The sequence below is a fragment of the Siphateles boraxobius genome, unplaced genomic scaffold (genome assembly GCF_051911475.1).
Source record: "Siphateles boraxobius isolate OS27281-9 unplaced genomic scaffold, OSU_SipBor_1 41, whole genome shotgun sequence".
Taxonomy (NCBI): Eukaryota; Metazoa; Chordata; class Actinopteri; order Cypriniformes; family Leuciscidae; genus Siphateles; species Siphateles boraxobius.
The window spans coordinates 31,090,178-31,218,957 of record NW_027509042.1 but is presented as its reverse complement, the minus strand read 5'-3'; the positions used below and the strand labels follow the sequence as shown (position 1 = coordinate 31,218,957).

The 128,780-nt window shown below is 39.5% G+C and overlaps 5 protein-coding genes and 2 long non-coding RNA genes across 16 annotated transcripts; 2 read left to right on the top strand and 5 right to left on the bottom strand.

Annotated features, from left to right (window-relative positions):
- Positions 1–13,443: 13,443 nt before the first annotated feature.
- Positions 13,444–35,481, bottom strand: aldh1l1 (aldehyde dehydrogenase 1 family, member L1). 2 transcript variants are annotated; one of them, XM_077199072.1, is made up of 23 exons: positions 35,343–35,481; positions 28,151–28,296; positions 27,544–27,778; positions 26,804–26,969; positions 26,509–26,610; positions 26,319–26,408; positions 26,079–26,219; positions 24,552–24,677; positions 24,292–24,383; positions 24,020–24,167; positions 22,496–22,615; positions 22,280–22,407; positions 21,641–21,791; positions 16,532–16,602; positions 16,291–16,396; positions 16,095–16,182; positions 15,826–15,919; positions 15,422–15,521; positions 15,207–15,305; positions 14,768–14,933; positions 14,585–14,687; positions 14,187–14,386; positions 13,444–14,079 (listed from the first exon to the last, which is right to left on the bottom strand). In XM_077199072.1, the coding sequence occupies exons 2-23, from the start codon at positions 28,278–28,280 to the stop codon at positions 14,024–14,026; spliced, it is 2,712 nt and encodes a 903-aa protein (XP_077055187.1). In that variant the 5' UTR covers positions 28,281–28,296; positions 35,343–35,481; the 3' UTR covers positions 13,444–14,023. The 2 variants fall into 2 exon arrangements, with proteins under 2 accessions (XP_077055187.1, XP_077055188.1); XM_077199073.1 differs by lacking the exon at positions 13,444–14,079 and having other exon boundaries at positions 14,194–14,386; positions 14,589–14,687; positions 35,343–35,461.
- Positions 35,482–38,898: 3,417 nt separating this feature from the next.
- Positions 38,899–53,221, top strand: cfap100 (cilia and flagella associated protein 100). Its single transcript, XM_077199132.1, has 14 exons — positions 38,899–39,063; positions 40,020–40,108; positions 41,140–41,314; positions 41,467–41,534; positions 41,717–41,880; positions 42,107–42,187; positions 42,276–42,481; positions 42,622–42,718; positions 42,801–42,834; positions 44,132–44,286; positions 44,381–44,510; positions 51,872–52,074; positions 52,328–52,421; positions 52,632–53,221. Exons 1-14 carry the CDS (start codon positions 39,036–39,038, stop codon positions 52,743–52,745), a joined length of 1,638 nt encoding a protein of 545 aa, XP_077055247.1. The 5' UTR covers positions 38,899–39,035; the 3' UTR covers positions 52,746–53,221.
- LOC143706792 (zinc finger protein ZXDC) lies at positions 52,966–74,312 on the bottom strand. The gene is made up of 9 exons (XM_077199095.1): positions 72,418–74,312; positions 72,154–72,306; positions 71,995–72,073; positions 62,823–62,953; positions 61,326–61,496; positions 57,440–58,305; positions 55,310–55,564; positions 55,134–55,235; positions 52,966–53,683 (listed from the first exon to the last, which is right to left on the bottom strand). Exons 1-9 carry the CDS (start codon positions 74,294–74,296, stop codon positions 53,597–53,599), a joined length of 3,723 nt encoding a protein of 1,240 aa, XP_077055210.1. The 5' UTR covers positions 74,297–74,312; the 3' UTR covers positions 52,966–53,596.
- Positions 74,313–75,135: 823 nt separating this feature from the next.
- thumpd3 (THUMP domain containing 3) lies at positions 75,136–94,291 on the bottom strand. Of its 9 annotated transcripts, none has more exons than XM_077199069.1 (11): positions 94,130–94,277; positions 93,839–94,018; positions 90,335–90,412; positions 80,465–80,917; positions 80,033–80,163; positions 76,783–76,852; positions 76,563–76,678; positions 76,248–76,352; positions 75,981–76,104; positions 75,375–75,698; positions 75,136–75,294 (listed from the first exon to the last, which is right to left on the bottom strand). In XM_077199069.1, exons 2-10 carry the CDS (start codon positions 93,998–94,000, stop codon positions 75,510–75,512), a joined length of 1,428 nt encoding a protein of 475 aa, XP_077055184.1. In that variant the 5' UTR covers positions 94,001–94,018; positions 94,130–94,277; the 3' UTR covers positions 75,136–75,294; positions 75,375–75,509. The 9 variants fall into 9 exon arrangements, with proteins under 9 accessions (XP_077055184.1, XP_077055183.1, XP_077055185.1 ...); XM_077199068.1 differs by having other exon boundaries at positions 75,371–75,698; positions 94,130–94,274; XM_077199070.1 differs by having other exon boundaries at positions 75,379–75,698; positions 94,130–94,274.
- Positions 94,292–95,451: 1,160 nt separating this feature from the next.
- On the bottom strand, positions 95,452–101,770 carry LOC143706824 (uncharacterized). Its single transcript, XR_013193038.1, has 3 exons — positions 101,678–101,770; positions 97,913–97,960; positions 95,452–96,684 (listed from the first exon to the last, which is right to left on the bottom strand). It is a non-coding gene; the product is annotated as an uncharacterized LOC143706824 (long non-coding RNA).
- Positions 101,771–119,737: 17,967 nt separating this feature from the next.
- LOC143706808 (uncharacterized) lies at positions 119,738–123,510 on the top strand. Its single transcript, XM_077199144.1, has 11 exons — positions 119,738–120,126; positions 120,370–120,471; positions 120,653–120,790; positions 120,914–121,092; positions 121,229–121,744; positions 121,846–121,963; positions 122,046–122,137; positions 122,250–122,364; positions 122,458–122,727; positions 122,893–123,054; positions 123,214–123,510. The coding sequence occupies exons 5-11, from the start codon at positions 121,613–121,615 to the stop codon at positions 123,360–123,362; spliced, it is 1,038 nt and encodes a 345-aa protein (XP_077055259.1). The 5' UTR covers positions 119,738–120,126; positions 120,370–120,471; positions 120,653–120,790; positions 120,914–121,092; positions 121,229–121,612; the 3' UTR covers positions 123,363–123,510.
- Positions 123,511–126,068: 2,558 nt separating this feature from the next.
- LOC143706820 (uncharacterized) lies at positions 126,069–127,693 on the bottom strand. The gene is made up of 3 exons (XR_013193034.1): positions 127,683–127,693; positions 127,501–127,544; positions 126,069–126,247 (listed from the first exon to the last, which is right to left on the bottom strand). It is a non-coding gene; the product is annotated as an uncharacterized LOC143706820 (long non-coding RNA).
- Positions 127,694–128,780: the final 1,087 nt, after the last annotated feature.

Genomic DNA, 128,780 nt, shown 5'->3' with positions numbered 1-128,780 from the left:
AAAGAAAAATAAATAAATCGTAAATACTTGATGAATACAAAATAATTCTATACAACAAATAAAATATCAGCAGCCGTGAGGATCATGGTTAAAAATAAAACACATTTTGTTTTGTTTTTTAAAAAGTGCATGCATAAAAACTATTAAGAACATGTTTTTTGGAAGGAAGTCGGGATCTGCCACATCATTGTCTTCTTCCTCTGAGCTATCATAATCGCTGATGGCAGGGTTTACGGGAACAACACTGGTATCCCTCTTCTCATAAAATAGCCGAGCAGACTGCTGCAAAAGGAATATGCTTAGTCAATATTAAAACCAACTCTGATTTATTTGTTGAGGAAAACAGTAACAGTGTAATGTAGATCTAATGGGAACAGAGTATTGACATAGAAAATATATAAACACAATAAAAACAGAAAATACAATTATAATTATTGTTAGTACCACTTATATTTGCTGATAATTGTGTTTTATCACAAACCAATATTCAGTAATTAAAATCAATTCACACAGTATAGGACTCACACTACCAATAAGCACCTGTGTATGCCATTTAACTATAATAATAAAAACATACATTCATAAGGCATATGTCTAAAAATGGACACTTGTGCCACTTAGGTGAACGTGGCATATGATCAAATATGGTGCATTTAGTTTTCAGCCAAACATTAAGCTAATTTTTACAAATGCTATGCAAATAACAACAATCTTAATCTTTAACACAACTATTCAACCAAATAATTTGTAAGTTACATCAACTTACCATGTTTAGTTATGATGCTATAACTATAGCTGTGGGAGAAGCCAGGTTCAAAAAAGCAATATTTATGATTTCTGCAAGATGGCTGGGTTTGAGGTGCTCCAGACCACTCCTGATTGGTCAGATGCCTTGATGTCAATATCTGTCAGATATCTTGATCTCCCCTGATTGGCTGAGAGAAAACCACATGACTATACAACTCCAACTGGAGACAGAGGGAGGGCATTTTGAATGTGTGCGGAAGTGACTAAATATGGCTTCTTGCTCCATATGGGTTAAAACTTTAAAAGGGTAAAAGGGTTAAAAATCGTAATTTTAATCAATGTTTCATCCACAATTACCTTGATTTAATAAATAATAAGTAAATATAGCAGACAATAATATCACCACACGGAGGCGCCGCCGCCTGAACTGCAGCTCGTCTCATAAATGAACCGAAACTCAGCATAGTCTACTTGCCTTACAGACCTGAGAAGTATATATATATATATATATATATATATATATATATATATATATATATATATATATTATCTACAGAACGCTTGAAATGTCTTAAACGGAACAATTCAAAACGAAAGAAAACTATGTAATCCGTATGAAATGTGCATTTTTCTCCGGCGCGTCCACTACTGTGAAGATCGCGAGTCAGCATCGACACAGAAAAGACTTGTTTATTAATAAATAGCCTAATTAAAATGTATCATTGCTATATTTTACATATTCATAATCATTACTTTTGCCGGTTCTTTGTGACAGCTTTTAGGTGTTTTATTGGCAGCGCCACTCTTACATGTTACATGAACACGTCTGCATCAGCACCGAAAACATGGAGATGTTTATAATGGGATAATTGTAGGCTATAATAAAATTGGCCACTGAATTAGCACATGTTGTCCATGAGCTCCGTAACGACATCTCTCATAAAGGTTTGCGACTTAGTTTAAATAGTAAAAAAAGATCCGAAAAAAAAAAAAGAAAACGCCTAGCCTCTTCGCTAAATAGCACACAAAATACAATTAGTATGCTACTTCTGCCGCCTGACTGAAAGTTCCACCCACTTTATTTTTTACAGTAGCGCCCCCCGGAAACAGGTGGATAGGAAAGCTGTCCCTAGCTGTGTCCCAATTCGCCTACTTATAATACGCCCTAAAGGTATGTACTCTTTTTGTGAAGAAAAAGTACATACTTTTGAGTGTATTGAGATTGAGGAGTCACGTGCCGATGTGGGCGGGGTCTGAGCCGGTCCGCCATGATGGTAGGAGACGCTATCGGTTGCCAGGGGCAACGCCATCAGAACTTCACAGAAGCGCGACTAAACATTCAAGAGCTCTTTCATTTTTGCGCATTTATTATTTTCGCGCATTTATTATTTCGGCGGGACAGAGACGGATCTACGAATACGAGAAAAAAAGGAAGAAAGTAAAGAAATGCAAAAAGATAAGGCGAAAGAAAAGGGACCTTACAGGAACAAGCTCACACCAAGCGCAAAACAGCGGTATTTAGAGAAGCAGCATCAAGGTATTTGTTCTTTTGCACTAAGAACAGTATTGTTATTTTATTATTATTACTTATGTTGTCCATGAAACTTATGTTGTCCGAAAAAAATACATATATATTCAGTTCTCGATAAATATTGTTAAGCCATATCAAGTTGTTTCAAGCATTTATTTCAAGAAATAAAAATGTAATGAACAAGGCACTCAAACAACACTTTTGCACATGTTCGTTAAGGCACAGCAAACAGTGTCAACTTATCAAAGGCATCAGCCAACCAAGCAATCCGGCGTCTCCTCGTCAGGTCAGAGACTTGCTCTCCCTGATGCTGTGTCCATTTCGGTAACCTAAAAAACTGTATTCCATTCTTCCTATGTTTTCCAAATGTATCGTGTGAGGTACTGGAGCAGTTTTTAACGCAGCAGTGACTTCCAGGCATGGTAAAACAGTGTGGAATTGCGAGAACCTCCTCTACTACCGAGTTAACAACACACGTAAACAGTCTTGTTTTGCCGCCGGAATCCTGCCAACATGGCGGAGAGGGTGAGAATCCCGCGAGATCCCGTGATATCGAGGGGAGGGGCTCTGTACCATGACGACAACTCCTTACTCTCAATAGCAAAATAGTAGGCAAGCTTTGGGACATACTACGTCGTCATCTTTAACGGACAGCTCTATCGCGTGCATACTGTCACCGTAAACTGCCCTGTTAATCATCTCGTCACATTTAAAATCCTCCATTCAATCTAATATAATTTCTTACCGTTTCGGAGAGAAATGTAGTAGCACGTTCACCTGCCAGTCGCGGGTCTTTCATGCGGAGACTCTCCTCATGTGTTTGCAATTTGAATGTAATGATGCATTTAAAAGTTAATGGCTAAACGTATCTTTACAAAAGTTCACAATGCTGCTGCAGATGCAAAAAAATGTAGACAACATTGAATAAATACATTTTCGTCAGGTTAGATACTGGTAATTAATCACACAAACCCGTTTACTAATAGCTCTACATAACCGCCGGACTCGCGCGTCCTCCATGTCTGTAGGTTTTTTTTAAACACTTTTCACTCGTGTTTGTAGTTCTAACCGAATCCTCGTCCAATGCGCGATGGGTTATGGGCAATATCAGCCGTTAGAGTGTGCATCGATCTGCACTTCGGATTCTGACCGTATATAGTAGACCGTCCGGGTCTCTTTGGATCACTCATTTCAACATAGGCTACTACCATTTGGGACATACTAATTCTATTTTCGAATACTATTTAGGACGGATAGTATGCGAATTGGGACGCAGCATCTGTTTCACTCTCCATAGGCTTCTATGCTGGCAAGTTTCAAAGACATCGTTAAAATAGTCCAAGTGACTACAGTGGCTCAACCATAAGTTTATCAAGCGACGAGAATACTTTTTGTGCGCAAAAATAACGACTTTATTCAACTATTCATTTGGGCCTCTGAGTGAGTTCACATAGGGTAACAGCGCAGCGCTTCTGGGTTGTACGTCAGAACGTAGGCTCACTATTGACCAGCATCACACACATGACCAGCGTCGGCCTAGCCTGGGAAAACCCAGATGAACTTCCGGCAAATTTAGATTTGCTCTGCAAATTAGTCTGGCCAGAGAACATAGATATCCATAATAAAGGCTAGATGTCTCGTCCGCGCTGCTGGGCAATGGAGGTCGACGTCAGCACCTGGCGGTCATCTTATCACAGGCAGCTCGCCCACTCGTAACATTGTGTTCTCTTACGAGAGTATCTCTCGTACTGCGTAATATCTTACGCTACGGGGAAAACCTCTTTTCCACGAGATATTGAAGCCAAAAATTATCCTTTAATTTTGATTAATGTAAAACGCTGTGCGGCAGCGTGCAGACATAGGCAAGACGGCTTGCGCGCCTATTGGCTGCCCTGCGGCAACAGCAGCAAGCCTATCGAGAGAGGCCCTGCGTGACGTGACATCCAATGGGGGTGCTTCGCGCCCATTTCGTCGCGTCCCGCCAGAATAGGCGTGGCCTTGGCCTATAAATACGCTCGACAGGCTGATACAAACTGATTTTCATCTCTTCAGCGAAGCACTACTGCATCGCTGGATCCGGAGTGAGAAGCCGCGCCGTCTGATAGTAAGCCTTCTGCGGGACGAGCCTTCGAGCCTAAAGCCGCTGGCCTTCACCTCGCCGCCTTCAGCCGCCGTACCTGCTATGCTTTCCGGCGTTAATATCCTTTTTCACTGCTAGAGTGTGTGTTCGCCGTCGCGACTCACACTCTCTCTCTCTCTTTATCTAAAAGAGCAGCGTCTTTTTGAAGGCGCTTCGTTCCTGTGGAACTATTGCCATGGTGACTCTGAGGACTTGCCTGGCATTTTTTCTCCGAGTCTGCTCTCCCGCCCGCTGTAGTGCCGCGCCGCAAAGCGCCGTATTCAGCGGGTCCTCGAGCCTTCTCCAGCCCGTGAAAGCTCGCCGGTTCGCCCGCCAGCTTCACCAGCTTCAATCGAGCCGCTCACTGACGGACAGCGGCCGCCACGCGCCGCCGCTTCCGCCATTAGTGACGACAAGATAGCTGCATCGGTAGAGGAGGCCAGCTATTGCCATGGTGATTGAGACTCCCGCCCGTTGTAGTGCCGCGCCGCAAAGCGCCATACTCAGCGGGTCCCCGATCCTTCTCCAGCCGTGAAAGCTCGCCGGTTCGCCTGCCAGCTTCACCAGCTTCAATCGAGTCGCTCACTGACGGACAACGGCCGCAGCGCGCCGCTGCTTCCGCCATTAATGACGACGAGATAGCTGCATCTGTAGAGGAGGCCAGCTGCTATATCCCCGTGTTGGACAGTGAGGATTGGGCGAGCTCTGTGGATCTCCCCCTTCTGCCCGCGAGTCGTCAGGGAAACGGGCCAGCATCAAAACCGCGGCTAGCTTTCTTTACGTTATAGGAAAGCTACCCCACCCCCGCCCCCCGTGGGCATGCGTCACCGGCGAAATGAGGAAAGAGTATATTTTTAGTCCCGCCGAGGCCGGACCAATCTCCATTTCTCAAACGTTTCTCAGCTCCTCTTAGTTTGAGCGGCTGAAAAATGTCAATATTGCAGCAATGAGCCTGTGGTATAACACGCACGCCTGCAAACAAACGCCAACACACACAAAACTGTGATGACGCTCTATTATGTGCTCGAGCTATTTTAAGCTGTTGTCGTTTCCCCCTGTGGCTCAGTGGCGAAACCTACAGCCATCGCACGGGAGACGCGTGTTCGATCCCAGCTCTCGCAGCAGATAAAATTTAGTCTCGCCGCGGCCAGACTTGCACTGATACTTTTCGCTCGTTCAGTTCCAAGAAAATGTGACTGTTCCAGTGTATTTTGCAGTAAACAAGCCGGTACCATGGCCCGCTTGCCTGCACACAAATGCCGTTTCCACGGCGACCCAGAAAAATCATATAAGCAATGTATTTTCTGGTATTCCGGCCACAGCCGATGGTGTTATGAGTGTAATAAAAATGCCCACAGCCCAGTGTTCATTTCTACACACAAACAGAGCCCGCCACAGTGCAGGGCTCGCACATATGAAATCGACTCATGTCAATTGTGCATTAAATGTAGTGAATGTGCCCACAACCCAGTGCCCACAAACACTACACACTGCATGTGCCACGTTTTCTGTAAAACGAAACCAACACACATACAGTCAGCTAAGACCCAAGGTGGTTAAGTCTCGCCGCGGCCAGACTCCACCGAAACCTCTCGCTCGTTCAGTTCCAAACAATGTGACTGTTCCAGTGTATTTCGCAGTAAACAAGCCGGTACCACAGCCCGCTTGCCTGCACATTAACGCCATTTTTACGGCGACCCAGATAAATCCAATAAAGAGTGTATTTTCTGGTGTCCCGGCCATAGCCGATGGTGTTATGAGTGTTGTAAGAAAGCCCACGTCACAGTGCCCATTCCCACACGCAGACACAGCCCGCCACAGTTCAGGGCTAGCACAAATAAAATCGACTCATGTTGATTGTGCAAACGTAGTGAATGTGCCCACGACACAGTGCCCACAAACACTACACAGTGCGTGTCCCACGGTTTCTGTAAAAACGAAACCAACACATATTCAGTCAGCGCAAGCCGACGGTGTTTTCAGTGCAGTAAATGTGCCCGCTGTCCCGCGCCCACATTCACTCACAGACACGCTGAACCCTACGGGGTTTGTCCCGCTCGTTCTCTCTCCACAATTTGTCATAGAGAAAGCGAGTGCGAACAGGCTGCCCGCCGTGATCGGCGTGCCCCCCGCCTCGCACACTTTAAACACAGTGTTCATGTCTCAGCACACCGAAGCTCTGCAGCCGCCGCTGTGCCGCGGCCAGAGCCCGGATATCATTCTGCCTCTAGCTATCCACGCGAATGCATGGGCAATGCTTCCCGGGGTATCACAATGGGTGTTGAACACTATAAAGAGAGGCTATTCGCTACAGTTCGCTCGACGTCCCCGCCGTTGCACGGCACGTGTCGAAACCACGGTGGACAACGAAGTATCTCATCTACTTCGAACCGAAATAGCGAAACTACTGAGCAAAGGGGCCATAGAACCTTTATCTCAGGCTCAGAGCGAAGGGGGTGTATACAGCAGATATTTTCTGGTACCGAAAAAAGACGGGGGTCTCAGACCCATTCTAGATCTGCGACAATTGAACAAAGCGCTTCTGAAACGCAAGTTCAAAATGCTGACAACCAGCAAAATCCTCGCGCACGTGCGCCAGGGAGACTGGTTCATGTCAATAGATCTGAAAGACGCCTATTTCCAAATACAGATTGCGTCACGTCACAGGGGATTCTTGAGATTCGCCTTCGAGGGCCAGGCATATCAATACACAGTCCTACCGTTCGGCCTGTCCCCAGCACCCCGTATATTCACGAAGTGCATGGACGCGGCTCTCGCACCCCTGAGACTTCAGGGCATGCGAATTTTGAACTACTTGGACGACTGGTTGATTCTAGCTCGATCACGATCAGAGCTCATAGAACACAAGACCGTTTTACTCGAGCATCTCGAGAATTTGGGTCTCACAGTCAATTGGGCGAAGGGTTCGCTGTCTCCCAGCCAGAAAATCTCTTTTCTGGGAACAGTGATGGACTTGCTGTCTATGACAGCACGTCTGTCGCCGGAGCGAGGACTGAACATTCAGCGCGCCGTGAAATCCTTCCGCCGCGGCTCTATAGTCCCGCTCAAACGGTTTCAGAAAATGCTGGGCCTCATGGCCTCAGCATCCTCAGTACTTCAGCTGGGCCTGCTTCGCATGCGCCCACTGCAGTTATGGCTGAAAGCACGAGTTCCGCCCGGGGCTTGGGCCGCTGGTCTGTTTCGCCTCAGGGTCGACAGGAAATGCGCCTCGGCTCTGAAACCTTGGAAAAAAGCCGTCTGGTACCAGTCAGGCGTGAGTCTGGGGACTCCCTCGAGTGTGATGGTGGTGTCCACGGACGCCTCCACCTCGGGATGGGGAGCGCTACTCGAGGGCAGACCGTTCTTTGGCCAGTGGTCAGAACGGGAGAAGCTCCAACACATAAACTGTCTAGAAATGCTGGCAGTAGACAACGCGCTAAGGCGCTTTTGTCCCCAGATAAAAGGCCGCCACGTCTTAGTCCGGTCGGACAACATGTCAGTGGTGGCGTACATAAATCACCAGGGCGGCGTCAGGTCCCGAAGCCTTTACAGGCTGACGAAACGCCTCCTGGACTGGGCTCAGCACAACCTGCTTTCACTGAAAGCAGTGCATGTGCCTGGTCACCTGAATCTGGGACCAGACAGACTGTCCAGAAACAATGTCCCAGCAGGGGAATGGTCGCTGCACCCGCAGGCGATCCAACTGCTGTGGGAGACATTCGGCAGAGCGCAGGTGGACCTGTTCGCGTCCCAGGAAAACGCTCACTGTCCGAACTTTTTCTCCAAGAGCAGGGATGCGCTGGCCCACGTATGGCCCCGACGCCCACTCTATGCTTTTCCCCCCGTCTCGCTCCTGCCTCAAGTGCTGGAACGAATCAGGGAAAATGGATGCCCAGTGCTGCTCGTGGCTCCGCTATGGACGAACCAAACCTGGTTCCCAGTCCTGATGCAGCTGACCAGCACTGCCCCGTGGCCGATACCGGTGAGGAGAGACCTCCTCTCTCAGGCAAAGGGCTCGATTTGGCATCCTCGCCCGGAATTATGGTCCCTACATATGTGGGCCATCAACGGGTACCCGCTAACCTCCCGGAGGGAGTGTTAAACACGATCACGCAGGCTAGGGCCCCGTCTACTAGACGGCTCTACTCCTCGAAATGGTCAGTGTTTTCTACCTGGTGTCAAGCTCAGGGCTTTTCACCCGTAGACTGCGGGGTTACGGAAGTGCTCTCCTTCCTTCAGGAGCTGCTGGATAAGGGTAGAACCCCGTCCACGCTCAAAGTATACGTGGCGGCCATAACGGCGTTTGCAAAACCGACGTCTGGCCAGTCACTGGGGAAAAACGACCTCGTTGTGCGATTCCTCAGGGGAGCTCGGAGGCTAAGTCCTTCCAGACCTCCCTCAGTCCCTATGTGGGACCTTTCTACGGTTCTGGAAGCCCTGAAAGGTGCCCCATTCGAGCCAATCCATTCGTCAGACATGAAGCACCTGTCTTTCAAAACGGTATTTCTTGTGGCTCTTGCTTCAATAAAGCGCGTGGGGGACTTACAAGCGCTTTCAGTAAGCGCGTCCTGTATGGCATCGGTTCCCAACAGGGGGGTCTCGGCCCTCAAGGGGGCCTCAGCGAGCTCTTTGGGGGGTCGCGTCATATTTTGAAAAGTTTTCAACAGTGAGCATTAAAGCAGCAGTCTGTAACTTTTTTTGTGTTCAAAATTTACTAAATTTATATAATGAGCGAGTACATCATGAATCCATTTTCCAAACCGTGCTTTTGTCTTATCCTGAGTCACTATTGTACACATATATTAAGTGTTTATATTGGTACTATTTTACACTGGTTCGGGTCGTACCGCTGCAGTGTAGCCCAGTGACTCGTCATAGACATAATGACGCAATCCTCACACTGATTGATAAAGCCTCACAAATAACATGCAAGTATTGAGGTGCCAGACACCAGTCATTTTGTAATAGCCTATATTAATTATTTTTATTAATACCTAAACACCAGTTTGAATACTGATATTTTTGTCATTGCATATCAAATTGGGCTAATTAATAGGATACTCCTAGGCTTACATTTTTAAATTACAAACGACCTACTGATGTTTTTGTTATAGTATTTTCAATATTATACGCTATTATTTGTGCATAAACATATCTGGTTATAGTAATAAACCTACTTTTAATTTAAAACAAAACATTTTGTAATCCTTGCTGCAACCTTACAAGAGTGACAATATCATTAAATGTGAAGAGGGGCCTTAAAATATTTTCTTGGGAAAAAGGGGGTCTCAGGTAAAAAATGGTTGGGAACCACTGCTGTATGGAGTTTGGGCCTAATGACTCAAAAGTCATACTCAAACCAAGGCAGGGGTACGTGCCAAAATCCCTCAACACACCGTTCAGGGCCCAGGTTATTTCCCTGTGCGCCCTCCTGGTGAACAATGAGGAGGCGGATGCTAATCTCCTTTGCCCCGTCAGGGCGCTGAGAGCTTATGTGTCCCGCTCGTCTGTCTTCAGGCAGACCGAGCAGCTCTTTGTTTTGTTTGGCGGACACTCCAAGGGACTGGGCGCATCAAAACAGAGCCTATCCAGATGGATAGTCGATGCCATAGCGCTGGCTTACACTTCTAAGGGCCTGCAGTGTCCTTTGGGTGTCAGAGCGCACTCCACGAGAGGCGTGGCCTCTTCGTGGGCGTGGTCTAGTGGGATTTCCTTGCATGATATCTGTATGGCGGCGGGCTGGGCCTCGCCGTCTACATTTATAAGGTTCTATAACCTAGAGGTTCCCGCCTTACAGGCCAAGCTGCTGTCGGTCTAGAATTCAGTACTATCTGTCCCGCTGCGCAGGCGCAGAATGCTGAGTTTTGATTGAGTATCGCTCACTGATCGATGGAACAGCTCCATGGGTGTTGAATAGCCCGTACTTTTGCCCAGTTCAGGCTGAACGCGTTCACCCTCTCTGCGGGATATACTGTTGACATAACTAGCTCCTATGGGATGCTATTTCATGGGGAATGATGCTGGTAGCCTCTCTTCTCCGACTCTCTGTGAGTCTACGGTGATTATGCACTATATGAGCCCCGGGCTACTGCCCTTGGGACTTTGGTGTCGGATCCCAGTACGCACGGCGTCTTACATTGTGTTCCCCATAGCGTAAGATTTTATGCAGTACGAGAGATACTCTCGTAAGAGAACGTACTCGGTTACTAACGTAACCTCGGTTCTCTCTAGAGAGGGAACGAGTACTGCGTATCTTGGCGTGCATACAACAGCGCTGGTTCGCTTCAGCGATGAAAACCAGTTTGTATCAGCCTGTCGAGCGTATTTATAGGCCAAGGCCACGCCTATTCTGGCGGGACGCGACGAAATGGGCGCGAAGCACCCCCATTGGATGTCACGTCACGCAGGGCCTCTCTCGATAGGCTTGCTGCTGTTGCCGCAGGGCAGCCAATAGGCGCGCAAGCCGTCTTGCCTATGTCTGCACGCTGCCGCACAGCGTTTTACATTAATCAAAATTAAAGGATAATTTTTGGCTTCAATATCTCGTGGAAAAGAGGTTTTCCCCGTAGCGTAAGATATTACGCAGTACTCGTTCCCTCTCTAGAGAGAACCGAGGTTACGTTAGTAACCGAGTACGTTTTATGGTGCATGTACTTTTTAAATAACCATAACTTGCTCAATTTTCTACCGATTTTCAAATGGTTTGGTTCGTTATAAAGGTCAGGGATGTAGTTATGACACTGCACACTTATGAATAATTATGTATTAATTATGTAAACATCCAGTATTATAGCCACATTAATAACGATAGTAAGAAACCAAACCGTTTGTAAATCTGCCAAGATTTCAGGGAGATAAGAGTATTTGTGTTTTCACCTTACATCAGGTACCACAGATCCTGCCAGAAAGCTTGCCTGTGACAAGATGGCCGCCGGGGATGACAATAGAGACTCCGCCGTAAGACATCTACCCTTTATTATGGATATCTATGCCAGAGAATGTCTAATATAAGAGAATCGGCACTGTCTGGTTACTTCCGGTTTCTGGGCTGGCTGCAGTAACGCGTCTCTGTCCATGCGGGGGCGCTCGCAGGTGAGTGCAGAATGAATGGGAGTTTATGGGGTTTCACCCCCAGAAATCTACTTTTCTCAGGATGTAATTTTTTGTCAAGTAATTTGAAAGTTGCATTCAAAAGAGGGGCTAAAATAATACACTCAGCTGAAAATTGCATTTTTAAGTTCACTTATCTGTTCTAAAAATCCGTTCAAAAATGTGATGACGTCACATAATAGCAGAATGCTAGCGTGTTCCGGCCAACAGCGACCTAACCTGTAAGAAATCGAAAGGACATAAGTACTCGTTCATTCGACTTTTGGACTATAATCTATATTGAACGGAATCAACAATAAAATCTACATTGATTCAACAACAACAGGAGAAAGGGATACATTTAGCCGTCTAGCTCCATAGACTCCCATTCATTCTGCACTCGCCCGCGATCACTTCCAGTGGAATTCTAATGGAACTGCAACCAAGATGATATACAATGGGGCTAATAGGAAGTGCCAAGGCTCTCAGTTAGACGGGCTCTGGTCTGCCGAAGAGCCCATTCAAGCTCATTTCCAATCTTTCCAAATCGAGGCACCAATCACAAACGTTGAGGCGGGCTTTACAAGATTACGATCGATCTGATTGGTTTTAGGTCTATCCAATTGTGCCCAGAAGCATTTGAGCGACATCCGTTGGTGACGCCCCTTTGGAAGTGAGCTGTGAATGAACCTTCCCCAGACCCTAACTCAGTTACGACTGAGAAGGGTCTGGTTTTAACCAGCTTAGCGACGGTCAATAGTGAGCCTACATTCTGACTTTCAACCCAGAAGCGCTGCGCTGTTACACTACGTTACATAAGAAGGATCCCCGTTTTAAATCAGGGCTGAACCAGAAGGCCTTTCTATGTGGAGTTTGCATGTTCTTCCCAAGTCGGTGTGCTCCAATTTCCCAAACAATCCAAAGACATTCAGCAAATGTGTATTAGACTCTAAATTGTTTAGTATATGTGTGAATGTGAGTGCAAATGTGTTTGTGTCTGTGTATGAGCCAGTGACTGGCAATCTGCCCAGGGTGTCCCAGCCTGTGACCCAAGATACTGGGAAAGGATATCCCCCCAACTGTCAGTCTGCAATGAGCAAGGGATAGAGAGGAGGTGTTCTAAAATAAAACCCTGCCCTCTATTCAATGGACCCTTTCACATTTCCAGGTTTCTCAGAAGTTTACCCAACTATGATGACTTCCGCTTCTATTGCGGTTAATCAAAGCCTACATTAAATATACTTTTCATGTTCCAATTTTCTCAAATAACAAATGAAAAACTCCACAATGGTGTTCACAACTTTCAAAAAGAGGAAAAAAATGGAGAGACTGATAACAGCAGTCCGAAGAAAGAAAGATTTTTCCATCGCCCCAACACCCGCTGTAATAGAAACACTCACTGCAGCGTTAACTAATTTCTTGTAATTTGATTCATAGGTAATATAATATAAATTATAGTGTAATAAATTTACATACATTAAAAAAAAAACTTGACGAATTTACAATGATGATGACCGTTAAAACATGTCATCAGAGTCTGTGAAAAGGGTCCAACAAGTCAGTTGCAACTTCCGGTTCATGGGGACTTTAATGAAACTGCTTCATTACTATAATACAGCAATAACTAGTCTTGGAGCTTAGAATACAAAAATAAAACACTCCAAATTCTGTTTACAATTCGTTCATTCTAGTATGTAAAATGGTAGATAAATTGTCAATTCTCAAATAACTTCTGAATAATTATTGAAAAATTATAATAACCATAACTTTGTGACAGTTTAAAAACTTTGAATAACCAATAGTCAAGAATAATAATGAATCTTTGAAAAATTCTACAGCTCAAATACTGTTAAAATGAAAACTTACGTTATTGTGATATTGGATCTGGCTCTGTGTTACAGTACATATTTTTTCATATAGTCACAAATGCACATGAATAAAACTCAAAACAATGTAATTAGACAATACTGGACAGATTTTATTCTTTTGTGGCACATGCTCAGATAAGGTTTATAAAGAAGACAAAACAATGGTGGAGGTCTGGTTTCTAAAAGATAAAATACACTTCCCTAGATCATTATAAAATCTTTAAAACAATCAAACAGTATCAGTGCAGTAAATAACAGTGTCAGATATGTTTACCTGAAATTGTTTTGATGGCTAGTCAAGCGTTATTTCACAGTCTTTTAACCTATTATAAACTATCTCAAAACAAATGACAAAGTGATGTAGAAGTGAGAAAAGTCTACTGTACGGAAATGACTTTCTCTGAGCTCATGTACAGTTTGACATTTACAGGTACCATGTACAACTAGGAGACTCAAAATTAAATCTGCAGAGTAACTAAATTTATCACATGATTTGATTTCATTTTCCTAATTGCCTGAACTAAAATTCAATCCATCCGTTAATACAAACAAAGCAAATGTAATGACAATTTACTTCAAGGTTGAACTGAAATGGTCTTTAGCTGCCACTTTAAAGAACTAAAATGCAATCATCTTTTTTTGTGCACTATATGTCCAGTATTTTATCAGTTAGTATTCAACGGTGACACACTTAGTCTTCAGATACTCATTCAGAGCTTCTTGACCTGTTGGGGAGAAATACACAGTTAAAACAACATACCAAAGTATTTTTGTTTTAAAGAAATACCTACTCAAATGTATCAAAACAGTTATATCATTCACACAATCTTACCCAAATCTTTGCCAAAGCCAGACTGTTTGAAGCCACCAAAAGGAGCTGCCACGTCTGTCTTGTTGTAAGTGTTGATAAACACAGTGCCGGCTTGAAGTTTTTCACTCACATACAGAGCCTTGCTGATGTCACGTGTAAACACACCTGATGCTAAACCATATTCTGTAGCATTAGCCCTCTGCAGTACGTTGTCAACATCTCTGAATGAGGGAGATTGGGGAAAAGGCAGTTTACAATGTTGCTTTTTGTCATGTTGTTACAATAAATTAAAAAAAGCACGATGTATACAGATAAATCCACTACAAATCATTCATCAATGCTGGAAGCTGAGTTTATATAGATTGACTAGTGTGAGACAATTAGCATTTTAGAGTTAAAAGTAGCTTGTTTTTACCAACCCACTGAATTTGGAGATGATCATGACGGGCCCAAAGGACTCCTCAACAGCAATGTACATGTGATCCTGCACATCACTGAAAACAGTTGGTTCAAAGAAGAAACCTATAGAGATGGAAAGCGTAAGCAACTTTGCCCTTTTTTTCCCACTAAGATTAATGCAAATGCTCACACACTCCCCTAACCTGGACGGTTTACTTGTTTGCCTCCACACACTAATCTTGCTCCTTCTTTGACCCCTTTTTCACAGTATTCCACTAGTTTGTCCAGATGGGCTTTGTGGTTCTGTGGGCCGTGGTCTGTGGAACGGTCTAGTGGATCACCAATCTTCATCTTCTTTATTTCACTAACCTACATAGATGTAGTTATATGATATGAGTTTTTAATTATGAAATTGTGAGTTATGAAATTATCACAAATAATTATCTTGGTTAAATTATTTTAAGAGGTTTCATCACTCATCCAGATTGTATGACTATACTTTAGATATAATATTAAAGTCATATTAGTGTGTTATGACTATATATCAGAATAGCAGTGATTCAGCTGTAGGTAAGGAATATATGTAAAAATAGACATTCAGCTTAAGAAGCTAATAAATCTTCATGTACGTTTATTCCTTACCACTCTCTCCACAAAAGTGTCATGGATAGATTCCTCAATGAACAGTCTCCCTGCTGCAATGCAGTTCTCTCCCTTATTAAAGAACACAGAGCTCATACCCTGTAGACAAGAAGTGTGTGTGGAGGTATAACATGTCTGAGATTACAACATGACTTCGGTAAACAAAGAATGTATTTTAATATGATCATGCGATCATGGTACTGAGGTGAACAAACCATTCTGACAGCCTTGTCCAGATCACAGTCATTAAAGATGATGAGAGGAGATTTCCCTCCAAGCTCAAGTGAAACCTTCTTCACATTGCTGACTGCACAGCTAGAAGATAGACAAGCATTTCTAGGATTCCCAACTTTTATTTAAACCCTATTTGTAATTAACTTAAATGATAGAAATGCTGTAAGCATAGAAAAATAATATTAAAAGTGTTTGTATAATTGATTTATTATGATTAATAATTTATTGATTATTATGATTAAAATATGATTAGAATAACTAGATTAAAATATATGCCACGATGCCACATTTGGGCCACACATTGAAAATAAAGACAAAATCTACAAAACTCTGAAAAGAATAGAAGAAAACGGTCACAACCTTTTAAAAAAAGATGCGCATTCACCTTTTCATTATCTGTTTGCCAATCTCAGTGGAGCCGGTGAAACCCAGTTTTCGGACATCAGGGTGGTCAGACAGCCGCTGACCAACCAGAGACCCTAAAATTGACATATTCGATTCATATATAAGCAGAGTAGACAGCCTTAAAAACAGCCAAATTCACTAAAGAAAATTAAATGTGCAAAGCATTTACAATAGTGATATTGAATAACATACAAAAAAAAGTATATCAGTATATGAACTTTGTTGTGTATGTTTTGTGTGTATATGCACCGGATCCTGGTAGTATGTTCACCACGCCCTTTGGAAACTTTGCCAGTGCAGTTAATTCAGCAAACTTGAGAGCAGTCAAAGGTGTGACCTAGAATTCAACACAAAAACAACACACTATCCTTCATTTCTGTTCTAAACATTGTTTGGAATAAAGTTGCCTTGTGTATGTTTGTTTAACATTAACTCCAATTTTTACCTGTGCAGGTTTGAGCACCACAGTGTTTCCAGCTGCCAGGCAGGCAGCAGTCTTCCATGCCAGCATCATTAATGGATAATTCCATGGAATGACAATGGCACACAAACTGAACATAAACAAACGAGAGCTAAATATTCTCAGCCTTTTATCCAGATATAAAAAATACATAGCAATTAAGGTGACTTTTTGTTGGACAGGTTGGAGTTTGAGTATTCATTTTTATAGGAAGGGTTGATTTTACCCAATTGGCTCTTTCTTGGTGAAGGTAAGGTTTCGATTAGGCCGAGCCTGGTTGATAGGAATAGTGCAGCCCTGTGGAGAAAAAATTTAGATCTTTCAGACACACACCAGAATAGGTTAATTATTTTTAATAATATTTTAAAATTTTACTAAAACAGTAGTTTCCAACCATATACTGTATAATAACAATAATATTCTTTTTCAGTTTTGTTCTGGGATAATAGCTTCCTTATATTAAAGGGACAGTTCACCCAAAAATGAAAATTCTGTAATTTACTCACCCTCAAGTTGTTCCAAACCTGTATGAATTTCTCTCTTCTGCTGAACACATACATATATTTGAAGAATATAGCTGCAAAGCAGCCATTAAGGGGCCAAGCACAAAGAAGGCATGACAAGTCACAACTGCATGGCTGGGAGCATCAGACCAAGTGCAACAATGAGCATATTAAGATAATTTTAGGCAAAATGCCATAAAAATCAAATACAATCACTAATTATGTGATTTTATGTTTTATCACTTTCGACCAATACTTGGTGTTGTGACCAAATTGATGTGGTGTGGTCAGAGTAAGGTGACAATGACAAATGCAAAGTTTGTAGTTAATATCCCAAAGCATTGCAGAGATACAGCCTCAAGAGTCATTTTGGCATCATGCCTCAACTTTGTTGCTGTGGTATACGAAAATGGTTTGGTCACGACATGAAATTCATAACTTTTTGTCGGCACGGTCTGGAGATGATACGATTCGATTTTGGTTAAAATCGGACCAACAGCCTAGGAGGCGTTAGAAAAACTAGGTTTTGAACGAAAATCAAAATGGCGGACAGGAAGTTCAACAAAATTTGGCAAATGATATCTATGTTCTCAGGATGACCCAAATAATCTATTATCACCAGATTCATTATAATAGGCAAATTATTTAAAAGTTAATAGCATTTTTGGAAATTAATTATAACTTTTGACCACAAGGTGGCGCTAAACCAAAACTTTTCCAGTACAGTCAGGGCATTGTGCCGAAGACACATGCCGTGTTTCGTAACGATTTGCCAATGTGTTCGTAAAATATAGCATTTTACAACAAAATTTAAAATGGCAGATGCCGAAAATGGCCGATATGGGAAAATTGGGTATCGTTCAACTCAGCATGCTGCACTAAATCTCAAGAGAGCAGTTTTGTGATTTTAGGCCAAAACGTTCAGAAGTTATAAGCAAAAAGAGCATAACCACTAGGTGGCGCTGTGCTGAAACTGTGCAGGTAGACTCAGGACATGGTGGTCACAACACGTCCACAAAGTTTGGTCAGAATACGTTAAAGCATAGCAGAGATATAGCCTCATGTCCAATTTGGCGGGCACTTCATTGAATTCGTTTGCCTAATCAATTTGAATTCCATAGCTTTTTGTCGCCATGGTCTGAAGATGATCTGGTTAAATTTGTGAGAAAATCAGAGCAACGGCCTAAGAGGAGTTTGAAAAAGCAGGTCTTTCACAAAATTCCAATGTCGGAAAATGACGTCATAGGAATTTGCAATCGAATTGTCATGAGCCGAGGAATCTGCAATCGAATCGTCATGAGCCAAGGAATCAGAAGGAAAAAAAGGTGACAGTTCAGACTGTCCTCTATCTGTGTCTCAATTTTCATAACTTTCCCGCAAGCGGTTCTTTGGGCTGCCATAGACTTCCAGAGCGGAAAAAGAAGAATAAGAACGCCAACGGATACAATTGTTGCTTGGCCACTAAATATGGATAACCAAACAGTTGATGACTGTTGACATTGACTGCTGACTTCAATGGGGTCAATGGGGGCCATCAACTGTTTGGTCACGGACATTCTTCAAAATATCTTCTTTTGTGTTCAGCTATAAGTGCAGAAGAAAGAAATTCATACAGATTTGGAACAACTTGTGGGTGAGTAAATGATGACAGAATTTCCATTTTTGGTGGAACTATGCCTTTAAGGAATCCTTTGGGTTCAATTCAAGTTAGAATTAACAGAATCGAGAATTGAACTCGCAACCTTTGGGTTACCAGTCTGACCCTCTAACCATCTGGCCAAGACTAAATGTGATCCTTGTAGGCCTGGTTTCACATACAGGGCTTAGATTGAGCCAGGATTAGGTCTTAGATCTATTAGGATATTAAGTAGCTTTTATAAATGTGCCTTAGAAAAAAAAAATTACTGGTGTGCATCTTGAGACAAAACAATGGCACTGACATATTTTAAGATGTGTCAGTGCAAGTTACTTTCAGTTAAAACAGCTCAAACGTCCATTTTAGTCTGGGACTAGGTTTAAGCCTTGTCTGTGAAACCAGGCAATAGTTTATAAAACCACTTGAATGTTGATTCTTCTTTTAAAACTTGAGTATTATTTGAGTTGTAAAATTGTTCTCATCATTTGTACAGTAATTTTAGGGTTCCTTTTCGAGAGCGGTAACTCTACATTGCATAGCAACGCTGCAGGAACTCCTCCCTTCTCCACTTTTGTTGAAATCTCATGGGCTAACGCCAGCTTGGAACAGCTGGCCAATTGTCAAAAAAGTATGCAAATACTGACAGGCAGTATAAAATGCACAGACGCAACAGTTGTGTCAGAATCTCTTTCTTCACGCTGCCATCGTGGAAGCTGCACCAGGAGGACTAGTGATCTTTTTCTCTAAGCATCCGATGGCTTCAACTTGCCAGATTTGTGCGGGCCCCATCAACCCGCCAGACGAACATGAGTTTTGCGTCGCCTGCCTGAGCTTCGCCCACGCCGAGGCGGCCTTCCCGGACTCTACGTGCTCCCACTGCGCCGAGTTGCTGATGCGCGTCCTAAGAACCAAGAGGGAAATGGTTTGTGCTATAACGGGGATGAGGCCCCCTGCCTCCCTCGCCAGGAGGTGAAGATGACGACAGAGCCTGCAGCCAAGGCAGGTCACACACGCATTCTGGTCGCTCACAGTTCACAGCCTTCTGAGACCGTGGCGCAACCCAGATATGTTCAGCACAGGAGTGCCTTTGGGAATAGTGATGCAACGCACCATAGTCTCGGCGGATGCGTCGACCTCAAGCTGGGGAGCAGTGTGCTTGGGCATGCCTGCCTCAGGTCTGTGGTCAGAGTCACAGAGAGAGTGCCACATAAACCGTTTGGAATTAAAGGCGGTGTCCTTAGCCCTGGAAGCTTTTCGGTCGAGGTTGGATGAGCAGCATGTACTGATTCGAACCGACAACATGTCTATGGTTTCGTACTTAAATCGCCGGGTTGGCGTGCGCTCCAGAGCTCTTTTCAAACAGGCGGGGAGTCTCCTGTTGTGGGCGGATCGAAACTTTCTCTCCATCAGAGTGGTGCATATCCCCGGTCTCCAAAACCGTGGAGCGGACATTCTTTCAAGGAACGGGATTCCTCAAGGAGAGTGGAGGCTTCACCCCGGATCGGTGCAAATGATTTGGGATCGATTCGGGAGGACGGACGTGGATCTGTTTGCCACAAGCAAGAACACGTACTCTTAGACGTTCTTCTAGCTATCTCACTAACGCTCTAAAATGGGGAGTTTTTGCAAAATGGTGCCAGGACATCGATATCGACCCAGTGATCTGTTCCGTGTCGGATGTTTTGCGTTTCCTACAGCACAGACTGGATAGTTGGGAGTTTGCCATCTACGCTGAAGGTGTATGTGGGTGCTATTGCTTGGTTTCGTTCCACGGTTGACGGGCAATCAATCGGTAAGCACACTCTGGTGACCATAATTCTCAGGGGAGCGAGTAGATTGTGTCTTTCACGGCCGCCATCTGTGCAGCCGTGGGATCTAGCTCTGGTTTTGAGGGCTCTCTCTCTCTACTGCCGTTCGAGCTCCTAGCTTCGATTGCTGTTAAGGAGTTCTCCCTGAAAACGGCTTTACTCCTTGCTCTCGCCTCTGTGAAGCGCATTGGAGACTTACATGTTCTTGGTGAATGATGATTGTATCCGTTTCGACCCGGCGACTGCAGCGTCACTCTCTGGCCGAGACGGGGCTACGTGCCGAAGTCTACACCATTCAAAGTACAGGTTGTTTCCCTACCGCTTTATCTGCTGAGCCGTCATCCTCACGTGACGCTGACACTCAGAACGCTGTTTGCCCTGCCCTGGATCAGTGCAGCCTTCGCTTTCATTGCGTTTGGATATGCAAATTTGGATAGGGTCGGAGTTATGTTTCATTGGTCTAGTTCCACCTATCAGATGCAAGCACTCTTAGAGGCGCGGCTATTGGCCTGACTGTCTGTCTCTTCCGTGGCTGGTGTAGCTCGACCCCGTTTCTCAGGGCTTATCTTCACTACCCTCACGGCGGGATTTAATACAGTTCCCGCAGCGTTGCTAAGCAATGTAGAGTTACTTCTCTAGAAAGGGAACATCTCCGGTTACTATCGTAACTTCGGTTCCCTGAGAGGCGGGAACGAGACACTGCGTTAGCCGGCGTGTTCACTGTTTGATTAGCTGTGCAAGCGTTCAAGAGTCACATCCGTGCATTTTATACTGCCTTTCAGTATTTGCATACTTCGCGACACTTGGCCAGCTGTTCCAAGCTGGCATTAGCCATAAGATTTCAACAATAGTGGAGAAGGGAGGAGTTCCCGCAGCGCTGCTACGCAATGTCTCGTTCCCACCTCTCAGGGAACCGAGTTTACGATAGTAACTGGAGATTTTTATTGTGTTGGTATGAAAATTAAATCCAACCTTAAACAGAAAAGGTTGCTAAGTAAAGTTTTCCACACTAAATTCATGTTAACATGCATATAATTTACATTTTGTTACTGTATCTTTGAAACTGTGAGTATTTTAATATTGGCTCCATTCACTTTCATTGTAAGCGCCTCACTGTAAACCATATTTTTGCTGTTTTTAAAGAAAACGAGGGACCATTTTTGTGGTAATCGATACTAAAGCTGGAATGTCTTTAAAGATTTAAGGCCCCTCTTATTATCCTTTGCAAAAATCTTTAAACAAGGTAACTAAACCTTGTAAAAACAGAATATGTAGGCTACTTATAACAGAATATCCTAAATATGACACTGTGGCATACATCACAACTGATGGCTGATAAATAAATAAATAAATATTCTAATAAATAATATAAACAGACACAAGCAAACCTGAATCTTGTCACACCACCCAGCAAAGTATCTGAATGTCTGGATAGACATGCCAATGTGTGTTTTGAGGGCAAGAGTATAGACAGCTCCTGAGTCTATGGACTCAATAGTGGCCAGCTCTTCCTGATGCTGCTCCATCAGATCAGCCAGTCTGGAGAATGCCCACATACACTACAAACAGTTATTTTTCACTTTCAGAGACAAATAATCATCATCCATCACGTATAGTTCTATATTTCCTTTCTGTTGTCATCTTTGTTGAATTTCTTGATACATTATAAGTGAACAGTTTAATCTTGCAAAAGGCTTTTCATATTTTTATAACTTTTTGCTAGCATGGACTGAGCAAATATGATCTGAGTTCTATAAACATAAGTGCAAATTAATTTAAGTGCAACAGAACTCATTGGTTTGGACATAAAAACCTGAATAAAGAGAAACACATGCACACATATCTTGATGGGCTAAGCTTGATTGTTTACCATGCGTTTACCATTTCTGTCAAAAAAAATGACGATTATGATGATTTGGAATTATTTGTCATTTACTACTGATATTCTGTAAATCATGAACGTTTTGGGTTACAAAACCAAAGTTTAACCTTCAGTGTTAAAATAAAAAATGCAATTAATTACGTACTTGTAGAGAAGTTTGCCTCTGTCTCTGGGGTTCATCTTGCCCCACTCTCCTTCCTCAAATGCTTCTTTAGCTGCAGCCACTGCCTTTTCCACATCAGAGATCTGAGCTAAGGACACATCACAGATTGCCTACACACAAACACAAGCTGAAATTGAGCATGTGGAAAAGATAATCCAGATAGATTGAGAGTGGAAAAAGTTTGTGTCCATTGTGTACCTGTCCATCGGTGGGGTTAATGGTCTTATAGGTCTTTCCCCCTTCAGCATCTACAAACTCGCCATTTATGAAAAGCTGGTGAGGGATTCTGATTGTCATATTGTTCAGCTTCTTTTCTACCTACAACAGACATGCAGATACTTAAATAGAAAGTACAAAATTAGAAATATACATTTAACAAAAAACAGTATACAAGACAATTTAACTAATTACCTTTGTTTTTTATTAAACATTCAGTCAGAAGGCAGCAATACGTTCCAAAAATGTGGCATGTCTACCTTTGTGTTTGAAATCCAGACCTACATTATTTCTGATTAAAAATCTTTGACGCATTATGAAGCATAAAATATGGCAATGGAGACTCCAGACTTCTAAATAGCTTATTTCTTAAAGAAAGAATCTAAAAAAATTCCACTTTCAAATTTACAATTTGTGTCCTCAGTTGCCAAATATTGAGTGTTGTAAAAAGGAATGGTGAGGTAGAGGTAAACATACATAACATTCCCTGTTTTGCGTTCCTTTTTGTTATATGGACTTTTAGTTTGCATTTTGCCCTGTTCTGTTCCTGTTTCTTGTGCCATGTTTTGTAGTACCTTTGTTGATTGGTCTCCCAGGTGTGCCTTGTTTTCTTGTTACTCTCATTAGCCCTGTCTGTATCTAGCCCTTGTTTTTGCTATGTTAGTTTGTCAGTCGTTTCTCATGGATCCTAATATTAATGTTTTCTGGCTCTTTGAGTTCCCTGTTTTGTTAAATAAATATATGCCTGCACTTAGTTCCACACCTCTGCCTCCCTTCTCTGTCCCCCTTCATGTCACAATAATCTTCTGCCCCAATGGAATGTGGGAATGTTGGAATGTGTCGCCGACATAGACTTAGAATTAGTGTACACTTGAACATGGAAAGTGGGCTGTTTAGCATGTTATAAAAAATAATGCAATTAATGCAGTCATTTCCAAGGCTTTCTCGGGATTTTTCCTCACCACACGGTGCAAAACCAACATGTAGGATAAAGAGTACTGTAGTCTGTCTGGCTACCTGGTTGGTCATAACAAAGAAACTGGGATTGGCTCATTAAATCAGTTATGGTTCTTTTGATCACTCCACCCAAAGTTGGATAACTGTGGCAATTCTAGAGCTAATAAATGCAACTGAGTGGCACCGACCATTTATTAGAACAATCTCAAGTTAAGTTTAAAACAATTCCACTTTGCAAATATTATTCATATACTATATTTGGCATTATATATTATAGTATATATTGTATTATTACAAGATAATTGCATATAGCATATGGAACTGTAAAATAGCTACAGCACCAATGGACAATTTGTATAAGTAATAATCTGTAAAATGCTGAAACAGTGTCATTTTATTTTTGTTTATGAAATCTATATGCATTTTTTTATATGAAGGCAGATGACAGTTAACAGTGTTCTACCTGAAACACATATGAAATATAGTTTTCAAGCCAGTGCAAAAATAAACATAATAAGCTACTATCCATTTAACAGGAGCAATACTAACATAGTCTATGTTGAACTCTTCTTCCTCATCCTCTCCTCGCAGCTTCCTCACACACATTTGAATGAACTCTTGAAAGCTTGCTGCCATGTAAACGTCCTCATTCTGCAACTGCAACTGTTTCGCCCTTAACTTTACCTCTTCCACCAGCCTACAGTATGAAAATAAGAAAAAAATATTTGAATTATATAACGGGATAACTGGGGCAAATAATGTATATTTACATGCATTATATATCATAAGAATAAGAAAATGATACATGCTCACATAATTACCTGACTACATCCATCGAAGCAGCACCAGACTTAAAGAAGTCAGTAGTGTCTTCAATCTTCTCTACATTAGTCAAAATACTCTTCCACACCTCCTAGACAAAAATGCAATAAATACTACATGAGTCTTCAACACATTTTCTTTCAGAATGTAAAAAAAATAAAAATTATTTAATATAGGTACAACATTTGTAACATGCAGACACATACAAACAAAGAATATTATGGTGACTATTAATGAATTAATTCAGATTTTTTTTTACCCTCATCTGCCCAGCAAATTGTTTTTCATCCTCAGAAAGTTCCACAGTGGAACTGACACCAGCTTTAAAATACTGGGACGCTGCAATCATCTTTCCATCCTCAAACTGCAGGTTCTTCACAAGCAACTAAATACATACATAAGTACAAACAGACTTTATGTATAAATACACATTCACAAGCATCTACAACCTCAGGAAAAACATCAAATAAATGGTGTTCCACATACAGTATTCACACTAGTCTGTATTGCATTGGTTCACTATCAAAGGTGTAAAATACATGGGGGACACATTCCTCTTACTTTTAATAAGACAACATCGCATTATACATTACAGTTAATTAGGTAAAATGTGCAAACTTAAAAATGAAATTATATCATGATTTGCTCACCCTCATGTCATTCTGTATGACTTTTGTGTAAAACATAAAAGAAGCTATTTCAAAAATATCTAAGTGTTTTTTGTTTATACAATGAGAGTCAATGGGCTCCATTGTTGTTTTGGATCTCAATTTCATGGTATTGTCAAAAAGTTTAAACAATCTTCAAAATGTCTTTGTACTCCACAGAAGAACGAAAGTAATATAGGTTTGGAACAACAAAGGTGCATAAATAATGACATTTTTGGGTGATACATCCCTTTAAGGTTTTAGGGCCCAAGTACATTTACATTTATGCCCATTACCATGTGGGCTAGAATTCTGCTGAATCCTTGAATTAAGACAAAATAAATGTATAGCTCAGATTTCATTCTCATCTATGAAATATATTTAATCTGTATATATTTTATTTTCCCCCAGAAATTACTTTTTCAAAGTATTCCTAGACCGCTTGTCCAGTTCACACAAAATTTGGTACAGATCTTCTAGAAACTTTCATGACAAAAACTTATCAAAGGCATTTTGATTTGGTACTTCATTTCTAAGATGTGATCTAATTCATTTTTCAGCTGTGGTGAAAATTTTTCATGGTGACATGCTGAAACATTGAGACTTCTGTCTAGCATGTTTACATTGAAAATGCTTCTGATGCTGGGGGCTATATCTTAGAAAAACCAATAGATATGACACAGAAGCAATTGTATCCACAGCATCAACAGGATATATTCTTTTGAATTTATTTATCTTAATCGTGGTCTCTTCACATGTGCTTGGGCCGTGATGATTGCAGCTTGCACTTAAAGAGATAGTTCACCCAAAATAAAATAACAATAAAAAAACTCTAGTCCAAAAATAAATAAAAACTGATTCCGACCTGTATGACTTTCCTTCTTATGTAGAACATGAAAAAAATAATGGTGTATATATAATGGTTACCAACATTCTTCAAAATATCTTCATTTGTGCACAGTAGAAGAAAGAAATATAGGTTTGGAACAACATGAGTAAATGATGACAGAATTTTCATTATGTATGTTTAAGTTTTTTCCAGTCCTTTCACAATGACACATTTTTACAAACAGTCATAGGTAAATCTGTAGCTAGTTTAAAATTACTTAATTTAAAATTAAGTTTCTCCAAGTCCTTACCGTTTTGCCATCACTCCCAAAAAGAACAAGGCCCCTTTTGGTAACCAGACCGGGTCGACTTGCTCCAGGGATTTCCAGAGGTTGACCATTGCTGGAAGAATGGTCATTTTCCAACAGTGTTGATCCATAAAATGACACATTCTACCAGAAGAACGAAAATAACATTTTAGCATTTGACTAAGAGTGTCTACATGTCTAGTTTGCTGTTGTGTGTGTTTAACAGTTAGTTAAAACACTCACTTTGCTGTCAATCTCTGCCCAGGCTCCAGGGACTCTGTCATTCCCTCTGATCCAGTTATGAATGGCTTCTGCTGGCTGGTTCCAGTCAATCTATGCATAGATGGTTGTTGAAATGTTGTGTACAACAATTAGAATCAAACAAGCTATACATCTATAGATTGACTGTCGTACAGTGCTGGAGAAACTCCACCTTTGAATTTTCTTTCTTCTGAATACACTCATATGTGGCTCCTTCCTCTGGTTGCTTGATTCTTGGAGCTTTACCCGCTGCAATTAACCTGACTGCCTCCACCTACAGTAAACCAAAAACACACACAAGAATCCAAAGGTGCCCTCCTATACAACAACTACATCAAACTACTTTCTGTACTTCAAATCCTACTGTTCCTACATTAAAACAATGACTGATATGCTGTTCTAACTTAATGGATAGCAAACTATATTTTGCAATATAATGAGGCTTTTGTTTCTGCAATAATCCACACCATGCCTTGGACTCCCTCTGGGAACAGGAAGCGTTTGTAGATGCTGTTTACATTGTCGTGCGGCTCAACATCGCATTCTCTTTGCAAAAGAATTGGTCCTGTGTCCAGTCCATCATCCGCCCAGAACACAGTAAAGCCACCCTTCTTATCACCATGAATCAGAGTCCTTAGATTAATACACACAAAATAACAAAGAGGAAATTATGTTAAAGGAACATAATTTTGCATAATTTATATTGCATCCTCATGTCGTTTCTTTCAGTGAAACATACCAAGCTTTAAAAGGACATCAAAGATGATAATATTTAAACACGTTAATACCATAATACGTCTTCTGAAGCTAAAGCTAAATTGAATGAGTCTATATATTCAAAATGAACGTTTTATTGCTTTTAATCTAAACATTCTAAGAGTCAACTAAGTTTACTTTAGGGAGATACATGCTTTTAAAATTTTCACTCTCTCTTTCCTGGGAATATAGTCCAGAAAATTGATGATGATGCAATGCAATGGATACATTTTGTGAAATAAATTCTTTCAAGAACAAGAATGCATAAAAAAAAGAGACAATTGCAACTGTAATAGTAGTGTTAATGCTCACAGCAGACAGTAAAAACACACAAACGGCATACTTATGACACCCACCCGCTTCTCATTAGATCTTGCTATCATACTTCTAATTATAGTTACCACACATATAAGCGCACACTCTCATAAAAATAAAGAGAACACATACTGACCAGTTAATGGCAGAGGCACCTCTGTGTCTGGGTAGCAAGGAGGGATGATAAATAATGGAGCAGTGTTTTGGATAATCTATCACTTCCATAGGGATGAACTGAGAGCAGAAAGGTAGAACATTCAGTTCAGCACCAACTGCCTTATACTGATCCACCACCTCTGTGAGGGCCTTTCCCTTCAACCTCCAGCGGGGAAACTTGAACACTGGCACGCCATCTTTCTCTGCCTCGGTTGCTGGGGAAAGTTAAAAGATTTAGTTTAATTCCGTTTAATTTGTGTAACCATGAAGTTTCCTCAAACCATCAGATTGATATGCGCAAAAAGAACAACGCTGAAGGAAAACCAACTTCAAAGAACTCTCTCCAAGAAACATGCAATTTTATATTTCAACCACAGCTGGCGATAGAGGGGCCAAAGTTCCATAGCCCTGCTTTAATTCATAAATATCACAAGATATATATTTATATATATACATATATATTTTTTGGTCTGAACAAATCACATGTGAAAAGCGCACCAAATTTTCATGGCGAATGTTTGTGTTGGTGTGAACAGTCCTTAACGGTCACATGAAGTTATATGAAATAAAGAGAATGAGAGACTTACCAAGTGGATCCGCTTTTCCATCTTTGTCAGGAATAGTGAACACACCAACAATTGTGTGGCCATCCTTCTTCAGTTCTTTATACACTTCTTGTCCAAAGAGACTCTGGCCAATCACAGCAATCTTCATCATAGATATTCACTGATATCTAAAATAAAAGGAACACACATTATATTGACTACTCATACTACTATTATAAAATACTATCATTACTACAAATGGTAGCATATTAGAATACATTATGAAATAGTTTAAAGACCTCTTCCGCAAGCAGTTCATTTAACCATAAACGAATATACTTCCTATAACTTTTTTTAAAGAAAAAACTTTCTGTATTCTACTTCTCATGCTTGTTTACTTGTCTGTCTTAATATCAAAACTTGTAATTTAGTACTTTTAAAATCTAGGTGGTTCTTATGAATAGGGAGTTAACTTAGCAAACCCTATGTTTGTGCCTTTGAGAAGGCTCAAAAATAAAGATGGACTAGGCGTAGCATATCAGCTAGTTAACAGAACTGTCAGCTGCCCTTTTGGTCCAGTGCTTACGTTCCTACACTACAACAATCTTACATTGATTATACATATCTATTTTATGATAAATGCAAATGTAATTATGTTTTACATTGTATGGAAGACATGTGACTAATGAAAATACAAACAAACACTGACACGTGACAGTACTCCCCCCACCCTGTAGGCGCGTCCTCGCGCCATAGATAGGCACACTGTGGAGGGAGGGAGGGAGGGAGGGGACTCAGGAGGAGGACGAAGAGCAGGCAGCCAGGGCAGAGCAGGCTGTGCAGGCGGCCAGGGCAGAGACAACAGAGGGAGGAGCCGTGAAGGAGGCAGGGCTGACGACTCCAGAGGGCCGACTGACAGGGCGGAGCAGGTGGGAGAGGAGACCAGGGTGGAGCAGGAGAGCCGACGAGCCCAGGCGACGCCAAGGATCCAGCGGGACATGGCGAAGCCACCGGCTCTGTCGACTCAAGTGCAGGGGGGGACACAGAAGGGCGCGGTGGAGACAGAGGGAGTGAAGTCCAAGGAGGAAAAGAAGGGAGTGAGGAGTCCAATAGCCAGAGAAGTGCAGTCAATAGGCGAGGGCAGGTCGACAAGCGACCAAGGTTGATCCGGGGGGACGAGGGAGCCTGGCGAAACTGGTGAACTGATGGGCCACGGTGGAGCTGAGGGAGGTAGGAGCCAAGGTTGAGCTGATGGCTCTTCGAAGGTGGTTTGAGGAGCTGAGGGGCTGACAGGCAGTGGCGGAAGAAGGGTTGAGAGGTGGGAGAGGGAGGCTGGGTGGGAGTTCAGGAACCGTCTCAGGCTCAAATTCAGGAACAGATCAGGCCCGGTTCTACGGGGGTGCTTGAGGGTGCTAAGCACCCTCAAACAAAAGTGAAAGCACCCTCAGATGAAATTTTTAATAGCCCACATGTAAACGAGATTTTACCGACAATAGAAACACAGACGGATTTCACACTCATACATATACACAAAATAAATCCATTAACACGATTTTTCAAATCAGAAATTATTTCATAATGCTTTATGCATTATGTTTAATGCATTTGATTGGTTGTGTGTCCTTTCGCGATCGTGATTCGCATAGGTGAAGCTGTCTCTTTAATTGCCAACTTCGCTTGCGTGTGTGCGTCCCGCTCAGGAAATTCGTTAGCTGACTTTCTGAGACGGGGCTTTAGGTAGCCTAAAAATATTAATAGTTCATTGTTAATCATGGACATACGAAATTGGCTCAAGCAAGATATAAATGTAAAGGACAAAAACTCGTACAGGGCATTTCCCCCCATATTTTGAATTTTGGCCATTCTAGCTGCATTTAAACCGTGCAGTAAATCACTAAATGCACGTGAAATGGTCTGAACTATATGGTAACATCACAGTATAGGCTATGTGTGGCATGTTTTTGTTTGTTTTCTGCAAAGTGAGGGACATAGGCTACTCGATCATGCCAGATCGTATATCGTTTAACATAAAAGCAATTACAATATTGTCGTAGACAATAGGTGTCGCTCAGCCCTATTTTGAGGTACTATTTTCAGACTGATAACAACTTTGGGAGCCATTTCCTATGTTTATGTAAGCACCCTCACTATTTGCAGAAGCACCCTCAGTGATTTGGTTCTAGAACCGGGCCTGGAACAGATTCCGAATTGGGAACAGACTCAGGCTCGGGAACAGACTCAGGCTCGGGAACAGACTCAGGCTCGGGAACAGACCCAGGCTCGGAAGCAGACTCAGGAACAGATTCAGGCTCAGGATCAGATTCAGGCTCAGGCTCGGGAACAGACTCAGGTTCGGAGACAGACTCAGACTCACGGACAGAAGACTCAGGCTCTTGGACAGAAGACATATGCTCGGGGACAGAAGACTCAGGCTCGGCAGGACTGACGTGAACAGTCTCTGGCTCGGCGGGCATGAAGTGACCAGTCTCTGGCTCGGAAGGCATGACGAAAACAGGCTCGGCAGGACGAGACTCTGGACGGGTGGTCTCGGCGGGACGAGACTCTGTATGGGCGGTCTCGGTGGGACGAGACTCTGGACGGGCGGTCTTGGCGGGACGAGACTCTGGACGGGCGGTCTCGGCGGGACGAGACTCTGGACGGGTGGTCCGGCGGGACGAGACTCTGGACGGGTGGTCTCAGCTGAACGAGACCCTGGAACAGGGACAGGAATAGGTATCGGCTTGGCGGCGGCCATCTTGGCTGAAGACGACGGCATTACGTGGAAAGGCCATGGGTCTGGCTGTGTTCCTGATCGAGGCCTGACGCTCTCCAGACACCGGAGAACGGTCAAAGGGATTGTTGAATGTGGCCCCGATCAGGAACAAGGTCCTCAGGCTTTCATCGTCGAGGGGGCTGGTGATGGCAAGGTAAAAAAAGTCCTGGCTTCAGAGGGTGAGTAAATTATGGGATCATTTTCATTTTTAGCTTATTAAATCGCCATGTTTGATTTGTCTTTGGTCATTTGTTAAAAACATGTAAATAATAAAATACGAAACCACTTTTTAGATATTTAATTTGTTTTATTATAATTTTGTTAATTTAATAAAATTATTCATTACTGCTGTTTCACTGTAGCCTACAATACAGCAGGCTACAATTGCGAAATTGAAGCAAATATGTAACCGTGTCCTCCTGATGAGACGATTCGAAGGAAGTTCAAGAAGTTACCGAGTCAAGTCACCTTCATTTATAGCGCTTTTGAGTGAAGGGCATACATTTTTTAAGTGTATCATCGCATGATTTGCATCAGTGTATTGCCGATTAAAGAATCGCAGTTTGCAGAAGAAGATGTTACAGGACAACGGCTACTCGATGTAACTTGAGTTAGAATGTCGGACACTTCCGAGAGACCGGTTTTCTAATATGGCCCTGTCCCAAATGGCACACTCCGGACTTGTAGACTTCCTCAGAGTCCACACTTCGGTGACGTCATGTAGTGCAGACCTATAGGGCCCTTAGCGCGAGTCCGCGAGGGCGCATTGAGAGGTATTTTTGGGACAGACTCGATCGTCACGCCCGGAAACAGGAAGAAGGTCTCAGCTCAGACATCGAAGCTGAATAAACTTAAAGGTCATCTCATCAGTCCCTTTATTAGAAAAATATCACAAATATCATTAAAAAAAATTACAGTCTTTAGCATAGAGAACAGGATTTATTTTATTTTCCCAAATCTTATGTCCATGTGAACTACACAGCCTGCTTTTACAGTTCTATAATTGTATATGCCACCTGGGCATTAGAATCAGACCTGCAAACTCCTCAGAGTAAAAAAGGCGACACTGAAGCGCAAAAGAAAAGCGAAATCTGAGCGCTTTATTAAACAGAAATTTGCTGTTGGTGTGTTAGCCTAAAACAACATGCTCGCCAGATTGTTTATCGCCAGATTGTTTATCTAAATAGCCCTATGTTGTTAGAATTTACTGTTTACCAGGTTTTAGGTTTTTGGTAATTTCCTTGATTTAAATTGTATTATTCTTTTTTTAAATGAAAACTAACATCATAAAGTATGATTGATATTTGTTTTTCTTTGAGCAATTCTGGAGCTATAATTGACTCTTCTTAGGAGCATATAAAACAAAACATCTCCTTGGAAAAAATTAAATGCAATATTGTAGTAGTTATAAATAAAGGTTTATTTTAGTTCAGATTAGTTTGAGGGCAGCAATTGTATTCATAATGTCAAAATAAAACCAACGTAATATTACTTGAAGGCATTATAGCCTACTATTCCTGCCAAACTTCCATGGTTGCAGTTAGTGTTACTACAGTATATCCATGGTGAATGTTGCTGATCTGTGGTAACTGGATAGTTAATTCATGGCACAATGTTTCTTCCTGGTTTCCACGTCAGTGCTGTTTGATCCGTTAATAACGGAGAAATGTGAATGTTTCTCACTAGATCTCGCAGCAATGTTATTACTTCTGTGGCAAATTCAAATTCTTCCTTTACTTGATCTCTTATTAGCGCTGTGTAGTAACAGTGTCGCTTGATCAAGATCGGCTCGCGCTGGTTTGGTCCAAACTGATAAACGGTCCGTCAACCACATAATAACGAGCAGTTTCGTTCCGCTTGCATTACGTTTGCCATTTGATGTTGGGCAATGTCAGGGCTCTCAAGTCTCACGCATTGGGCGTGAGACACACGCATTTCAACCCGTTCACACGCTCACACGCCACACCTTGTATTTCTCACGCTGAGGAGTAAGGGAACTTGTCCCGCTATACAATTCATGGACGAGGCGCAGGCAAACGGAGGGAAATTCTCTGCCGAGTTCATAGCATCTGTCTCGATGGTCTCGAGTTATACAGAGTTTAATGCCAGCTACCAGCCAATCAGAAATTAGAATTAGTTGTTTCCGGGTAAATTATGTGTTCCCGCTGCAAGCACGTTCGTTACTAGACAACACGCGCACACGGAGTGGAAGTTGAACGAGCAAGATCTGATGAATGAATGCGGTTTGCGGCATAAATTTATTTGAATTTTTTTAGCATTTTGATCTTACGATTCCTGGAAGAAATCTCTTGCCTGTGATCAAAGACAGTGAGAGCTGATGTTGAGGAGTATAGCCAAATTCGTGCTAAAATATTTTCTATGCATTCAAAAACTCCCCAACTGCTTTTAAAGGGGTCATCGAATGCAAAATACACTTTTATATGGTGTTTGCATATAAATGTGTCTTTGCAGTGTGTGGACACAACCACCATGCAATGAAAAAAATCCATTTACTTTTTTTTAATCCTCAAAAAGCCAAAAAGTTGTTGCTCATTATAATTTAAAGAGACATATGCACCGAAACGGGTAGCTGTGAACAGAGCTGTTTTTGAGGAGGTAAAAAGGGAGTTGTTTTACACTACCATTGAGAAATTTTAACCAAAGTATGTTACAAACTTTACATGAACACCCCAAAGAATCATACCAACTTGTGGAAAGTGGGCATCCGATGACCCCTGTAAAGGTGACCGGTTTGGGTCTTGACATACATGCTCAGGGCAAGTTATGACACATTGTTATGTACATTGAGCACTGATGTTCAGTCGGCTTGTTTGGGGTCAAATTTATTTTTATTTTTCAATACATTTTTATTTTTTAAATATAACTTTATTTTATTTGGATGAATTTGTCTTTTATCAGATTTACCAATTGTTATAATTTCCATTTTTGCTGGTCAATTATGAACATAGGCAAAATTGAACTGCTAGCAAAAATTGAAGCGAATTTGGTTGGGTCGAGGGACCGCTGCTGCAAATATTTGGGTGGCTCCTCCCCTAAATCTCACTCTAAACTTTTGCTAAAACTTGAGAGCCCTGGGCAATGTTGTGGTGGCTCCGGCGGATTATGAGCGCGCTTACCACGCGCAACGCGGCTACATTTGAAATAACGAAATTTTGGTCGGAAGGAAAAATGGCTGGCACCCCCCCCCCCCCCCCCACAAAGAAAAAACTCTCCGGTTCTACGCGATTCACGTAAATGACCCAATTGGCCAAGAAAACGGCGATTGTCGCCGAAAAGCGACAAGTTTGCAGGTGTGTAGAATAGATGTCATGGTTATGTAAATGATCAATACAGTTGTACATAATAATACATAATGTTCAATTTTAACACAAAATTAAAATGTAAATGAGTTTAAGAAAAATTTATAGGTTTCAATATTCATACGTTACATGACTCAGTAAAGCCTATATGTAATGAATCATAATGCGATCATATTATTTAACACGCTATTATTATGTTTGAGATATCAACCACTAGTCGATAAAGTTTGTATAAACTGTAAGTAACAACTGGTAAAATGCATGCCTATATCATAAAGCCATGTTAACAGTCAGCGAAATCTCCTCCCATCCGTTTTCTGATTGGCATTTCGCAAGGATTCCTGTGTAGTTAAAGTGCGTGGAGCCTGCATCTATGCGGGCTTCGCGGAAGACCGCTTCAAGGGTACAAAGGGGGCGCTGCTGAGCACACTTCAGAGCGTTAAAATGCTAAATGGGACGGCCTACGAACTCGTAGACTCGGCGAGTACGCGCAATTTAAGTCCACGAGACCGAAAGTCCGCATGAAGTGCGGCATTTGGGACAGGGCCTATCTCTATCTTGAGACGCGAACTCTTCAAAGCGAATCAGTTCGAATTGTCGAACCGGTTCAACTGGTGTACTGAAAAGAACTGGTTCAAATAAAGATTCGATTCGTTCAAATTACTACACCATGAAGGAGCATTCCAAGCAGAATAAAGTATTTAAAAATGAGTCAGAGCAAAAAACACAATAACTAAATATCAAAGCGTATGCTAGATTTGCGTAATCCAAGTAAGACCAGGGTCAAACAAAGTTTGATCAACGCGATACGCCCACCACAACAATCTAAAATTGTAACCTGACTTTTACTGCAGATAATGTAAGCCATTTTTGGCTTAATGTAAGCCAATTCCCACAATTAAAGTTACAATTATTTTCAATGAAATAAACAAGAATCAATTTTCGCCAACACATTCATAAATCATAAGTGCAATTATGCAAATCTCTCCCCTTATTTACACGGATTGTATTGTATGCACACATTTCGCTAAGGCAAAACTAGTTTACGACTACACGACACGAAACGAGAGTGTGTCCTTTTTCAAAGGAATTTGTCATAGCAAACACTGTCTACCTGTGCTAGATATTAATCGTATCATACCGTTGCACGTCCAGATCAGAGCTGTTTCTCTGCAACTGCAAGAAAGGAGGATTCAGCCGACACTGTTGCTATTTATTTCAGCACAACAGTATTGCAGGCCAGCGTTCAGACTACCAATAGCGTTATTACAACCGCAAGGGGGAGGAACCCGAAAGTTTCTGCTTCCACAGCTATATAGTTCAGGATATGTTGAAATCATAGTGCAAAAACATGACAAGGGACAGGGATGCAAGCTTTTGTGTGTTTTTATAAGTATTTATAAGAATAACCCAGATTATAATAGCAAAAAAATGTAGCCTATAAGAATTTAAGGGACAAAATAGGCTATAACTAAACTTGACTATAAAGTTTATTGACCTGACTCTGTCTGGGCAGTGATTCAGACTTGGCAATTTAACAAGCCTTGGATGAGGAAATTCTTGATTCTGTAGTATAATGTGAGATTTCCTGAGGAGATTTCCTGAAGTGCAGAACACTCAAATTATCTAGAAGTTAGTTTTCAATATGTCTGCAATATTGCAATTATACGTAACTTTCTTTTGACTAAACAGACTAAACAGCTTGTGTAAAATTATTGCATAAAAATATGTAAGCTATTATATAGGCCTAATAGCATAATAAAAATGTGTGTATAAAATACCTTCAAACCATGTGTGCCACAATAAATAGAGCACCTGGAAATGCTTGAGTAAAACTGTAACTTTGTTCTTGTTAATATTGTATGTTTTTTAAGTTCACCTGTGATTACAGAGATCAAATCAAATGAGATGTTAACAATGAGATATATTTCATTGGCCCCGATACACAGTGTGTTTAAGTCTCCAAAACTTGATCATATGGTACCTACAACTTAGAATACATGGCATCATGGGCTTGATTAAAATTAAATCAAAATTCAAATAAAAAACAGAATACATGGCATCACCACCAACACCTGTCAGGAAAGCTTAAACTGGATCAGAGGCATGTCTGCAAAAAGTAGGGCATTTATGTTTAGTGTGGTCCAGGATTGGTTTCAATACAGGGTTAATATATGCATGATTACTTTGTAAAAAATGCAAACTTTATTAGTTACACTTTATTTTGATGGTCCCCTTAAGACATCTATCTATGGTCTAATCTAATCTAATCTAATCTGCTAACACTTTATTTTGATGGTTCCCAACAGACATTATACGGACTCTAAGTAACTATGCAAGTATATCATGCATATCAACTTATTCTACTAACTCTAATCCTACCAGTCTACTAATACATACTAATACTATAATGAGAGTTATTTGATATGTAATGAAAGTTAGTTGACATTGTAGGTGCAAATATAAAGATATATAACAATTAATTTAAGCAGTGAATCCACTAGAACGTCCAGCATTATCAACAGTTTTTGAAACACATGTGAAAAATGTCTCTGCTTTCAGTTCACCCAGCATTTTTGACCTCTCATAACTGAGAGCAGAGCCTTTCCTCACTCACTTACTCATTCCGGCACACAGACTTCAGATACTTCACATTCTACTTATTAAAGAATACTGGTGCATTTTTAGTATCAGATAGTAATACAATGGTTCTTACGGTTTTAAACAATTACCGTATTTGTATACAATATAACCAAATAAACCATAGTTCTAAGAATACCATGTCATGTTACCATGTCCAAAAGCCATGGTATTAATATTATATAATTCCAAAAAGCATATAAATACTAAAAACACCAGCATGCAGCACTTTTGCTAGTATAACACTTAACTTATATACACTAAAACAAAAATGAATATATTATTTTTTATTAAAATACTTGTTGTTTTGTACAACAGTAATGTAAAAACAGCAATGCCAATATATCAACATAGCTTACATGACAAACAGTACAGCCTAATTTAGAATACTATTCAAAATCCTATTTATTGCTATACTGCATATTTTACATAAAATGCTAATTAAATTTTCCAAATTAAAAAAGTTTGTCCTGGTTTAATCTAGTTCCCACTGGACCTCAGTCAGCCTAAAATCATTATCATACTAGAGTTAATGATTGACATCTGAGAAGTCTATTGACCCTTGTTGGATATCAGACGTTAAATATATCCAAAGTTCATTTTATTTTTCAGAAACTTGATGGTGTGTCTGATTAAAACACGGGACAAATACCAGTCCTTTGCTCTCTTTTATTTTAAGTTAAGGATGATTAAGTCTTGGGTAATTCACATGACATGAAGTTCATAGATTCGAATGGAGCTGATTCACACGATGTAAATGGACAGGTGTTAACGGATGGACGGGATGAACAGGATAGAAGATGATCTTACATCATTAACGCATCCTAAGGATAGGATTCAAAAGACATGGTTGGGTGTCCATTTAAACACCCACACCTCACCAATGCAAAAGAAACAAAGAAAGGAAGTGAGGTCTACTTATAAACCTCGTCCAGGGGGTGTATGGGTAATGTAGTGCACTACATTTAGTAGTGTAGTTTGCTTGGAATTGTGGGATATGTAGTACAAATATATATATATGGGGGAAAAAGGTAAAATAAAAAAAAGGGCCAAATTCACAACAACCCTTATTCCAGTGAATTAATTTTTAGGAATTACATGTCCTAATCCACAAACTCTTTCATTTTGAAACCCTTTTTATGTGAGGGAAAAATGAGGTTAAAATACTTATACTACTATTAGAATTTGATAATATCAATATGGTTGAATCAAATAACCATCAGTAGAATGCAGCATGCAGCAAATGACTAAACATCTGTAGGCCGATCTGTTATTTGTGATCTACTATTTCAGTAATTTTTCTGAATATGGATAGTATCACATTCCTAGCAGTGGAATCATTGAAATGAAATATATGCTGAGTTTAATAGAAGAAAAGAAAAAAATATTGCTTTGAACTTGTACAAAACTGAACAGCAACCAAAATTGTAACATGTACTCTATATGTTGTGTTTTTTTCTTACCCTGGTTGGCTATATGTGTCCTGTCAAAATAGCCTAAACCCATTTATTATCCTTTCCAATTTTTGTTTTTAGGTACCCCTACAATATGCAAGCCAATATGCAAGAACTGGAATGCTTGTAAAAACTCAAAAACAGCGACTTGGTTTTAGAATAAAATATGTTTTGTTTTTTAATTAAAATTCTTAAAATGAGGGTGGAGAGAAAGGGTTGTGAAATGTGAGTTATTAGTATACAAATAATTTATAAAATAAATGCACATTAAAATTAAACTGATGAGCACATATAAATGTGTCTAATCTATTACATTATTTTTCTATTTATGGAGAGATAAGTCTGAGGAAATTATACCACAACAAATAAAATCCAAAACTACAAGATTTTAAATTAATGGTAAAATGGTGGGTATATTCTAAAGGGTTTTAAATGGCCTGGTATAGTAGGCTATATGTGTTCTAAATTTTTGCATAAAGAAGAGAGAACGTTTAAAACATAAAACGTCTGGAGGCGCTCTTACCACATCTTATGAATAATTCATCTTGTGAAATACCGCCATCTACATTTCGTGGAAAGAATATGCCCAATATAAAGTTGTCTGGGCAACCAAAAACGCAACAAGGGAAAGGTCTCCTCGAACTGGCTCATCCGAACGGGTTTACTCTTTCTGAACCATTTGCAGGTTTAGAGAGCGCTAAATTTAATTGATCTAATTCGCTATTTACCGTTGGAGCAGCATGTCCTTATCTACGACATCAGCACACAGTAAGACACATATGGATTCATACATGGGTGATTGATTTATGGGCAAGCATTTTGCATGGGCATCACTTTTCTCTAGGCTTTAATTATGTGTACCATAATTCTAATTTAATGGAACTACATCGACATGTCTTGAATCTATAGAAAAATGTATATATATATTAGGCCATATATATTTGGTTAGATGCGTTAAAGCTGTTTGAATGTGTTTGTTTGTTTGTTTGTGTGTGTGTGTGTGTGGTCCTGGGCCAAATGTCTCCACATTTTTAGTACTGTAAAAATGCTGTTTTCTGTTTAAATTAAAATTCTGGCATAATTTATCTACCCTCAAGTTGTTCCAAACCTGTATGAATTTCTTTCCTCTGCAGAACACAAAAGAAGATATTTTGAAGAATATGGCTAACCAAACAGTTGATGGGCCCCATTGACTTCCAAAGTATAAAGGAAATACTATGGAAGTCAAGTCATTGGGGCCCTTTAACTGTTTGGTTAGCCATATTCTTCAAAATATCTTCTTTTGTGTTCTGCAGAGAAAAGACATTCATACAGGTTTGGAACAACTTGAGGGTAGATAAATTATGCCAGAATTTTCATTTTTGGGTGAACTGTTCCTTTAAGCTGTCTTAAGTGCACCCGGCTGCGAGTTGGGCATTATTACAATATATCATGTAGGCTATTCAAGTCGGAAAATTAATACAAAAACGTTCAGTCATTTATATTTTACATTTATTTGTATATTATTTCCATCATTTGTTTATGCATGATATCTAACAAAAAAGTACAACTTAATTCAGCCAATCAGGCCTACTCTGAATTTGTAAATATGGTTCCCTGCTCTACTTAAAGGCTGCAATAAAGGTACTGTATAGGTCTACGGCCTATTTGCTCTGTATAAAACCCATTATGTCAATGAAATGTCCTTTTAAGTATGGATGTTTGTGTATGTTTGTTTAATTTAGAAAGCAGCGATGATGTGAATCCTTTCAAAATCCCTGAACACAATGAACTTTTCCAGATGAGGAACAAAGAAAAAATTCAGAGGATGCTGGTTTGTATCATTTAATACATTACATTTTAGCTGATACCCATTAGAGAATAAACCAGCACCAAAAAGACATCAGGGTTGTATTACAAAAACAACCTAACTTGTAGCTTACAAAAATATGTTCTAAGAAGAATGTATTACTAACATTTCCATTCTGTTATGACAAACATCCAGTTTAAAAAAAATAAATAAAAAAATAATTCTTGGTTATACAAATGTTAAGGGAACATTGCATTTTATCATTTTGCAAACATTTTGGGAATGCTATTTTAAATTGTTCGAAAGTTTAGAAACAAGAAAGCTAGACAAAAGAAAAAGCTCCACGAACAATGTATAAACGTTTTTGTGTTACTGTTTTGAAAACATTAAAGACCAGATAACTTTGAACAAACATTCCATTAATGTTACTGGAAGAATGTTTGTTATCAACTTTGAGAAAACCTGGCCAGAACGTTAACCAAGGTTCTGTCAAGAACACTATTGTCAAATACAATTGACAATTAGAATACAGTTTGGATTTGCGGTATGGCTCTATTCAGAGCAAGAACTCCCTTGCGCATCCATGCGGCGTTGCATGGATAAGAGTAGGGAGAGCAGCAATAACCCCCCTTAAGGTAAACAGATATCATTAATGTCAATATTTTAATGTACAACATCATTCAGGAATTTAGTCTGATTCAAAGGGGAATCAGAATGGTAAATCCTGACTTGGCCGAGAGGAGGAGCTGGGAATGGAGGAAGGAACTGTCTCCTGAGAAACACGATAGCTGCTTATATATGGATGCTGTGATAGGCATCGTATTCTTATAGGTGGACGTGGATCAACTGAGAGTCAGCTGATGCGAGCTTGACTAATGTGACCTGCCAGAACTGACGCTACGCTTGATTTATAAGAACATTCCCTTGGGGGTAAAAAGCTTTGAGATGGGTTTTAGGACATGAGATGGAAGGCATCTCATGTTTTAGTTGAAAGCACTTGCTTGAAGTCTGAAGCTGTGTGCTAGAAGTTGAAATTGTGCACTCTGTCATGGCAGGAGCACCAAAGTAAGTTGGCTTTACCTGTCCATGAGAAGATGACATTTGCAGGCAGAACTAGGGCAAGACAAGCCAGACTGAGGAAAGAACTGAAAGAAGGGGAGAGTAACACACCAGTCACACACACTCATGGACAGCTCCAAATTACACCCGCATGGAGGGCATCTATCAAAGGTGAGGCACGCCATACCATACCACGTCTGCATCAAACTTAAACCCACGGCAAGTAACAAGTTTAGACTAAAAATGTAAGCCTACTGTTGTAAGCCAACTAAATGTAAGCCTGCTAAAAAAAAAGTCTACTGTTGTTATTCTCATTTTCTAAGACCCCAAAATTGATAAAGGAAGCATGAATGAATATATCACTAAGAGACGAGAGCTGTTCTTACTTGAGGTAAGATGGTATTTTGTTTTCTAGTTCTTAGCACTAGCCAGGTAGACATTTGCTCACTGTCTTTGTTTTATGCACTGTTTCTGACGGGCCTTTCTTTACTCAACCTCTGTGTTTGGTTCTCTGTTCTTCTGTGTCTGATTGTTTTTGTACACATGTTCTCTATTACTTTTTTTTCTGTTTAGTATTCTCTGGCAGTAAAGAAGGAAGAGATTCAGCTACTAGAGCAAATGGCTGCAGAGGAAGAGGGAAAATTGACAAGAGCTGAGAAGTTCTTGGAAGACGATGCCATTTTGTTTGAAGAATTTCTGAAAGAAAATGACAAGAATTCTGTGGAAGCTATCAAAACGTACCAGTCATACTAACTTGCACTTATAAAACAATATAAAGAAACAGAAGTACTATCATTACAGTCCTGTTGATATCTTGAATTATAAAGCTTGAAGTAAGAAACTCAATGTTTAAAAGCTAAAAAAATTGGCATATCAAATGATTTCTTTTTGACATGGGCATGCATTAACACAGCAGAATACATAGCCTAAATCTTATGACTAAAACCATGAAATACTATTCAGTGCTGAGCAGGAGACCAAGATGAAACTGGAGAAAGTAGCTGAGATCAAGAAGACTACTTCCAAAATGGTGGCAATCAAGAGGTATAAACAATTTGTATGGTTAGATGCTTTCCAAAATATTTAATCTTGTTTGTTTATCTTTTTTTCTCTGCTTATCCTTTTATTTTAGTGACATCTCTAAGTATGAGGACATCCTGAAGGAGTATAAAAAGTATAAAGAGTTTCTGCTGATGCTGTCACCCCCAGAGTGGCAAGAGAAACAGAGATTCAAAAGCAGGCACTCTACTGACTCCACCCATACTGAGAGTGATGGAAAGCAGACAGAGAAAATCAAGAAGAACAGAGAGAGAAAGACGGTCCCTCCAGACAGCAAACGTACGCTGGCAACTTTACAAGCTTTCAAAATGATGTTTGTTTAAAATAAGATTGCAAAGTATAAATTCCATAAACACAGTTTTAATTATTGACTGCCTGATTTCCTATAAAAATTATTCACCTTACTCAAACACATATAGGTGAAGAAAGACAAGTGGCTCATGGTATATCATCCTCTCGGGAAGCCAGGGCTTCATCTAGACAAAGTGTGAAGTCCGGCCGTCAGAGTAGCAAAATGTATGTACAAACCATAGCATTGAGTGTAAAAAAGCTTTGGGTGTTTGAATGACTCATTAATAATGCTTTGTTTTCACTTTAGATCTGCACCTGGGACTGACAGTTCGGATTGTGAGGTTAATATCCACTAACATTCTTTTGAATTAAGCAGCCAATTCATTGTTCATTTACATTTTTCAAATTTTACATTTATAGTACTAAAGTGTAACAGATTTATGTTTAATGCCTAAACCTACAACCTGAAAATTAAGGGGTCAGGGTTTGGCTGGATAGCATGGTTCTGTTTGCCTTTGCCAAGAGATTCTGTAATTACACTATCTGGCAGCAAAATGGAACTTTCTCTATTGATGGCTATTCAGGCAACATATGATAATATTTAATTATAGTGTAATAAATGTTTTTTTCAATACCCGCTTCATTTATTTAAGGGCCTATCGTATAAATGTGTTAAATGAACTTGTGAAAAGAATAATATAGGTTAATGATATAATGTTTATTAAATAATCAATAAATATATATATAAAAAATATAAAATAATACATGCAATTGGCATATGCTATAACTTAAATACACCTCTTATATAAAGAGAATGCTGAAGAAAGGCTCATCAAAATAATGAAAATGTTGAAAAGATAAATTACAATATTGTATTTATACAATAATATTTTAACAAATCACTGTTTGTTTCACTCTTATTGATATTTGAAAAACCTTTTGTCAGCAAAAAAAATAAAAAATAAAAGTCATGTGGTGTGACCAAGATTCAGAAACATTTATAAAAAATATTAAATGATATCACAGAGACTTGAGTGTGTGTCAAGTTCAGCAAGTCTTTTACAAATATTACATGGCAAGGTTAGTTCAGGTTGTAAAATGTCATATTTTGTGACTCTCCAAAAAATGTAATGATATTTAAGAACATGAAAATTCATGATATTGGTGAAATATTACTGATATTAGATACTGGTGAAACATTGATTAAGATTACCACATTAAATTCAATCTTATTAATGTTTCCTCTGCTTAAATGTACTTTTTTCTCACAAAGAGTGCATTTCTAAGAACTTTTTTTAACGTCAAAACTCATATGTCATTAAGCAATATATTTTTTCCTGGTTACAACCACTGACATCACAGCTGAGGTTACATCCACCTCTAGAAAAGGACTGAGCTGTGTGTATTTTTGTGGTGCCATCAACCTATCAACGTTGTCCCGAGTGATTAGTCAAATGGCATTTACAGTTCAGGTGATTGGCTCAAAACAATAGACCTTAAAAAAAGATGGCAGATTTCAAATCACGTTCTTTCGGGGGGCTCCTATACCATTCAAGCAACTGCCAATGAGATGAATGGGAATGCTAACAGATTCCTCCTTAACCTCGTTTTAAATGACCACTTTATTGCCTCCATTAGGAGGACCCAGAAATCTTCTTCAAAGATCCTCAGGATCTGTTGAATCTGATGACTGAGCTGGAAGAGCAGAACCTTTCTCTCATCCAGAACACTAGAGAGACAGAAGAGACTTTGGAGGAGTTCAGACAGAATGCTGAACTGACTTGCAAAAACATGTGTGTACCTATGTGCCTTAGAATTGCACCAATATGATTTTTATATTTAATTTTACCAGTAGATAAATGTTTATATTTGTTTGTGTATATGCAGGGAGTCTGAGTCAAAGCAGCTAAAAGAGCAGATTGATTTCATGAGTGACACCATTCAAAAGGAGAGAGAGAGAACAGCAGAGCTTGAACTAAAAGCCAAACACTTTGGACAGTACAAACCAGAGGACCAGGTATGAATGAAAATGTTGTTGTTGTGTGTTTCATATTTTTGTTCTGTTGAGTTACTTTGTTTGTCAAAGAAGCTTACAAAGAAAATGACAGACTGCTCGTTGATTAAAACAATTGATAATCTTTTCTGGGCTGATATAAAATACAGTATGTTCCGTTTTGAATTCTTAAAATTTCATATGAATATACTGTATATTTTCACTTCCAACTTTAGTGCATCCAGTTCCTGAATAATAAATAAATTTATAAAAATATATTTTAGCCAGTCTTCTCATTAACAGTGTAATTTACTCAGTGACATTTCATCCTTGTTGAGCTTTAATTAATGCATATTTTCCTTTAAGAAGGCTGTAAGCAAAGCATTTAAAAAATGCATTGCTAAATCTTAAATAATTGATTAATCTCACATATTAACATGTTAACTTTGGAAGCACTACTACTTTGACACACATATACATGCCGGAATTCTTGTTAATTCATTTTATTTCAACATACAGAAAAAAACAATAGGTTACTGTAGTCACCCCGGTTCTCTGAAACAGAGTGGAGAGATCCACCTATGGGAAGGGCATCCGTACCTGACCTCTACAGAAGCATCCAATTGCACCAAGTCTTGCTAGTCCGACAGAGGCGCGCAGCCAATGCTAGGTAAGGCCCCACCCCTTTACCTGACGGCATATAATGCCTGCAAGCGCTGCTGTTCTCCAGTAAGTATATTCACTTCTCGTGCGGCAAGCGGGGCAAAGCTGGTGGATCTCTTCACTCGATGTTTCGGAGAAACCGGGGTTATGACAGTAACCTATTGTTCTCTTACATCATCTCGTGTTTGAGATCCACCTATGGGAGAGACATGGACAGCTCCCCGATTGCCCAATACACTCACAGTGAGCTTCTGTAAGCCAGAGGAAGATGGTCACCCAAAGGGGCGGTGCCTGACAGGTCCCATAATCACGAACCAGCCATACTGACGCACACACATAACTGGTGCTTACAGGCAGGACATGAAACGTGTGTGGCACACACAAGAGAAGGAAGGGTTAAGACGACCCTACCCCCAAAACAGAATGTGCTACCGAGGTACTGGTGACATCCAGCCGATAGTAACGTACAAACCTATGGGGAGAAGCCCAGTTGGGAGCAGAGCAAATATCCTGCAGCGATACTCCCCTGAACAGAGCCCAAGAGGCGGCTAAGCCCCTCGTGGAATGAGCTCTGATGTCCCCTGGGGGCTGCACTCCCTTCGATTCATATGCCAAAATTATAGCGTCCACAAGCCAATGTGAGAGGCGTTGCTTAGATATGGGATTCCCCATGCGAGGGGGTGCCCATGAAATAAAGAGCTGGTCACTCTTCCGAAAAGCACTGGTTCAAGCTAAATAAGTCCGTTAGGGATGAACAGGACACAGGGCATTCAGCCTTTGACCCTCCGCATTGGAAAAAGGTGGAGGGTGAAAAGCAGACAGCTCTAACACCTCCAATGTGAACGCAGGGAAGCATTTCGTCATGAAGGCCTGATTAGGCTTATGGAAAACCTTATCTCCAACAAGAGATAATTTAGTATATGAGGAATGGACCGAGAGCACATGTAGCTCACTTACACGTTTAGCTGATGGCAAGACCAAGAGCAAAGCTGTCTTAAGAGACAGCAGCTTTAGGGATATATTTCCCAGGGGCTCAAACGGGAATTAAGACAGAGTCTCCAGCACCATGGAGAGGTCCCATTCAGGGACAGTTCTTCTGATGACTGGCAAAAAGCGACGTGCACCCTTCATAAATCTGCGGATTAGAGGATGCTGCCCAACCGTTGAGTCCTCAAAACCCACATGATAAGCAGAAATCACAGCCAGGTAGACCTTAATCGTGGAAAAGGACCTACCCTTATCCATGAGGATTTGAAAGAAACACAAATTATCAGGAACTGCACACTGGTAAGATGTGAGACCACGTCCATCACACCACCCTTCAAACACTTGCCACTTACAGCCGTATAAGGACCGTGTAGAAACGGCCCTGGCGTTCTGTATAGTAGCAACCACACAATAGGTCTGTGCAGATGGGGAGCCGCCACAGCTGGGCGTATAACAGAGTGTTTGTCTCCGCCAGCCATCGTGCTTTGAGCCACCTGGGTGCTATCAGAATGAGAGACAGGCCCTGCTCTCTCACCCTGGCCAGTGTGGGAATTACCAGGCACATGGGAGGAAAAGCATACAGCAGCACTTTGGACCATGGGTGAGCCAGTGCGTCCACCCCAAGGGGCTTTAAAGGCCACGTCCTTTAGCGAGAAGAACATAGGACAATGGTGGTTTCCACGCAAGGCGAATATATCTACGGTTGCCTGTCCGAATCTCATTCATATCATACCCACTATCTGAGGGTGGAGGCGCCAATCTCCATAAATTGTGTTCCTCCTCGATAGCAGGTCCGCGCCTCTGTTCAGAATGCCTGGGACATGAGTCGCGTGTAACGACAGAAAAAAAAAAAAATCTGCTCCACACCAAAAGCTTGTGAGCTAGTTTTGACGAGCGCATGCTGCCTTGACGGTTGATATAAGCTACTGCCGTGGTATTGTCGCAGCGTACGAGCACATGATGTCCCTGCAGATGAGGCAGAAAATGATTTGGAGCACCCCAGCCTGTTAGGGACTCGTCTGTCGTCACAACTTTCCGCATCATAACCGTCCCCAGAGGGGTTCCCTGTACTTAAAAGTCCGCGCTCTTCCAGTGGCGCAAGGCTTCCGAGCAGGCGCGCGTTTACAGAGCGGCAAAGATCTATCAGGCTGAAATTTAGTGACAACACCCATTTCATGAATGCTCTCATTCTCAGGAGTCCCAGCGGCAAAACCTGGATAGATGAAGCCATAAGACCCTGCAGCCTGAGGCATGTACGATATTGTACTTCGTCCCCTCTCTGATCTGCGATGGACAGTTCATTAGAGAGAGAATGCACTATTGAGAGAGTAGTCTCTCGCATGCAGACTGAGTTCAACTCCAAGCTCATGAAAATCACATTCTGACTGGGTGTAAAATTGCTCTTGTTCACATTCACCCTGAGCCTGAGAGAGGTGATGTGTGTGAGCACACGGCAGGTGTCCTGCAACACTTTCTCCTTCGATTCGGCTATAATGAGCCAATCGTCTATGCATGTCAAAATCCTCAGAACTGACATTCTCATGGGTGCTAATCCCGCCTCCGCACACAGACAGAAACTCCTTGGGCTTAACGAGAGCCCAAACGGGAGATCTGTGAATTCGTAACGTGCCTTGGTAGGTGAAGCGAAGAAACTTCCTGTGTGGCAGATAAATGCTTATGTGGAAGAAATTATGTTTCAGATCGACCAATGTGAACCAGTCGTTCCATTTTATGGCGCGGGCGAGTGAGCCATGAGTTAACATTCTGAAATTGTATTGCCTCAAATGTTTGTAAAACACATGGAGGTCCAAGATAGGGCGAAGAGAGCCGTCCTTCTTTGGGACCAGGAAGTAATGGGAATAAAATCCCTGGTTTATCAGATTGGGGGGCACCACCTGAATCGCTCCCTTGTTTAGAAGGGAAGATATTTCCTCTTTCAGAATTTGTGCGGCGCTCTCCTCCGTGTGTGAAGAGAGAATGCCGTTGAAATGCGGGGGTTTCATAGCAAACTGCAGTCTGTAGCCCTGCATTATTGTATGCGTCACCCCTTTGAGGGCCGAAACAGTGTTCCCACCCGAGCCGAAGCTGCGCTGTGTATACCCAGATGGCTTATTTGTGATGCAATGGCACCCTCCAGTGGACGGACTAGGGGCGACATGCAGGGCTTCAAAGAGATTTTCTCTCTCTGAAGGGAGATTTCTCTGTGCGGAGAGAGGTGTTCTCTCTGTAACGAATTCATTTGATTTGTTTGTTTTAATGTGTTTTGTATGTTTTTTATGTTGGGGAACACTGGGCCGAAGCCTTTATTAACTGAGAGGAACACAGTATGTGCAGTGTGGTGACATTGCTTTTGCACTTTTCCTCACAACAGACCTCCTGAACGTGGGGGGAGAACACACAACATCCACTGAACACATTGGCTGGGCAGCCTCGAAAGGGGGGTGCCCGACTCCTCCATAAGAAACCCTCCGTCTCTTGAACAGGGGCTCTAGGGCAGGAAGAGAGTCCAAAGAGCTTGCGGCTCGTGAACGTGGACTCGATGCCCCCATCGGCCGAACATCAGGCAGGCCACTTGCGTTTCGAGTCGGTGGGGGTAGTGTTCGAGGGTTTTCCCGCCGCGGCAGAAGTCGGTTTCCCCCAGGGCTTAGCAGAGGGTGCTGCTCTTTCGTGGCTGGGGTTTGTTACGGGGCTTTTCCTTACTCTGATGGAAATTACGTCCCGAGACAGGGGGGTCAGGCAAATGCGCAGGGGACACCTGGCGTGGGGCCCCCTTCCTGGGAAGGCATAGCTTGAAGGCCTTGTCTTCCTTCTTGACGTTGCATCGTTGCTGCATTAATGCGACGGCAGGGCCAAAGAGAGCCATTGCCTGATACTACCAGAACCTGCGACGACGCTTTAAAGTTCCGTTCCCCCAGGCCAACGCCCCCGTGGCCTTGCCTCAGTCCATCCTCCTGGAAGTGTGTGAGTGAGCGGCCGCTCGCCTCAACATTGAGTGGCCGGCTCCACAGAGCGCCACCGACCAACAGCCTTAGGCCAAGGCCAACAGCTGGACAAGGGATCCCCCTCACCCGTGCTGTGGAAGGAGATCATTACTGTTAATGACCTTGTCCTCTGTAACGCTCGCCAGGCCGTCCAAACCCGTGGGCGCTTCATGGCGCTTTCTGTGGTGGGAGAGCGCGCGCTCTGGCTGAACCTGACAGTGGAAAGAGGCGCATCACGGGCGTCCCGGTAGAGCCCGTCCACTCAATGTTGAGGCGTGCGGCCGCTCGCTCACACACTTCCAGGAGGATGGACTGAGGCAAGGCCGCGGGGGCGTTGGCCTGGGGACTTTAAGGCGTCGTCGCAGGTTCCGGTAGTATCAGGCAATGACTGCAGTTCTCCGGGTTCTCCAAAGCCTCTTCCGCGTGCATAAGGCCCAAGCAGACCAAGCAGAGCGGGTGGAGGTCCTTCGCAGCAATGAGCGCACCACACGTGGCCAGGCAGGCCTGTGATAGACTGTTCCCGGGAGAAGCGGCAGATTTAGAGAGTGAGATACTGGAAAAAAACTGGCGGGCAGCCGTGGAAAGGGAAACAGATGAGAAGATGGGAGAGCGTGGGCTGCTCAAAAGCAAACGCAGCTAACGTGTAGAAACACACTGTCACGCCTAGCAGAGGCTGATCTGGCGATTTTTCCTCCTGCAGACACGTAAAGTGAGCAGCATAAATCCAACCGAACTGTGTAAGTGCAGAGATCGCGAGAAGCGAATGTCAACTGGAGAACAGCAGCGCTTGCAGGCGTTATATGGCCTCGGGTAAGGGGGTGGGGCCTTACCTGGCATTGGCTGCGCGCTTCTGTCTGTCTAGCCAGACTTTGTGCAACTGGATGCTTCTGCAGAGATCAGGTATGGATGCCCTTCCCATAGGTGGATCTCGAACACGAGATGATGAAAGAGAACTTGATTTCACAATGACGCAACGAAGTGTTTTATATATTAATAAAATATTTATTAAAATCACATGAGTCATGAAAAATGTCTGGATTGTAAAATCTTTCAGACAATTTTAGGTGTTTTAGGAGTTGATAACTCCTAAAGTTTGCTACCCTATCTTTAAACTAAGCTGTGTTCCCCAATGCTGGCTATGCAGTTTTCGGAGCAGCTAGCAATATAAAGGTAGCTTTGAAAGCATGAGATCCCACCCTCTCTTCAGAGCGCTCTCCAAAGCCACGCATTTTTCAAAACACATGAAAACACTTGTGACAATGCGAAACAGACTGTCTTTAAATAAATGTTGCTATAGTAGTCTAATTCTAATGCTAGAAAGCCTGTTTCATCATTAAAATGCATTTTCACATTCATCTAGACTGAGGGGGCAAGATAGTTCGGGTTTATGGCTGTGGATGTTCTCACAGTTTCAGAGTAAATCATGTTTTGGAAAATATATATTTCATATGAAATTTTAAAATAGTATTTGTATAATTTTTTTATAAGAATAAACAAACTTTTATAACTTTTTTTTTAGTTTCACTTTCAGCAATAATCTGCCATGTGTCTTTCATTTTCAGGACTATGTTCAATAGTGTTCAAAAGTGATTAACAGGCAATAAATAGATCATAAATGTTCCATAAATATAATAAAGTACCATAAAATCCCCTAAAAATACAAAATATTGAATAAAAAACATTATCAGACTAAAATATAGTACAAATTAATTTCATTGTTTGGTCATTTTTGACACCACCTGAGCAGCACAAGAGTGTTAAAATATCAAGAAACAACCAAAAAACAAAACACAAGTAATACTTCAGAGCCTGGGAAAAAGCTAAACAAACCAGATAGTCCAAGGTAGCAAAACACATTAACAAAACCGTAACAGTGACAAGACCATGAACACAGGGAACTCAGGGACGGCTTCCATGGCCATGACAGAACTTTGGCAGGGATGGACTTCGAGAGGACCTCCCTTGCAATGGTTGAGAGTTTGGATGCCACCGCCTCAGGTGTCTGACAGAGAAGTGTGCACGGCACCAAAGACGGGAAGAAACACCAGACTTGGGACCATCAGGCTAGGGACTGCTGGGTCCACTGAACTTAGGACCGGTACTAGGTGGTCTAGGCTAGGGAGTGCAGAGGCGGGAATGGATTCCAAGAAAAGCTCCAGAACTGAAGCAGATTCAGAGAGGTGGGATCCATCACCCTTACTGTGAAGGGGGATCCACTCAGTCCTTCAGTTCGATTAAAAGCAATGCGGGCACTGTGAGGATAATGAATTTTGATGAACCAGATCCAAAAACTCACTGTGGTCCATGAGGGAAAGATAGATTCAAACATAAATTGTAATCAATCGAGAGCAAGATTTTACTTGAAGAATGTGCACAATTCCAATGGAATCTATTATAGTTTTTGACAAGACTGTTGATTTCAGATAATTCAAAGGGATAAACTAAAAAACACATAAACACTAGCAATTATAGGCATTCAAGATGTCATCTTTACAGATTTACAACAATCATTTTAAAATGTAGGAAGGTTCTGTAAAATCCTAAAATATGCCATACATCTAACTACGAGACAGCAGAAGCAATATCACTTTTAGTCGTGCTGTTCTTGAGTCAAAGATATTAATTTTAAATTCTGATAAGACACAAGTACTACTCATTGCTTCTAGAAATCTTTGCATTGATAAATCATTGGACAGTGACGACTTGTTTAAAAACATATCTAGTGACTTAGGAATACTTGTACCTTGCCCTCAGGACAAGACTCTTGACACACTGAGCCATAAGGTGGAGGTGGTGTATCACTGCTGTGTGGGGGAAACGGAGGCAAACCTGAACACCTTGCAGATGCTGACGGCCATTGAGGAAAAATTGGGGCAGCTTCTGGAAAATGCCGAAACGATTCCAAAAGACCAAATGAGTATAGCTGAACGTGCCAAAGAGAAAGAGAGGAGAATGAGGTGACCACGTCCACTACACTGTAAAAATCTTTATTGTTGAGTTGAACTATTTCAATACTATTTCAGTTTTTGTACTTCAATATTTCATGTTCAATTCAATATTACTTGCCGTTTCTTTCTAATAGTGAAATTTTCTAGTCATTTTTGAGTGAGAATTGTTTTTGCACCAATTTTTGGTCAGTGTACATATACATTAAACCAGCAACAAAATCATCTGTATCTAGTTAGTTTCTAAACTTCTTTTATTCTTTAGACTGCGTGATGAGAAGATACATTTGCAGATTAAACAACAGGAGGAAAGACAAAAAAAAGCCTTGGAAAGATCGCAGAATGAGATTAAGAAAACGGTAAGAAAAATAAAATAAAACAAGTTTTACTGCAACAAAGGTCTAATTTACCTTTTGGCTTTATTCATAAAGGCATATCACAATTGTTTATCACTATTAAAGGGGTCATATTTATTGACCATATAATCTCCTTTTATCTCATGATATGACCTCTTTAAATGACTGACATTGCTTTTCAAACAAGTGAGAGTGTTTTCTGTATTCTTTTAGTCTGTTAAGAAGCTGATGCCACGCTCTCAGCCGCCTGTCCGCAAACATCAGACAAAAAAAAGCACTGAAACCACAGACCGGGAAAATGAAGAATTCCTGTATTTCTTTAGTTAAATCACAAGTACGCAGATAGTCGAATTTGCATCACATTTACATACATCTTACTGTAGATAGTAGATAGCATCAAGTATATAGATCTTTCCTTGTTTCTACAAGGTTTAAATTTTGAAGTTTGAAAGGACATGAATATAAATGTATGAATCATGAACATGCAAAAGCTTGTGAGAACAAATATGAAACTTTTGACAAATATTTGCAGACAAAAACTAGTCCATTTTTATGTAAAATTTTATTAAGTAAACCATAGCTAATAAATACATTTCAATTGCATCATTTAAATCATTCATTTATTATCATTTATAAAAAGTAGATTTTTTTATTTTTATAAACATGGAACATAAGTGTATCTGAACTTTACAAAGCCATACAAAAATAGGCATCAAAACAACTTTGTTCCATAATGGTCAAACAGGCAAATAAGTTAAGGTCAAATTAGACTGACTTGATTACATAAACAGTTAAAGATTTCATTGACCAATTGTATTTATTCTGGTTAAGAGACGGATCAATGATGTTCAATGCCATGTGTCTTTTGTGTGCTCACATGTAACCAGATCTAAAAACTAAATATTGAAAAAAAAGAAAGAAAAAAAATCAAGCAAGTTTTATCAAGCAAGTCACATGATCAAAATGAAACAAAAACTAAATGTGCTTTGTTTTTGGTCAAATTAGCTTTTTGTATGGAGCACAATACTATTCTGATATCCCGTTTTAAACATGAAATGAAGGGATTTGCTTATCAAACTACACAATGATAAGACCAGTAGAGGCACTGAGAAAATGTACAAGATCATCTAAGAAAGGGCCGTCATATGGCCCTTGAGTAGCACCTTCTGTTTCGACTATCACTCCAAATCTTGTAAGTTGATGGTGCTACCAGTGAACTGGGAGTTATCAGATCCATTTTCATCTTCGGCCATGACTGTGGGTTCCTACAAATGAGAATATTTAGATCAGTTCGTATGTCCAAAATTTCCAAATTGCAATACACAACAATGTCATTTTTATGGCACACAATCACGCCTCACAATCATCTGAACTGATCCTAAATAAGGACTAAATTTACCCACAAGGTTAAATTTAAAAACATTCTCACACACACACACACACACACATATATATATATATATATATATATATATATATATATATATATATATATATATATATATATATATATATGTGTGTGTGTGTCAGTTATCACAATTTTTTTTTTTTTGATTCGTCATTATGGTGTATGGAGTGTAGATTAATGAAAAAAACATAAGACCATTAAGACCAAAAAAAATTAAGGGGTTTCAATACTTTCGCAAGACACTAAGTACAGTATATATTTTTTCAGTAAATGTCAGTAACTTACAGTGACATGATCTCACTCATTTTCAGTAGCTAGGTTTCCTTCCAAAGTCGCAAATATAACTTGGAATATCGCATAAAACTAAACTGGAATATCACATGAAACATTTGTAAATAAAGCACCGTTTCAATCCAGTGAATCGAAGAGAAGAAAATCATTTCCTGACTGGGCCAAATGTTTGGCGCCAAAAAACACTAAGAAAAACGGAAGTTGCTGCAGTAGGTAAAGCCACTGTGGGTCTTTTTTTCATATTTAATAAATGACTTGCTCCGAAGATAGCACAGACGAAATGCAATAAATGCGGTCTTGTTTTCAGAGACCGATGTCTGCTGTTTGGGAAGGCAGTGGTGTTCTGGCAGGTAATTATACCATAACACTTTTACAGACCTTGGCTAAGGCATTTAAGAATGACCTAAAAAACATTTCAGATGCTGTGCAAACATTTTTCTTATCGCATGATCTGTTGTGGCAAAGTTTTTTGATGCGCAGAAGAATTTATTTGGTAAATGTGTTTGCATTGCAGTTTATGTGCATGTCTTATCGGATAAAAAAAAATTTCAGACTCAATTGAGCATTTTTAGAACTTATGCACACTTTGGTGTTTCCATACAGGATTGTTTTTATGCAATATCCCAAAATTAAAAAAAAAAATAGATTGAAGGGAACATGCCTAATGAGAGCCGGCGACTTTAGCAATATGCACGGAGCATGTGGTGTTACTTGTTAATCTTTGCATGCACCATTGGCATACATAAACAATCTTTACCCTCCACAAGGTTTATTTTTAACAGGAAGGAAACAGCAATGTCAACGACATGGAATGACATCAGGTAATGTCATTCATAAATTATAGTAGGCAATTAGCCGTTGGAACAGCTTTTTTTCTCCCACTTCAAACTACTGTCTTATCTGAAAGGCAAATAATGTTGAAAATAAATCTTTATTTAAAAAACTACAACTACACTCTAATACAAATAGAGGATACAAATGATGCAATTAATATGAGGCTTAGAAGTTGTATGAACCTGTAGGATGTTGACAGGCAGATCCACAGTGAGCTGAGAGTGTGAACATGAGTTCTGTGAACTCAACTGGAAAGCCAAGTCTCCATCAGCGGCAGGGTCATCCTACAACAAACACACTCAAATCAACTAACTGAACTGAAGTGAGAATGCTTCCAAATTCTTTCCCATGATCTCACCTGCAGCAGCTGAATCTGCACAAACTGTGCGCCTGTCACCGGATCCCGGATGGGTAGCTCACCATTTCCTGTAGCAGCTCCTTCTCCAAAATGAACGCATGAATTAGTCGCCAGAGCAGAGCTGGTGCCCTTTGATCCTTTAGTCTTTCTTTGTCCGTTCTCTGAGGCACATGTGGAAGAGCCTGGTCCTTTCTGTTTCCTCCTCTTGGCGAGCTGAATGGCCCTGTAGTCTGTGCGTGCTGATCCACTGCTCTCCTAATGGCAGAAAAAAAGAACACTCCACAGTCAGACATTTGGGTTAACTTGCTTAAAAATGACCGGAAAGGAAAATTTAACCAAATAAATTAGGCTTTCGCACCGGGTAGTAGAGACCTGCAGTCCCGCGGGACTACCACGGGACCCAGCGCAACCGAGTGCGGTGCGGGACAATATTTGATGGGTGAATGCGGGTGCGGACGGCAAGATATTATTGTGTGCGGATTGCGTGAAAATAAAATTATTTGCGGGAAATATAGAACAAAATAAAATAACAAGAAACAAATAAACCGTTATTTATCTAATGCACAAGCAACAAGGATAACTAACATAAAAACGATTTACAGGCACAAGGTCGGAAGCTAACTCTCGCGTGGTTCATAGGCGCAGAACAGCCAAGCCTACCACAGACGCAAAATGTCTGCACCGCATGACTCAGGTGGATCGTTTAGTGCTACAGATATTAGTTCGTTATTAAAGAAAGGAACATGCAAAACTACAAAACCAAACAAAGGAAAATCTGAGATTTGGAAATGTTTATCAGTAGTATGCGACAGCGATGGAAATCACCTCCCTTTTGCGAGCTGTGACAAATGCAGCAAAATACTCACATACAGCGGGCACAAGTCTGGAACTTCAGGTCTGAAACGTTATGTGTCTACCGTTTTGAAAGGCCAAACTTCCCTGACGTTTACGGCAAGTCAGTCGAAAGTGTCAAGAAATCCAGGTTTATTATTATTATATAATTTATTAGGCTATACTATAATTATTATGGTATATTTTTATTCATTTACATTTCGTACTTTTTTTACTTCTATGTTCTAAGTTCCTTGTTCATGTTCATCCATTGAATTACACGCAAATAAAATGTAACATTTGTTTATTTTCCGTTTCTTTTTTTAAAATTTATATTCAACAAGGGAGCAAGTGAAAAAATAACAGAGTAGCAGGCAGAATATGCAATGTATTAAAATAAACTACTTATACGTTTACCCGGGGGATTTTACGGGCGGGAGCGGGACGAAACTTGATTGTTGCGGGCGGGAGTGGGAGAAAATAACATATATTTTAAAAATAAAAATCCGTCCCGCGCAGGTCTCTACCGGGTAGTTCTAGGAAATAGCCACCAGGGTGGTTCCGCGAGAACTAATGGTTCCCCAAGGAACATTTTCCTGGTTGCATTTGCACCGCCAGTAGGAACTCTGTAGTGACATTTTTACTTCTTGTGACTTATTTTGACGGCACTGAGAATGCCAGAGCCTGGGCTCACAGTGCTTGCATTCTCCGTGTTCATTAGTTTACAATCTGTTGAACAGTCCTGTCTAATACGTTATTAGATAGAACTGTCATACATAGAAAGTAGACCATACATGAAAAGTTATCAGCGTATGCAGTGTGGCTGATGTCCAATGTTGCTATCTGAGCAGAAATACATTATCATTTTTGGCTTGGTCCCCTCAAAGTTGCGTTGGATTTTCTCCTTAGCGTAAAGGTTAAGAGGTGCATCTATCACTGTTTTCCATGCTATAATCTGTGAGTTTACACAGCTTTTTTTAAATGGCGGGTGCCAGTGTTTTGCGTGTATTCGGCCAATCGTTGTCACTAACGTCGGTGGTAGTTCCTATAGTGCTGGTTTAGAACCTACTCTTAAGTATGAGCTAAATTAGTTCCTCCAAAAGGAGTTCCTAGAACAAAAATCGTTCCTAGTTCCTGCGGTGCAAACACGCCAAAATCCAGGTACTTCCGCCAATAGTTCTAGGAACTGTTAAAAGGTTCCTCCGGTGCGAAAGCCCCTAAAAGAAGCTGAAATTCTAATTTATGGCTAACAAATTTTAGAGATTTAAGATTAACATGTGCTCTCGCTTTCCAACTAACCATAACAGGGCAGGGGGTGACCGAGGGCAATTCTGTTATTTTCTGCCCACTGTAGGATCCACTGTGGCTGGGGAACACAAACTGACACATCCCCTTACTGCCATCTGACTGAGCCATGACCTCCACTCTGCTTAACAAGGGCCCCACGGCTGTCTCACCGCCTGCCAGGTCAGCCTTGGCCTGCGGACAAAGTAACTCCGCTACAGGAGTTGCCGCGAGAGCCATAGAGGAGGAGAGAGAAGGAACAAGAGATGAACTGAGTGCTGAAGGAAGAGCTGAAGTCAGTGAGGAAAGAGACTGAGTGAGTGATGAAGAGAGTGATGGCGTGAGAGTAGATGGGGACTCTACAGTCAAAGGATTGCAGGAATTCAGAGGGTGGAGTTGTTCTGAAGATGCAGTACTCTGAATTGCCAGAGCAGTTAGTGTTCCCAGCTCTTCTGGGTTGACCGTTTGCACATCATCCAAATGCAATGTGGCATGGGGCAAAACCCCTCCACCTCCTCCAGCACCCAATCCCGTCTCCAATACATGGACGCCCATATCTTGCCCAGCTGCTAAAATGAGAGGATCCACAGTTTTTGCCCCGTTAAGAGCCGATCCGACTGATGCTGTATCTATTGTGAGGATTCCGGCGTTAACCAGAGGCATGTCCATGGAGAAGGATCCTGCCCCAGAGCTGCTTTCATTCCCTATAGAGACAGCAGTGGTCCCAGGACATGCAGGAATGCTGGAGAAGAGAGATGATAGGTCCAAACTGCTGAGTTCTGCTCCTGCAGGTCCTGAGGGGGCACTAACAGGCTGTGAAATACTCGTCAGCTCACTGCTGGGAGTTAAAGTGGATGTGTCATCCAACTGACTCAACACATCTGCAGGAACAACGGAACATTATGTTGGCACACAGAGGTTATGGTTACACAATTTAAACATTCAGGATTTTAAGATTTCAGTTTGATGAGTCTAAGGACTATCCAACCATAAACAATGAATACAAAACATATCTTTGGGTAATTTTGGTTTCAGTAGTGCTGGGTGGTATTGACTAAAAATCTGTATCACTGTATTTAACATGCTGATGGTTTATATGGCTGAAATATCAATATATTTTAAATATCGAACTGCCAATTGATTTTACATTTCATGTTTTCTTTTCCAGACAAAATTTTTAACAATTAGTCACTGTAACAGTTATCATAAATAGTGGATGAATGGATACAGCAATTGCTTCAGTTACGCACTGGTATCACAGTATTTGAAAAATCATTAAAGGTGCCATGTGTAAGAATTGAGGTAAAAATATCCAAAAAATGAGCTACATGCATCAAAAGAATGAGAAGAAACAAGGGCGATGATGTCATTAAGAAAATGACAAGTTATAGTGCTGCAGAGATATCAACTTGAATTAGCATGCTAAATTACTAGCCACGGCCCGACAGGTGTCATAATACCAGTTTCGGCCATGGGAGGCGGTATGCGGGCAACATAACCACCAGCCAAACTGCAATACTTGAATAACTCGCACGGCTTGTGGGCGTACATGAACCTGATGTTTGATAGTTAGCTCTACCCACAGATCCGATACGGTTTTCACCTGTTATCTACCAGAGCCCGTCTCTACCAAGCTGATGATAAAATGTAACATTAGCTAATTATATTATGTTTATTAAATTGCTTTCCTGAGGTAAATCTGACATATTTGTTCTCCAGCTATGTTAGTGACCTCTGCACGCTGATTAAAAAAAATGATTGGTCGATATTATCTATGAGGAATACATTTTGGTAAGTTGTAGCCTACTGAATCTTTCTTCAGTGTTCATGTTTTTTTACTATTAGCTAGTAGAGATGATCGGTTCACGTGCGCTGGGATCTGTCGTGTAACATTTACAAGCACCAAAACGGTATTTATTGTTTGAGTTGCATAATAAAATTGACAGAATCTGAGAACTGAGATTTTTTTATATCATAACTAACCTGCTCTGTCTAGTCTGTCGGTCTCCGTGTCCTCTTTGCTTTGCGATTTTTCTGTGCGTGACAAAATTGATGTGTGGCGTGTGTCAGTGTGAATTCGTGAGAGTTGGCAGCTCTGAATGGCACTAGCTTGGTCAATCAGCGAATGCTGTCTGTCAAATTAATGTAATTCAAACAAACAATAAAAATGTAATATGAACAAAAAGAATATGAACATATTCACTGGTAAAGGTGAAGGGGAGTAGCTTGAAGATGTCATATTTAAAAATCACTTGACATCAACCAACGTTCCTCTGGAGTCAAAGCGTCCTCTATTAGTTGGCTCGGCTTCGGCTATGGCTCTAGGGTCGTTGTGAAGGTTGGGGCGGAGCATAGAGACTATTCCGTTTCTCGTTTGTTACTCTAGAGTAGACCAACTCACTTTCTGGAGGTATACTGCCCCCATCTGGTATGGAATGTGGAGTATGAATTGATTTTTTGGCGGACATGACACAAGGCACCTTTAAAGTGAAAATAAAGCCCAGCACTAGGTTTAGGGTCTAGGTTAAGTTGCCAGGGAAAAATTACCAGAATTACCTGACTTTTTCAGTATGATAACCACTAACTTTTCTCCCTCCAAACTCAAGATATACCAATACATTATGTATATAATTTACTTCTGCAATCTTCTGCTCATTACTATACAATAAAAGCGGGCAGTACTTTGTTGTATGTAAATGAGTGGCATGAATTCTCTACTATTATGTTCCTTCAAAGAAAAACGTGTTTTGAAGGAAAAGACGGTAAGTAGTAAGACAGGAATTTTTATTTCTGTGTGAACTAAGGGTGTGCTCACACTTGGCATGTTTGGTGCGATTAAAACAAACCCTGGTGTGACCAACCCTGTTAGTTCATGATTTTTCATGGCCGATTCCGAGACCGTTTTTTTACAAGCATACTGGCAGATTCTGATACCGATTTCTGTGTTGTTTTTTTTCTTTAAGCAACAGACTAGAAAGAATATAAGTATAAATTAACAAGATGTTTATTTGGTATTTAACAGGCTAAACTGGCTTTTGGCTGTTAAAAACAATAACTGTAACCATCTGAAACTAACAGCAACAACTGCTCAATTCACTACACAATCAACACACATTCAACAATCCAAACAAAGATTTTTGGCTATTTAATCAGCATTCAGCATTTGTTTTTAAATTCGGTGTAAAGAAAAAAGGTATTTACCAGTGAAACTAACCCCCCCCCAAAAAAATTCTTTGTTTACTTCCAAACAAATGACATTTTTGCGAATGATTCCAAAGTAGTCTGTGCACGCGGGCGTACTCGGCCGAAAAAAATACAAAAGATTTATGACCGGTCAATCGGTGCATCCCTAGTTTGAATTATATATGAACGTATCACGGACCTAAGACATGTAAACCAACCAAAACCAGGAAGATGAGACCCTAAAGGACAGAATGCTCACGTGTACCTGTTTTTCTCATCATAGTAGTGATGTTGCCCATCACAGTTTTGTACAGGCATCAGGATCGAGTCTCCTCGCAGCAGATTGTTTGTGTGTGTGACGGAGGGATTCCTGTCGCCGTTTGGACTCATATACATATTTTATAAGCTCTTTGCGAGTTTTCAGCTGGTCAAAATACTATCATATGCAGGCTACGCGTGGAACAAGCGCATTTAATCCAGCACAAATCTTGTTTTGGATGTTCGGTAAGTTCCGTCTAAAAATAGGCAATACGTCATAAAAGCCGACCAATCAGGTTGTGAACGTATCCTATGCCTTTAGGTTTGATAAAAATGACAATCTGAAAACCAAACTGACCAGCATAAATGTTTTTTTTGGTCCGGAACTACAAGTGTGAATACACCCTTAGTCTCGTTCCATAGTACACAGGCCTGAAGTTGCGTGTGAGTGTCGGTGTACCTGGGCTGAGGTTGTGGTGTTTAAGCATGTGTGTCTTGAGGCTGCTGCGTGATGAGAAGTGTTTGGTGCAACCAGCAACAGGACAGCGACTTCTCAGACTGACTCCATCCTGCTTGTGCTTCTTAGAATGGATGTAGAGACTACTGCGAGCTGAAAACTTCGCATTACAACCTGCACATTTAAATACAAATAATAACAATTACAAAATGAAATCTGAAATAGTATTAAAAGAAAAATGTCAGACATTTCACATGGAAAATGACAGAATCTAAGAAATATAAAAAAACATCCATGACTAAAAAAACTGTACAATACAAAATCAACCTCTGCTGATTAACGAATGCTGTTCGAGCTCTGTACTGTTCGAGGCCTGTAGCTTTTAAAGTGACCATAAAAAAAAATGTATTGTTCCTATTCATGGAATATTGCTGTATTTATTACACATGATTTTTTAATAATTCATGTGCCCTTTTAAACTAAGTAACTTCCCCTCCCTCCTCCGATGACAATTCTTCTCTGATAATGTGTTTACTTGCGCCGGGGAGGGACACCATGCATTAGGAAATGGCAATGACCCAATCAATTCCCGATAGCCGAAATCAAGTCCTGCCCTACTTTTTGTTATATATGTATATATTAGGGGTGTGAATTGTCACTGTTTTGTTATTGTTGAATTGTTACGATTATCATTTCATGATGTGTTGCAATATTACTGCACAAGGCTACATTTTCATCAATGAATACAAGCAGTCAGATATATGAACTCCCTTTTTATTTTATCTGCTCCAATTAAGTACACTTCCTGAGTGTAGTCAAACAAAACTTAAGTGCATGAAACTGTCAAGTAGTGTACTTAAAGCTGCAGTGTGTAGTTTTTCCTCTTTGTTTGAAATCTGCAATTGTAGTCATTCGCAGAATTATCAACTTTACGTGGGTTGTGCCTCGGCACGGCACTGCGCGGATGTTTTGAGGAGAATGTGCGGCTGTCAGTCACCGGATACTGTAATTCGGAATCACAGATTCTACTTTTTGGAAGTATGACCAACATAAGAATTTTTGCTGGAAAATGTAATCTGAACAAGTAAGTAACATCCACTTTTGTTTTCTTTGTTCTCAAATTGTTAATGTTAACAACATCAGCATTGCGTGTCTACATTTAATGCCCTTCAGATATTTATCCTTGTTTTCGCATGGGCCTTGTTGCAGTCTCTTTTTTTTCTGTAGCCACTCCTAAGTCCAAAATTCCAATTTGTTTGGAACTATTTTCATTGGCGAATTAGAGCAAAAACAGGCAATATTGTGTCTAAAATGTAAGTCAATTAATATCAACTTCCTGTTTGTTGAACTGTTGTATAAAATCAATATCACATTTGTACTCATGTTTTTATTTGGAGAAAATAAAATGGCACTCTTCGTGTGATATTGATTAACTATATACAATTATATAAATATAAAAGACATACTGAGGTATTTTTTCCATTTATCTTGAATACTGACCTTCAACAGGACATTCAAATGGCTTGGTACCCAGGTGTGTGATACTGTGGCCCTTCAGGTGCTCGGCCCTTGTAAAGGATTTCCCGCAGCCTTCCTCTGGACATGCAAAACGTCTGTCATCATCGTGCTTCCTGCAGATGAAGATCAACACCTAATGAATCACTGGGAAGCTGGTGACAGACTTTTAACAACATGTTGATGCTGCTTTTTTAAACAATACATATTTTGAAATTATAAAATTCCATTGACTTAAACCTGCATGCAGAGGTAGACAGGTCCACTGGAGTGGACAGATCTATTCAGTGTTACGTAATTGTATTTAGATTGTGGTGGACACTGGTGCATTAAAGGGTATATAAGTTTTAGCATATTAAAGGCAGGGTAGGTAGAATTCCCTAAAAATACTTTTTTCCAAATTTGTTTAAAATGTCTTTATATATCAATGCATAGTTAAAATGCAAGTAATTTGGAAAAGAAATTATAAAAATCGAGTGTCTGTAGTCCTCTCAGAACTGCAATAAACACAGCTCATTATTACATTAACTCCCACCCCCTCCCTTCTCGGCTCCTTCCAAAGCCACGCCCCCAAAGCACATGAATACGCGATCCCGGCCGTTCGCTCAGCTGGAAGAGTCGGAAGCGTTTACCAGCGCCGAGCAGAGAGGAGCGCAGTGCATGTAGTGACATCATGTCAGAATCACAAGTAATAAAATAACTAACTTTATCAGTATGAATATAAACAATTAACATGGCTGTTAGTACTCACTATCAAGCTTGCATATCGATACTGGTAAAGTTTAAAATATTTTACTAGCTCCTAATCGAATCAAACTCAATTAAAAGGCAAAGCTATAAATAGCTTCATTGATACACGTTTGCCGTTACTATCAGTTATACTGTGATGAAGGTGAATTTGTAAGATTCATAACATATACAGGTGTTTTGCATGTAAGAGCTTCCACGATGAAAGCACTGTTGGCTCTGATGAGGACTACACTCCGGAGACAAGTACTGCATCGTCGGCTCAAGGACAGGTCCGGGGTCAAAGAAGAAGCAGAGGAGGTCGTGCAAGGTATTGCTTATTTATCGTCTCAACCCTGGCTCACTAACAGTAACGTTATACCAGTCGACACCAAAGTTACACTGTCATAGCTAAGCCAGTATAACGTTAGTTATGCTACATAACGTTAGGTAGCTACATGTGCTAGTGATACATGCTTCATGAAAAAATAAATGCCATCAAAATGAAAACAGCAAGATTACGTGTCCAGCAGAAATAAAGACATCATGGAGACACTTTTCAGCCCCTTGAGATCCCTCAGTTGTCGCCACCGCTAGAAAAGCCACGCCGATATTGACTCTCGTATGATTTCTTGATTTATCCAAAGACTTTTTGTTCATAGCTTTTCAAATACTGTCTTCCTTTTTTTAACTTGTTTGACTTCGCTGCCTCTATATGCAGGTACTGAGAATTTTGACTGTTCTTTCTCTGCCATAATTGTTATTACTAGCTTCCGTGCCTCTTCAAATGGTTGCGCGCATTTGGGCTGCTCCTGTATCAGCAGAGGTGGTATCCATGGTAGCGAGGGAGAGTGACAGTCGCCCCAGCCAATCATTTCTTTCGTCCCGAATGGAATAATGAACTGTGTTTATTACAGTCCTGAGAGGACTACAGACACTCGATTTTTATAATTTCTTTTCCAGAGTACTTGCTAGGGCTGTCACTTTTTATTCGATATTCGAATATGCATTCGAACATGACGTGAAATATCCGTATTCGAACTATAAATAAACTATCCAGTTTTTAAAGTGCCATGTTTAGCGCATTTTTTACAGTCTATGATTAGACCGTTGTTTATTATTGTTTGCCATCTCATCCAGGAGCTGGCGCTCTAAATGTATTGTAGCGTAAGCCCATGACCAAATCAAGCAAATAATAGCCTCCCTGTTTTGAAAATGGAAGATAACGCACAGAACGACAGCCCGAGAGGAGAATTACGACCTCAACTCCTCTAAAAAGTCGAGTCTGGAAATATTTTGGGTTCTACAGCTACACCGTATACCACTTCTCTCAAAATTGACGTGCAAATCTGTGTGTGCCAGGCACGTGTGTGTGGACTGAGCGCGTGTTCTCCACCGCAGGGAACATCGCCAATAAAAAGAGAGCCGCACTTGACCCAGATCAAGTTGATAAATTGGTGTTTCTAGCAAACAATATTAAGAAATTAATTGAAATAAGAAATGAGGCTAGGCTATAGGCCTTACTCCTGCTGTTTAAGCCGTCACGTTATTGTTTGTGCCGTGCTGTTCCGATGCATTTTTTTTCCATGTAGCTTAGTGGCACTTTATATAGATTAAATTGATAACCTGCTGTTTAAAACATTCAAAAAAATCAAAAAAATGTTTTCAGACAGGCCTGAGTCCTGTTTATGACTGTCAGACTGTTAATAAATTTGTGATTGAATCTCCGTTACGGTCTTTTTTTTGGGGGGGGGGGGGTTCAGTAGTAAAGTAGTAATATATTCGAATACATTACTTGACCGTTCGAATTTGATTTTTCTCAAAAGTGACAGCCCTAGTACTTACATTTTAATTATGCATTTGTATATAGAGACAGTTTAAACAAATTTGGAAAAAAGCATTTTTGGGGAATTCTACCTACCCTTCCTTTAAAGGAATTAATTTGGATTATTTTTAAGACTATTTACCATTTATTAAAATATAATGATGCAACTCTTATAGATATTATAGGGATGCACTGAAGTTTCGGCCCAAAATGGTTTTGCAGGGACGAAATCAGTGACCGAAACAGACACTGAACCCAGTCAAAACGTGCCACCGGAGAAGCGCCAATTAAAAGTCTATTTTGTGCGCACAACGTGGATAAACTACAACAAACATGTCAACTGTGTGGAGACTAGCTCTGGATTGACAATATTAATTTCTCAATTTTAATCAGTAATGATATGGTTTCTTAAAATATTTCAGTCTTAGCTGTTTTTTGTTGATGCATGAAGAAAACTTTGCGCATGCCTGCCATCGCAAAAACCTTTGTTACTTTTAACATGAAGCAAAGTCTCAACTTTAAAATTCTTTCAATTTATTATTAAATTGTAACAAACGTTGTTTTGGCACTCTTAAATATAGTGTGACATCACTGTATTGCCTCAGTTCCAAGTGGCAGCACGGATCAGGTGCACATGAACATTTTACTAGTTACAGCATGAAAAAAACATGGGGGAACATCAGAAGGTATGTTGAAAGCTACATTATAACTGACCAAAATTAATCCTGTTTCATGTAAACAAACGCTCAGTGTTTCAACCGGCGAAAGACGTCAATAAAACAGCTTTTAGGCTATACAATGTCACTTAACGTTACATTTACCTCAAGAAAGCTATTCAATGTCCATAAACTCATTAGTAAGCTAGAAGAAGAAAAACTAGAGAAGAGCATTTTGCTAAATATATGCACTGCATTACATATTCTAGGGGTGTAATCAACCAAAGAAAATCTTGGTCGACTGAAGTCCTGAAATTTCGACTAATAGTCGACTTGGGGGGGGGGGGGGGGGGATTAAAAAACGTTAGATTAATTAGCTGCGCAGTACTTGGTAGCCTTGTCTGCCTAAATGAATTCTAAATAAACATAAAAAACTAGTAGGCTATTTGCAGTAGGCTATATTAAATCGTTTTTTGACCTAATTATTTTGCACTGAAATGACACAATCGAGTCTGTCGGCTCTGACAGCGTTGCATAATGCGCACCTGCGCAATATAGCCTATGATTTCCGAAAATAGTACTATGTCATCTAGTGATATCAGCACAAGAAGTTTTGAGGAATATGCAACATAATTTAGACAATTGTTTTTGTCACATGTTATAATAACTGACAGACACAATCATTTCACCCGCTCTGTGCATGTCCTCGCACAGAGCGAGGCTGAACATAGGAGCTCAGCTTCGCGGCTGAGAGCTTTTACTCTTAAACACACAAGGCATATCCACTTTAATAAAAAAGAATAATAAACAAACCAGATCAAGACGAGAGCAGAAACTAAGTAAGTGCATAACTGAAAAATAAAGCATAGGCTCAAAACAAATACAGGTCCTTCTCAAAAAATTTGCATTTTGTGATAAAGTTCATTATTTTCCATAATAATGTTAATAAAGTTAATTAGTTGATTCAGATGATTAGGTTAATAGCTCGTTTAAAGACCCTTTTCATGATATGCTAATTTTTTGAGATAGGAATTTTGGGTTTTCATGAGCTGTATGCCAAAATCATCAGTATTAAAACAATAAAAGACCTGAAATATTTCAGTTGGTGTGCAATGAATCTAAAATATATGAAAGTTTAATTTTTATCATTACATTATGGAAAATTAGGGCTGCAACAACGAATCGATTAAATCGATTAAAATCGATTATTAAAATAGTTGGCAACGAATTTCATTATCGATTCGTTGTGTCGCGCGACTATCAATAAGTCGCGGAGATGTTTGAGTATAAAAAAATGTGTTCAGCGCGGAGCAGAGCTATGAGGCGCCGGACTGGACGCTGCGCGCGAGAGAGACCGGGTGTGTCAGCGCGCGAGCAACAGAGTGCGAAAGATACCGAGTGTGTCTGCGCGCGAGAGATACCGAGTGTGTCAGCGCGCGAGCGACAGTGTGCAAAAGATACCGAGTGTGTTTGCGCGCGAGAGAGACCGAGTGTGTCAGCGCGCGAGCAACAGTGTGCAAAAGATACCGAGTGTGTTTGCGCGCGAGAGAGACCGAGTATGGGAAGCCAAACAAACCAAAAGTGGGACGAGACAGCGGGAGTTTACAGAGCTTGCGCCGCGCTGACATGTCATCTGCGCGGTTCAATGGTCCGAGCCGCGCGGCCGATTCGTCAGCGCAGCGCGGACGTGTTTCCTAGCGACACCCAGTGGGCAGCGCGGCGCGAACAATCCTCACCAGCGCTGACCAATTTACGTAAACAGCGCAGCGCAAACCATACATACCTGCAAATAAATGTACAATAAAGAAACCCCTCCTTCCTTACAAAATTGTGGTTCTCTGCTGAAGTTTAGGAGTTTTTCCCCACAGAAGACAAAGAAGAAGAAAGACAAGATGAAATACATACATTTCTTATGTTTATTATCTTTAATAGTGTTAGTAAAGAGTAGTGTTATGCGTCGATACTTTGAAGATCTGCACATATGTATAGAGGCTACGGAAAGAGCTGTACAAAGCATAAACTTCAATGACTTTCAATATCGTAGTCGTCTTGAGGAGCACGCCAACCTTCTGGTAATTATATCGGACAGTTTACATGTTCAGGTAATGTATTTTATTATTGTAGTAAGTTTTGCATTCAGCCATCATTTGTAGACTTTAAGCTTTTTATATGTGAATTTCATAAATAAAACAATAATTTGTTCATTTTGAATAAAATGTTAAAACTAAAGATCGGTTTTATGTTATTGATATTTTGTGATATTGATTTATAGGGCGAATTCAGTGTGATTTGGACACTTTTTGCCATTGAGATTAATTGGAAAAAGTGTCCCTCCCAATCAACCTGAATACACACACACACAATATATATATATATATATATATATATATATATATATATATATATATAATGCTTTAGAATGACCTTGACCTCATCACCACAATCAATGAACTTCAAGAGGCTACACAAGACTTATGTCTTCTGGTGGACCATACTTTCAACCCTCCTGTGAACGCCCCATTTTTACTAATTTTACATACCAGGGGACGGCCAAGGTAATGTTCATTTTAAGTTTGACACAGCAGTTTTGCAATTATTAATTTTGCAAGGCTTTTTCTATAGGTTAATGTAAATCAAAATCTGCTGTGCAGTGACACAGGGGAATCTGTCAGTTGATGGGTCCCACACACACTACTCTTTACTATCACTATTAAAGATAATAAACATAAGAAATGTATGCATTTCATCTTGTCTTTCTTCTTCTTTGTCTTCTGTGGGGAAAAACTCCTAAACTTCAGCAGAGAACCACTATTTTGTAAGGAAGGAGGGGTTTCTTTATTGTACATTTATTTGCATGTATGTATGGTTTGCGCTGCGCTGTTTACGTAAATTGGTCAGCGCTGGTGAGGATTGTTCGCGCCGCGCTGCCCACTGGGTGTCGCTAGGAAACACGTCCGCGCTGCGCTGACGAATCGGTCGCGCGGCTCGGACCATTGAACCGCGCAGATGACATGTCAGCGCGGCGCAAGCTCTGTAAACTCCCGCTGTCTCGTCCCACGTTTGGTTTGTTTGGCTTCCCATACTGAGTGTGTCAGCGCGCGAGCAACAGTGTGCAAAAGATACCGAGTGTGTCTGCGCGCGAGAGAGACCGAGTGTGTCCGAGCATTGGTAAATTGGTACATAGGAATGTAATTATTAAGAGGCATGGAAGTTCGATAAATGTACAACAATAAATAAAACCAATTAAATTTTTACCACTGAATTAGCAGACTGTGATTTCAATCAGATAGACAGAAGATGAAAACACTTTCTTGTCTGTCCCAAGTACCACTACAAGAGGAATATTTTTCCACAATTTGCAGCACTGAATTTTTCATTCTAAATGACTCCGAGAAACTTCACTATATGCTCCGAATGGATGAGCTGCAAAATAGGCCTTACACACCATATGAGGTAGTCAATCCATTGTATATATTTTATATACATTGTATTTATAATTAATATTAGGATAGACTAGAGATATTATCTTCTGTTGTAATTAGTATTGTTGCTATTATTATTACCTATTGTCCGACTGCACGAGACTTGTCTTTTGTGTGCATGTGCTTGTCAAATAATGTCAAACATTTTGTTAGATTACAACATATTTGACAAAAAACAAAACAACACACACGTTTGTGAGTAAGTGCGTCTGTGAGTGTGAGTTTGTGAGTGTGTGCGTCTGTGAGTGTGAGAGTTTGTGAGTGTGTGCATCTGTGAGTGTGAGAGTCTGTGAGTGTGAGAGTTTGAGTGTGTGCGTCTGTGAGTGTGAGTTTGTGAGTGTGTGCATCTGTGAGTGTTAAGAGTTTGTGAGTGTGTGTGTCTGTGAGTGTGAGAGTCTGTGAGTGTGTGCGTCTGTGAGTGTGAGAGTTTGTGAGTGTGTGTGTCTGTGAGTGTGAGAGTCTGTGAGTGTGTGCGTCTGTGAGTGTGAGAGTTTGTGAGTGTGTGCATCTGTGAGTGTGAGAGTCTGTGAGTGTGAGAGTTTGAGTGTGTGCGTCTGTGAGTGTGAGTTTGTGAGTGTGTGCGTCTGTGAGTGTTAAGAGTTTGTGAGTGTGTGTGTCTGTGAGTGTGAGAGTCTGTGAGTGTGTGCGTCTGTGAGTGTTAAGAGTTTGTGAGTGTGTGTGTCTGTGAGTGTGAGAGTCTGTGAGTGTGTGCGTCTGTGAGTGTGAGAGTTTGTGATTGTGTGCGTCTGTGAGTGTGAGACTTTGTGAGTGTGTGCGTCTGTGAGTGTAGTGTAGAGAGCAAGTTCTGACGTTCAAACAAATCATTTTAAAATCAAATTATTTATTGTTCTAACAGCTCAGGTCCCTTTTTACAAAAATTTACATCTTTTTGTTCACTATTTTAAAAAAGCCTATATATTTGGCAGATGTAAAGCATACATGTGTATGTTTCTTGTGTTAGTCCATTTTTTATTATTATTATTACTTTAACAGCTCAGGGATGTTCAAGGAGTGACCTGTTTGTGCACTTTCGCACTGTGAATTTGCACTGTCAGTTCTGTTTTTGAATAAAGGGTTGGAAATTAATGCTTTTTTTCCTTCTGTTTTTTTAATCCGATTAATCGAAAAAATAATCGACAGATTAATCGATTATTAAAATAATCGTTAGTTGCAGCCCTATGGAAAATAATGAACTTTATCACAATATGCAAATTTTTTGAGAAGGACCTGCACAAGCGGTGGGCACAGCGCAATTGCGCATTAGGCTCCAAAAAAATAAAATAAAATAAAGTGCCCAAATAAATAATACTAGAAATAAATGGTCACAATAATAAAAGTGAACCATAAAATGTTTCCAGCGTGGTCTGGGTGTGTCTGGGGGATGCTACTTTTGCGTGCGGGTGCGCCTGCAGTTATAAAATGATTATTACAAATTGGCACATTTCAATGTTTTATGCCAATTCTGATATGTTCATTCATATAGCCTACTGAAAACAGACGGGGCAACCTAAAGCAGACAAGTTAGCTTACCGTTTTTAGGTGATATGCCATGTTTGATGTCGAGCTGTGATATGCAAACTGTTGTTTACACACTTTGCATTCGACTTTTTTACCCATTTTCTAATTTCATAAAATGCTGCCACACTCCCGATGTCTTTGACATGGTAGATTACTCTGACAGTATATTAAACGCTAAATTCAGCAAACCACCATGGATGATGCAGACCAATGCCTTAGTTCTTTCTTCAATTTGTCTCTAGTGGGTTGGGCTAATCCAAAAAAGTGAAAACAAGGGGGGTGTTCTGAAGGCAGACTGTTACCTGTGAAACAGGGGTGCTCTGAAAACACCCCCATTAGCAATTAGTGATGAAATGAATAATGAAATTAACACGGCAAAAATCGACCAAACAGAATTTTAGTCGAGCCAGAACGTATCGGCCAATAAATCGACTGAGAGATTACAGCCCTAACATATTCATTTCATTTTTATTTAACCTGTTAGTGATGTCTTGATTATTTATTGTTTGAATAAATCTGTCATGAAAACAAGTTATTACAGTTTATTATTGAATAAAAGTTCATAAAAGTTTCTGCTCTTGTTTTTAAACTTATAAGTGTTTTCAACAACAAACTGGAGTAGAAACAATTCTGTTATTAAAAAGTTCATATAAAAACCTTATGTGCATTTAAATGTTTGTACAATTCAGATTTAGCTATTTGAATGTAATTAAATAAGGTTGATTAATTGATTGATTATTAATTTAGTATTTATTTTCTGTTTTGGTTTTCAGGCCAAGTGCCTCCTTAATTACGGTTTTGGCCCTGAATTTTCATTTCGGTACATCCCTAAAAGATATGTTACTTATAACAATAATATTCACAATTACCAGAAACTTGTAGAGCAATAGGATATACAGCATAAATGTGCATGCATGTATGGGTATAAGAGGTTGGAAACTGCTTCTCACCGTTTGTGTCTCAGTAATTTGGACATGCTTGTGAAGGTCCAGCCACAGGAATCAAAATCACAAACAAAAGGTCTTTCACCTGGGGAAAAAATGAGAGATTACTGTTAAAAAAAATTCAAGTGATATGACTTTATACCAATTATCTGTGCGCTTTTTCACCCGTGTGGCTGCGGAGGTGTATTTTGAGACGACAGGCCTTGTCATAACGCTTGTCACAGCCAGGATAGGTGCATGTGAATTGAGCCATTTCTCTGAAGTGGGTCCTGTTGTGGGAGAACAGGGCGCTGAAAGTGATGAAGGTCTTCTCGCATCCTGAGGAAGAACAGAAACACCACCATCAGGTCAGTATTAGTATCTGCAATATTGTCATTGCCTATTGTCAACTTTGTCTGAGATATTAATCAAGATATCAGTTCAGCTCACCTGGGAACTCACACTTATGTGGTCTCTCGGGTTCGAAATGTGTTCTTTGATGATTAGTGAGCCTCGTGGCAGTGCGAAACCTCTCACTGCATACTTCACAGATAAATGCATTTTCCTGGTCATGTGCTCTAACATGAGCTTTTAGATTGTAGACTGTGGTGAAACGCCGGCCACAGTTTTCCCATTCACATTTATAAGGCCGCACTTTGTCATGAGACTGCAAGTGCCGTTTCAGTTTGTATGACGTTGTGAAGGACCAATCGCAGCCCTCCACTGTGCACTTGAAGGGACGCTGGTCCTCTGTGTGTAGAACCAAATGGATTTTGAGATTTTGCCGGGTGTCAAAGGTGCTGGAACAGCCTGGTTGGGGACATCTATACTTTACTACTGAACCTTTCTTGGTCAATCCAGATACAGTTAATAGGTTTATTGGCTGGAGTTCTTCACAAGCAACTGGTTTGATTTTAGAATTTTGGTAAATACTATTCCCATCTTCTATAGCACAAATGGTTCCATCCTCTTGCTTAATTGGAGGGCAAGAGTCAAGAGTAACACCCATTTCTGATAGCAAACAGTCATCAGCTAGAGCCAATTCCGAGTCACTGCTGGTGAATCTGGCTTTAGGCTCATCTTGTACACTTGAAGCATTGCTGATTTTCCCAATGGACTTACTTCCACCGTCATAGTTGAGCAGCACAAGATCTTCATTGTCTTTCATTCCCAAATGTTCTTTTAAGCTTATCATTCCATCCTCCTTGTAAGCATAGCCCTCTGGCGGGGTGGCTAGGGTCAATATTCCATTTTCAATAGTCACAATGATACTCTGATTGTTAATCATGATGGTCCCAGAGAATGATTCATTTACAGGTATTGGAGTCCCATCTGGAACATAGTCCCCATTACAACAGGACTCTTGATTTGCATAATCCATGATATTTAATTCAGCCATTTCTGGTGCAACCCTGGTCTCTGGTACAAATGCCAGGCTATTATTTTTTGTCATACACTGCATCAATTCTTCTGTTGAATGTTCAACTAAATGATTGCTGAGCATTTCTACAGTAGAGACCTTTGGTGTTTGACTGCTCCCAGCATAGTCTTCTGAAAATATTAGGTCTCTATTCTCTGCCACAAGACATAACTCGTGTCTAACATTTTGGTCTGTCCTCTCAAATCTGGTATTCAAGCTACTGTGGCTTGAAAGATGTCCCGCTCTGGACGAGGTTCTGTTGAAGTTTCCATCTGAATCTACAGGGGAACTGAGAGTCTTTGACTTAGACGATGAAGATCCATTTTCTTCTGCTTTGTATTGAAAGTTCATTTGTCTTTCCTTACTGTCGTCTTCTTTGTGCACTATATTAAAAACCACATATAGTTCCTCTGGGCTCTTGCATAAAGAGGTAGAGGTGTTGCTAAGAAGTTTCTCTGTCGTGTGTCTTTGTTCACAGCTTTCTGTGTCCAGGAGGGGAAGCGCCATTTGCAGATCGTTGTCCTCATGTTCATCGGCCCTCTCAAACACGGAAGGCAGCAGCTCTAATTCATTGAACACCTTTTGCCTGGACGCATTTACGTCACCGAGCTCTGCAACTGCGGACGGTATATCATATGTCTTATGATGGCTGTTTTGCACAGACAGAGCGCTGCCATTTTCCGCAACCCGAAGCGGTGACGATCCGGCCCGGTTGTTGTTGTCGTCACTTTGGAGGCCCAGCGGTCCTGAAATCGCATTTTCAGTCAGACGTGTTTTCGCATGAATCCCCGAAGCTGTTGTCTGCTGAGAGAATATTGTGTGGAGAGGGACGCCATGTTGGTAGTGAGTGTTTTTTGTGTCAGAAAGCCCCTGGATTTCCATCTTGGTGTCCCTGTAGCAGCAGCTCATGAAAGCTCCGCCCTTCACATACAACTGACTGATTCTGATAGGCCGGTTTGGAAAATACGTCACACCAAACACATTTTTCAAGATCCTCAATTCTATTAAATTCAAAGTGCATAAGACATGCTCTCAAAAATAAATATCAATAATGCAGAGCAAAAAAATGTGTTTTCTTTCTTCATGGTTTATGCTATTATACGTTTTACAAATTATGGGGTGAATTTATTAAAGTGTAGCAGTGCAAAAATGCATAAAGTGAATTGGGCGCTAAAACAAAGTGTGCAAACTATTACACCCAATGTAACTTGGCAGTGCAAAGTGTAATTCATTTTTGAATTCAAATTCTTAAAAAAGGGACACACCCACTGGATGAGGCATTTATGAAGCTCTAAGAGTAATTTAATGTTACATTTTAATTCATCTTTCCCCCAGCCAACCATGCTAGATTAATAAAGGTGCATTCCACTTAAACAATTAAGAGAGAGTGAATTGGTATAAACTCTTTTAGTTTTTCCAAGTGATTATCTTTTGTCATTTGATGTGTTTTTTTAGAGTAATTTGTTTTGCTCTTAAAAAAAGCTTTTAAGTTATTCTGTATAAAGCGTCTTTATGTTTCTGTTGCTTGGACTTAGACTCATGTATATCATGTGTAAATGTCATGTATATCAAATATCATGTGTAAATGTAGTAAGATTTTTTTTAATCAGTGATAAGACTTCTATTCACTGAAGAGTTTGCATGCAAATGATATAATGGATGTCTGTGTACATGAGCCATTACTGTAAAACCGGATCCCCCCCTAATTTACACCCTGTGCACATCTCTACAAAGAAATAAATCACACCTCAAAATGAACAAACATTTTATTAACTTGGAATCAGAGCAGCCAAAGATTAACTTGGAATCAGAGCAGCCAAAGATTAACTTGGAATCAGAACAGCCAAAGATTATGTCCCAGCTCAACTAATTAAGAAAAAAAAAAAAGCAAACTGGGATCATGTTAACTTAACACACACACACACACACACACACACACACACACACACACACACACACACACACACACACACACACACACACACACACACACACACACACACACACACACACACACACACACACACACACACACACACACACACACACACACACACACACACACACACACACACACACACACGGAACGCAAATGGATTTGTGAAATTGTCTATCAGGCCTCTCACAGACTTGCGTCCTCCATATTCTCTTTTTTTGGTTCTGTTGCTGTATGATTCTCTGTGACATCTTCTGAAGTGGTGCCAAAACCTAATGCCGTCCTTTTGAGCACAAAAACGCCAGCATGCAATCCTCCCACATTCACCCAAACAGTGTGCGATTTCCGCCACAGTCCCCCCATCTGCAACATTGCCTGAGAAAGACAGATAAAGTAGGCCATTATGGAGAGAAGTGGACTTTGCTTTGATAACGCAGTCATAAAAAATCTAGTTTAAACATTCTGCATTAAATATGAAAAGGAACGGTTAGACTCATAATGTATTTAAACAACAATAACAACAACAAAATCTGGATTCCATTTTATTGCTGAATGTTCCATTTCACATAAAATTTTCATTCCTAAATTCCAAAATGCTTTTATGAACTACATTAAGAACCATAAATGATTATTTGGAAGAACTCGTAGCAGCCACACCTTTGAGAAACACTTTTTATCTTGAGTCAGCAGCACAGCTTTTCCTGTTCCCGGTTTACAAACTCGAGCCATTTCTCGAAGACATAAAGGGTATAATTCCCAGTTCTTCTTCTTGGACCCCATTCTTCAAAACATACACAACACAAACAGTTTAAATACACAAATGCTTAATAATATAATTATACTGTAATAGGATTATTCATTGCAATAATAAATTGGAATAGTTCCAAACTTATAGCTACTATAACTCCAGATGTCCATCAGTACCTCTTTCCAAAAGGCATGTCGGTAATGATGATATCCACTGAACTGCTTCTCATGGGTAGATTGCACAAGTCCCACTGAACTATGTCTAAGGGCAAGCCTGAAGAGCTACAAATACAACATGAGGTCAACATTTGAACCGGAAGTCGTTTTTGTAGTCATTTATTGTCACACAAAAAAAATTTGTTTATGATGTTTATATATTTGAATGATCTCATATTATTTTCAAAATTTGAATAAATACTTTAATAGTATACAAATAATACTAAAATAACACTGTTCCAAAAAAGCTTGGCAGGACAAAATCAAAAGCCTCACCTTCCTCCATCATGTGTTCTCTTAAGAATGTGCTTGATATTATTGACCGATCGGCTGACTGCAATGCCATTGTTGTCTCCAGCTAAAAAGAATGAATTCTGCCATTCCATGGCTCCCTGATAAAACAAAGAGCATTTGTTTTTAAAAACAATTCACATAAATATAATAACTGAAGACAGACTGCGAATTAATTTAGCAGTTTAGTCATAATTCAACAAACCTCTAAAGGTATAGCTCCAGTTCCACACATGGGATCTACAATCACATCTGACACCTGTGGCTTACTAAGTCTGAAAAGCAAAAAAAAAAAAAAAAAGTATGACAATCAATGACGATCATTATTGTTTGTTAGTTTTTCTTTAGTGCATTTCTTTCAACCTATAATAAACTCAAATACACATTGCACAAACAACAAAATCAAACATATTTAAATGGTCCAATCAACTCCACATGGATAAAATAAAAACTTCCCTACATTTTTTCTTGTTTGAGAAGCTGTTTCACATATATGTCACAACAGGGAAGTAAAGAGTATCACAACTTCCATTTCATGCAGACTTTAACATCCATGGAACCTTTCCATTGCACAAATGGATCTTTCATTATAGCAGAAAAAAGTTCTTTAGACTATTAAATCGGTCTTCACACTAAGTAGTTTAATTATCTTGGTTCGGACAAAAAAAAGAAAATTACAAATTTAGTCCTGGTTCGCTTATGTCAGGTTTATGTTCTGTTTTGGTTTAGTTTTATGTGTTCCCAGTTCCTGTGTTTATTTCCTGTCTTCCTTGGTTGACTTAGGCTGTCCGAAATCGCCCACTATACCCTTAAATAGGGCACTATTTGAGAGGACAGCCATTTGTAGTGGTTTCCGAAACCATAGTGGACATTGTTGCGTGCACAGTTTGCCACGTTTCAAATAATTATTAAACAGAAAGCACAAACTACGCAAAAGTGGCAGCCCATCCTGAGCACTCAGTATGCAGCTTTTATGGCATATATTTTGCGACGGAAAATCCATAACTAAATGCGCTCGTTGTATATGCGTACATATGATGGTATTTTTTACCAGCTGAGAACTTGCAAAGAGCTTTAAATATGTGTAAAAGAGTTAAAACAGTGAGAGGAATTCCTCCGATGCATACAAACAAAGATCTGCTGCAAGAAGACGGTGGTTCGGACACCTGTACCGAACTGTAATGGGCAATGTAGCTCCTATGATGTGATAAAAAAGGTATGCTTGAGGATTCGGTCCTTTTTAGGGTTGCATATTGTGGCATCATATACCTGTTTTTGCTTTTTTTTTTATATTGAATTCATAGTTCAGTCAAAACGCACTAGAGTTCATTTGGAAGCGTATCGAGACCCAACTTTTCAGCATTCTTGGTCCACTTGTTTGGAGCGCATCAGGGTTCAGATTCAGCATTCACACTTATTCAAATGAACCACACTAACAGAGCAATCGTATGGAATGCCAAAGCTGACTTAATTAAAAATAAATAAATACATAAATAAATATACGAATAAATGTAAAAAAGCAAAAATACATAAATAAATATACAAAGAAATGTAAAAAAGTACAAATAAATGAGTATTTATACTTTTATTTCCTTATTTATGTATAATCGTATTTTTTCACACATTTATTTATTTTTTTATTTATAAATGTATTCATTTATTTATTTCCACTTTTATTTATTTCCACATTCATTTATGTATATATGTTTTGATGTCTACATTTATTTATTTTCACATTTATTTATTTCTACATTTATTTATTCATTTCTTTGTCCGTATGCTAATGAGGGGGCGTGTTTTACCTCAGATATCAGAAATCGAGCTCAGAGTGGCAGTGCTGAAGCTTTGAGGCCACAGTGACACCTTGTGGTGTGTGACCAAACGAAACGCAAGAGGTGTGCGGACAATATCACATTTTAAGTCATGTATATCACCCTAACTGTATGTAGGGTAGGCTATATAGGGTTAACACACATAGCACACATGAACAGAAACTGCACTTCAATGGGTCTAATAGCAGACACTTGGACATGGAAGCGCATGAAAGTATCCACTATTAACAACAATGTAAACGCGGTGGATAGGGCTGATAAGAGCTTGCGTTTATTGTTGATGAGACTGCACACCGGCGCAGAACGCGGAGAGAAACCAGCGCACATTTCACTGATTCCTACGCAAGCATATTGATCAATGAGTTTGAAACGCAACTCAATACACGGTTTACATTCGCGTTTCATAATTTCTTATGCATAACAGGTGACAATTCAAATGCTTAAAACACAACCCATATTTCATAGATGAATAATGAATGTGATTAATCACAAGTCATCAATTTGGAATTATTCTTAAATCAAACAAAAGGGCTCATGTAAACGCAGCTATAGTAAGCCACGCATCTCACCCCATGCAGTAGATGACAGAAGCATCATCATGCCCATTCAAACACACCTGTCGTGCCCATGGTCGTGGTGATATTTCCCCCTATAAATTGATTTTATATCTACCCAAACCTTATTAAATAGGTAGAAAGTAAAAGTTATGAAGTTAAAAATAAATAGTTGTTTTAATAATAATAGTTAAAATATTAACTATTTAATAATAGTTAAAAATAAATGAATATAGAAATATAAAATGATGGAATCAATTAAATTGTATGTTTAAATATAAAACTAAAGCAGCCAGTAGGTGGCGGTAAGTCACTGTCGGTAATTTGTTAGTGAGAAAAATATTAGACTACTTTATTAAAAATATTGATTAAGTTAACAGACCTGTGTGTGTGTGTGTGTGTGTGTGTGTGTGTGTGTGTGTGTGTGTGTGTGTGTGTGTGTGTGTGTGTGTGTGTGTGTGAGAGAGTGTGTGTGTGTGAGAGAGTGTGAGTGAGTCATATCATTAATCTCATAACGACTTTTTGATCTCATAACAATTGTAATTGCAGTGTAAAAGCATTCTCCTCTGTATTAAGATTGACTTTTAATGACTTATAACTTTTGTTAATTTTATTTTTCTGATAACAGCATAGTGCCTTATTATAATTATAACTGAGTAGTTTATCGATTAATATGAAGAACTTGACATATATGATGATGTATAGCCTACCTATTTAATAAGGTTTGGGTAGATATAAAATCAATTTATAGGGGGAAATATAATAAATAAATAAATAAATAAATGTGTGAAAAAATACAATTATACATAAATAAGGAAATAAAAGTATAAATACTCATTTATTAGTACTTTTTTACATTTCTTTGTATATTTATTTATGTATTTTTGTTTTTTTACATTTATTCGTATATTTATGTATTTATTTATTTTTAATTAAGTCAGTTTGGCATTCCATACAATCGCACCTGAGTTCGTTTAAATCAAACCAAACATGCCAAGTGTGAACACACCCTATCGTGACCATCCTACCGTAATGATTGGAAGCGACGGTTTACAAGAATGCTGCTTACCTAAGCATGCCATAAGCCAGTGTAGACCGTAGAGTGGTGGGGCCAAAGTGAGTGATGTTTCTCCTATGTAGACTTTCCACTGTGAGAGCAATGCCAATAACAACTTCATTATTGTGGATATTCAACAGCACCTGTAAATAGAGAGAAACAATGTTTTTTTTTTACAATTGCTCTCTTTGTTTTATTGAATATTTTGGTTGTTTTTTACTACTTTACACAACACCACATTGGCTCCCATTCTTCTTTTCTACAGAAGAACAACTTTACACTAATTAAATTAAACTAAAATGTGCACTCAGAAGTACTTTCTTTTCTTTCACAAAAAAGGACTTTTGAGAAATATAAGGTACACACATATGAGGTTTAGAATCGATGATATAGTAAAAATAAATAAAGAGGTCTACATTTTGTGTTAGAATTTCTGAACCTTACCTCAACATCAAATTTAGTCATATCTGCTTTCCACTGAAAGAACTCCTGCACAGCTCCTCCAAAGTCTCGTGCCGCATCATTTGAGGTGAAGCAGTGTTTGTCTCCTGCTCTGTTGCATGTCACTCGAAACTTAAGAGGCATTACCCCTGACTCCTGATCCTGGATTTCAGAGAGTTTGTCTTCCTCAGAGTCATTTTCTGGCTGAGGAGAAACATCTCTTTGGTTCTCCTTCACCTCTAGAGCCTCAAGATCTACCCAGAGCTCTTCAGGATCTGACAGGACAGTATCAGTACATAAGGTGCTAACATTGCCACACTGATCTGATTTAGTAGGGTTAGCTCTTTTCTGACGTCCTTTCCTCTTTCTTATAGAATTGTTCAACTTCCACACTTCTAAAGCATTGGTCCAAGGCAGCTTGGCGGCCAGCTCTAGCCAATCCAATTCCACTTCCTCCTGTAAAACCAACAATAAATAATAAATGCCTTCCTGTTCAAAAATTATAGGTTATTACAAGTTATTACAATTACAAGTGTCCTTGTTACAATGTAATTCTACATGTATACTGAGTAATAGGGGTGTGCGGTATGACCAAATTTCTGTTTCACGGTATGACTAATTTTATTTCACGGTAGCAATATATTTCACAATATAGTTATTTATGTATGTAGTTATTCTCGAAAAATCGACAAAAAGGGCTTTGTCTAATAAATAAACCCAAATACTTTAGAAATGAAAAGCATTTCACCTTGTTTGATTTTTCCTTTATTTGGTAACTTATTTCTTTGGTAAAAAATTTTGATGAGCTAAATATAGTAAACAAAACACTCATCAACTTTTAGATGAACTGCCCCCAACTGATTGATATTAAATACAACTCATAGGTGCAAGTCAACGTTAAATAAAGTGTTGCTGAATCATTTTTCAATTTCATGTAATTGCTTTACTTCATCAATTAGTTTATAATATATGAATAGAATAGTTCAATATAAAATATATTCATAATAAATTAGTTACTTCCTTCCTTTTTTTGTAGGATATTAATAATACTAGTTATGTTTACATGTGTTCCCCGGTACATTTTTGCCATGTCTGCTTATTATACTACGTTTTTAAGGGGCTTGTTTTGATATTTTTGTGATATCTGGCAACCCGTCACCTGGAGAGAATTTCAGAAGTGTCAAGTTCATCAAGTTCAGAAGTGACTAGAAGGAAAGCAGCAGTATGAAAACCGAACAGCAGCTACTGTTAGTGTTGACTAAGTAATTTAAATTATACACCCCTTATAACTGCGTCATTAGTTTACCATAGCCCGGTTAACACTGACACACCGCGCTCCCTCTCATTTTTCCAAGTCTCCACTGAATGAATTTATCACAGTAGATCTGATAAATTAATTTTAAATCGATGCTGGGGGCGTTTTACTAAGAAGCATGTTATTGCAATTACAGTATATGTACAGTTTCTTTTCCCCCAAACTTTGTGTTATATTGTGTTATGGGTTACCAAGAAACCTCTGGCAAATGAAATTAGTAAATTCCATGTGTTTTACATCAATCATCATAACATTCATTCTAGTTTTTATTGGTAACAGAGGAATTAATCACATTCTCCCTATTGGTACACTAAGTTTTCATAAATAACATGACTTAACATGAGTTTAACACCATTGTTTTAAAGCATTGTTTTATTAATGAAACCATCCTTGGTATTTGGTTTATTTCAGACAGACAACTTAGTTTCAACACAGTTGAGCTGACAAAACAACAGTATATTTACTGCAGTCTGAAACAGGTGTAGGTTGAAGCTCTTGCTTATAATGCCTACCCTTTTTGAGATCTCATATTTTAATCAAATAAAATAAAATAAGTATTGTCTTACATCAATATAATGTTGACAAATCTTTTTTATCCCGTTAACTATCCTTAAAGGGATAGTTCACCCAAAAATTAAAATTCTGTCAGTATTTACTCACCCTCATGTTGTTCCAACCCCGTAAGACCTTCGTTCATCTTCGGAACACGAATTAAGATATTTTTGATGAAATCTGAGAGCTGGATCACTCCTCCATACTAGTCCATAGGCTTCTTCAGGGATTGAAACTTGCCAGCCCCGAAAAGTCATTAAAGACATCGTTAAAACAGTCCAAGTGATTACAGTGGCTCAATCTTAAGTTTATCAAAGGACGAGAATACTTTTGGTGGGCAAACAAAAATTACGTCTTTATTTCAACTATTCATTTCCTTCTCTGTTGGCCTCTAGTCAGTTAACATAGTCTGATAGCGTAGAGCTACGTCACAAGTAGGCTCACAATTGGCTGACGCTGGTCATGTGGGTGATGCGTGTGACGTACAACAACAGAAGCTTACGCTATTATACTAGTGAACTGACTCGAGCCCACAGAGAAGGAAATCATTAGTTGAAATAAAGTCGTTATTTTTGTTTTTTTTGCGCACAAAAAGTATTCTCGTCGTTTGATACACTTGCACTGTTTTAACGATGTCTTTAATGACTTTTCGGGGCTGGCAAGTTTCAATCCCTGAAGAAGCCTATGGAGGAGTGATCCAGCTCTCAGATTTCATAAAAAATATCTTAATTCGTGTTCCAAGATGAACGAATGTCTTACGGGGTTGGGACAACATGAGGGTGAGTAATTACTGACAGAATTTTCATTTTTGGGACTTCCGGTTTCACGATGTAGTGAGAGGTCGCGCGGTGTCTGTGCTCCGAGTTTTTACTTAAGTAGTGTCTAATACAGCTGTCTTTTTTCTTATCATTTGCGCTTGATAAAGTGTCTTTGGTGTTCAGGGAGCGGAGCTAATACAGATATGGGCAAAAATACTCAACCTGGCACTGGCAGTGCTAAAAACCAAGTAACCTCTGGCAAAGACGAGGAATCCGAAATGGCGGCGGCGCCGCCTGCTCCACTAACAGCAGCGGTGCTCGTGTCTGAGCTTGAGAAGTCGAGGCGAAGTTTGACGGAGGAATTCACAGCTTTGAGCTCTGAACTCTTCTTTATCTCCATTGCAAATATCGTTGGAAAGCATTCACAGCACTTTGGCCTCTCACACCGCCACTATTTCCGAGATGGAGACGGCTCTCACTGACCACAGCGATAGGATCACTGAGTTGGAGAGCGAAGTCACTTCGCTCAAGGCCAGTCTAGCGGCGTCGGCCGATTTGAATGCAATGCTTGGTTCTGCTGTGGAGGATTTGGTGTCCCGATTGAAGCGACAGAATCTACGGGTGGTGGGCTTTCCTGAGGGGATTGAGGGCAGAAATCCAAGAGAATTCATGACTGACTTTTTTTTTGGAACTATGAAAGACGTCCTGTCAGCCCCTCCTGAAATTGATCGCGCTCATCGGAGTCTGGCGCCCAAACCCGGTCAAGGCGATAGACCGCGGCCGTTCATAGTTAAATTTCACAGGTTTCTGGACAAAGATGCTGCACTACGCTGGGCCAAGGGACACAAAGAGATCTCATACCAAGGTCACACCATAAAGATCTACGAGGACTTCAGCGTGGGTGTCGCCAGGAAGCGCGCAACCTTCAACAAAGTCAAGTCAAGTTTGTACAAAAAGGGAATACGCTTCGGCATGATCTACCCAGCCCGCCTGGGCATCACACATAACGGTGAGCATGTCTTTGACACTCCGGAGGCGGCCGAACGTTACTTTCAGGATCACATTCAAGATGGATAATGTTCAACAATGCTGCCCTTTTATTAATCATCAGTGAACAGATTATTTCATAAACTGAGTAGATATGTCTTCATTTGCGTGAATTACATGGCTCACATTAGTTCATGCTCTCCCTTATTTGCAAGGACTGAGTTTTGTTTTTGTGTATTTTTTTCTTTTTTCCTTTTTTTTACTGGTTTGGTCTCTCTGACAAGTCATTTATGTTAGTTTGATGTATTTTTTATTATTTTTGTTAATAATAGTATTATCACCATCACTATTAGTAGTATATTATTCATTATCGGAGTGGTCATCACTGCATGGTTTTCCGGTTGTGCTACAGTTTGTTCCTGCAACTCGTGTGGGTTTCTATGGAGAGTTTAGGATGTACGTTAATGTGTTTTTGTTGTTATGTCTGTTTTTGGGTTGTTTATATTCGTATGGAGGAAAAGGATAACTTAACTGTGTTTTTTTTTTAAAAAAATTTTAGCTATTTATTTTCCTTTTTTTTTCTCTTCTTCCCTCCAGTCCTTTTTACTGATTTTGTTTTCCATGCATCAGTGAAATGGCTGGACCAGGCCTAAATACGGGGCTGAGTAGTAGGGGTATTTCTGTTAACCTAGTTAGTTGGAATGTCCGAGGTTTGGGAGGGCCAATTAAACGTTCTCTAGTGTTTTCTCATCTTAAGAATCTGAATTCTGATATAATTTTTCTTCAGGAAACACACCTGCGAGTCAAAGACCATGTTAGAAGAAAACCCTGGATAGGCCAGGTGTTTCACTCTAATTTTAACAGCAGAGCCAGAGGTACAGCTATCGTCATGCATAAACGAGTTAATTTCTCTCCATCCCAAATTATTGCGGATCCTGAGGGCCGTTATGTTATAGGCGTTGGCATTCTCTTTCATATGTCACTGTTGTTCGTAAACATTTATGCCCCAAACTGGGAAAACCCCACTTTTTTCAATTCCCTTTTTTCGTCTAATCCATGCTTAAGCTCACATTACCTTATTTTGGGAGGTGATTTTAATTGTGTGATGGACCCAAGGTATGATCGGTCGAATCCTAAAACTTTAGAGCAAACAGCGATGGCCAAAGCAGTGTCAGCATTCATGACTCAGACCGGTTGTGTTGACCCGTGGCGTTTTCTGAACCCGTCAAAAAAGGAAAAAAAAATGTTTCTAGTGTTCACCAATCTTACTCACGTATTGACTATTTTTTCCTAGATAAAGCTCTCTTGACATTAGTTCGTTCCTCTGAATATTCAGCTATAGTTATTTCCGATCACGCACCACATTCTCTAAACCTAAATTTCTCTAATATTAGAGGTAGGGGAAATCAGTGGAGGTTTGATTCAGGATTACTATCTGATAAAGAATTTTGTAAGTATACAAGTACTAATATCGATTCGTTTATTGAGACTAATAAATCAGATTCTGTTTCTCCTTCATTATTGTGCGAAACATACAGAGTGGTAATCCGAGGTTATATTATTTCATACTAGGGCTGGTCCGAATACCATTTTTTGAGCTTCGAAGCTTCGGTAGTAATGAACATCGAATATTCGAAGCTTCGGCGAGAGGGGGCTGAACATATTCTTTTCACTAATAAAGGCAGGAATCTCTGTGTTGGTCTGTCTTTTTGCATTTTGATTATTTCGAGAACCGTTCATCCAACCGACTTCACAAGGGAGTGCAGTGTTGCATTTGGTGCAATATAGATGGACACGCGAGACGCGACACATTCAGAATTAATAAACTTTTAGTCAGCTACAGAACAGCGCGAGCGGGAAGCAGCGCACCTCACGCAGGCAGGGTTTATATGCTCCGAGAACGGACACTCCACTATAATATAAAACGCACACACACAGGTCTGTTAAATTAAGCAATACTTTTAAGGTAGTCTAATATTTTTCTGACTAACAAATTACTGACACAGTAAAGGGTAGATTTAAATAAAGAAAAACGAAATTTAAATAAAGAAAAAAATTAATTTAAATAAGGAAAAACGAAATTTAAATAAAGAAAAAAATAAATTTAAATAAAGAAAAACGAAACTTAAATAAAGAAAAACGAAACTTTAATAAAGAAAAACGAAATTTAAATAAAGAAAAATGAAACTTAAAGAAAAAACGAAATTTAAATAAAGAAAAATGAAACTTAAATAAAGAAAAAACGAAATTTAAATAAAGAAAAATGAAACTTAAATAAAGAAAAAACTAAATTTTAATAAAGAAAAACGAAATTAAGTTAAATTAAAAACGAGATTAATTTAGATTGATAATAACGGGTAAAAGGCTAATACATTTTTTTTCTATTATTCTATTTTCCACAATGTCAAAGCAACGCAGCTTAACCCAAAACACAAGCTCAGGCATGCACTTCGGTCCATACAAACTCCGCTGTTCTGCGCTCTAGCCAGAGAACACTCCCGTTGCAGTTAGGCGTCGGTTCTATTTCTAGCATGCACGCATTTTCCGCGTGGCTCGAGCCGCGCCTGAGACACGTGTTTCACACAGGCAGTGTGCAAACTCCAACCTGTTAACATGGGAGCTGAAATAAAAACGTACATGCCACACAGCTGAGACGCTCACGCCATGCAGCCAGTGTGTCGCCGGCCTTATTCAAGCGCGAGTGAGAACCGTTTCGCGGGGGATCCCAGGTGTGCAAAAAAAAAAAAAAAACGAATATTCGAATGTCAAATTTTCAAATCGAATACCAACCCACCGAACGAATATTCGAATATTCTGGTCCAGCCCTATTTCATACACTGGTTATAAGTACAAACAAAGGTAACAAAAGTTACAAGACCTGGTTAATTACATCATCGAGACTGATAGGCAGCTTCTTAATAATCCTACCCCTGAGTTGCGTACTAAGAAATTGGAATTAAAATCGGAATTTGATTTGCTTAGTACAAAAAATGCAGAATTTATGCTGCGAAGAACTAAAGCTACTTATTATGAGCATGGAGATAAAGCTGTTCGGCTACTGGCATCCCAGCTTAAGGGATTAACTGCCTCTCGTCTAATTACTCAGGTATATGATTCTTCTGGTTCCTTAACTAAAAATCCATCGGACATCAAGGATGTTTTTTCTCTTATTATTCAAATCTTTATAAATCAGAACCACCTAAAGATGATTCCAGCATGGATAGTTTCTTAGACAGTTTAAATTTTCCTCATATTGATGTAGCGGTACCAGAGGATCTTGACAAGCCTCTAGAGTTAGATGCGATTTTGAAAGGTCTTCAGCTTATGCAAAGTGGTAAGGCAGCAGGTCCAGACGGCTTTCCGATTGATTTTTACAAAATGTTTGCCAAAAATCTGGCACCTTTGTTGTTAGATATGTACAATGATTCTTTAGCAATTGGTTCTCTTCCCTTAACTCTCACTCAGGCCTCTATCTCACTCTTACTCAAGCGGGATAAGAATCCAGATGAATGTGGCAATTGGAGACCCATAAGTTTGTTAAATTCTGATGTTAAACTATTGGCTAAGGTGTTGGCTTGCCGTCTGGATCCCTGTCTTCCTAAAATAGTCTCTGAAGATCAGACCGGTTTCATTAGGGGACGACAATTATCATCAAATATTCGCCGACTCTTAAATATTATTTTCTCTCCATCCACCTCTTCATCTAGTGAGATAATCATCACATTAGATGCGGAAAGGCCTTTGACCGGGTTGAGTGGAATTATTTATTTACTATATTAGATAGATTTGGCTTTGGCTCCATTTTTACGTCATGGATACGCCTTTTGTACACTGCTCCTGTTGCTTGTGTGAGAACAAATTTTTTGTGTTCCCAATATTTCCAGCTCTCAAGAGGTACTCGCCAAGGTTGTCCTCTTTCCCCTCTATTGTTCGCTTTAGCAATAGAACCTCTTTCCATAACCTTGAAAAATTCCCCTCTTTTTTCAGGTATTGTTCGAGGAGTGATAGAACATCGTGTCTCGCTTTACGCTGATGACCTTTTGCTTTTTGTTAGGAACCCTGTCGGCTCTGTTTCAGATCTTTTGAATATTTTTAACATTTTTAGTTCTTTTTCTGGTTATAAGCTTAATATGAACAAAAGTGAATGTTTTCCAGTAAATAACATGGCTAAACAAATCCCAGTGGAGGCCCTGCCTTTTCATGTTTCCTCCACAAAGTTTCGCTACTTGGGGGTAAATATTTTGCACTCTTTTGATCTACTATATCAATATAACTTCTCCGAATTGCTCACTCGAGTCAAATTAGATTTGCAACGTTGGGATAAATTACCTCTTACTCTATTTGGTAGAATTCAGTTTTACTGTTTTACCTAGGTTTTTGTTCCTCTTTCAGACTCTTCCAGTGTTTTTACCAAAGTCCTTCTTTAAACTGTTGGATGGGGCCATTTCTACTTTTATATGGCAGGGAAGACCTCCCAGGCTAAGCAAGGCATATCTTCAGAGACATAAAAAAGATGGGGGTCTTGCTCTGCCTAATTTTTTGATCTATTACTGGGCAGCAAATATCAGCAAAATTCACACTTGGTATAATTCTCCCCATATAGATTGGTGTGTATTAGAAGCACAGTCTTGCTCTTCATCCTCGCTCTCTGCCTTTGTGTGTGCTCCTTTGTTCAATCGCCCCTCAAAATACACTACAAATCAAGTTGTTTCTTCTTCCCTTAGGATTTGGAGGCAATTTAGACAACACTTTAAACTTGCTGCTGCCTCTCTTTATGGACCTATTTGCAATAATCATTTATTTGTGCCCTCAACCTTAGATTCTGCTTATGTCTTATGGAAAAATAGAGGCCTCTCATATTTTTCTGATTTATTTATTGATGGAGTTTTCACAACCTTTTCTGATCTTGCAATGAAATTCAATATACCACAGTCTAACTTATTTTGTTTTTTTCAAGTACGCAATTTTGTTCATTCTCACTGTCCTTCCTTCCCAAAATTGTCTGAACCTTCTTTATATGAGAAGTGTTTAATGCAGAAACATGGCTCTATATACAATTTAATTCTTCCTTATGTTTTGCCTTCTGCTCGGTTTACACATCAATGGGAGGCAGAACTCGGACTTAGACTGGATCAGGATTGGTGGGAAATGGCTGCTGGCAGGGTTAATTCTTCGTCATCCTGTGCCAAACTGAGTCTGATTCAATTTAAGGTTTTCCATAGAATTCATCTTACAAACGTTAAACTAAGTAAGCTATTTCCAGGTGTGGATGTCACATGCAATAGATGTTCTCTGGCTCCTGCCGATCATACCCACATGTTTTTTACGTGTCCAAAGCTGGAAGATTATTGGTACTCCTTTTTTGATACTTTTTCTAACATCCTTAATATTTCTAATGAACCATGTCCTCTGACTGCCATCTTTGGTGTCCCAGCAGTTTCGGATGAGTATACAAAAAAATATGCTAATATTCTTGCCTTTGCCTCATTGATAGCTCGCAGACGTATTTTATTGCACTGGAAGTCTTCTAAATCTCCTCCTACTTTCTCATGGTTAGAGGATTTGATGTCTTTTCTATATATTGAAAAAATTAAGTTTGCACTAAGAGATTCCACTGACAAATTTTATAAAAACTGGGACCCTCTACTTAATTTTGTCAAGAATACACCATCTATCTTTGTTGATTTGTAATATGTATTTTTAATTAACCTACGGATATATCCCTTCATGTTTGCGTGTGTGTATGCGTATATATATGTATATATATATATATATATATATATATATATATATATATATATATATATATATGTGCGCGTATACACATGCACATAAAATAATTTATAGTATTATTATTATATTTTTCCCTTTATTTATTTATTTTTATTTTTTAGTGTATTATTATTGCTGTTGTTTTGTTATATTTATTTATTGTGTAATTTGGAATTACACTTTTGTTTCATTTTCCTCCTCGGCGTGGGTGGGTCAAGGTTTACTGAGGAATATGGATTGTTCATGTTTGTGTCCACCCTTTAGTAGTTGTAAAAAAGGGGTAAAAAAGGAATGTTTACTTTTATTAATATTGCTGTACCCTTTTGTATATTCCATTAATAAATTTTTTTTAAATCATTTTTGGGTGAATTAACCCTTTAACTAAACAAAAAACACCTTCACAGGTATGCGAGGTATTATATAAACTTTGGTACTCATTAGGTACTAAACAACTGACAATAACTACAACTAGTAAAATATTGCACATACCTTTGTGTCTTTGAATTGGTAGTTGTCATATTCTTTTAGCACCACAAACAGATTGTCTAGAGACTTCAGGTGATGTACCTTTAGAAATAAATAAATGAAAATGAAAAATCACATGACAATTTGAAGGTAAATAGACTGCAGATCCTCACTATCATGTTGTTTTAAACCAATGTCTTTTTTCATGAAATACAAAAAAATAATTTTTTAAGATTTGTAATGGTCACTGATTTCAATGTAGTTACAACAAAAGGATCTGAGGCTTTTAAAATAAAAAAAGGATGCAAATACAAGATACTCTAGAATCTGATGTTTATGGCTTTCCGACACCATCACGCTGCTGAAGTGGGGCGGTCTGCGTGCAACCTGAAGCATATAACTGCTTAGTGAACGTGTTTACTACCTACTCCGACACCTCCGGAAGTGATTGCCATACGCTTGCATAGGGAGAGAGGGGATTTAGCGCTCTGTGATGCGTTTAGGGCACCCCACCACCTATTAGAGGGTTGATATAGACAGCCTCTGCACAAGTTAGATCACCAGTTTGTGCCAGGGGAACACTTGTGCTAAGTAGGGAAGTAGGGATGCACCAAATCCAGATTTGTGGGGTTCGGCCGAATACCGAATCCACTGGTTAAGATTCTGCCGAATCCAAAACCGAATACCGAATCCTACTGTCATCCTCAGTTCATTAACACAGTAAACACATTTATGAAGTAAACAACGTGGATTTTTCATTTTATTTTAACTGTAAAAAAAGAAAGGAAAAAAAGAATAAGCAACATTATGCATTTTAACGGCAGCAAAGTTGTGTATTGTTTAGGGTCCTTGCCATCACGAGACAAATCGGCATTGCAAATTGAACATGTAGCTCGACTTGAATTGCCTTCTTTTGTCTGAAAGTACTGCCAAACAACACTTTTTCTGCTCACGAGTTCCATTTTCACTTTCTCACAGCATACTGCATTCGAACGGTCCACCTACTGTAACGAGTGGAAATAAGGCATGGCCCCTTTAAGAGCTGTGCGCTCCCTGTTGAACTGTCTGTAGTCTGTATTGTACGTGCCATGCACCTCGAACACCCCATGTATGCGGGTTATTTATTTCAGTTTGATGCTCATTTTTATCTTATTTTGTTAAGTAACGCTGTGGACGGTAGAACGTGTGACAGACAGTTAACACAAGTTCGATTGGGGAATAAAGTGCGAGTTGTGAGATGCCAATCGCCTCCATAAGTCTGTCTGGCCTCTGCAATAACTTTAGCTGTGAGCTATCCCTATTTTTCTTCCTGACACAACGCGTTACACTACAGGCTTGTTCGACTTGAACCGGCACTGCACAGACCGATCAGTTTATGTCATAAACTTTATGACATCCAAATACCGCGAGAGCAATTCAAAAGCATAAGAAGCCATCTGCACTCTCTATTCGCTCTCGCAGTACTTTGATGTCATTCACTGATCGGTCTGTGCAGCGCCGGTTCAAGTCGAACAAGCCTAACGTAAACACCTTCCCGTAATCATCGGTGGTGTGACGTTGACGCAGCGCACGTATAGTGCAAGCCTTGGGTTCAGTTCGGTGGAAAAAAAATTATAAGGTTCGGCAGAAACCGAACCCCGTTAAAAAGTCCAATATTCGGCCGAAGCCGAATCCTGGATTCGGTGCATCCCTAGCTGAGAGTGAGGGAACGCACATGGCTTACGCGCAGGATGCCGCTCGGGAGTGGGGACATGCTTATAATGTGCAAGTGAGAGGAAAAGTTGTCCTGCTGTTGAGACACATTTGTTTTTGTTGCAAACTTTATTGGCAGCAAAACATTCAAACTTTCCCTTCTGTCACCTGCAGCCAGCAAAGAAACAGATGGGTGCAATATACCAAGGTGAACTCACGTGGGGTAACGGTTTCCTCCTCAGATCACTCCGATCAGCAACGAGGATGGGTTTCAGGTGCGGTCTTACCCTGCATTGCCTGGATTTACACAGCTGGTTCCGGGTACTTCCTCGAGCCCGAGTAAGATGCAGCTGGTGATCTATCCTAATGCTTATAGAGTGTTGAGCGGAGAAGGATCTAGAGTATGGTGGAGGGGCTGCAGCCCATTTAGGCAGGAAATGGCTCAATACTTTTGACTGCTTCTGGGCCACAAGGAACCAAAAAAGAACCCACAGCATCGCCCAAGAGGCCGTGGGGGCTTATGGGCACGTCCAGTAGCTGTGCCTTCTTGGAGTCCGTCATGTCCATCAGTGTGAGTCACAAGGGACGCTGAAGGACCATGAGACTGCCCATGCTATGAGCATGGAGCACCAGGAGCACCAGGTCTGCAGCCGAACGCAGCATCTTCACTTGGAAGACATGAAGCACAGCTATGTTATGGCTTTTTCAGTGATGTGAGCTATAGCACAGCGCGGTTTCGAGGGGAGTGTTGACATCAACTTCTTTCCACTTGCAGCCGGGCAAAGGTGACCCGCAACAGCTTAGTCGGCGGCGGCGGTTTAGTGCATCCCAAGCGGTCAGTCCCGTCGACAGAGGAGAGGAGATACGGTGCAATGCCCTTCATCAATGAGGTCGCCTCACCTGTGCTGCCAATAGAGACCAGGTCGCGGGCTTGATCAGAGCTCTCATTAAGACAGGCGATCCTGAACGATGAGCACGCTGGAGCTGCGTCAGCGTGCGATCATCTGATGGGTCTATTGCACATGGCTCCCTCGGTCTCTCCTTCCACGGATCAATGATGGTGCACTGTTCAGGACAGTGGAAATCCTGGCACGGAGGGTCCTGACAGTCATTTCCTTGCAGAAAGAACAGTGAGGCCTATCCAGAGCGGCCTCCACACGGCCCAAGCAGAAGACACACTCATTGTGCGTCAAGAACTTTTTGTTAATTTGCAATAACTTAAACTACAATGTTTCTATAGTAATAATAAATATGTAATAAATAAATTAAATAAATAAATGTATTCCATCATATTTAAATTTTATTACGTTGCTTGCCATGTTGAATAAAATTGTAGTTCATTCATTCGATAAATATGTGAACTTGTTCCTTTGTCTGTTTTTTTCTTTTCTTCTTAAAATACAAGTTTGTAATGTTGTGATTTTTCCTTCATAGCTGGTTGGTTGGAATCATGACTTGTACATCTTTAAATATATATATATAAGTCCCTTTAGGAAAAATTAATGGGGGGGGGGGGGGGGGATGCATTGAAACACAATGAATAGTTTTAATTTAAAGATATCTGTCCGTGCTTGCTGAAAAACACAGCCGTGTCATTCACTACACTACACAGCACTTTGCGGCATGTGACAACTTTTAGTGGCACATGTTACTGAAAACCGGATGTGCCGGTAAATATAGAGCATGTGCCGATGGCTTCTCTTCTGTAAGTAAAATGCCATGCCAGTGCCACTATGTTAATAATAGCATATTATGCAAATAACACTTTCTGATATAAGAGAATCGTTGTTGTAACAAAACGACAGGTTATGTGAAACAAACGAGAGGACAACTGACCTTAGCAAGTTTATCTGTTGTTATATCAAAATAAATCCTTCCTCTGTTTTTGCTGACTCTAGCAGTGGCATCGAGCTTTTCCTGAACCTCCTCCGCCGCAGTGAGCTCGAATCCCGTCGGAACAGTCGCTCCGATCGTCACAGTCTGATCAAACTCCTGCATTATCAGCCCCCGGTTTTACTGCAATAGAGGATATTAATGCGAATGCAACTGACACGTCTTGTACAGTTTTCCTGATTATATGATTTAAGCCTCAAGAACATTAGACATCGCCTTGCAGTGTTTACAAACCGTTGAACAAATTCGAGACTTTCGGCTAGTAAGCAATGTGAGCATTTGAAGGCCGAAGCATTTTTATAACAACAGTCGTTCGTTCAGTAAAACAGATCTCTACAGTCACAGTCTGACTGAGAAGTTATCTCTTCTTTCTTCTTGTATTGTTAAATAGCGGATATCAAACTGAAATTGCGCATTACCGCCACCTAGTGCAACCTTCTTCTCCAGGCGTTTAAAATCTAATTATACATCACATTTACTTATAACTGAGTTGCATAAACTGCAACAAAAAATATCAGTTTTGTTTGATATCATATTTCATTTTCATAATCAATCCAGTAGCCTACAAAATACAGTAGGCTACATATACATGATCAAAGAGTTCAGATGCAAAAGCCTCTATAAGTGCCATTTATTTTCTTCTAGAATGATAATTTTTATCAAGCTTGTATGCTTAAGTTCAGTAATTTCACTTAAATGTCAATTAATAGGTAATCTTCATTTAATCTTCCCACGGACGTTGCGAACGTCTTCTTAGGTCCGCATTTGGTCCGGTTTATAACGTCGGTTGGAAGACGTTCCGAGGACGTTCGCATTTGGTCCGGTTTATAACGTCGGTTGGAAGACGTTCCGAGGACGTTCGCATTTGGTCCGGTTTATAACGTCGGTTGGGGGACATTCCAAGGACGTCCACTATACGGAGAAATTGTAAAATGTTTTTTTGCATTTTCACATGTTTTAGTGCAAATAAACCATAGTAAAAATATAAAGAAAACATGGCTATTTGTGGATATGGCTTCACTAATAAAAAAAAAGTTATTTGGAACAAATCATGTTTCTTAAGATTGGTTCATAACTGATGATTGTATTACAATGATCCAACTAAACCTGATTTGTAATAATTCCACTATTTAAAATGAATAAAAAGATAAGATACATTGTAATTGTTTTCATTAAATAATTTCCATGACCATTACTATATGACCTTTAAATACAGTCAGTTTAATGTGTTGCATAATCTAAAATCATGGTTCACACACATTCAGGCAATAGTGGAAGTATCCACCATTGTGCAGTTATAGATTAACTGATTTAAAAAATATATATATGACAATGTTAATGTGTTTTCTCATTCAGAGTCTTTGCCAGATAATTTTTAACGCAGGTGCTGAGGGGGTGCTAGATCATTGACAGGGGGAGCTGCGCAATTATATAGCCTATATTGTATATACTATTATTAAATGAGCAACACTTCAATATTTAATATCCAATAGTTTTAATTATCACAACAAAAGTTTTAATTTGACTAAATTGAATAAGCACAACATTCAATCAAATATATTTAAAGATTTATTATTTATAATGTTATTTCAACATAATATCTCGTTATTTCGACATATGTGCGTGTGCAACATAATCAGAGAGTAGCCTATTACTTTTCGTTTGGAATAGTTTCGTTTAAAGATTTAGTTGCAAGCTTTCTATATTTCTCATGTCTGTGAGGCATATTTCAGTTAATTTATGATGAGATGCGCTCAAGTTCAGTGCAATGCAAGTGACCGCGCTGACGCCTCCATGTCATGATTGTATTGTCTGCTATATTTGCTTATTAAATCCAGGCAATTGGTTGATTAATTTTTAAAAAAAATTAAGATACAATTTATACAAAACGTAATTCACTTTAAAGAAAGGCTTTCTACAAAACACAACGTAGGCTAATGAGTCAAAATCATGTATGACCCACTTCATGTCTCCCGATATATTGCATATCCTATCTTACTCATGCTCTTCACTTTTCATAAAATGGGGAAAAAAACATTATAATATTTGAACATATGAAACTAAATGCGCATATTCAATGGCTACAACACGTATACAGTAGTAGGCCAAAAAATTTTACTCTATTTGTACAAATTGCTGCAAATTCATTTCATTCTGAATTTTGCACATTGAAAGGCATATTTTGTGCATAGTGAAACATATCTGGAACGTTTATCAAGTTCACGGATAATTGTGCATGCATTTATTAATCATTATGATACTAAAATCATAATAAAGTAGGTTATACTACAAAAAACCAGATGAGCCCAGAATATAAACGCAACGTGTTTAATTATCTTACACATTAACCATTTTCCTCCCATAGAAAACCATTATAAGAACACTTGGCTTAATGCAGATTAGAATGTCCCAGCATATGTTGAAATTAGGAGATATGTTGCTTCCAGAAATTATTATTGGGGGTGCTATGGTCTTTCTTGGGGGTGCTGAAGCACCTGCTAGCCCCTCCCTAGCGCCGCCCATGTTTATGAAGTACTGTGAAATGGATAATTGTTGCATAACAAATATCCACACAAACACATTAAATCAAGGGAAAACAAGCTTGAAATGTACAACTATAGCCCAAATAGAAAATTTGTATTAATGCTAAGTGTTCAAAATGTAAGCAAATCGAATGAAAAAAGAAATGTAGAATGACAGTTGCTGAATCAGATCCAAGGAATGACTTCCAAACAGCAAGTGCAGGAGAGGCGGCCAAAAAGGATGGGAACATTCCAATGCTGAAATTGCTGGAAAAGAAAAATGAAAAAGATACAGGTAAGACATGCATCCTCATGTAAACTTGAGCAATTTCACATTCTACACCAATCATTTAAACTAACAATCTGTTGGTCAGGCTGCAACATAAGGTCTTTTTTGTCTCAAAATAATAATCATAATATGAATAACAGTTTCATGCATAATAATGGGTGGAAATATATGATTCTAATTTTTAAAAACCCCAGAATAATCTGAGCCGAAATTTCGTATTTTCTCAAAAAAACATTTTTTTTTACCTGAATACAAGCTTGATAAAAAAAATCAACAAATGTGACTGTCCATTTGAAACATTTTGAAAAATGTATAGGCCTAAACTACAAACGTCAAACTGAATATTGTCACTACAGATACAAATTGTTCGGCATACTTCACAGAAAAGGGTTGAAATATTTTTTTATGTCAAACACCAAAAATACTGCTGTAAAAGTGTCCTTAAAGAACAGTCGCCAAATAATGAATTATTTCTCATGCATTACCACATTGGTCTGACTTGCATTGTGTGAATACAAATAATTTCAGAATAGTATCCAAATTCTGTAGGTCCAAAGTGACCAGATTTTAAAATGCAGCACAATCTATATTTATGTATGATTTAGCGCCATAGCAGCATATTGTGTAAAAAATTTACCATATCGGCCGATATATCATGCACCACTAGGGCTAGGACACTAGGGCTAGCACCGGCGAACTATGCAACTGGAAGGACTGGGTGAACATTTTCGAAAACTGACTCCACTGGTAAATAACACACAGGCTAACTTGTAAATGAGGCCCGATGTCCAAAATTCCGAACCACCCCTTTAAGAGTGTACATTGGTGGAATTATATTTATATTTTTATATATATATATATATATATATATATATATATATATATATATATATATATATATAGACCTATAAATATCAGTCTGGCGAGTAAACTAAAAAAAATTTACTAGCCAATTGCGATTCTATTGCCAAGGTGCGTAGAGGGTTGTTTATTATATATCGCGATATTATCGCAATGCAATTAATTGTTCAGCCCTAATATGTATTAAACAAATGCTAAGATTTGTAATAAATTCATGTTCCGTATTGAACACCCCATATCCATTTGGTTCAGACAGATACATGTACCATTGCAGCCCTAATATGCTATTAAAATAGTAAGAAAGGAAAGTTTTCAGGTAGTGGTGTGTCGTTTGAATTTGCTTACCTAAAGCATTATCCTTCAGGAAGTAAGCATAAGCCGTGACACCAGGGACTGGAACACGGAAGCAAATTAGATTAATAAGCATCAATAAGCATCAATTGTACACAGGTTAAGTGTAAATACTCTCTCTAAACAAACAATTGTACTAGTGATGCACGATATGTCGGCCTCCGATATAATATCGGCCGATATGGTCAATTTTTTACACATCGGTATCGTTCCGATGTCAAAATAGGGCCGATTTGAAAAGGCCGATAATCATTCCTGTGTATTTGACGTGTGTGTAGGCTTATGTGGGGGCGGGGATGTTTGTTTGCCTTAGCTCTGAAGCTCTGTGACTCTTATGAACAGCTAGGCTGCGACGTCAAGATTGCATTGCTTGAATATTTTGTGTGTGTGTGTGTGTGTGTGTGTGTGTGTGTGTGTGTGTGTGTGTGTGTGTGTGTGTGTGTGTGTGTGGCGCACGCGCGCGCGCGTGTGTGAGAGAGAGAGAGGTGTGGGCGCGATCGAACAGTGAAAACATAAAAACATACTCCATCATTTTGTTCATACAGGACATTCCAACTATTCTCACTACTTCAACTTCTTGTTTAGGCTATACATGTGAAGCCATTTTTATCATAGTGAGTCTAATAGGGTTAATATTGCTTACATTTAAGTGTTATCATAACATTGTGCTATAAAATAGAAGTTAAGGTCTTTTGCCTTAGTAGGACAGTACTGTACTTTAAAGTTTTGAACTGTTGTACTGTTCACAGAATACAGTGACTTGGTCTCAAGTGAGTAAGATGTTTATTGAGAATACTCAGGGTTGCTTTATTCATAATGTGAATTCAGGACACACTTGTATCCTTTATAAAAATTTATTTTTATATAAATATTTATTTTTTCTTCTGAAAATCTGATGACATATTTTGCACACAGGTAAAGGTGCCCAATATCAGTCATTTCTGTAAATAAAACGTAAAAGTAAAAAAAAAAAAAAAAGTGTTTTGGAAAATAGCTCTTTATTTGATTATCATAAAAATGTGTTTTCGATACAGAGACATTGACATCGGTAAATATCGGTATCGGCCATAACATCAATATTAATATCGGTTATCGTATCGGCCACAATTTTCACATCGGTGCATCACTAAATTGTACTGCAATCCTCCATTGTTATGACGGAATTCATCTGTAGGTTCACAAAAAAGGTTGAGTCTGGAATAAACAGCAAAGCTTCCCTTTAATAGGGAACCCATTTATAGAAGAAAAAAAACACACTAGCACTTTGATGAATTGTCACAATTAAAATTCAGCCAAACCAAAAGCTATGCTGCTGTCAATTGTGACATTTCAAATTAACTCATTTAACCAAATTCTGCCAGTCTAATATGTAACGTTAGAAAGGAAACGAATTGTGATGTAACAGGAAAGTTGAAATCATATCTCGTTGTGTGTATTGTTATAGGTGACAGAGAGGGAATAAAATATATTTGAATACAAAAATTTAAATGCGCCTCGCGAGAGATACTTATAACTGAAATAACGGAATAAACGTCTGTTGGTTAAAGAAGGTGGTGGAAATAGACAAGCTCCTGATTATATAAGCAGATTTTCGTATTTTTTTCATTTAAATTGCGTGTATTTTGTACTTAATTGTTAGACAAGTTAGTTGATTCGTTTAGTTTTCATTGTAGGTTAAGTTTTAGTTACCATATATAGTATTTATATTAGTTATAGTCATAGGCGGAAATCGCGGGGGGGTCTCGCCTGTCGCCGTTTTAAACATTTTGAGTCCCCCCTCCCTTGCCTCACAGTGCTTTGGTCCACTGCCTCCACCCCTTTTACCTCACCACCGACACACACACATTCCGGTGGCGGGAGAGATGAACCAAGTTTTTGAGTAGTTGTGGAACTCCAGGAAGTCAATGTTATTTTATTCACTTTAAACATCAGATGAAGTGATTATTTTCTCTTTAATATAGATGATGCTGAGTCATTAATAAATCATGTCAAAAAACAAATGTCAAACTTGTGTACCAATGTAGCTACTTTTGTCACTGATGTAGTCTGCTAACTGTATGTTAGCGATTATAACGTTACCCTTGTTTAATACAGTCTGCGTTTACCTAGCTTGTTTAATCCCCACACACACACCCACACAGTGTACGCATACACTACGTGATGTAACGTCAGTCTTGTAGATTAGACTAGTCCGGGTGCGCATTTAGATTTTAACGCTTTCACTGTGATTTAGTCGGTTTATATCATTTAATATAGTTAATCTAATATAATATCACACGAAGAGAGTGCAGTTTTTCTCCAGATATTAGCATGATAACAAATGTGATTTTGATTTTATACAAGTTTAATGAACAAGAAGTTAATATTAACTAAGTGATATTTTAGACACCATATTGCCAACGAAAATAGTTGAAAACTAAGCCACAGCACTGAGAAGAAACACCGAGGTCTTTCCTTACTGAATGAATCAGCTTTTTGAACAATCAGTTGAATGAATCTCAATGACTCACTCATTAACAGTGACTTACTGCCTCCTACTGGCGGTTTTAATTTCACATTTAAAGTATCTTTTCATGTTGTAAATAATTTCAAATATAAATATTTTACATTTTATTTTTAAAACGTCATAATATTATTTATGTCTGTGTAAAAACATCTAAATGCTACTTTAACCCTCATTTATCAGTTTGGGGTCTATGAGCCCAATCGACTTTTCCGTAGTAAATAAAACACGGTTCACGTCATCTCAGTTGCATAAAATTGTGTCACTTTTTCTACATTATCTATCTATACACACAATATACACTATACACTGGGCTTGATTCGGTTGTTCTAAAGGTATGTAAAAAAATGCCATTGTATTTTGGTGGCTTGATGAATGAAAAAGCTGACTAAATTGACCAAAAAATTCTTTAAAACCATACATTTTTTGTAAATAAGTTGTTTACACAAATCAACTTATTTACAAAAAAATGTATTGTTTTGAAGAATTTTTTGGTCAATTTAGTCAGCTATTTCATTAAAACAGAAAGAAACTTTGAGAAGAAGGATAATGGAACGGTCTCCTCCATGCTACACTAATAATAGTAAGGCTTTCCTCTGTGTACACGTATCCTTGCAAGTACAATTTTGCTTGTATTATTGGTGTCCCCTTCAAAAATTGCTCTTGAGAATTGTTTATGTTTATTGTCCCCCCCAACATTTTGATGAAATTTTCGCCCCTGGTTATAGTGTACAGTTTGATAAGTTAGATAAGGTTTATTTTCGTAGCTAATTAGTGTAACGTTAAGTTAGTTAAGTTGTGTGTTCATACTTGTTTGTGAATAGGATTAGTTAAGTTAGTTTATTCGAGATTTATATCTATACTGATTTGTTTGATTTGTATATCGTTTGATTTTGTTCGCGTTCATATAGGTTTAAGGATAACGTTTAGTTATCATATTTTAGTGAACTTGAGCGTTAGTACGTCGCAGGTCAATTACACCACTTTCTTCGCGACACCGGCGGACATACAGTTACATCTGTGGTAAGTAACGTTAAATTAATTAATATATTAACCTTTCATACATATAATATGCGCAGCGTGACGTGCGCGAGATAACGTCGTTACAGCTAGCGCGAGCGATGTGCGCAAGATCATCCTTAGTTTGTGAATAAATAACGTTAACCTGTCAAAAGATTATTGTATAATAGAAAATCGAAGTTACTGTAATCACGATTGAACACATTTTAACGTTCAAATTAGGAAAAAAATCTTACCCGCAGTCAGCGACATGTCTGCCAGCCGTCCTGTACATAGTCTCTATATGATGTCTTTGGTCCTGTATGCGTATGCTCTTCTTCTTCTTCTTCTTCTTCTTCTTTCAGTTTAATGGCGGATCGCAAACCAGCATTTATAGGTGCATACCGCCACCTACTGTACAGGAGTGTGTAATATCAGGGCTTTACATCTTCAGGTCTAAAAAAAAAAAAAAAAAAAAAATTAATATATATATATATATATATATATATATATACATACATATACATACTCACATAAATATGCAAAATAACCTAACTCAACTATATCTATCCTATATAATGTTAACTAATCCTGTATTTCTTAGAAAACGAAAGAGAGCCTCCCAACACTCCCTCATCTTCTCATTCCTTCCTAAAATCCCTTCCAAATTCCATCCACGCTCTAATCCGTACATTTTTCCACGTAAAATGATCCTCTCAGCACTATACTTATTACACCACAAAATAACATGCTCAACATTTTCTGGTACATTACAACTGCCACATTTATCAGAAATGCATTTTGCCATTAAAAACAAAGTTGACTTTAATCCGGTGTGCCCAAGTCTTAGTCTTGCAAGAGCCACTTCCTCTTTTCTACACTTTCCTTTATATGTTTTTACTGTGATTGACTTTTGTATATTATAATAGTGTCTTCCTTTGTTATCTGAGTCCCACTTCTTCTGCCACAAATCCCTCACTACCTTATTAATTAGGCCTCACCTTTTCCAAATGGAACTTTCATAATTTCATTGTTATTTAAATTAAACGCTCTCTTTGCAATCTCATCTGCCTTCTCATTTCCCTCTACACCAGCATGAGCAGGAACCCAACAAAACTGTACATCCGTTCCAACTCTTTGTATTCTTAACAATGTTGTAAATATTTCCAACAATAAATCATCTCTAGAGGTTTCTTTTGAGTTTAAGCTACTAAGAGCTGCAGCAGAGTCTGAGCAAATTACAACTCTCTCCGGCCTCACCTCTTCTATCCATTGTAATCCTAGGATTATAGCAATAATTTCAGCTGTAAATACAGATACTCCATCATTAATTCTTTTGCATATTACAACATTAAACTCTGGAATATATACTCCTACTCCTACATGCTCACTCCTTGGGTCTTTAGATCCGTCAGTAAATATTGTCATGTAATTATAATAATTAATTCCCACCTATTTATGAACCAAACATCCAATATTATCCACTTCCCTTTCAGCCCATGTTCTCTTCAGTTCTATGAGATGAAAGTCAACCTTGATCACTGGGAAAATCCATGGAGGAACATTACCCCATACAGTATTTGGTCCATACTCTACCCTGTTTAGTCCATATTCCTCAGCTACTGTAGAAATATTCCAACCAAATCCTTTACATTTTCTTTGTTGTGTATACTCCCAGCAATCACTTAACACCTTTACAGCGGGTTGTTCCTCTCCAGATCCTTTTAGCTTTACCCAATATGCTAATGATAACTTTGAACGTCTTAAATAAAGAGGTAACTCACCAGCTTCAACTAGCAGCGCATTAGTAGATGTTGTTTTAACTGCACCAATACTGATTCTTAAGGCTCTGAACTGAATTTTATCAAGTTTTTCCAAAATACTTTTAGCTGCTGCTCCATATACCATACACCCATAATCTATACACGACCGTATTAATGCCCTATAAATATCCATAAGTGATAGTTTGTCTGCTCCCCATTCATATCCAGTAATTGATCTCATTAGATTTATTACCTTTTTGGATTTAGTTTCAATCTGATTAATATGATTCCTCCATATACATTTCTCATCAAACCATAGTCCTAAGTATTTGAACTTTGTTACCCTTTCCATTCTTTGACCATATAATTTCAGTTGTACCGTATCTGTCCTTTTCTTTCTAGTAAAAAGCATGAAGCATGATTTTTCAATTGACATTTTAAATCCCCATTCATACGACCATCTTTAAATATTCAATATAGCATTCTGTATACTATTTGTCACATGTTTAATATTTTCCCCCCTTTTCCATATAGCCCCATCATCTGCATATATGATCCAATGTCTTTACCAACGTTCATAAAAATATCATTTATCATAATATTAAACAGAATCGGGCTAATAGCACTGCCTTGAGGGATACCATTTATAATATTAAAATCTTCTGACATAACATCTCCAACTTTAACATGAAATGTCCGATTAGTTAGAAAATCTAAAACCCAGTTGTAAAGTCTTCCACCAATCCCCATTCTCTGCATTTTAATCATTAAACCTTCTCTCCACATAGAATCATACGCTTTCTCTATATCAAAAAATACTATAGTCATAACCTCTTTCACACCAATTGCTTTTTCTGCTTCATTGCTAACTTTCACTAATGCATCTATCGTAGATCTTCCTTTACGAAATCTACTTTTACATGGGCTTAACAGTTCTCTTTGCTCTAAATAAAATGCCAGTCTACGAACAATTATCTTTTCTATCCATTTACATAAATGAGAAGTTAGTGCAATTGGTCTGTAGTTTCCTGCATTCACTAGGTCTTTACCAGGTTTACCAAAAGGTAATATCAGAGCACTTTTCCAGCTAACAGGTATTACACCTTCTCTCCATATCTTATTAAACAGGTGTAATATGATTTCCAATGCTTCATCAGGTAGCTGTCTAAACATTACATAACATAATTGATCTTGCCCTGGGGACGTGTAACCACTTCCCTCTAAAGCCAGTTTCATCTCATGCAGAGTAAATTCCATATCAAGAGCCGAACCATCACAATCCTTTTTCTTTGTCACATCAGAATTATCTCTTAAAATTAATTTTTTTCTTTGTTTGTGCATTTCATCCAAATGACTTCCACTATGCACACTTGCAAACTTCTTGCCTAGTAAATCAGCTTTCTCCTTATTTGTAATTGCCATATATTCTCCATCTCTCAATGCTGGGATATTAACTAACTTCCTTTTCCCAGTCATTTTTTTAATCATTGACCAAATATCACCCAATTGTACTTCACTGCCAATGGAGGAGCAAAACTGTCTCCAAGCACTCTTTTTGGATGACTTAATTACTTTCCTTGCCCTTGCTTTCTTCCTTTGATATTCAATCAGGTTATCTTGACTCAAATGACTTCTTAAAATTCTGAACGCATGATTTCTTTCTTTAAAAGCATTTTTACATTCATTGATCCACCACGGAACCATTTTCTTTTTTCCCCCCTTTACTATGCTACTCTTAGGAATGGATGCTGATGCAGCACTGATAATCATAGCGGTTATTGTTGCTGTACATTTATCAACATCACCCTCCATTGATAATCTTTCAGAACTTTCAATACAATAATCTTTAAAAACTCTCCAATCCGCTTTATCAAAACACCATCTTTCTATTACATATTCATCCTGAATAAACACATCAAAATTCAAAGAGCATAATATTGGAAAGTGATCACTACCTATATCAGTATCATTCTTAACATTCCATTCACAAATATTACTAATATTTCCAGAGACTAACGTGAGATCTAAACATGAAACTGTATTTCTTCTAACATTCACCCTAGTTCCACTTCCATTATTAAGACACACCAGTGATCTCTCCTCTATTAGTTCTTCAACTATTTCTCCATTAATATCAGTATGATCACTTCCCCATAATGTATTGTGTGCATTAAAATCACCACACCAAATTTCTCTTCTGGTAACATTTTCTAAAATCATATGAAAATTGTGCATTGACAGCTTTTTACAAGGATTGTAATAGTTGACTATTTTGATGTCTCCTCTGGGACTACAAATTTCTATTATTATGCATTCAAATTCATTTGGAACATTTATTTGTCTATATACTATAGTATCCTTAATAAATGTTACACATCCTCCACCTTGTTTATCAATTCGATCACATCTAATAGAATTATATCCTGGAATAACAAATTCCAGATGTGTTCTTAGCCATGTTTCTTGTAAACACATAACATCAGGTAAAACTTCCAACTCATCTACAACCTTCTTAAATTCTTGCCCATTCGCTATTAGACTTCTGGCATTCCATTGGAGTATAAGGAAAACCATGATCAAACTACTAATCCCCTTGAGATACTCCATCATTGGAAGAATTAACATCTCATGTATCAGTTCAGCTGTAACTTCTTTAATCCCCAGAATTTCTATAGCTGCTTCTACAATGGTCTTGATTCTATCACTTTTTTCTTTTTTTCTTTTGCTGTATCGCCACATTCACAACCTTACATATGAAAGTGATAAAATTGATTTTATCCACCATCATTGTATCCTCATTAATCTTCTGTATATATGGATTAGTTTCTAATTGACTCTGATTTATATCAACAGGCAAGGTGTCACACTCTCACAACCCACAACATCCCTCACTGGCCACCAGAGGGCACCATCACCCAAATATTGACTTTACTCACACACCTGCCATCACTTACCCCTTTTCCACCAAAAAAGAACTGGTTCGGAACTGGTGCTGGTTCAAAGTTAGTTCGGAGTCTGTTCAACTTGCGAACCTTCTCAGAACCGGTTTGTTTTCCCACTGACTAGAGCGCCCAGCGAACGACGTCGTTACGTCACTGTGTACGTCGCCATACAGAAACGATAGCAAGTACATTATTTTGGGATTATCTCTAACTTGTGTACCATGAAGGCTTTAAAAACAATTGAAATAAGTAAGTCTTTTAATCTTTTCCTTTGATATGTAATCATTTCTGATTAGTTATGTACCTCTGTCTTGTGTCTTTTTTTCTTTCCGTTTATTTGTTCTATATTTTGACTGTTTTCTTCTTTGCTTACATAATGTTTTCAATAAAAAAATAAAATTTAAAAAAAGCTAGAAACGCTTGCGCCAACTTCAAGCATAATAATTACAATGGTGGACTACATCGTGTTTCTGCAAATGTTTCTCCTGGCTTTGCGGTCATAAAATATGTTTAGGACACATCTAAACCCGCCTCCAGCCCCGCCGTAAGCATGACACGGTGGTAAAAGAACGGTTCTCTGGTTCTAGTCCAGCAAAGAGTTGGTGCCGCTTTGGAACCAGTTTTCCTGGCCGAGAACCGGTTCTTTGGCTGTCGAAACACAAAGAACCGGTTCGCGAGTAGGCACCGGCTCCGAACCGGCTCTCAAAATGCTTTGGTGGAAAAGGGGTAACTGATCACTCACGCACCTGCACCCTGTTATCTACCTGCATATAAGCCCCATTCACTTGTCAAACAGTGCGAAGTCTCGTTTCCACTGTGAACATTCTGAGCGTTTATTCCTGTATCTCTGCCTGCCTGTGTTTGACCTCCGCTGATCTGATTATCCCGTTGTCTGCCGCCTGTCTATCGACCCCCTGCTTTGTCCCTGGATTCTCTTCTGCTCGCTGCCAGCCCTGACCCCTCGCCTGGATCTGATAAGTGTGAGCCTAATCTTCGTTGTTGATCTTGCTAGTGTTTGACCCTTTTCCTGCTTACTACTCTTCTTAATAAAACGTTGCAAATGGACCTGACTGCCTCCGGTGATTCATCACAGAAGACTTCGCCACAACAAGGTTCAGCAACGATGTCTGCACTCACCGCAGCTTTCGCCGCCCAAGCGGATCAACTCGCCACGCATCACCACCAACTTAATCGTCTCACATCGGTAACTGAGGAATTGGTGAAAGCCATTCAAACCATGCAAAGCCCCGCTCCCAACCCTTCTCCACAGCAAATACCACAACCAGCTCCCCGTGCCACCGAAGCCCAACCCTCCGCGAGCGCACACCCTCGCCTCGCACTTACTGAGAGGTTTGATGGGGACCCAGGGAAATGCAAAGGCTTTATCCTGCAATGCAGACTCATCATTGCCCAGCAACCCATGCTTTCTCCCACCGAAACCAGTAGGATCGCCTTTGTTTGTTCTATATTGACCGGAAGAGCACTGGACTGGATTACGGCAGTATGGCGAGCGGATGGTACAGCTTTTCCCACCTTCGAAACTAGGGATGGCCCGATACCATTTTTTTCAAACCGATACGAGTACGAGTATTTACATTTGTGTACTTTCCGATATCGAGTACCGATACCGATATTTCTACCGCAAAAGTAACTATAGGCTCCCAGAAAAGAAGACAGAAGACTATTTTAGAACACCGGTTAGAAGACTGTTTTTATTTTCTTCTCTGCTTGTTTTAACAAGTCTAAAAATAAATAATAATGAGTAAAATAATAAATGTATTAACACACAAACCACTGTTAATTTAACATAAAAGCAAGCAGTTACTGCGTGCATGGTCTGACATGACTGAATGCGCCCAAAGTGCGCTCCCTTAATAGTCTAATTCCTAAAAAGCTGACAGTTCATCGCGATCTCACACATCTGTTATTATCAATGAAGCTGACTGCACAATGAATCTTTCATAATATCCACACTTTGTTTGTTATAATTAGAGGATTTGCCAGCATACAGAATTCAGCACTGAACAAAAAAGTTTTGAGCAGTGAGGGGAGTCTATCTAAAATGCTTCTGATTAGCCATTGCGTTCAAGAAATCAACACACATGTCTGTGATTAGCTACATCGCTCAACGCTGCAAACATGTTATGAATAGAAACTCTGGCCTGTAAATCGTTTCTATTTTGTTTTAGTTGTTCTTCTTGCTTTTCTGCAACAGATGAATGAAAATCTATTAGTTTTAATATGTTGTATTCATAGATATTTCTAGTTTGAGGGAGTCCCGCGAATCGTTTTATTCTCCCGGAACCCGCACACACAGAGTGAGTGCATTACCGCCCGCGCCCGCGCTCGGCCATCAGATCTAGTACCGCGCCGCACTCTTTTGCGTTGGGAGTGCACGTCCCTATGCCTCAGTTCACCTCGACAAAGCACTCGCGGCGGCCAGTTTCGTTTCGCAAAATGTACGTGGTATCGGGGCATGGTATCGGCGAATTTTTATGAGTACGAGTACGAGTATATGAGGACAGTATCGACCCGATCCCCGATGCCAGTATCGGTATCGGGCCATCCCTATTCGAAACATTCCTTCAGCAGTTTCGAGAGGTTTTTGAACATTCTAAAGAGGGCAAAGGAGCAGGCGACCGACTTCTTGAACTCACCCAGGGTCGTTCCACGGCCGCCGAATACGCACTCTCTTTCAGAACCCTCGCCGCGCAGACGGATTGGACCAATGATTCCTTAAAGGTGATGTTCCGAAGAGGATTGAGTCATGACTTACAAGCTGAATTAGCCTGCCGCGACAAGGGGAGAGAACTGGATCAGTTTATTCATCTGGCTATCCAGATCGACAACCTCATCCGATCTCGCCGTGTGAATCATCGTCCTGTATTCACCTCGCGCCCTGTGGTTCCTTCTAGACACTCTACCCACGCATCCGCTGACCACGTCGAACCCATGCAGGTAAACACTTCTCGCTTAACCCTGGAAGAAAAGGAACGACGGCGGTGTCAAAATCTTTGCTTGTATTGTGGAGAGGTGGGTCAACGACTGTGCCATCGATCTGGTTCCAGGCTCCACACCTCCCAAAGGCCGTATCTTCCCTCTCTCCCAACCTGAGACTGAGGCCATGAGAAAATATATCGAGGAAGACCTCGCAAAGGGCTTCATCCGACCCTCAACTTCTCCAGCATCAGCTGGCTTTTTCTTCGTCAAGAAAAAGGACGGCGGTCTCCGACCTTGTATTGATTATCGGGCTCTCAATGATCAGACCATCAAATTCCACTATCCTCTCCCTCTGGTTCCAGCAGCCCTGGAACTACTCCGCACGGCCAAGTTCTACACCAAACTCGACTTATGCTGTGCCTACAATCTCATCCGCATTCGCGAGGGGGACGAGTGGAAAACAGCCTTTTCCACGTGCTCAGGGCACTACGAATATCAGGTCATGCCGTTCGGGCTGTCTAACAGTCCTGCCGTGTTCCAATCATTCATCAACGACGTCTTTAGAGACATGCTCCATCGAACAGTCATCGTCTACATTGACGACATCTTGATATATTCCAACACCCTGAAGGAACATATTCAACACGTCCGAGCGGTCCTAGAACGCCTCATTCAACATCAGCTTTATGCCAAGATCGAGAAGTGTGAATTCCATCAGACCTCCACCGCGTTCTTGGGATACGTCATCAGCCCTGAGGGCGTCGCCATGGATGAGGGCAAAGTTCGAGCTGTTCTCGAGTGGCCACGACCCACTACTCTCAAGGAGCTACAACGCTTCCTCGGGTTTGCCAACTTCTACCGCCGCTTCATCCGTAACTTCAGCATTGTGGCAAATCCTTTGACATCTCTGATCAAGAAAAATACATCACGTCTCCCCTGGAATGAGTCAGCCACTCGTGCCTTAAATCAGTTGAAACAACTCTTTACGTCTGCTCCTATCCTGCACCATCCCAACCCCAACCTACCCTTTGTGGTGGAAGTGGACGCGTTGAGTACAGGCCTGGGCGCAGTATTGTCCCAACGGCAGGGGTCGCCACCCAAACTATATCCCTGTGCCTTCTACTCAAGAAAACTCAACGCCGTTGAGAGGAATTATGACGTAGGAGATCGCGAACTTCTGGCCATGAGGGCCACCTTCAAGGAATGGCGACACTGGCTAGAAGGAGCCGCTACTCCCTTCACCGTACTCACCGATCACAAGAACCTAGAATACCTCCGCACCGCCAAAAGGTTAAACCCTCGACAAGCCCGCTGGTCCCTCTTCTTCACCCGTTTTCAATTCATGGTCACCTACCATCCAGGGTCTAAAAACACTAAGGCCGATGCCCTGTCCCGACTGTACGACCCAGAACCAGCCACCAAAGCTCCTGAAACTATCCTGGGCCCCGACCTCGTCGTTGGTCCCATCCAGTGGGATCTTGAGACCGAGCTGGAGCAGGCCAACGCTCAAACGGAGGTTCCCATAGCCTGTCCGCCTCACAGAATCTTTGTCCCCGGGACACTTCGTAACCAGGTCCTGGAGCCAGTTGCACCAACAGGGCTTTACTAAGCCTGGTCCTAACTGCTAAGTAGGTCTCAGTTAAGACCAGTCTTTAGAGTTGACCTAACGTCGGTTGCACCAACCAAACTTAAGCCTAGGCTTAACTACGCCTGGTTTTAGCAATGCGCGTTCCTGTGAATGGCCACGGTTGCCTAGCAGCATGCGTTGCTGGGGTTACGTTGTAAACTATCTTCCGCTGTTTGGTTAACTTGTATCCATATCAATGGAGGATCAAGAAAAAGGAAAGGACTTTCAGTTAATAATTGAAACTTTCATTTTTAATGCTAAAAGTTTATAATAAAACATAATCTAGTATTTGTCAATAAAAAAAGATAAAATTATATTTTAAAAAGTAAATTAAGAAGTCCTCTAAAAAGTATAATATATATATATATATATATATATATATAAATACTTTTTTATTATTATTATATCACATATTTTAGTAGTTATCATAAATTCGGTATCATTTGAAAGCTTACGAACTCAGAATTCATCCTGTGAAAACCGTTTTGAAATTGGATGTTGCGTTACCATAGAAACGGTATTTTTTTATTAGGCTTTCATAAGGCTTTTTATTAGGCTTTTTTTTATTTTATATCTTTTATAATGTATTATCAAAACCTTTTCTAATATTGACTAAACACATATTGTCAGAAAGGTCTGAGTCTCAAGGTTCCATATTTAGTGACAGAAGTGATATTTGGATAGAAATTTATGAATTTGTTACAGCAGAATGCATACAATTAAATTCAATGGAATGCAATGGCACCAGGTGGCTATTTTTGGTACTATGCCTAAACAAAATCTCATGGGAACTTAAATTTTTGTGATATCAACTTGAAATTTGGAACACAACTTGGTTAGATATATAGCTTTCATTTTATAGTAATTTTATAGTAAAAAATATTTTGTAAAATATTTATTTTATATTAAAAAATATATATTAATAAAGTATATTTGATTTACTGTAAATTATAACTTCCATAACTTTTTCATACTTTAATTTATTGAAGTGCTTTCACTTTAATAACCTGCTGATTGTTTTCTTTAAAACAAGACCAAACTTAGGTCTTTATTCCAAAGCATTCTTGAATTACAACCATTTAAGTTTGTTTGTATAGTGCATTTTCATATCATTTATCAAAAGGGGGGGGTGACGGTTAAGGGGTTAAAATAGTATTCAGTTAATAGAGCTGTACATTCAGCACGTGACAATTCGCTTCATTCGCGGCAGCATTACGTCTGTCTCCTGCACGCGAGAGGAGAGGTAGAAGAACGTTGGTAATAAATGTCAGTTCAATTGTAAGTTCAATTTTTTATGTGCTTAGGAGTGTGCGTAATGTATCGTCTATGATGATATTGTAATCATTGTTTTAACTATGGACGAGGCACTGCGAGCTGACATCACATTTGTCTCTCGTGCTTGTTTTCACTGCGTGATGTGTCACTGCAGTTATAGGTATGTCCCAAAATAAGTTTTTTTGTCTTATATTTATATCATATGTTATTAAAAGGGCCGTTTTCATGTGCACAATTGCAAATGTGATATTTATTTTATACAACAGTTAAATTAACAATAAGTTAACATTGTGAGTTACTTTTTAGACACAATTGTGAATATTGTTTTTTTCCCCTTTATTTTGCTGACGAGAATTTCAAAATGAAACTGTAGCAGAGTCTCCATGCAACAGACAGGAAGATTTTTTGACCGTTTTTAACAAATCATTTTAACGATTCAATGAAAAATCACTTGCTTTTAGTGGTTACTATAGAAACATTATCTGTCGGAAAACGGATAGGCCTATTAACGCTAGGATATGCCTAGATTTTGACTTTACGCCTGCTACTGACTAGGAGTAAGATTTACGCCCGGTCTTAGCGAGAAGAGGACTTAAGCCTGGATGGTGCAACAGTCGTAACTATTAGGTCGGACTTAGAATGCTGAGTTAAGACCTACTTACCTTAAGACCAGGCGTAAGCCCTGTTGGTGCAACTGGCCCCTGGAGCATGTTCACGCTCTTCCCAGTTCCGGTCATCCAGGGGTTACAGCCACCATTCAACTCCTCCAGAACCGCTACTGGTGGCAAACCTTAACCCAAGACACCACCAGGTTTATCCAACGATGCCAGGTCTGCAACACCCAGAAATCATCTCGTCTGTTACCCGCCGGTTTACTCAATCCGCTGCCCATACCTCAACGTCCCTGGTCCCACATAGCAATTGACTTCATTACGGACTTACCCGCCTCCAATGGCCACACTACCATCCTCACCGTGGTGGACAGATTCTCCAAAGCTTGCCGCCTCATTCCCTTAACCAAGCTTCCCACGGCACTACAAACGGCAGAACATCTCTGCAACTGGGTATTCAGGTTGTATGGTCTACCTGAGGATATTATTTCCGACAGAGGACCTCAGTTCACCTCCCGAGTCTGGTCGGCCTTCTTCAAGGCTCTTCAAGTCAACGTGAGCCTCACGTCCGGATACCACCCGCAAGCCAACGGCCAGGTAGAACGTCTCAATCAAGACATCATCCGGTTCCTCCGGACCTACTGTCACCATCACCAAGAGGATTGGTGTCGATACTTGATCTGGGCGGAATACGCCCAGAACTCATTACAAAAGCACTCCACGGGCTTGACTCCTTTCCAGTGCATCCTGGGTTTCCAACCCCCTCTATACCCTTGGTCTGGGGAACCCACAAACGTTCCCGCCGTAGACGACTGGTTACGACGCAGTGAGGAGACATGGGACCAAGCACACACACACCTCCTGCGTGCAGTCCGCCGCTTCAAGAGTCAGGCTGACCGCCGCCGTCGAGCCGGTTCAGAGTACCAACCAGGACAATGGGTGTGGTTGTCCGTCCGAGACCTTCGTCTTCAACTCCCCTGCAAAAAACTCAGTCCAAGGTACGTTGGTCCTTTCAAAATTCTTCGACAAATCACTCCAGTATCCTACCGCCTGGCCCTGCCTAATCATTTTCGTATTGCTCCCACTTTCCATGTTTCACTCCTCAAACCCGCTGCCGACCCCACTGAGGGAGGAGAGAATCGACCCCAGGAACCGAATCCTCCATCCATCTTGGTAGAGGGCGAGGAGGCTTATCGAGTACACCAACTTCTGGACTCAAGGCGCCGGGGCAGGTTGCTCCAATACCTTGTCGACTGGGAGGGATTCGGCCCAGAGGAACGTTCCTGGGTCAATGCCACGGACATTCTGGACCCCACTCTCACCGCTGAGTTTCATCGCAATCATCCAAGCAAACCTGCTCCTCGACCCCGTGGTAGACCTCGACGCCGTCAACATCCTCGCGCCAAGAGTCGCTCGCAGGGGGGGGGGCTCTGTCACACTCACACAACCCACAACATCCCTCACTGGCCACCAGAGGGCACCATCACCCGAATATGGACTTTACTCACACACCTGCCATCACTGATCACTCACTCACGCACCTGCACCCTGTTATCTACCTGCATATAAGCCCCATTCACTTGTCAAACAGTGCGAAGTCTCGTTTCCACTGTGAACATTCTGAGCGTTTATTCCTGTATCTCTGCCTGCCTGTGTTTGACCTCCGCTGATCTGATTATCCCGTTGTCTGCCGCCTGTCTATCGACCCCCTGCTTTGTCCCTGGATTCTCTTCTGCTCGCTGCCAGCCCTGACCCCTCGCCTGGATCTGATAAGTGTGAGCCTAATCTTCGTTGTTGATCTTGCTAGTGTTTGACCCTTTTCCTGCTTACTACTCTTCTTAATAAAACGTTGCAAATGGACCTGACTGCCTCCGGTGATTCATCACACAAGGTCTCTATTTGCTGCTTCTTCACAATCTCTCTCTCATTGTTTACTTTATGTGCTGAACGGGATTCATTTATCGCATTCTCCTTCACTTTTTTAAGTGCATCAGCGTAGGAAACCTGATTTGTTCTTTTATATTTCTGCACCTCTCTAGCTTGTTTTTGAACTGGACATCCTCCAAAAGCAGCACTGTGTTCCCCGCCACAGTTACAACATCTAATTTTTCCATCTTCACCACATTTTCCATTATCATGTTCTCCTCCACATCTTGCACATCTTTGCTTTCCTTTACATTGTCCTGCCGTGTGTCCCATTCTTTGACACTTAAAGCAGCGCAAAGGAGCAGGAATAAATTCTCTGACATCATAACTCATATATCCCATTCTTACTCTTTTGGGGAACTCACTCTCAAACTCAAGGATTACAGATAAGCTATCCGTTCTCACACCATTTCTTTGAATTTGTATTCTTGTGGCTTTAACAACTTTTCCTCCTTTGATTTCTTGTATTATCTCATCCATTTTCATTGTCAAAGGAATGTCATAAATAACACCTCTGAGTTTTGCTGCATTTCCTGGGATATGAGCACTAATCCTTTCTCCATTCAAAGTTTTTGCTTTAAGCAATTTATCTCTTTGTAATTGGTCTTTGGCAAAAATCAAAATCCTCTTATTACTCAAGTATTTAGCAAACTTGATCTTACCCATTTCTTTTTCAATTGCTTTTGTAAGTTTAAGTGGATGGAAATGTCCTCCTTCATGTTTAAACGTTATCATCACTTTCCAATCAGTTTGTTCATCTTCCTTCTCACTAGCCTTTGCTTTTTTAACCATATCACCCACCTCCAATCCGCAGACTGAGCTTCCTGAGCTATCATTCCTACCTTTCCTCTTTCTAGTTACATCCTTCCATTCCATATTATCACTATCTCCGTCCGTTGTATCACCCATGATAGTTACATTCACGGTACAGTTGTTGCTACTCCGCCAAATTGCTCAAAATCAATGAGAATCTTCAAGCCTTGTTGTTCGTGTGTATCCCAGGAAAAAAACATCTTCGATATCAGTCAAACTTACATGTTTGATCCAAATTAAACCGCTTATACTAAAATGAAGAGAATATAAACAACATTGACTGTCGTTCTCGTGTCCTCAGCGCGCAGGTCGAAAAACAAGTTCCACTCTGGCCCTGCAACCCAAACTCCATATGCTCTTCCTGTTCATCACATGGGGTTTACTGGCGGGCAGCACACTAAATGCATGCCGCCACCTATTGTACTGGAGTTTAATTGAAATTAGAGCTATATCTATCTGGGTTGTATCCTGTTTTATGGTGCAAACACACTGAAAAGTAATGATTCAAGTGGCCCTCAAAAACAGTAACCAGTGCAAGTAGCTTTTGGGCCAAATCAGAATAATAATTCACCTCCCGTGTTTGTAGAAAGATGTGGATCACTTCAAGAACTATTCCTGAGGTCACAACTGTAGACTGTGCAGGCCATTGATTTAGTCTGAATTTATGTATAAATAATGCATTTCTTTTTGGAATTATCTTTAAATCTTTAGCCTATTATACAGGTCCTTCTCAAAACATTAGCATATTGTGATAAAGTTCATTATTTTCCATAATGTAATGATAAAAATTAAACTTTCATATATTTTAGATTCATTGCACAACAACTGAAATATTTCAGGTCTTTTATTGTTTAAAAACTGATGATTTTGTCATACAGCTCATGAAAACCCAAAATTCCTATCTCAAAAAAATTGCATATCATGAAAAGGGTCTCTAAACGAGCTATTAACCTAATCATCTGAATCAACTAAGTAACTCAAACACCTGCAAAAGATTCCTGAGGCTTTTAAAAACTCCCAGCCTGTTTCATTAATCAAAACCGCAATCATGGGTAAGACTGCCGACATGACTGCTGTCCAGAAGGCCATCATTGACACCCTCAAGCAAGAGGGTAAGACACAGAAAGAAATTTCTGAACAAATAGGCTGTTCCCAGAGTGCTGTATCAAGGCACCTCAGTGGGAAGTCTGTGGGAAGGATTCCCCAGGTCAAGCCACTTTTGAACCAGAAACAGCGGCAGAAGCGCCTGACCTGGGCTACAGAGAAGCAGCACTGGACTGTTGCTCAGTGGTCCAAAGTACTTTTTTCGGATGAAAGCAAATTTTGCTGGCAAAAAGCTTGCTGGCGACTGGCGAACATGACTTCTTTGTCAGAATGATGTCGTTGGTGTAGACACTTGTCAATCAAACATGTCTGACCAATAGAGAAGCACCCGCCCACTGCGGAACGTTTGTGTCAAAATGATTCAATCAAAAAAAATTGAACTTCAAAACTTTTTGCACTTCAAAAAAAAAAAGTGATTCAAACGAAAAAATCAGAACTTCAAAACTTTTTTCACTTAAAAAAATGATTCAATCAAAACAATTTGAACTTCTAAAATTTTTTCACTTCAAATAAAAAAAAAAACAACAACGAAAAAACACATTCTCTTCAATACTTTTTTCATTCACAGGGTAATTTTTTTTGCATTTGAACAGTTTTTTCTTTGATTGAAAATATTTTTTTTGATTTAAACAACTTTTTTGGAATTGAATGATTAAGACACAAATGTCCTACCCATGTATGGCCCAAGTACAAAAAAAGATTACTTCAATCAAAGAGAACATTTTCAATAAAAAAAAAGTGTTCAAATGCAATTTTTGGAGTCTCAAATATTTTATTTGCATTCAGAAACGATTTTCTATAGTTGAAAATGTTTATCTTTTCATTGAAGTGACTTTTTTATTGATTCTGTTGTTTGTTTGTTTGAAGCAACTTCTTTTTTGATTGAATGATAAAGACACAAATGTCCTACCTATTATATGGTCCAATCAAAAAACAATGTTACTTCAATTAAAAAGGTTGCTTTAAACAAAACAAAACGGACTTCTATCAAAGAAAACATTTTCAATCAAAGAAAAGCAGTGTTCAAATGTATTTTTTTGAGTCTCAAATATATTTTTGGATTCAAATCCTTTTTTTTTTTGATTGAAAATTTTTTCTTTTATTGAAGTGAAGGTTTTTTTAATTGAAAATATATTTTTTGATTGAATAATAAAGAAACAAAACTACCTCCATATGTAAGGTGGCAATTTCTTATGACAGTAAATGATAGAAGACAATATAAAAATATAGCTTGCTGCACCAAATGTGCAGGCTAGCAAAGTTAGCTAATTGAATTCAAGTTTGTGTCAAATTTTGTCGCATATAACGTTAATCATGTAAGATAACAGGGGAGATTTTAAGGTTTTCAGTATTACATTAGCACACAACTATTATCCAACATTATACATTTTCAGATGAAGAGCGGTGTTGCCAGATTGGTTTGTTTTACAGCATAATTGTTTAAAATCCACGCAAAATTATATAATAAACACCCAAATAAATCTATAATTAACAATACAAATTCATTCATAACTACTACATTTTGGCTCATCACAATTTTTCAATATGAAATAAAACAATTAATATGTATAATTAATGTAATAAGTAATGATATCATAACTTATTGACTGATTCATATATGAATTATGTAGAATGTTAGACAACATTTCTTGTCTAATTTTTTTCTAAAATGTCATTAACAATATTAACTTCTCGTTTATTGAACTGTATAAAATGAAAATCACATAAAATATAGCCCATTCTGGCCACACAGATGAAGAGAATACTGCTGTAAAATGTTCAATTCTGTTTTTTCTTTAGGACCCTCAAATTTGGCAGCTTCAAATAAAATACATTTATTCTTACCCCCCACCACATACACACATACACACACACACACGCAAACAAAGGCACTTTTAAGAGCCACGTCCGTCTTGTTAATCTGTACTCATCAGTCTCTCTGTAGCTCTCTCTCTCTCTCTCTCTCTCTCTCTCTCTCTCTCTCTCTCTCTCTCTCTCTCTCCCTCTCTCTCTCTCTCTCTCTCTCTCTCTGTTTAAATTTATATTTGTTTTATCTGTCCATCTCTTCGTTGTGAGTCTTTCTGTCTGTTTGTGTTTCTGCCCATCACAATGTCCAAGAGTGATTCAGAAATCCAAGAACATCTCATGATCTTGGATAACTTGGTTGATGACCAAGAACTGAAGGATGAGCTCCAAAGTCCAAAAATGACCTTCTTGGTGAGCTGCAAGATGAGGAGGCAGCAGCACCAGTGAAGACACCTGAGCCGAGGGTGGAATGGAGAAAAAGAGACATTACTGGAAATATTGTTTATGCGAGGCCAAGATCAAGCAGGAATCATTCAAATAAGGGTCAGTATTGTTTGTCATTCAAGATATATTGTAGATCTACATTGTTTAACCACTTATGAGAGTATATTTTACAATGCATGTATAGCTTGATATGACAGGGAAACAATCAAACCAGAACCAATCATTTGATTTTTTACATAAAAAGTAGATTTATGAAAGATATCACTAGTCTTGGATTAAGTGAAAGACACATTAAGGCTAATATTACATATTTGTGTAAAGCATAAAAAATAGTTCAATTGTGGGCTGTATTGACATTGTCAGGAAATCTTGTCGAAATGGTTATAATGTCATATGAGCTAACCTGGTTACCATCATACTAAATCTCTTTCAAGTTATTGGTTTTGGCAAGGCTGTGTTTGAAACAGTTTGTTCTTCAGAGTGTTTTCAATGGCCAACCAACTTGTTTCTTTTTAATCTGCTTCTATATAAGCATTCCTATTTGCTGTCATCATCTATATGACACCTTATATCCAGATAACCAATAGTAATTGGACTTCCCCCATTAGGGTTTGGGAAATAAGTGTACTAATATTTCTCTCTAGCTCTGTTAAACAGTGAGCTTGCACCATTTTAGGCTGGCAACCAGGCCTTGGGACAAGTTATAAATGTTGATTTGTGTTGTTTTCATCCTCTACAGCTGATCACATTCGGAAGACTGATCCTCCCTTCATTGCTCCTGACACTTACTGTGAAGTGGCCTTTACTCCAGAGGCTGTTGGTGTGTACTGCATTGTGTCACCATTAGCCCTTGTATATATATATGACAGTGGGTTAGAATGTAAATAAATGTTTCTACTTTAAACTTTTGTAGAATACTGATCCTTTCAAGGCCAAATTGGAGTACACTTTAATATTGTAAAAAAAGAAATATATATATATATATATATATATATATATATATATATATATATATACATAGAAGGAAATTATTGTTTTTGAATATTCCATACCATTTACAGAGTGTTTTCTACAAGATCTCCAACACTCACTAAGCGAATTCTCAGGTGATGAAGCATCACCTCTTGAAACCCCAAGAGATTCTCTTCTGGCTTCCTCAAACTGGAGCAAAACGACAAAGTCTCTTTTCAGAGAGGTGGAGGGCAGAGAGACCCCGCCTGGTGAACACGGCTGCGGCACAAGAACATGTGGCAACACACATCTGCCAACAGTGTGGGAGTAATCCAGCGGCTGTCCGGTGTTGTGACTGTAGACCACGTCCCTTCTTCTGTGCTGAATGTGACGTCAGCATGCACACCAGACATGTTCTTCACAACAGAGATGCCATGACTGCTGGATTCTTCCAACCATTGCCTCCAACAACTTTCGTGGTGGATAAGGCTCTTTCCCATTGTGGTAAGTTCTGGTTTGTGTGTACAACATATATATCATTTTCAGAAAAGTTAAGCTCATAAGCTTTATTGTTTAAAGTATGCCTTTTTATCCCTTATTGTTTTATCTTGAATGTATGTGGATACTCTGTGTCAGTCAGCTTTTTGAGCATATCTTGAGTACTTTTTCAGCAATCTATTACAATCTTATATTTCTCAGTCAATACAAATTGATCATAATTCAAGTGTACTATATGATCTTTTTCAGTCCGGCATGTACCTGTGGAGATGCCTGACAAAATCTGTGGTTGTTCACCAGAGTCATTGAGGGTTAGTCCAGGAAAGACTGTTGCTGTGGTCACAATGAATGGTAAGAATGTGAAGAACTTTATTTTGTCCTGTTTGAGAAGCATTTCAAAAATAAATATATATCCATACGCGAATCCCTACAAGTTTGACATAGATATAAAACTTTTAAAGTAATGTATAAATTGTACAAAGAACACAAATCCTGGTTTACATTACAGTGGATGTGTTTTTGATATTTCCAGGACGACATGATCTAAGCATGCCCGAGTTAATTTGCCCGAGACTTTTTTTCATTTGAAGAAATGAAGATGGCGGCACCAGGACTGTCCTGCCAAGCATTTTTAAGAATGCTGAATCAGCGAACTGTCCGCTTTGGTCGTGTGAGTATTTAATTTATCTATCCTGCAGTGTTGTTGATATTTTTGAGTTGTGGTTTGATAAGCTGTTTGATGCTAATGTATTTGTTGTACATTATTAGCTGTTGGTTTCCTTATTTTTAATAGACTGGCAAGATCTCAGCAGACAGTTTTCTGAAAAGTTTTTTTGAGTGGGAGGCTGTGCGATTTGAGTTGGACAAAATATGCAAGGAAGAACCCTTCAACTGTCCTGCGTGCACCCCTGAAATGCTTGCAGTTTCAGTTGATGGAAACCGCAAGCATTACCGTTTCAAGAATGCTGCTAGGTACTCCAAACTGTGTATCACAGTGTTTGTATTAATAGGAAAACATTACTATTTAATGTGTGAACCAAGAAATCTCAGATTATAAGTTATCATAAATTGTTGTCCATCACCAATTGTTGTTTTTTGTTTTTTTTAGATCTGAGGAACAGGCCATCATTGAAGGCGTCTTCATAGCCAAGGGCGAAGACGTGAAAAGATTTGTGGACCTCATTCACAACACAACCAAACATGTAAAATTTTGTAAAACCTCTTTCCGAAGAGTTTGTTTAGGAGAGTCTTATTTTCATCCACCATTTTCCATATTGTAGGTCAGTGGAAGAGGTGTTTGTGGAGGGGAGTGGTCTGCAGCCAGAGAGACCTCACACAGATCTGCCAGCAAGGTAGACGAGGAGGGATTGGAGCTTGCGGTGTGTCGGCACGGAGTCCTGCTCTGTGCCTTAAATATGTATAGGGGGAAATTTTTGCCTATCCCCTGTACCTGCAAGAAAAGCTGGCCAGTAGGCAAATCACTTTTTTTTGTATGGATGTGACCTGCAAATATTGGCCCTACCTCCAAAGAGTTGCAAAAAGCTGTCCAGAGCTCCAGCACCTTCTCAACATGAAGCCATTCCTTTCGGTATTTCATGCCAAAGCCCATGATTTTAAATGCGAGGTAAGGAAATGTTGCTATGTGATAGAATCGCATTATCTAAACTGAACATCTGCAAACATCTGTTTTTTTTTTTGTTTATTGTTTTTTTAATTCTTAACCAGGTGAAATGGAGTGGGGCTTATCAGGATGGGGCTGGTTTAACACTGGGGGAGGAGGTGGAACAGTGCAATGCCTTCCTCTCTAGGATTGCAGTGACCACAAAACATATGTCAAAAGCAGGTAAGGTGACATACTGCACTAGGTACATCCTTACATAATAAGTTGGAGGAATATGGTAACATCATATTTTCTGTGTTTGCAGGACGCACAGACATGCTGACTCTCATGGCCATGCACTGGAATCAGCAAAAGTGTAACAATTTGGCTATCTCACTGACCCGCCGATATCAAAAGGTAATGACATCAGTAGAATTAATTTTACATGTTCAGTATTGCATGTTAGCAGTGTATGAAGCTGTGCATTGAACATTTGGTTCTTGTTTCTTACTACTGTTTGTTATTGTAGACCACAAAAGCTCTGCAAAGCCAGTTACTAAACCTAGAGACCATGAAAGCCCAATTGACAGTGACAGCGAGCCAATTGGAAGACTGGGTGAATGATGTAAAGGATTGGGCTGACGGTAAGGAAATGATTACTTGTAATACATTAAGTCACAAATAATTGTAATTGTTACTGGTATTGTAAAGTGCAAACCACACCTATTTCTTGTCAGCTGCAACAACAACTACAAATGATGCTGATGCCTTGGCCAGCAGAATTGAGGTCCTGGTAGCCAGTATCAAGAGACGTTCCCAGCGTCTCTATAAAGATTCCGATGGCAACAAAGGTCGTGCCAGAATCCGCCGCAAGATCAGGGAGGAGAAGGGAATCCTGACATCTGTTGTGGAGAAATACAACAGAATGGTTCCAATCACAGAAACTATTTGCCTGGAAACCATTCTGTCTGGTGAGACAGCTTGGCCATGGCAGCTCCCACACAGTGGTATGTACACTAGTCTGTTAACTGCTTCTGACAAATCTGATACATAATGACACATAACCCACAATGCTTCAAATGTCATTCTGCAACCCCATAATATTTTAGATGTTCTTTGAAGGTTGATGTTTAATACTAATGATTTATTTATTTATCATAAATGCATTCCAGACTCTGTCGATCTAAGGACAAAGAGAAGAGCTTTTGACATCATCATGTCAGTAAGGAGGCTTGAGGAGGAGCAGAAGATTCTTGTTGCAGAGATGGACCACCATTGGAAATCTCTCTCAACTCGTTCCGATACCCTCAGAGAGCTGTCCTGCTTGTTTTCAAGTGAGACAATGAAAACTATATATTTGTAATAAATTACATAGGGTTGCACCGGCAAAAGATTGCTATTAGGGGGCAGCCCTAATAAATATACACACAACAATGATGACTGTTTATAAAGTTTCTAAGGCTGGTCTTATATTCTTGTGTTCCTCTTTTAAGATTCGCAATGTGGCCTAAGTGAAGAGGGTTTGAAAGGTCTGCACAGCATCATCCTCAGAAAGCGGCATCAAATCAGAGAAATGAAGGTGCAAGCAAGAGACTGTTACCTGCAAGTTTTGTCTGGAGCAGAGAACATGAGCTTCTTGTAAAATGCATCATCTGATGAGTACGACAGTGACTATGACATTTCTGATGATGGACTGTAATCTACTAACACCTTTCATACTTCTGGACTTACCTTAATTATGAGTATAAAGCATGTAATAAAATCTGCTTTTTATCACCATATAAATAAAACCAAAGTGTAACCTCTTCTTTCACATACATAGAAATGTGTACATGCATGCCTCTACAACCAGTCAGTGGTGGAAAGTAATTGCATTAATTGAAGTATTGTACTGTGTGGTACAGTAACTTTCATTAGTTGAACTGTAGGGTGCTGTATAACAATTGAAACCTGTTTAGAGACATGGAAGAAGCAGATTATGAGGAAGAAAACCATAATGATGAGGAGGAATAATCATTATCATGATCACTACAGATCATTCGTTTGACTACATAAAAAAATTAAGAACAGAATCCAAAACACGCAGTTACCAAAAAGAAATGTATCGCAACTAAGTAAAAAAATTTTGCAATTACATATAGTAATGGCAAGGTGAATAAATTGTATACTGTAAGCACTGCAAGTATAGTATTTTACTGAATATAGGGTAACGCTTCCTTTTACGGTTCAGTACTTGCGTGTACTTACAGTGTACTTACCTAGAAAGTACTGGCTAATATAAGGTAAGTACATAGGCTAGGGGTAGGTTCAGGGTTAGTACCTTGTTATTACCCAGTGATTGTATTTACTATAATTAGTATATAGTGTGTAAATGGGTGACAGGACTGTAAATGCATATTGTTACCGGATATTGTATAGTATTGAATGTCTTCAGCACTTGCATACTGTGAAAATACAGTGAAACAACTGCAAAAGACAAAAAGGTTACAGTAAAAAAAGCCTAAATCAAAAGCATGTTACTATACACTCAGAAGAGTTGTTCAACCGCAAAATCAAGGTCAGTGAGAGTGATTCTGCTTCAGCATCATGTCTTCATGTCGGTCCGGCCGGAGGACCTTGTCCACATCACAGACAATGCATCTCAGGCAAAAGGAAAATCGAAAACAAAAGAGTGATTTATTCTACAAATTAGATTAGGCTATTGAGAATTTGGGGGGGTTAGTGTTTTAGCAATTCTGAAAAGTCTATTTTAAAACATTTGTAAAATATGACTGTATTTTTGTATTCCGAGTTCAGAGTCTTGCAATATGATCAAAACCAAACACAAGCATGATGTAAATATAGAAAAGGTGGGAAAGAAAAAGAATGTGCAGATATAAATGTGACTCATTACAGTTTGTTGTCCATGATGAAGAGACTACATCTGTGTAGGTTTTACTGCCCTTCCTCCCTCAGGGGTCCCGTAACACCCCTGGAAGAGCAAAAAAATGCACGTTCTGCAAAGTCTGCAAATGCAAAGTCTGATAAGCGTATTGAAGTGAAAATTGGTAAGACAATTTTTTTTGTTATGTTTAATAAATAATGTTGAACAGAGATGTCTGGCATACATGGAAAGGTGTTATAAAAGCATTTTAAAAAGTGCTCACAGTAAAATACCAAATTTCAGTCTGATTCTCAAATATGTCAAAGAGATTTGTATAATGAACATATTTAGATGTCCCTTTGTACATTAAAAATTGTATTTATTTAATTCCATTACAAAACGTTTTTAAACTACATTACCCATAAGCCTCTATCATTTTGTCGATGGGACGGGCGCTGTAAATTGTAGTTTATTGAAGTGTGTAGTTACACTACAGGGTTAGGGTTAGGATCTCGCTAAACGTGTAATATCTTTCAATATAGCAATACCTCATTGTTAACTGATAGTATTACTGACGTCATAACGACAGCAAAACATAGTTTGCGATATGGAGCGCTTTTTATTCTGACCTAAACGTTAGTCCAACCAGCTTGTCCTGCTGGCGACATGGAAACGTCAAAGCAACGTCACACTTGTCCATATATGGTATTTACAGGCTCTTCCGACTTTTGATGTACGCAAATCCAGGCTATTTATTTATTTTTCATTGAAAGAAATACAACGCTTAATTTCCATGATCATCTATGTATAATGTATTATTGTATAATGTAATAATAATATATATGTGGGATCTTACAAAAATACAAACTCTTGATAGTTATTCTAGCATTGCAGTATTTGTTTTGAACAGATCTCTTAATCAAATTCAAAACGGACTAACAAAAACCCCTACAATGGAAACTATAATCTAATCAGTAAATTGATGCCATCATGTTCACCTTGAATGCCCACTACCGTGTAGTTCACCTTAGTTTTCCATGTGATGTGCCAACATATATGAAGACTTTTCTGCAATAAAGATATTTATATATATATATATTTACATGTTTAATTTTACATTATTTTGCTGTGAATAAATGCAAGGCAAATATAAATAGGTAATTACAATTATAACAATTATGATTATAAATGTTAAAGGAATTAATATCTAATGTTGTAATTGAACATTTCAAACAGGACTACAACATTTAAGTGACATTTTAATATATTAAGGAGAATTCTGTTTTTTTATTCATGGCATGGCATACCAAACAAATAGTTCAAGTAGACTTACCTATACTAAAACAAAAAAAATTTAAAAAATAATGCCTTTGGGAATGCCATCATGTCAAACAGCACTAATTTTCTCCTTTATGATCTGTGCAGTTCATGAAAAAGGTTGTTTTTTTAAACACCATTAAGAAAATGGTATATGGAGACTGGGTATTGAGCAAAAAACTTCAATGAACAAAAGCAAGAAAATAAAAAGACTGAAAAGAAGAAAAAAACTGCTTGAGTCCAGGTGACTAGGCTATCATGCTGAAAGCTGGTTGGGCTGTGGGGAATTAGGCATAACATGTGGGAATTCACTGGCAGGCTCCCATGTATCTTCCCAAGTTTTGCCACTGTAAAATATCATAAGTGCAAAAAAATTCATTAGAACACAGAGAAAACAAATCTAAATCACTGTTGGGTTCAATTTAGATAGTTCATCAAAATGTATTTATGTTTGTTAAAGTAGCATTAACCCTGGTTAAGCCCAGTGGTGGAATGTAACAATACATTTACTCAATTTACTTAATAACAAATTTTAGGTACTTGGACTTAATTGTTACACAATGTTCCATATACAGTTTCTGTATATTGAAAGCCATGTATCTCAAAATGTACTGATTTCAATATGTTTCCGATAAACTGAGGGATTGAGTTGTCATTAGTGGGATGAGGAAAATCACATTTCCAGCACATGTACATTAGGATTATCCATCTTAGAAATACTAAATTATGACACATAAGTGTTTCAGATGCTGAAAGATTAATTTATGTGTGCATGATGCTACTTTTGTAATGCATTACCGAGTGTATGTCCTGCAGGCTCAATAAATAAGCTAGTTCAGAGCTAGAGCTAGCCACTAGAGTACTTGCTAGAAACAGAAAACATGATAATAATAATTTGTTACATGTATATAGCACTTACATGATCACATCAGGACCATTTTATTGTCCATACATTGGCTGTCTGTCAGCTAATTTTAGAACTATATTAATTACTCAGAAAGTACTGAATGGTTCAGCTCCTCATTACCTACAATCCATTATGTTAATCACACAATTCCAGGATCTAAAAAATAGAATATTCTAAATAAAAACAAGGAGGTAGATCATTCTCCCATTTGTCTTTAAAATTATGGAATAGTCTTCCGACATTCCAAATTCAGACACAGTCTCTCAGTCCAGACTAAAGACAATTCAGATATCTGTCTTTAGTCTGGACCGAGAGAGTGTGTCTGAATTTGGAATGCTCGGAAGACTATTCCATAATTTTTCATCATCGGAATGCATGTCCTAAAGGTTACTACCTGCCTAGGACCTACCTGCCGGATCTAGCACTTCTAAATGCCTCCACCTCATCGCTATTTGCTTCTGAGTACTGATAATCAACCTCATTACAGTTTTTCTAAAGGCTACCTCAGAGGATGATTTACTGACGGGAACAACTACAGGACCAGGGAGTTTTCTTTTGTCACAGAAAACACTGACATGAACTTCCACGCTGCTTGCAAGACACCAGTTGAACTTTGCCTACATCATATTAATCATGGAATAGACTAATTTGCATTGCAACATGGAATTGAATAATTAAAGAAAACTGACTTACCACACAGTGCATGGCAACCAGTGGACTTTCAATTCAGCTTTCCCCTACACACAAACACGAATAATAATTATTTTAACTGTTTAAGCAATCACTGAATAGGGCATAACATATTGTTTTATTATCTTTGAAAGGTCCGAATCAGTCATTTAGAAAAGTAAGCAGCCTAACAGAACAGATTTTACCTCATTTATCCCTTCCCCAGTTATTCGATCAAACTGGAAAAGCTTCTGCCTACTACATTTTCGGCAACCTGAAATGATGAAAAGACAAGGAAAGTTTATTAAGCCATGATGCCATGATTTGTAGCTGAATCAGTCCAAATTTATAATTTCACATGCGAGGTGATATGCAGTCCTTCCCATTCAGGTCCAAGTAAATTTGTCCCTGTTTTTTTCAATCAAGCAAAATGTACAGGATTGGTTTTCTCAAAGTCCTCTTAAAGGTTCTTGTACACCAACTCCGAAATTCACGACCGGAATTTTCGCACATTACAAAATAAATACGACAAATAAATGTTTAGTCAATCACGTTTACACACTGCCTACGAAACTTTCATCGGTTATTAAAAAATGAGTTTTTGGATCAGTAGCAAGAATTTTGAATGGTGTTTTGACAATTCAGAGCCACAGAATGACGAATACGTAAAAACGCATACCAAAATTTCGGAATCAGTGTGCAAGGGACCTTAAGTCAGGCCACAGCTAAATAACTAAATACTGCAAACTGGCTACCAATAACTCGGTTAGCCGAATTAATCCAATTTACATGAAGTCAACTCTGACTGGAGCAAAATTATTTACAGTGTGGAGTAAGATGTACCATGCAAAAAGTTACCTTTTCTTCTGTTCTTCACACCTGGCCCTTCCTGACTCAAAGACGAGGTGATGGAAGAGGCAGACGGAGATGGAGGAGAGACAGAGGGAGAATAGTGTGAAGAGGTAGAGGTGTTTGTCCGTTTAATTTGTCACCAAGACGTAGAGCATGGCAGTGAAAGTGGGGAAGAAAGTGAAGGAAGAATAGTTGTACAAGTAGAAGAGGAAGTAGGAGAGAGAGAGGTTGGAGAGAGTGGGGAAGACAGAGGAACAAGGTTAAGAACAAATACAGTCTCAGACTCCTTGGTTTGAATCTCCGCTGCCGCTTGACCCTCCGCCGCCGCTTGACTCTCCGCCCCGCCGCTTGACTCTCCGCCCCGCCGCTTGACTCTCCGCCGCCGCTTGACCCTCCGCCGCCGCTTGACTCTCCGCCGCCGCTTGACTCTCCGCCGCCGGTTGACCCTCCGC

Coding starts and splice junctions, on each gene's coding strand:
- aldh1l1 (XM_077199072.1), bottom strand. CDS start 28,280: ATGATGAAGATTGCTGTGATTGGCCAGAGTCTCTTTGGACAAGAAGTG. Junction 24,678..26,078: donor TTGGGAGTGATGGCAAAACG/GTAAGGACTTGG, acceptor GTATGTATTTAG/TTGCTTGTGAAGAACCTGCA. Junction 15,306..15,421: donor TGGACAAGGCTGTCAGAATG/GTTTGTTCACCT, acceptor TCTTGTCTACAG/GGTATGAGCTCTGTGTTCTT.
- cfap100 (XM_077199132.1), top strand. CDS start 39,036: ATGTCCTTATCTACGACATCAGCACACA. Junction 41,881..42,106: donor TCTGTGGAAGCTATCAAAAC/GTACCAGTCATA, acceptor AATACTATTCAG/TGCTGAGCAGGAGACCAAGA. Junction 44,287..44,380: donor GAACTGACTTGCAAAAACAT/GTGTGTACCTAT, acceptor GTGTATATGCAG/GGAGTCTGAGTCAAAGCAGC.
- LOC143706792 (XM_077199095.1), bottom strand. CDS start 74,296: ATGAGCTGCTGCTACAGGGACACCAAGATGGAAATCCAGGGGCTTTCT. Junction 72,074..72,153: donor ACACCTCCGCAGCCACACGG/GTGAAAAAGCGC, acceptor TTTTTTCCCCAG/GTGAAAGACCTTTTGTTTGT. Junction 53,684..55,133: donor TGCCTGTCAACATCCTACAG/GTTCATACAACT, acceptor TCTCATTTGTAG/GAACCCACAGTCATGGCCGA.
- thumpd3 (XM_077199066.1), bottom strand. CDS start 94,000: ATGCAGGAGTTTGATCAGACTGTGACGATCGGAGCGACTGTTCCGACG. Junction 76,853..80,032: donor CTGGCTTATGGCATGCTTAG/GTAAGCAGCATT, acceptor TTTGCTTTTCAG/ACTTAGTAAGCCACAGGTGT. Junction 75,699..75,980: donor ATAAAAAGTGTTTCTCAAAG/GTGTGGCTGCTA, acceptor TGTCTTTCTCAG/GCAATGTTGCAGATGGGGGG.
- LOC143706808 (XM_077199144.1), top strand. CDS start 121,613: ATGGATGTGACCTGCAAATATTGGCCCTACCTCCAAAGAGTTGCAAAA. Junction 121,745..121,845: donor CCCATGATTTTAAATGCGAG/GTAAGGAAATGT, acceptor ATTCTTAACCAG/GTGAAATGGAGTGGGGCTTA. Junction 123,055..123,213: donor GCTGTCCTGCTTGTTTTCAA/GTGAGACAATGA, acceptor TCCTCTTTTAAG/ATTCGCAATGTGGCCTAAGT.